This window comes from Anolis carolinensis, unplaced genomic scaffold (genome assembly GCF_035594765.1).
Source record: "Anolis carolinensis isolate JA03-04 unplaced genomic scaffold, rAnoCar3.1.pri scaffold_15, whole genome shotgun sequence".
NCBI lineage: Eukaryota > Metazoa > Chordata > Lepidosauria > Squamata > Dactyloidae > Anolis > Anolis carolinensis.
The window spans coordinates 9,315,455-9,445,863 of NW_026943826.1; the positions used below are offsets into that span (position 1 = coordinate 9,315,455).

Below are 130,409 nucleotides of genomic sequence, written 5' to 3' on the forward strand. Positions count from 1 at the left end.
ATATTTCTGAATCTGCGCTGATGGAGTCTATCCCATGCATATTTCTGAATCTGCACTGATGAAGTCTATCCCATGCATATTTCTGAATCTGCGCTGATGAAGTCTGTCCCATGCATATTTCTGAATCTGCACTGATGAAGTCTATCCCATGCATATTTCTGAATCTGTGCTGATGAAGTCTATCCCATGCATATTTCTGAATCTGCGCTGATGGAGTCTATCCCTTGCATATTTCTGAATCTGCGCTGATGGAGTCTATCCCATGGATATTTCTGAATCTGCGCTGATGAAGTCTATCCCATGCATATTTCTGAATCTGCACTGATGAAGTCTATCCCATGCATATTTTTGAATCTGCACTGATGAAGTCTATCCCATGCATATTTTTGAATCTGCGCTGAGGAGGTCTATCACAAGCATATTTTTGAATCTGTGCTGATGAAGTCTATCCAGCAGCATTCTCTCCTGACGTTCTCTCCACATCTGTTGCAGGCATCCTCAGAAGTTGCCAGGTCATAACGCACTAACAATCTGGGCTGATCCTTCTAACCTGCAGGACAACAAAGCTGAGGACAACCACAAGGCTTCTTGTTTTGTTATTAGTTTAATATCAAACCATTAAATCAAATAAAGAGTCATCCCATCTCCATAAAAAAACCCTCCCAGTTTCTACTCGTCGGGCTCCACATCGAATGCGGCCTTCTTTTCCTCACTGAGAAGGTTATATATTTCCATAAAAGTCCTGTTTTTGGTTTCCGGGATCACCTTGTAGATATACAAAAAAGCGGCTACGCAGAAAGGGAGGGACACGAGGAAGGTGTAGGGTCCGATGTATTGCTGGAAACAAGCACAGAGAAGAAGCACACGCTGAGAGACCGGTACAATACAGATCCTATCATCGTCGTCGTCATCATCATCATCATCCCATTTTTGTATTGACGGCAAACTCACAAATCATCAAATCTGCTAAAGTTATACCCAAGAGGATCAAGGTCCAAGTGTAATCTTTAATAGCCAAGTTGGACTTTCCGCTCAGTGAATTATTTGTGCACAAGGCACACATGACACCAATATAATAATAATAATAATAATAATAATAATAATAATAATAATACTTTAACGGCCAAGTTGGACTTTCCTCTTAGTGAATTATTCGAGCACAAGGCACACACGGCACCAGGAATATAATAATAATAATAATAATAATAATAATAATAATAATACTTTAACAGCCAAGTTGGACTTTCCATTTAGCGAATTATTCGTGCACAAGGCACACATGACACCAATAATATAATAATAATAATAATAATAAAAATAATAATACTTTAACGGCCAAGTTGGACTTTCCATTTAGTGAATTATTCTTGCACAAGGCACACACGGCACCAGGAATATAATAATAATAATAATAATAATAATAATAATAATAATAATAATAATACTTTAATCTTTAACGTCCAAGTTGGACTGTCCGTTTAGTGAATTATTCTTGCACAAGGCACACACAGCATCAGGAATATAATAATAATAATAATAATAATAATAATAATAATAATAATAATAATAATACTTTAACGGCCAAGTTGGACTTTCCGTTTAGTGAATTATTCTTGCACAAGGCGCTCACGGAACCATGAATATAATAATAACAATAACAATAATAATACTTTCATCTTTAACGGCCAAGTTGGACTTTCCGCTTAGTGAAATATTCGAGCACAAGGAGCACACGGCACCAAGAATATAATAATAATAATAATAATAATAATAATACTTTAACGGCCAAGTTGGACTTTCCGTTTAGTGAATTATTCGAGCACAAGGTGCACACGGCATCAGGAATATAATAATAATAATAATAATAATAATAATAATAATAATAATAATAATAATACTTTAATCTTTAATGGCCACTCACCTTTATCTGCACGTATATTAAAATGCCGAAAAAGTGTATAATCCAATGTGTGAATCCGCCTACGACGTACGCCGAGGATCGGGACGACTGCCGGAAGAGTTCAGCCATCAATAAGTACCGAAGGGAGCCTGGAGGATGGGAGGAAAATGGGCAGAAGGAAGGCATTATTTTTCCAAAATCAAAGCTTGACTAGAACCAGGAACAAGAGAACTCAGGCTTAGCTTCTCACTCTAACACAGCGTTGCCTGAACTGAGCTTAAAGTAAAAACTTGTTGCTTAATAGACACCTGTAAAGAAGTGTGATTTTATTTTGATTTATAGATGTCATGTTTAATTTCGTTTTAAAAGTCATGTTTAACTATGTTTAAAAGGGTAAGTATTAGTTACCAGTGCGTGGGGGATGGTAACCAGCTCAGCATTCTGAGGCAGGTTGCCATAGTATCGAGGGCGGAGCCAACTGCCGTTTGGAGAAAAAGGAGGGAATGTTTTAAAAACAGTTTAGTCTGTGATTTTAGTCACAGGGAAGACGCTGGTTCCAGGTTAGGGAAACCAGGGAAACTCAGATCTCTAGTGGTGTTAAATTAAGCAAGTTAGGTGACTTGTTTAGGTTTATTTGTAGAGTCTGAGTAGTAAGGGGAAGCAATCCCAGTTAGGTCCAAAGTGATCAGTTCATAACTTTGCAACCATTATCTAAGTGCCTTTAAAGAAGTTACTGTAACCACTAAGCTCTGTGCCTGAAATAAACTTGTTATTGTTCTCCAACATCTAAGCCTCTGTCACATATATTCTAACTTAAGTTACGCTTCCATCTAAAGTGAATAAAAAGAAAAAGATTCAAAAGGATTCCCCTCTGCCCCACATCTCCACAACACCCATGAAAGCATTTATTTGCCACCTTTCCCAAGTAATTTCTCTAAACAATTTGCTTAATTTGTGTAATGATTACCTAATTTGATGTTTAATTGGCTTTTCCTGAATCCCTGTTCATGTTGGATAAGTGAGACTCTACTGTATATTGATAATCTTATATTATCTGCTTAGAACTGGATTCTGTGAGGCCCCTTCTTCACAGCTGTATAAAATGTATGCTGAAGTGGATTATATGGTAGTGTGGAGTCAAGATAATCCAGTTCAAAGCAGATAATATAAGATTATAAATGGATAATATAGCTGTGTGGAAGGGCCTTGAGTCTACACTGCCATATAATCCAGTGCAAATTAAATAATCTGTGGAAGAAGCCTAAGTGAGGCCTAAGTCTGCCTGTCCCCTAACTGAACCCTGGCTGTCCCTTGGCTGAGTTGGTTGCTAGGAGACCAAGTGGGCAGAGATTAGCCCTCTAACTGGCAGCAACTGGATAAAAACAATTATTCCTCTCCCTCTAATTAGGACTTTATTTTTCTTTTCTTTTTGTTGTATCAACCTAGAGGCATGGATGATGGGTTGTGTTGTCAAATTTCAAGGTTGGGGGGCCTGTAGTTTTGTTGTTTTGTGGGTCGCCGTGATGCCATCACTCCTTTATATATATACTAGCTGTGCCCGGCCACGCGTTGCTGTGGCAAAGTGGTGGTGGCATTGGTTAAAAATTGTTGTGTAATTTTTGACGTTATTTGTATTTTTTAATTAATTTTATTGTAAGTTATCTTTTTATTTATTATATTTTATTATTTTCTTGTATAATTTTTAGTTATTTTTTGTTATTATAGTATTTTATTGTATTAATTTTTTAGTGTTTTTAATTATTTTTTATTGGGTTGCTAGGAGACCAAGTTGGAGGAGCTTAGCCTTCTAACTGGCAGCAATTGGATAAAAGCAATTATTGCTCTCCCTCTAATTAGGACTTTATTTTTCTTTTCTTTTTGTTGTATCAACCTAGAGGCATGGATGATGGGTTGTGTTGTCAAATTTCAAGGTTGGGGGGCCTGTAGTTTTGTTGTTTTGTGGGTCGCCGTGATGCCATCACTCCTTTATATTATATATATATAGTAGACATGTCCAAAAAATCGTTTTGAATCGTATATCAGAATTATTTCAGATTGTTCTCACTTTTTGATACGCATTCCAAGACATTGTCTCACAGCGCAACCAGCAATGTAATTCGAACCATTGTTGGCCCATTCTCTAATTGTCTCTTAATGTTTTGTTAATTTTTTCCCCCCAATTTTTTTAAATATATTTTTTAAAATATTTTTTTTTAATTTGTTTCTGCAACCTACCTAGAATGGGAGCTTAGCGCAGCCTAACTTGGCTGCCGCTCCCCGTCCAATCAGAAGCTTCCACGATGGACGCAAAGGTGGGGGCTAGGGTTGATGAGGATAGCTCAAGAAATGAGGGCAGGAGAGCCCTGTAAAAGTCCCCCCTGGTTCCTTTTTTTTTTTTTTTTTTGCCAATTGCACATGCGCGTCCGCCATTTTAGAAACATTTAGAATCATTACGAATTTTCGGAAATATCCAAAATTTTTGGGTGAAAAAATCGGAAATACTTTCTATATCGAAGTGCCAGCGCCCCCTACTTTAGAAACGAGAATTGAAACATTTTTTTCATCGATCGGACATGCCTAATACATAGATGTTTTAGGGCCAGGCTGTGGCGCAGCTGGTTAGTCGCCAGCTGCTCACTACTTACCCAAGAGGTCATGAGTTTGAAGCCCGGGTCAGATTGAGCTCCCAACCATATAAAAAATAGCCTAGCTCGTTGTTGATCTAAGCAACCCGAAAGATAGTAGGAAATTTAGGTACCGCTTATGAGAGGAGGCTCATTTCACTTACCTGGCCCTATAACCTGCGCATTGATGAAAAGGTTGACGAGAGCGATGTTGGTATAGAGCATCCATGTGTTGCCGTTCTTTTTCTGTTGAAGAAAGTGGGCACAAATGAGACGGTCTAGAACTTTCTAGAACTTCAGAGAACCAACCTTCGAAGGCTAGGCGGATAAGGCTCGAAGGGGTGAAGGTCAGCCTATATCTAAGGAGGCTTCCTATGGGATTCATGGACTTGGTTGCAAGCAGAGTTCTGCGCCGGTAATTGACTCATATTGATCGTTTTGTGGGACAAACCTGGATCTCGATACTAATGGTTAACAGAAGAGAGATTATGCTGATGGCACCGAAACCGATCAGGAGCAGCACCCTCCGGCCCTTCGAGTCAATGAAAAGCATCTGGAGGAAAGTGATAGAAGGAAGAGAAGGGAAGGAAGCTGTTGGTGCTTTGAGCTGAAGTCCACCTGGGAGACGAGAGAAAGGTGGGCGAGTCTTACCGTAAACAAGATTGTACCCATGATCACAGTGGATGAAGATAAGTTGATGTACGGTATATAGTTGAGTGATATCCCCATACTCGCGTAGATTTTTGATGCATAATAGTATGCCTGAAACGAGACAACTTAAGGTGTGAAAGTTAGAAAGTTGAGCCTTGAGTCTGTTTGAGTATAGATGACAGTGTTAGAAGTCAGTTGAGGCTTGAGTCTGTTTGAGTACAGATGCTAGTGTTAGAAGTCAGTTGAGGCTTTAGTCTGTTTGAGTATAGATGACAGTGTTAGAAGTCAGTTGAGGCTTGAGTCTGTTTGAGTACAGATGTTAGTGTTAGAAGTCAGTTGAGGCTTTAGTCTGTTTGAGTACAGATGCTAGTGTTAGAAGTCAGTTGAGGCTTTAGTCTGTTTGAGTATAGATGACAGTGTTAGAAGTCAGTTGAAGCTTGAGTCTGTTTGAGTACAGATGCTAGTGTTAGAAGTCAGTTGAGGCTTGAGTCTGTTTGAGTACAGATGCTAGTGTTAGAAGTCAGTTGAGGCTTGAGTCTGTTTGAGTACAGATGCTAGTGTTAGAAGTCAGTTGAGGCTTGAGTCTGAGTACAGATGCTAGTATTAGAAGTCAGTTGAGGCTTGAGTCTGTTTGAGTACAGATGCTAGTGTTACAAGTTAGAAAGTTGAGGCTTGAGTCTGTTTGAGTACAGATGCCAGTGTTACAAGTTAGAAAGTTGAGCCTTGGGTCTGTTTGAGTATAGATGCTAGTGTTAGAAGTCAGTTGAGGCTTGAGTCTGTTTGAGTACAGATGCTAGTGTTAGAAGTCAGTTGAGGCTTGAGTCTGTTTGAGTACAGATGCTAGTGTTACAAGTTAGAAAGTTGAGGCTTGAGTCTGTTTGAGTATAGATGACAGTGTTAGAAGTCAGTTGAGGCTTGAGTCTGTTTGAGCACAGATGCTAGTGTTAGAAGTCAGTTGAGGCTTGAGTCTGTTTGAGTACAGATGCTAGTGTTAGAAGTCAGTTGAGACTTGAGTCTGTTTGAGTACAGATACTAGTGTTACAAGTTAGAAAGTTGAGGCTTGAGTCTGTTTGAGTATAGATGACAGTGTTAGAAGTCAGTTGAGGCTTGAGTCTGTTTGAGCACAGATGCTAGTGTTAGAAGTCAGTTGAGGCTTGAGTCTGTTTGAGTACAGATGCTAGTGTTAGAAGTCAGTTGAGGCTTGAGTCTGTTTGAGTACAGATGCTAGCGTTAGAAGTCAGTTGAGGCTTGAGTCTGTTTGAGTACAGATGACAGTGTTATAAGTTAGAAAGTTGAGGCTTGAGTCTGTTTGATTACAGATGCCAGTGTTACAAGTTAGAAAGTTGAGGCTTGAGTATGTTTGATTACAGATGCCAGTGTTACAAGTTAGAAAGTTGAGGCTTCAGTCTGTTTGAGTACAGATGCCAGTTTTACAAATTAGAAAGTTGAGGATTGAGTCTGTTTGATTGCAGATGCCAGTGTTAGAAGTTAGAAGTCAGTTGAGGCTTGAGTCTGTTTGTGTACAGATGCTAGTGTTAGAAGTCAGTTGAGGCTTGAGTTCCTTGGAAGTAGACTGTTATAACCCAATAAACCAAAGGGACACCTCTGGAACTCAGTTATCCAATACGTTATGATCCTAACAGGTCATAATCCCCATAAGATATGCATCTGGAAACCTGCTAGAATACTTTGTGCTGTTCTTTAGGATGGGGCACAAAAATATAATTGACCCCTGAGAATGTCAACAATCACTCTCTTGGGTTGCACTTTACCCACCCCTGGGGACATCACAGCATCTGACCACCTCCAGGGACCATATCCTGACCATTCGACAGGCTGCGTCCTTTACCGAGTTGACGCCCGAGAACTGTTGTGCGACCATCAAGACAATGATGGAGAGGACTTGCCACCGGAGGTCCCGATAGGTGAGCAGCTTGAGGGCGTTCATGTCTTTCTCCTCCGCCTCCAAGATGTCTTCCTGGTGGAGCTCTTCAATCTCATTCTCCACATCAGAGACTCCTCTCAGGTGCCTCAGGACTGGGTCCAAGGAGTCATATAAAAATGGGTGAGGAACGCATGTTGTTGTTGTTATTATTATTATTAGGATTTTATTGTACCTCTGCTATATAGTACACAGTAGACATGTCCAAAAAATCATTTTGAATCGTATATCGGAATTATTTCGGATTGTTCTCGCTTTTTGATACGCATTCCGAGACATTGTCTCACAGCGCAACCAGCAATGTAATTCGAACCATTGTTGGCCCATTCTCTAATTGTCTCTTAATGTTTCGTTAATTTTTTCCCCCCATAACATTTTTTAAAATATATTTTTAAAAATATTTTTTTAAAAAATTGGCTGCCGCTCCCCGGCCAATCAGAAGCTTCCACGATGGACGCAAAGGTGGGGGCTAACGTCCTCTGCGTCCACATGGAAGATTGCCATACAAGCCCGGTGTGTAGCGATTGCGCATGCGCGTCCGCCATTTTAGAAACATTTGGAATCATTACGAATTTTCGGAAATATCCGAAATTTTTGGGTGAAAAAATGGGAAATACTTTCTATATCGAAGCGCCAGCGCCGCCTACTTTAGAAACGAGAATTGAAACATTTTTTTCATCAATCGGACATGCCTAGTACACAGAGTTACGTAAGGCAGTGTGTACCTTATGTAAGAGTGGTTCACAACCTGTGGTCCATGGACCACCAATGGTCCCCAAGAACTAAAATATGGTCCACGGCCTCACCGTTACTACACCGTTGCAACGAGAGCGAGTAATCTCACGAAATCCTCTTCTAGTGCCGAGGCAACGGAGATGTTGGGAGGGGAGAGACTGACTAAAGGCAGGACAACAAGCCTCCTGACTGCTGCTTCTCCTCCTCCCTTCCATGTGGCATCTGGAAACGGGGGTGCCTTGGTGTCCTCGTTTTTAGGTCTGTTCCTGGGGTTATTTGGGGGTGCTGATTCAGAAAATTGCATTGGATAGACCACATCAGCTCTAGTATCTGATACAGAATATACGTCATCCAGTAGCTGTCATCTGCTCGCCCACAGAAAACCATATCTAGAGCTGATGTGGTTTATGAAAGCCTTCAACAACTTGTTGGGAATGTTTGCGGCCCTCCAAGGTCATTTACCTGGCCCCTGTCCTAAACTTTAGACTTAGGGTTGACCTAAGTCTACCTGGTCTTTGGAGGTCTCTTTGCTTACTTATGGCCTCATGAGATCGTCTAGATGGTCTTTGAAGGTCTCTTTGCTTAGCTACGGCCTTATGAGACCATCTAGATGGCTTTTGGAGGTCACTTTCCTTACCTATGGTCTTATGGGACCATCTAGATGGTCTTTGGAGGTCTCTTTACTTACCTATGGTCTTATGACACCATCTAGATGGTCTTTGGAGGTCTCTTTCCTTACGTATGGTCTTATGAGACCACCTAGATGGGCTTTGGTGGTCTCTTTGCTTACCTATGGTCTTATGAGATTGTCTAGATGGTCTTTGGAGGTCTCTTTTCTTACGTATGGTCTTATGAGACCACCTAGATGGTCTTTGGAGGTCTCTTTGCTTACCTATGGTCCTATGAGACCATCTAGATCAGGGGTCCCCAAACTAAGGTCCTCCAAGGTCATTTATTTGGCCCCTGTCCTAAACTTTAGACGTAGGGTTGACCTAAGTCGGAAATAACTTGAAGGCACACAACAACAACAATCCTAATTTTGGACTATTTCATCTTAGTCCGGCCCCTGAAAGTCTGAGGGACTGTGAAACCCCCACTTAAAACGTTTGAAGACCCCTGCCCTAAACAGTACACTTACTTCTACAACTGCCCAATGCTCCCCATTTTACACCCAAACTATGTGTGCCATAGATGTGGGCGAAACCTCAGGAGAGAATGCTTCTGGAACGTGGCCATACAGGCCGGAAAACACACAGCAACGCTGTGATTCCGGCCGTGAAAACTTTCAACAACTTGTTGGGAATGTTTGCCACCTAGTGACCGAAGAGGGTATTGCAGGCTTTGAACATAAATCCAAACATCGATATATTTTAACATACAAATAACCCACTTTTACGAAAGTGTTGTAAGGAGACTCTTAACCACGTGAATGTGTACCTCTCCTTGCTTGCTCTTCATCCCTCCTCTGAATCAGCAAGTATCTGGGGCTTTCGGGGAAAGAAGTCATTAGGAAGCACTGAAATAAGGCCAGAATCCCAGAGAGGCTCATGAGCACGGGCCAACCTGTACAAGAAGACGCCGTTGTTAACTGTGATGACACACACACATCTCCTATCGCCATAGGGACCCTCTTCGATTTACCTCCATGAGTCCCCAGCAGTTCACGAAAAGACAGGATCTGAGCCACCACGAGTCCTAAGGCTATGAAGAAGTAGGGTAACATGCTCATGGCGCCCCTTGACTTCACTGGGGAGATCTCGGCGATGTACAATGGAGTCGCGCTGGAGTAGATGCCTGGTTAGATAATAAATCAAGGGATTATTGACAGCATGGATGGGACGTGGTTTTAAATATAACTACTCAATACTGTAGGTCCCTATGGAGGTGCTGGCAGTTATGTTGCCGTAAGCTTGATGCACAACTCGGTTTGGGATTCATCTTTGCGAGTATAGCACCATGGCCATGAGAACTTCTAATGTTTAAAGATAATAATAATAATAATAATAATAATAATAATAATAATAATAATAATAATAATAATAATGTGATCCAATACAACAGAGTGTCTGCTGTGGACTCGTCTTGTTGTGTTTCAAATAATAATAATAATAATAATAATAATAATAATAATAATAATGCTATCAAACATCTAAGAATTCTCACAAAATTTCGCATCTGATGTACATGGATGACCTGAAGCTGTATGGGAAAACGGAAACTGAAATCCAGTCTCTGACCAACACTGTCTGAATTTTTAGCACTGATATCAAGATGGAGTTTGGTTTGGACAAATGTTCGACAGTGGCATTGAAGAAAGGAAAAATCACTGAAAGTGAGGGCATAAATATGCCCAATGGCCAAACAATAAAGTGTCACCAGCCAGAGGCCTATAAATATCTGGGCATACTACAGCTGGACAACATCAAGCATGAACATGTGAAGACTGTGGTCAGTAAAGAATACACGCAAAGGGTCAGAAAAAATCTCAAAAGCAAGCTCAATGGAGGCAACACCATCTAGGCCATAAACACCTGGGCCATACCTGTCATAAGATATACTGATGGCATCATAAACTGGACACAGGTGGAACTGGACAATTTGGACAGAAAAACAAGAAAACTCATGACCCTCGCAGTGATGTTGACCGGCTATATCTGCCTAGAAGATCAGGTGGCAGAGGACCCTTACAAGTAAAACAAGCAGTCAAAGAAGAAGAACATGCCCTGGCAGAATATGGAAAGCAAAGTGAAGAACCTGCTTTGATTGAAGTCAAAAATCAGAAACTCCTCAAAGCACAGCAGACAAAACACCAGTACAAGAAAACCGCACTACAAACTAGAGCTGACAGCTGGCACAACAAAACACTGCATGGAAAGTTCCTTGACAAAATTGAAGGAAAAGCTGATAAGGAGAAGACCTGGCTCTGGCTCACGAATGGGATCCTGAAGAAGGAGACAGAAGGCCTGATCCTTGCAGCCCAGGAGCAAGACATCAGGACAAAGGCAATTCAGGCCAAGATCGAAAAATCAGCTGATGACCCAAAGTGCAGACTGTGCAAGGAAACCGATGAAACCATTGGTCATCTCCTCAGCTGCTGTAAGAAAATTGCACAGACAGACTACAAACAGAGGCACAACTATGTGGCTCAAATGATTCATTGAATGGTTTATGCTAAGGCCGGCCCCTTTCCAGCATTGTGCTCAATTTTGCAAGTGGGCATTGTTTGCCGGTCAGTTTCAGATCATGTACTAGTTGGTAAGGGGAGAATATTTGTACTCACCTATGCTTATTCCAATGACAAAACGCGCAAACATAACTAATCCAAACGAATGCAGCATATTGGCGCAAACCATGATCAAACAGGAAATTACAGCGAAGAAGCTGTTCAGAAACAAGGCACCTTTCCTGAAGAGATATGTGAATATGAATATTACATTTATTATTTTTCTCTGTGATTATTGGTATTATTACATTTATTATTTTTCTCTATTATTATTGGTAATATTACATTTATTCTTTTTCTCTATTATTGTTGCTACTATTACATTTGTTTTACTCTATTTTTATTATTATTATTAATACATTTATTATTTCACTCTGATCTTATTATTATTATTGCATTTATTATTCTACTCTATTTATTATTACATGTATTATTTTTCTCGATTTTTACTGGTATTATTACATGTATTATTTTTCTCTATTATTACTGGTATTATCACATTTATTATTTTTCTCTATTATTATTGGCATTATTACATTTATACTTTTTCTCTATTATTGTTGCTACTATTACATTTATTTTACTCTATTTTATTATTATTATTAATGCATTTATTATTTCACTCTGATTATTATTATCATTGCATTTATTAATTTACTCTATTTATTATTACTTGTACTATTTTCCTGCATTTATTATTATTATTACATGTATGATTTTTCTCTATTATTACTGGTATTATTACATTTATTATTTTTCTCTATTATTACTGGTATTATTACATGTATGATTTTTCTCTATTATTACTGGTATTATTACATTTATTATTTTGCTCTATTATTATTGGCATTATTACATTTATTCTGTTTCTCTATTATTGTTCCTACTATTACATTTATTTTACTCTATTTTTATTATTATTAATAATACATTTATTATTTTGCTCTGATATTATTATAATTACATTTATTATTCTACTATATTTATTATTACACGTATTATTTTCCTGTATTTATTATTATTAATACATGTATTATTTTTCTCTATTATTACTGGTATTATTACATTTTTTCTTTTTCTCTATTATTGTTGCTACTATTACATTTATTTTACTCTATTTTTTATTATTATTAATACATTTATTATTTCACTCTGATCTTATTATTATTGCATTTATTATTCTACTCTATTTATTATTACATGTATTATTTTCCTGTATTAATTATTAATATTACATGTATTATTTTACTCTATTATCATTAAAAGGATACATTAAGCACATTTACATTGAAGAAGATGAGAATAATGATTTGATCAGAGTTGGACAGTCTTATCTTAAATTAATAATCTTTAGATTCAAAAACATTTAAACTACTGATGCCTCAATTAATGTAATTCTATTGGTATCTATTATAATTTCTGAAATTTACCACCCTCGGCTTATACTGGAGTCAATGTTTTCCCAGTTTGGTTTTGTGGTAAAATTAGGTGCCTCGGCTTATATTCGGGTCGGCTTATACTCAAGTATATATGGTACATTTAACATATAATATATAATTAATATTATTATATTGTATTATTATATTATTATATAATATAATATATATATATTATATAATAATATATTATTATAGTGTATTATTATTAGTACAATATTGTATTCCATTATAATATTATTATCAATATTATATGTATATACAATCTATATATATAAAAGGGTAATGAAATTTCGGCCTAGGACAAAACAACAAAACTACACACCCCAATATTATTATATTGTATTATTATATTTTATATATAATATAAAATATATAATACTATTATATTATTATAGTGTATTATTATTAGTATAATATTGTATTCCATTATAATATTATTATCAATATTATATGTATATACAATCTATATATATAAAAGGGTAATGAAATTTCGGCCGAGGACAAAACAACAAAACTACACACCCCAGAAACACTAAACTTGGCAGCACAATCCCTCATCCATGCCTCTACGTTCATACAAAAAAAAAATCCTTATTAGAGGGAGATGAATAATTGTTTTTATCCAATTGCTGCCAGTTAGAAGGCTTGGTCTCCTAGCAACCCACTCAGTCCAGGGGACAGGCAGAGTTAGGCCTCATTTAGGCCTCTTTCACACTGCCTATAAAATACAGATTATTGGATTTGAACTAGATTATATGGCAGTGTAGACTCAAGCTATATAACCCATTTATAATCTTATATTATCTGCTTTGAACTGGATTATCTGGACTCCACACTGCCATATAATCCACTTCAGTGTGCATTTTATCCAGCTGTGAAGAAGGGGCCTCATATAATCCAGTTCTAAGCAGGTAATATAAGATTATAAATATAATATGTAATAATTACTGTGATATAATAATACAGAACAATATAAGTAAATAAAGAGTAACACTCTGAAAGCATAAGCCACAGCAACACGTGGCCGGGCAAAGCTAGTATATTATATATTTAGATCCCAGCCATTGCCATGATGTACCTGCCATACTTATCCACTAACGGTCCGAAAACGAGCGAGCCCGTTGTGCCTCCAACTGGGAACACGCTCATGGTGAGCGCTATCATTAACAGGAAACCTGGGCTGTCCACGTTGCCGATCTCCAATGCTTCATCATCCAAATAATGGAAATGATGGATGATCTCAGAGAGAAGGAGACAGCAAATGGTTTGGTGAACCTAGGTGGTATTTGGAGGTCTCTTTGCTTACCGATGGTCTTATGAGAACATCTAGATGGTCTTTGGAGGTCTCTTTCCTTACCTATGGTCCTATGAGACCGTCTAGATGGCCTTTGAGGGTCTCTTTGCTTACCTATGGTCTTATGAGATCGTCTAGATGGTCTTTGGAGGTCTCTTTGTTTACCTATGGTCTTATCAGAACATCTAGATGGTCTTGGGAGGTCTCTTTGCTTACCTATGGTCTTATGAGATCGTCTAGATGGTCTTTGGAGGTCTCTTTGCTTACCTATGGTCTTATGAGAACATCTAGATGGTCTTGGGAGGTCTCTTTGTTTACCGATGGTCTTATCAGAACATCTAGATGGTCTTGGGAGGTCTCTTTGCTTACCGATGGTCTTATGAGATCGTCTAGATGGTCTTTGGAGGTCTCTTTGTTTACCTATGGTCTTATGAGAACATCTAGATGGTCTTGGGAGGTCTCTTTGCTTACCGATGGTCTTATCAGAACATCTAGATGGTCTTTGGAGGTCTCTTTCCTTACCTATGGTCTTATGAGATCATCTAGATGGTCTTTGGAGGTCTCTTTGCTTACCGATGGTCTTATGAGACCATCTAGATGGTCTTTGGAGGTCTCTTTGCTTACCTATGGTCTTATGAGATCATCTAGATGGTCTTTGGAGGTCTCTTTGCTTACCGATGGTCTTATGAGATCGTCTAGATGGTCTTTGGAGGTCTCTTTCCTTACCTATCATCTTATGAGACCATCTAGATGGTATTTGGAGGTCCCTTTTCTTACCGATGGTCTTGTGAGAACATCTAGCTCATCTTTGGAGGTCTCTTTCCTTACCTATTGTCTTATGAGAACATCTAGATGGTCTTTGGAAGTCTCTTTGCTTACCTATGGTCTTATGAGACCATCTAGATAGTATTTGGAGGTCTCTTTGCTTACCGATGGTCTTATGAGAACATCTAGATGGTCTTTGAAGGTCTCTTTCCTTATGTATGGTCTTATGAGAACATCTAGATGGTCTTTGGAGGTCTCTTTCCTTATGTATGGTCTTATGAGAACATCTAGATGGTCTTTGGAGGTCTCTTTGCTTACCTATCATCTTATGATATCATTAAATTAGCCTCCCCGCATAAAGCGGTATCTAAATTCCCTACTTGACAGATGCAACTGTCTTTCGGGCTGCATAAGTCAACAGCAAGCTATGCTATTAATGGTCGGGAGCTTGCTCTGACCTAGGATGGCTTCGAACTCATGTCCACCTTACCACGGCCGGGGAGTAGATGATCCAAAGGTGGTAACCGTACTGCATGGATCCAAGACAAGCGACAATCACGATCCAGAGAAGAGTACCGGTCACCTTCTGTGGGAAAGAGATACTGTGGCTTGAGTATCAAAGCATCAATTGGTTAACCAACGACCATCTATACTCGAGTATATTTCTATATAGGATTTGCAGTGACTTGCAAACATATGAGGGGAAAATTCATATATAAAATAATGTATATACATAGATACAGATATACAGGTACATGGAAATCTCTAGAGATCTATATGTATATAGGATTTGCAAAGACCTGCAAAATTATCTATATAATATTAATGTATATAGATAGATACAGATATACAGGTACATGGAAATCTCTAGAGATCTATATGTATATAGGATTTGCAAAGACCTGCAAAATTATCTATATAATATTAATGTATATAGATAGATACAGATATACAGGTACATAGAAATCTCTAGAGATCTATATGTATATAGGATTTGCAAAGACCTGCAAAAATATCTATATAATATTAATGTATATAGATAGATACAGATATACAGGTACATGGAAATCTCTAGAGATCTATATGTATATAGGATTTGCAAAGACCTGCAAAAATATCTATATAATATTAATGTATATAGATAGATACAGATATATAGGTACATAGGGATCGTAAAGGCTTGCAGGGGAAAATGCCTATATATCTGTAGGAGAGATTAACAAATATTTCAAGGGAAAATGCTTTTATAAGACTAATGGATATATATATATACGGCTTCCAAAGACTTCAGGAGCAACACACATATATAGAAACATATTTATAGATCTATAGGGCTCGCAAAGGCCAGGGAACACTGCCAAGGGAACAACAATGCACATATACAGTTACTACGTTTAGATACAAACAAATAAAGCCAGGAAATTGGATACAAACAAGGAGGACATGAAATATACCTCATTTCCCTCCCTTTTGACGGGAAAAGAAAACACACTGTTAAGGGAGAGGAAGAGGAAGAGGAGAGGGAAATACTATATATACTCGAGCATAAACCTAGTTTTTCAGTCCTTTGTTTAGGACTGAAAAAGCCCCCTTCGGCTTATACTCGAGTGAGGGTCCTGGTTGGCTTATATTTGGGTCAGCTTATACTCGAGAATATACGGTACATTTATTATTTTTCTCTATTTTTATTGGCATTATTACATTTATTATTTTTCTCTATTATTATTGGTATTATAACATTTATTATTTTTATTATTATTAGTATTACTACATTTACTATTTTTCTCTATTATTATTGGTATTATTACATTTATTATTTTTCTCTATTATTAGTGGTATTATGACATTTATTATTTTTCTCTATTATTATTAGTATTACTACATTTACTATTTTTCTCTATTATTACATTTATTACATTTATTATTACATTTATTACAGTATTATTACATTTCTTATTTTTCTCTATTATTATTGCTACTATTAGATTTATTTTACTCTATTTATTATTATTATTATTATTAATACATTTATTATTTCACTCTGATCTTATTATTATTATTATATCTATTATTTTACTCTGTTTATTATTACATGTATTATTTTCCTGTATTTTTATTATTATTATTATTATTATTACATGTATTATTTTACTCTATTTATTATTACATGTATTATTTCCCTATATTTATTATTATTATTATTATTATTATTATTATTATTATTACATGTATTATTTTACTCTATTTATTATTACATGTATTATTTTCCTGTATTTATTATTACATGTATTATTTTCCTGTATTTATTAATATTATTATTACATTTATTATTTTACTTTGTTTAATATTACATGTATTATTTTACTCTATTATTATTAAAATGATACATAAGCACATTTACATTGAAAAAGATGAGAATAATGATTTGATCAGAGTTGGACAGTCTTATCTTAAATTTGAGCTTTATTCAAAAACATTTAATCTATTGATGCCTCAATTAATGTAATTTCATTGGTATCTATTTTTATTTCTGAAATTTACCACTCTCGGCTTATACTGGAGTCAATGTTTTCCCAGATTTTTTGTGGTAAAATTAGGTGCCTCAGCTTATTTATTTAATTAATTAATTAATTTATATACCGCTCTTCTCCCCCAGGGGGACCTTATATTCGGGTCGGCTTATACTCGAGTATATACGGTATATCATATATTGCAAGCAATGGCCTCCTAGCTCCGCTGTCCGGCCTTGACCACATTATAAGCTGAGTGAGGCTTGTTCAGGTAAAAAAAAAGGCTGAAAAACTTGGCTTATCTTCGAGTATGTACGGTAAATTTATTCTCCAATCTTGTCAGAATTTGGCTGTTCCGTCCAGGCCGAGCCTGGTTCCATTTGGACTCACCTTTTCCTTGGAAAGTACTATTGTTTCTTCCCTGTCTGTGATTTCCATCCTTGGTGCCATGGGTCAGAAATCAGACTGAACGTTTGACTGGAAAAGAAAACACACTGTTAAGGGAGAGGAAGAGGAGAGAGAAATATAGGAGGAGGAGAAAGAAATACAAACCGATCAATGGGTTTTCTTGCCGGAAATGTCTTGAAGGACTTGGAGTCTTCTGAACACATCAGCCATCCTTCCCCAATAATGTTTCCCCCGGAAATTTGGGGGACAAAGCAGCGAAGACCATGGAAACTTAGTTTTCTGTACCAACAGCGGGAGGAAAATTCCCCCCGGCAGCCATATTTGCTCTCGGAATAAGTCCATCGGAATACAAACACACATGCGGGAGCCAATGAAGAGAGGAGAGCAGAGGATTCCGGGAAACGGTTGACAGTTGGCAGCCGAGCGAATGCACAATAAGAATGGAGGCGAGGTATCACTTTGTCGTTGCCATTGTTGTGATTCAGTTGCAGAGCATCGAAGATTCTCTGCGCAAAAATTAAACCAGTGATTCCCAAAATGAGAACTGCCGCCAGGGGCGGGGCCTCTTCCCAAGTGCCGGAGACAGGGCTGAGCACCTGAGGTGCCTGTTAGGACACACAGGGGGCGGAGCTAGAGGAGTGGGCGTGGCTTCTTCCCAAGAGCCCGAGACAGGGCTGAGCCTCTATAGCTCTCCTGAGGCGCTTGTTGGGACAATGAGGGCGGAGCTAGAGAACAAGGCGGGGCCTCCTTCCAAGAGCCCGAGACAGGGCTGAGCCTCTATAGCTCTCCTGAGGCGCTTGTTGGGACAATGAGGGCGGAGCTAGAGAACAAGGTGGGGCCTCCTTCCAAGAGCCTGAGACAGGGCTGAGCCTCTATACCTCTCCTGAGGCGTTTCTTGGGACAAAGAGGGCGGAGCTAGAGAACAAGGCGGGGCCTCCTTCCAAGAGCCTGAGACAGGGCTGAGCCTCTATAGCTCTCCTGAGGCGCTTGTTGGGACAATGAGGGCGGAGCTAGAGAACAAGGTGGGGCCTCCTTCCAAGAGCCTGAGACAGGGCTGAGCCTCTATACTTCTCCCGAGAGGCCTTTTAGGACTAGGGCTGGGGGCGGAGCCTCTTCTAAAGAGCGCAAGACAGGGCTGAGCCTCTATAACTCCTCTGAGGTGCTTGTTAGAACACGGAGGCGGGGTATAGAGGTTCAGCCCTGTCAGGCACTTGGGAAAAGACCCCGCCCCCTCCTCTAGCCCCGCCTCCTGTGTCCTGGAAGGCACCGCAGGACAGGGATAGAAGCTCAGCCCTACCTCAGAGCTTGTAACTCCGCCCATCCCAGTCCTGGCCGCCCATTTGTGGCCCCACCCACCTCCCCTCCCAGCCCTGCATCTTGGACTAGGGGAGAGGCTCAGCCCCGCCCTCTTGAGCAGGAGCCACGCCCACCCCTCTAAGCCACGCCCCCTTTCCAGGCAGCGCTGAGACATATTTTTTTCTGGAAAGGGGGCGGCAGGCCAAATAAGTTTGGGAACCAGTGGTATAAAGCAATAAATCTGAGTTCAGATGGGAAACTGACACCATAACCTTTCATCATTTCCTTTTATTAAAAAAAAAAGCGAACCAAAGACGAGTAGAAAAGACTAAATGGAGCGCGGCGGGAGGGAGGACAACGAATCCGCCACCAACTCGGCTTTGTTAGAGTTGGGTGACCTCCGGAGGACAACACTATTTGGTGATCTCGCCGGTTGATGACTTTTTCCGCTTCTTTTTTTTACCGCTTTTCTGTCCCATCCTCCCCTTTTTTAACTTTTTGACAATCGGTTTGGTGCCCTTCGCTTTGGTGTCTGTCGGTTTGGTGTCCATCGCTTTGGCGTCCGTCGGTTTGGTGTCCATCCCAAAGCCCTGGACTTGGATCTTCCTGGCCACGTTCACATGGACATTCATCAGCCTCCGGATATCCAGAAAGGTCTTGCCCTTGGTTTCAGGGATGATCTTGAAGATGTAAAAGAAGATCCCGAAGCAGAGCGGCCAGAAGAGGAGGAAGCTGTAGGACCCAATTTTTGACTGGCGAGAGAAACATACAGATGTGTCCACTAGGCATGTCCGATCGATGGAAAAAAGTTTCAATTCTCGTTTCTAAAGTAGGGGGCGCTGGCGCTTCGATATAGAAAGTATTTCCGATTTTTTCACCCCAAAATTTCGGATATTTCCGAAAATTAGTAATGATTCTAAATGTTTCTAAAATGCCGGACGCGCATGCGCGATTGCTACACACCGGCATTGTATGACAATCTTCCATGTGGACGCAGAGGATGTTAGCTCCCACCTTTGCGTCCATCGTGGAAGCTTCTGATTGGCCAGGGAGCGGCAGCCATGTTAGGCTGCGCTAAGCTCCCATTCAACGTAGGTTGCAGAAACAATTTTTTAAAATATTTTTTAAAAAAAATTTAAATTTTTTTTTTTGGGTGGGGGAATTAATGAAACATTAAGAGACAATTAGAGAATAGGCCAACAATGGTTTGAATTACATTGCTGGTTGCGTTGTGAGACAATGTCTCGGAATGCGTATCAAAAAGTGAGAACAATCCGAAATAATTCCGATATACGATTCAAAACGATTTTTTGGACATGTCTAGTGAGCACAATGCAAGAGTATATTTATTCATCGTTACATGTGTCCTAGTGGCTTAAGTTGATGGCCAACTTCTGGTGGAAGTGGACCATCAACTGCACTGAAGGAACTACAAATACATCCAGAATTATTCTAAGTTCTCCAGCGGGACTCAATGGCCAACTTCTGGTGGAAGTGGACCATCAACTGCACTGGAGGAACTACAAATACATCCAGAATTGTTCTAAGTTCTCCAGCGGGACTCATTGGCCAACTTCTGGTGGAAGTGGACCATCAACTGCACTGGAGGAACTACAATTACATCCAGAATTGTTCTATGTTCTCCAGCAGGACTCAATGGCCAACTTCTGGTGGAAGTGGACCATCAACTGCACTGGAGGAACTACAAATACATTCAGAATTGTTCTAAGTTCTCCAGCGGGACTCATTGGCCAACTTCTGGTGGAAGTGGACCATCAACTGCACTGGAGGAACTACAAATGGTTACAGAAGTCAACTGGAGGACATACAAATGCCTTGCCTACACAAGTGTTTTCTCTAGGAATTTCTACGTCCTCCAGTGGGACCCGATGGCCAACTTCTGGTGGAAGCTGACCACAAAAGGCACTGGGAGACCTAAAGATGAGAAGACCTACAAATGCCTGGCTATTGAGTCACATTGGAGAACCTAGAAGAGCATTAGTTCAGACCTGACAACCCCTGTGGATGCCTGCCATAAATGTGGGTGAAACGTCAAGAGAGAATGCTTCTGGAACAGGGCCACGCAGCCCGGAAAACTCACAGCAACACATTAGTGCAAAGCGCTTGCTCACCACCAAACCACTCACCTCAACTTGACGGAAAATTACTCCCGTGAGTAAGGAGATTAACCAATACATAAATCCGCCCAAGCTGAAGGCAGTGGACCGGGATGACTGAAGGAAGAGTTCTGCTATTATCACTTGAGGCACGGCACCTGAGTGGGGAGAAAGGGCTTGAGTTTCTGATACAGAACATATGCCATCGAGTAGTCACTATCTGCTCGCCCACAGAAACCCATATTTAATAATCTAGAGCTGATGTGGTCTATCCAATGCAATTTTCTGAATCAGCACCCCAAATAACCCCTAAATGGAGACATCAAGAAAGTTGCATTGGATAGACCACATCAGCTCTAGTTCTGATACATAACATATGCCATCCAGTAGTCGCCATCTACTTGCCCACGGAAAACCATATTTAATAATCTAGAGCTGATGTGGTCTATCCAATGCAATTTTCTGAATTGGCATCCCAAATAACCCCAGGAACAGGGCTAAAGATGAAGACACCAAGAAAAAAAATTTTTTGGTTCGGGCTGTGTTATAATCCGTATTAGTAACAGTGAGGCCATGGACCATATTTTAGTTCTTGTGGACCACTGGTGGTCCACGAACTACAGGTTAAGAACCACTGCAAGAAATTTCACCACACTGCACCTTTGATGAATGGGACCTCTCGCGTCGGAAGGAAATCTGCATGTCTACAGCCAAACCCATCCTCTGTCATTTTTGCATGATTGTATTAATATATGATGTTTTATTTCTCTGGGGTCTGGAACCGCTAGGCCAGCCATGTTCATCTCACTTTTGTTATTTTTTCTTGTTCAATAGAAGGAACCCCATTCGTCGACACTTAATCATCCTTTGTTCCCAGCCCACGCTGGCCAGTGGCTGTGACTGGTCAGAATTAGAGGCTTGGCTGCAACCTATGTATAAAAAGGGCTATGAAAGTGTATTCTATATGCCATCTACTTTGTGAATGTATCACTAGCTAGCATCTTATCTGCAGATAATAAAATCTTCCTTGGCTGAAAATCACCGTCTCTCCTTGCTTGCTGGCTAATTTCAATTGGGCCTAATCTGAATGCATTTAAAATGGGCAGCTCAGGTAAATCACTTGCCTGGGTTTCTGCCAACTGGCATCTTTCTGGTCTCACTGCCAGGGGCCAACAATATAGATTCAGAAACTGAATTATATGCCAGTGTAGATCCAGCCTCTATGGCATCATGTTCATTGCAACCTGGGACTTCTCGTACCCTACACAAAACAAATTCTGCCCATTTTATCCATAACTTCGTCCCCTGAATCTGGTACCACCTGTTGAGGGCTTACCTGGCCCAATTACGTGTCCGACGAAGAATACAAAGACTAAGCTTGCACTGATGTAAGCCATCCATGACATGGTGGTCTGTTGGAGAAGGAAAAGGGTGCTTCAGTCTCATATGAATGCCTTTTGTTACCTTTGGCTCCTCTGATTCCACCACAGTGAACCTCCCAACCCTCCCAGTTTGCCAGTGTGTCCTGTCCTGTCCACCTATGTCCACCAATTTCATGGATTATCGGCCACAAAAAACAAAGTTTCCCAAGTAGAAGAAGGACCTTCATAGTGAAGAAAACCCAATGGGACAGGAAATAAGACTTTCAAAGCAGGAACAAATTTCTGCAATTTTTGAAAAACTGGTTTCTTATATAAGGTATGAAAATCCACCATAAATCAGAGGATGAGGGAAACCTCCTGCAATTTGGTGAGCTAGCAGGGTTGAATGTGTTCTCCCACTGTACCAAATTTGATCAGGATAGCTGCAAAAATGAGGGCAGGAGGGTCCTGTAAAGTCTCCCCCCTGCGCTGGTTTTTTGTAACTGCACATCATTAACGATTTGATTCCGAATATTCCGAATTTTCGGAAAATTTTGAAATTTTTGATTTTAAAAAAATCGGAAATGACTTTAGAAACGAAGCGCAAGTGCCCCTTACTTTGGAGCGAGTATTGAACCTTTTTTTTTTTAAGGATCACACATGCCTAATAACTAACCCTGTGCTGGCCTTCTGTGCATGATGCCCCCAACCCTTTTCTGCCTGAAGTCATGGCTTTGCTTTGCCTATGGATCGGGCCCAGCTGCTGTTCAATGGGTTGTGATGCAAACCTGAAGCTCAAGCGTCATAGTGAGGAGAACACAGAGAATGCTGCACATCCCAAAGCCAAGGAGAATTAGAAGTCGTCGCCCCACGGTATCGATGATATACATCTAAAAGGCACAAAAACAGAGGGAGACATTGGCTGGGCTCATGAGCTTTCTCATTTGAAAGGTCTAAGGATGCATATACACCAGTGGTTCCCAAACTTATTTGACCTCCATCCCCATTTCCAGAAAAAATATGACTCAGCGCCCCCTGGAAAGGGGGGCGTGGCTTAGAGGGGTGGGCGTGGCTCCTGCTCAAGATGGCGGGGCTGAGCCTCTCCCCTAGTCCAAGACGCAGGGCTGCGAGGGGAGGTGGGCACGGTCACTAATGGGCAGAGTTACGAGCTCTGAGGCAGGGCTGAGCTCCTATCCCGGTCCTGCGGCACCTGCCAGGACACAGGAGGCAGGGCTAGAGGAGGGGGTGGGGTCTCTATACCCCGCCCCTGTGTTCTAACAAGTGCCTCAGGGGAGGTATATAGAGGCTCAGCCCTGTCTCGCGTTGTTCAGAAGAGGCCCCGCCCCCACCTCTAGCCCCGCCCTTTAGTCCTAAAAGGCCTCTCAGGAGAAATATAGAGGCTCAGCCCTGTCTCATGCTCTTAGGAAGAGGCCCCGCCCCCACCCCTAGCCCCGCCCTTTAGTCCTAAAAGGCCTCTCAGGAGAAATATAGAGGCTCAGCCCTGTCTCAGGCTCTTCGGAAGAGGCCCCGCCCCCACCCCTAGCCCCGCCCTTTAGTCCTAAAAGGCCTCTCAGGAGAAATATAGAGGCTCAGCCCTGTCTCATGCTCTTAGGAAGAGGCCCCGCCCCCACCCCTAGCCCCGCCCTTTAGTCCTAAAAGGCCTCTCAGGAGAAATATAGAGGCTCAGCCCTGTCTCATGCTCTTAGGAAGAGGCCCTGCCCCCACCCCTAGCCCTGCCCTTTAGTCCTAAAAGGCCTCTCAGGAGAGATATAGAGGTTCAGCCCTGTCATGGGCTCTTGGAAGGAGGCCCCGCCCCCTTCCCTAGCTCCGCCCTCTGTGTCCCAACAAGCACCTTAGGAGAGGTATAGATGCTCAGCCCTGTCTCAGGCTCTTGGGAAGAAGCCACGCCCTCTCCTTGAGCTCCGCCCCCTGTGTGTCTTAACAGGCGTCTCAGGTGCTCAGCCCTGTCTCTGGCACTTGGGAAGAGGCCCCGCCCCTCCCTTGGCTCTGCCCCCATCATCTAATAGGTGCCATCACCGCCCCCCTGGATTGCTCCAGCGCCCACTTTGGGAATCACTGATCTACACTGTAGAGTAGCAACTGCTTACCACTATTATCAAGGACAAGAGAAGCGAAAACGTCGAAAGCACGTCAATATACTGGATGTCGGTAGCGTATATCGACATTGTCATGTAGATTCGGTCCGACAAAAAGTATGCCTGAAAACAGAGGATGCCGTCCAATGTAATCGAAATGTAGAAAAAAAGAAGAACGGGTGCGGATGAGCTCCCTCTATCAGCTCCAGCTCCATGCAGGGACATGAGAGAAGTCTCCCACAGAAATATCCAGGTGCCCCCTGGGCAACGTCCTTGCAGACAGCCAATTCTCTCACACCAGAAGTGACTTGCAGTTTCTCAAGTCGCTCCTGACACACACAAAAATATCCTTGTAGAATTGTAGTGACCAGAACTGGACACAGTGGCCTACGTGAGGCTGGACCAAACTGGTCGCCCTTACCGCACTGAAACCGGAGAGTTGTTGGCCACTCATCAAGATGATGACGGAGACGACTTGCCACCGAAGGCCCCGATAGCAGATTATCTTCATCCCACTCATGACCTTCTCTGCCTTCTCGGCTTGGTCCTCCTGGTAAAGTTCTTCAATCTCCTGGTCCACGTTGAGCTGGCATCTCAGCATCTGCAACGCTGGATGGGGGACATGGCAGAGACGGACTCATGTTTGGGACTGGAGATGATCTAACCCACATTCCGTAGGTATATCCTTCAAGCCTCGGACTGGGCTGTGGCACAGCTGGTTAGTAGCCAGCTGCAATAAATCACTGCTAACCGAGAGGTCATGAGTTTGAACTCGGATCGGAGTGATCTCCCAATCATTAAATAGTCTAGCTCAGTGATTCCCAAAGACCTCTCAGTAGAGGTATAGAGGCTCAGTCCTGTATCAGGCTCTACCGCGCTACCTCCCCTTGATGGGCACTGCAGCGATCCAAGAGCGTGAGACAGGGCTGAGCCTCTATAACTCTCCTGAGAGGCCTTTTAGGACTAAAGGGTGGGGCTGAGATGGGGGCGGGGCCTCTTCCCAAGAGCGTGAGACAGGCCTGAGCCTCTATACCTCTCCTGAGAGGCCTTTTAGGACTAAAGGGCGGGGCTAGGGGTGGGGGCGGGGCCTCTTCCCAAGAGCGTGAGACAGGCCTGAGCCTCTATACCTCTCCTGAGAGGCCTTTTAGGACTAAAGGGCGGGGCTAGGGGTGGGGGCGGGGCCTCTTCCCAAGAGCGTGAGACAGGCCTGAGCCTCTATACCTCTCCTGAGAGGCCTTTTAGGACTAAAGGGCGGGGCTAGGGCCTCTTCCCAAGAGCGCGAGACAGGGCTGAGCCTCTATACCTCTCCTGAGGCGCTTTGTTAGACCAAGCCATTTGTGGCGGGGCCACAAATGGGAAGCCAAGTCTGGGATGGATGGAGTTACGAGCTCTGAGGCAGGGCTGAGCTTCTATCTCTGTCCTGCGGCACTTGTAAGAACACAGGAGGTGGGGCTAGAGGAGGGGGCGGGGCTGAACCTCTATACCCCGCCCACATATTCTAACAAGTCCCTCAGGGGAGGTATATAGAGGCTCAGCCCTGTCTTGGGAAGAGGCCCCGCCCCCACCCCTAGCCCCGCCCTTTAATCCTAAACGGCCTCTCAGGAGAGATATAGAGGCTCAGCCCTGTCTCGGGCTCTTGGAAGGAGGCCCCTCCTCGTTCCCTAGCTCCGCCCTCTGTGGCCCAACAAGCGCCTCAGGAGAGGTATAGATGCTCAGCCCTGTCTTTGGCACTTGGGAAGAGGCTCCGCCCCTCTTCTGGCCCCGCCGTTTAGTCCTAAAAGGCCTCTCAGGAGAGGTATAGAGGCTCAGCCCTATCTCAGGCTCTTGGGAAGAAGCCACACCCACTCCTCTAGCTACGCCCCCTTTGTGTTCTAACAGGCGCCTCAGGTGCTCAGCCCTGTCGCCGGCACTTGGGAAGAGGCCCCGCCCCCACACCTAGCCCCGCCCTTTAGTCCTAAAAGGCCTCTCAGGAGAGGTATAGAGGCTCAGCCCTATCTCTTGCTATTTCCATAAACATTGTGGCCCATTTCCAGGTACCTTGCCTCGCACTCTCTTCCTTCCTCTTCTGAATCAGTAAAAACCTCGGGCTTTCTGGGAAGAAGGGTAAGATGAGGACTTGAAACAGAGCCATGCCTCCGGGGATGCTCAGCAAGATGGGCCATTCTGTGCAAACAGGAGACACGTGTGAACGGAGCGGACGCCTCCAACCTGCTCCAAACCAAAGGGCCACCCTGCCGCGGGTTTACCGTTTATGTTCCCCAGGAGTTCGGGAAGGGCAAGGATCTGACAACACAGGATTCCGACGACAACAAAGATCCTGGAGACTGTCATGATTCCTCCCCTCAGGTTTTTGGGGGACACTTCTGCCAGGTAGAGTGGCACGGCACAGGCGAATATCCCTGGACAGAGAGACAGGAAGGAAGGAGTTGAGAACGAAATATCTACCCCAGTGATCAAAAAAGGTCAGAAGAGTCCAAATATCATTAGTGAAAAATGTGTTACTATAATGAGAATAACGAAATTGTGTTACTATTTCGTTATCGTTTTTTTAGCGTCCTACAGGGAAGCTTCTCTCATGTCCCTGGATGTAGGTGAACTACAACTCCCAAACTCAAGGTGAATGCCCAACAAACACTTCCAATGTTTTCTGTTGGTCATGGTGTTTCTGTGTGGAAAGTTTGACCCAATTCAGTTGTTGGTGGGGTCCAAGGGGCTCCTTGATTGTAGGTGAACTATAAATCCCAGCAACTACAACTCCCAAATTTTAAGGTCTATTTTCCCCAAATTCCACCCGTGTTCAAATATGGGCCTATTGAGTATCCGTGCCAAGTTTGGTCCAGATCCATCATTGTTTGGTCCACAGTGCTCTCTGGATGTAGGTGAACTACAACTCCCAAACTCAAGGTCAATGCCCAATAAACTCTTCCAGTATTTTATGTTAGTTATGGGAGTTCTGTTTGCCAATTTTGGTTCAGTTCAATCATTTGTGGAGTTTGATTGTAGGTGAACTACAACTCCCAAATGACAAAATCAATCCCCTCCCAACCCCACCCGTATTCAAATCTGGGTGTATTGATTACTCGTGCCAAGTTTGGTCCAGATCCATAGTCATTTGAGTCCACAGTGCTATCTGGACATAAGCGAACTACAACTCCCAAACTCAAGGTCAATGCCCACCCACTTCCAGTATTTCCTGTTGGTCATGGGATTTCTGAGTGTTAAGTTTGGTTCAATTCCATCATCGGTGGAGTTTGATTGTAGGTGAACTACAACTCGCAAATGACAAAATCAATCCTCTCCCGACCCCACCAGTATTCAAATTTGGGCGTATCGGGTATTGGTGCCAAACTGGGTCCAGTGAATGAAAATAATAATAAGATTTTGTACTGGAAACTCCCAATACCGAACCACTCAATCCAGGAGCGTTTCTCACCTGTGCATATGCCATTGACCATACGGGAGAAGATGGTGTATTCATAGGCACGTATCGTCGCGGAGAGGCCCATGAGGACGGAAGAGCCCATGGAGAGGAAGTTGTTTAGCATCAGGGCACCTTTTCTGGAAAAAGAATCAAAACGGGATTGGTTGGGTAAAAGGGTGTTGTAAGAAACACACAGGTCGAATTTCTCTTTTCTGGGAATCCAATACTTAACACCTTTGGCTGCTGTTGTCACTTTCATCATTGGGGAAAGGGGGCTAGAGACACATCCAGCATCCATTGAGTTTTTCTCATGCATTACACCTAATAAATTATGTTCCATTTGGTGGGAAGCCTTAGCATTGAACGGTTGTGTTGTTAAAGGGCGAAGTATGGAACCCTGCACAGAAGGGGAAGCCTTAGCATTGAACGGTTGTGTTGTTAAAGGGCAAAGTATGCTTCATATACTTCTTGACAAGGAGGTAATGATAAAATGGGCGCGTGATGTTGGTCGGACGATAAATATGTCAGAATGGGAAGAGTTATGGAGAAAAAAACAAAAATATACATATGCTGTCGAGATGAAGGAGAACTGGTATAAGATGTTCTTTAGGTGGTATCTTACTCCAGAAAGACTGAGCAAATTTAGTAAAGGAAAAGGTAACGGCAAATGCTGGAAATGTGAGAAACACAAATGAGACTTCATACATATGTGGTGGGGATGTAAAAAAGTAAAAAATATTGGAGGGAGATCCATAAAGTGATGGAGAAAATACTGCAAAAAAAAAGTTTGAACTAAAACCAGAGTATTTCCTACTAGGAATTACAGATTTTTAGATGGACATCAATACGAATAAGCTGTTTGTATATTTGGTAACTGCCGCTAGGATTTGCCTAGCACAACTATGGAAAACTCGTGAAACTCCTGACTTGGAAAAATGGTATCTAAGAGCGATAGAGTAGACATGTCCAAAAAATCGGAATTATTTCGGATTGTTCTCGCTTTTTGATATGCATTCCGAGACATTGTCTCACAGCTCAACCAGCAATGTAATTCGAACCATTGTTGGCCCATTCTCTAATTGTCTCTTAATGTTTCGTTAATTCCCCCCCCCCCATTTTTTAAAAAAATATATTTTAAAAAATATATTTTAAAAATAATTTGTTTCTGCAACCTACCTTGAATGGGAGCTTAGCGCAGCCTAACATGGCTACCACTCCCCGGCCAATCAGAAGCTTCCACAATGGACGCAAAGGGCATTGTTGCTGGTTCTTCCTCTTAGCAAGGGAATTTCTAGTTTTCAAAGTATCTTTGCACTCCTTGCCAGGGCATTGCTTGGTCCATTTCTAATGGAAGGCATTGGGTTGAGGCTTGTGGGATTACATAGCCAGAGATACCATTGATTTCCAGTGTCCTTCTTGCTTACAAATAGAGCAAGGGAATTTCTAGTTTTCAAAGTATCTTTGCACAACTTGCAAGGGCATTGCAAATTTGATGAGGATAGCTCAAGAAATGAGGGCGGGAGAGCCCTGTAAATGTCCCCCCCCCCCCTTTCGGGTTCCTTTTTTTTTTTTTTTTGGTGATTGCGCATGCGCGTCCGCCATTTTAGAAACATTTAGAATCATTACGAATTTTTGGAAATATCCGAAATTTTTGGGCGAAAAAATCGGAAGTTTTTCCCCCTACTTTTCCCCTACTTTAGAAACGAGAATTGAAACATGTTTTTCATCGATCGGACATGCCTAGTAAAAGGGTGTTGTAAGAAACACACAGGTCGAATTTCCCTTTTCTGGGAATCTGATACTTAACACCTTTGGCTGTCGTTGTCACTTTCACCATTGGGGAAAGGGGGCTAGAGACACATCCAGCATCCATTGAGTTTTTCTCATGCCCGGGGCTGTGGCGCAGACGGGAGAGCAATGAGTCACTGACCAGGAGGTCATAAGTTCGAGGCCCGCTCGGAGCTATGTTTGTTTGTCTTTGTCCTGTGTTAAAAAGGCATTGAATGTTTGCCTAATATGTGTAATGTGATCCGCCCTGAGTCCCCTTCGGGGTGAGAAGGGCGGAATATAAATGATGTAAATAAATAAATAAATAAATAAATAAATTACACCTAAGACATTATGTTCCATTTGGTGGGAAGCCTTAGCATTGGACGGTTGTGTTGTTAAAGGGCGAAGTATGGAACCCTGTGCAGACTGGAAAGCCTTAGCATTGGACGGTTGTGTTGTTAAAGGGTGAAGTATGGAACCCTGTGCAGACGGGGAAGCCTTAGCATTGGACGGTTGTGTAAAGGGCGAAGTATGGAACCCTGCGCAGACGGGGAAGCCTTAGCATTGAACGGTTGTGTTCCCACCAGAATCCGTTGTGCTGTATCCGTACCTGCCAAACTTATCCACGATGGGGCTAAATAAAAGCGACCCGATGAGGCCTCCCATGGAGAACATGGCAAGGGTTAAACTGTATAAGATGGTCAGGAAACCTTTGTCTATGCCGACACTATTCTTCAAATGGTACGTGGTGTTGTAAAAGTCTTCAATGAGCTGTTGAGGAAGCACAGAATGGCAACGAAACCAGGTTAGTCATCAAGGGATGGTCCAGATAGGAGAGTCACGAGACCACTTCAGGGATCCTTCCGTCCAAATGTCTCAGCGTGGTAGAAACAGTGCCAATTGATTCTCTGCCATGCCACTTTTGATTTATTTATTACGTATTTATTTATTTACAGTATTTATATTCTGCTCTTCTCATCCCAAAAGGGACTCAGAGCAGATTACAATGCATGTGTATACACGGCAAAAATGGAGCTTTCTATAGACCATTAATGTCTAAATCAGTTCAAAACCAGATTGGTCCTAGATGTCAAGATGACTTAGCCCAGGGATCCCCAAACTAAGGCCCTCCATGGTCATATACCTGGCTCCCACTCTCATTTATAATATACTATCTTATATCAGTTTTAATCATATAATACTAATAATAATACCATATAATAATATTAACTATATGTTATACTAGCTGTGCCCGGCCACGCGTTGCTGTGGCAAAGCGGTGGTTAAAAATTGTGTAATTTTTATTTGACGTTATTTGTAATTTTTTAAATAAATTTTATTGTAAGTTATCTTTTTATTATATTTTATTATTTTCTTGTATTATTTTTAGTTATTTTCTGTTATAGTATTTTATTGTATTAATTTTTTAGTGTTTTTTATTATTTTTTATTGGGTTGCTAGGAGACCAAGTTGGAGGAGCTTAGCCTTCTAACTGGCAGCAATTGGATAAAAGCAATTATTCCTCTCCCTCTAATTAGGACTTTATTTTTCTTTTCTTTTTGTTGTATCAACCTAGAGGCATGGATGATGGGTTGTGTTGTCAAATTTCGAGGTTGGGGGGGTCTGTAGTTTTTTTGTTTTGTGGGTCGCCGTGATGCCATCACTCTTTTATATATATAGATATTACATATAATATTGCAGTATAGTGGTATAGTTCCATCTATATATATAAAAGGGTAATGAAATTTCGGCCTAGGACAAAACAACAAAACTACACATCCCAGAAACACTAGACTTAATATAATCCAGTTTACCAAAGCAGAAAATCCTGAATAGCTATAGCGTCCGCCTCTGTCAATCTCAGGCATTTGGAATATCGTGTTCCTTTTGTTTGGTGAGTTAAGACCATTGACATTAAGTGAGAGTATTTTTGGATTTTATATGGCAGTATGGGAGCCCCTGGTGGCGCAGTGGGTTAAACTTCTGAGCTGCTGAATTTGCTGACCGAAAGGTCAGAGGTTAGAATCCGGGGAGCAGGGGGAGCTCCCTTTGTTAGCCCCAGCTTTAAATGCATAATATTAATAGTTATTACATACATTATTATTATTTCATGGGAGCTCCCGATGGCACAGTGTGTTAAAGCGCTGAGCTGCTGAACTTGCTGACCAAAAGGTCGCCAGTTCAAATCCGGGGAGCGGAATGAGCACCCATTGTTAGCCCCAGCTTCTGCTTTCGAACCTAGCATGTAAATGTGAGTAGATCAATAGGTATCGCTCAGGTTGGAAGATAATGGCAATCTATGCAGTCATGCTGGCCTTGGAGGTGTCTTATTTATCATTTTACTCTTGTTATTATTGCTACGATTCCATTTATTTAAATCTATTTTTTATTATTATTAATACATTTATTATTTCGCTCTGAAATTATTGTTATTGCATTTATTATTTTACTCTATTTATGATTGTTAATACATTTATCAATTTATTATTACATTTATTATTTTACTCTATTATTATTATTATTATTATTATTATTATTATTATTAGGATAAATAAGCATATTTACATTGAAGAAGTTGAGAATAATGATTTAATCAGAGCTGGACAGTCTTATCTGAAATTAGTTTTATGTACCATATATACTCAAATATAAGCCGATCCGAATATAAGCCGAGGCACCTAATTTTACCACAAAAAAACTGGGAAATCATTGACTCAAGTATAAGCCGAGATGGTAAATTTCAGAAATAAAAATAGATACCAAAAATTACATTAATTGAGACATCAGTAGGTTAAATGTTTTTGAATATTTACATCAAGCTCTAATTTAAGATAAGACTCTCCAACACTGATCAAATCATTATTCTCATCTTCTTCAATGTAAATATGCTTATGTATCCTTTTAATAATAATAGAGTAAAATAATACATGGGGGTCAGGTGAAGCTGAACAACAATCATACCCTTGATGGATGGGTGACAGCCCAGAGGTTATAGCCATGCTGGAAGGATGATCCAAAGGATGTAATCACCGTAATCATAAGAAGAGGCCTCGTCAGCTCCTATTGAGAGCGAAAGGAGACAATTAGTTAATTAGTTAACGACTGAAAAAAAATTAACATATTCACAGGTTGTTTTGTAAATGAACCTCAATGCATAAATGAGGGATTTATCTTGAAGGCATAAGAAGGCATGGGCCCCCCCCAAAAAAATCGAGTTCCCATGAATTTCGGATTCCGAATTACCCAGTATGTGACGGTCCCTGGGTCGAATTTTAAATTGTGTAACATTTTCCTTGTTGAGCTTGTGTCTAACCCAGTGGTTCTGAAACTTATTTGGCCTGCCGCCCCCTTTCCAGAAAAAATATGACTCAGCGCCCCCTGGAAAGGGGGCATGGCTTAAAGGGGTGGGCGTGGCTCCTGATCGAGAGGGCGGGGCTGAGACTCTTCCCTAGTCCAAGATGCAGGGCTGGGAGGGGAGGTGGGCACAGTCACAAATGGGCGGAGTTACGAGCTCTGAGTCAGGGCTGAGCTTCTATCCCTGTCCTGCGATGCCTGCCAGGACACAGGAGGCGGGGCTAGAGGAGGGGCGGGGCTGAACCTCTATATCCCGCCCCCGTGTTCTAACAAGCGTCTCAGGAAAGGTATACAGAGACTCTTGGGAAGAGGCTCCGCCCCCACCCCTAGCTCCGCCCTTTAGTCCTAAAAGGCCTCTCAGGAGAAATATAGAGGCTCAGCCCTGTCTCAGGCTCTTGGGAAGAGGCCCCGCCCCCACCCCTAGCCCCGCCCTTTAGTCCTAAAAGGACCCTCAGGAGAAATATAGAGGCTCAGCCCTGTCTCAGGCTCTTGGGAAGAAGCCACGCCCACTCCTCTAGCTCCGCCCCCTGTGTGTCCTAACAGGCGCCTCAGATGCTCAGCCTTGTTTCTGGCTCTTGGGAAGAGGCCCTGCCCCTCCCCTGGCCCCGCCCCCTAGTCCTAATAGGTGCCATCACCGCCCACCCCCCCACCCCCCGAATCACTGGTCTGACCGTAAATTGTGACATTCCCATACATTTCTGACTTACATAGCTACGGCGTTGGGTCTTCGGTCTTGTCATCGCCTTTGTCAACGTTCCCCGATGAAGAAGTGCCAACTTGTTAACTACTGATCTTCTGGGATGACGGTGCTCTCCTTTTGTACCACTTCTCTCGTCACTTTTACTACTTCTCCAGGAAGGCGATATTGATTTGCGATGTTCTGGCAATGTGGCGCCGTGTCGTCTTGCATTGCCTTCCACGCCACTTAGGATGGATGACCAGCTTCCTGGCGACGAGCTGGCCAGATGTCCCTGACCGCTTCTGTTGGCAGAGGTTCCTGATTGCTGGGATTCCCACATAGGGACCATCAGACGTCCTGAACTGCTTTCAACCGTCCCTGCTGTTGAGTGGCTCTGTTGGGACCCTGGGGCGATCACATTCCGTGTACTACTCCCGATGATACCCGGTCCTGATTGGCGACGCTCCGACGACGGGATTGTCAGCTGCCGCGAACTGCTTTTGTTGGAGCCTGATATTGATCGGCTGTGTTCTGACGCTGGGACGATCACGTTGCGCGTACTGCTGTCAATGATGCCAGGTCCCGACTGGCGACGCTCCGACGACGGGATTGTCAGCTGCCGCGAACTGCTTTTGTTGGAGCCTGATATTGATCGGCTGTGTTCTGACGCTGGGACGATCACGTTGCGCGTACTGCTGTCAATGATGCCAGGTCCCGACTGGCGACGCTCCGATGACGGGATTGTCAGCTGCCGCGAACTGCTTTCCTTGGATCCTGATATCGATCGGCTATGTTCTGACTCTGGAACGATCACGTTGCGCGTACTGCTGTCAATGATGCCAGGTCCCGACTGGCGACGCTCCGACGACGGGATTGTCAGCTGCCGCGAACTGCTTTTGTTGGAGCCTGATATTGATCGGCTGTGTTCTGACTCTGGGACGATCACATTGCGCGTACTGCTGTCAATGATGCCAGGTCCCGACTGGCGACGCTCCGATGACGGGATTGTCAGCTGCCGCGAACTGCTTTCCTTGGATCCTGATATCGATCGGCTATGTTCTGACTCTGGAACGATCACGTTGCGCGTACTGCTGTCAATGATGCCAGGTCCCGACTGGCGACGCTCCGACGACGGGATTGTCAGCTGCCGCGAACTGCTTTCCTTGGAGCCTGTTATCCATCGGCTGCGTTCTGACTCTGGGATGATCACATTGCGCGTACTGCTGTCAATGATGCCAGGTCCCGACTGGCGACGCTCCGATGACGGGATTGTCAGCTGCCGCGAACTGCTTTCCTTGGATCCTGATATCGATCGGCTATGTTCTGACTCTGGAACGATCACGTTGCGCGTACTGCTGTCAATGATGCCAGGTCCCGACTGGCGACGCTCCGACGACGGGATTGTCAGCTGCCGCGAACTGCTTTCCTTGGAGCCTGTTATCCATCGGCTGCGTTCTGACTCTGGGACGATCACATTGCGCGTACTGCTGTCAATGATGCCGGGTCCTGACTGGCGACGCTCCGATGACGGGATTGTCAGCTGCCGCGAACTGCTTTCCTTGGATCCTGATATCGATCGGCTATGTTCTGACTCTGGAACGATCACGTTGCGCGTACTGCTGTCGATGACGCCTGGTCCCGACTGGCAACGCTCTGACGACGGGATTGTCAGCTGCCGTGAACTGCTTTCCTTGGAGCCTGTTATCGATCGGCTGCGTTCTGACTCTGGGACGATCACATTGTGCGTACTGCTCTCAATGATGCCGGGTCCCGACTGGCGACGCTCTTGCGATGGGATTGTCAGCTGCCGCGAACTGCTTTCCTTGGAGCCTGTTATTGATTGATGGTGTTCTGACGGGGCAGTCACGTTCCACGTACCGCTGTCGATGATGCCAGGTCCCGACTGGCGATGCTCTGACGACGGGATTGTCAGCTGCCGTGAACTGCCTTCCTTGGAACTTATTATCGATCGGCTGCGTTCTGACTCTGGGACGATCACATTGCGCGTACTGCTCTCGATGATGCCGGGTCCTGACTGGCGACGCTCTTGCGATGGGATTGTTAGCTGCCGCGAACTGGTTTCCTTGGAGCCTGTTATCGATCGGCTGCGTTCTGACTCTGGGACGATCACATTGCTCATACTGCTGTCGATGACGGCGGGTCCCGACTGGTGATGCTCTGACGACGGGATTGTCAGCTGCCGTGAACTGCCTTCCTTGGAGCTTATTATCGATCGGCTGCGTTCTGACTCTGGGACGATCACATTGCGCGTACTGCTCTCAATGACGCCGGGTCCCGACTGGCGACGCTCTTGTGATGGGAGTGTCAGCTGCCGTGAACTGCCTTCCTGGGAGCCTGTTATCGATTGGCGGTGTCCTGTCGCTGGGGGGGACACGTTGTGCGTACTGGTGCCAATGGCGCCGGGTCCCGACTGGTGAATCTCCGGTGACGGGATCCTCCGATTCTGCCAACTGCTGTCCATGGATCCAAGCATTGGTTGGTTGTATTCTGATGCTGGTTGCTGTGTCCGCATGAAGCCGTGTCCTGACGGGTCATACTCTGAGGATGGGATCATCACCTGCCATGGATGGATTTCCGTGGAGCCTGTTATTGGTTGGCGGGGTTGTTGGGATGGAGGCCTTAAATCTCGCGTACTGCTGCCTATACGTCCTAGTCCGGATTGGGGATGCCCTGATGATGGGACTGCCAGCTCTCTTGCACTGCTATCCGTGATACCCGATTCTGATTCATCCTGTTCTGTCTTTGCGTTGTTTTCCATGTTATTTGTGTAGGCAACACGATATCAGGCTCAACTGTGGGGGGAAGAGGTTATTTATATTGGCTTTATCAGTTCACCAAAGGACAGTAGGGGAGCTATACAGCAGTGGGTGGGCCACTACATGGTGGGCAAAACCCCATTTCGTTCCCATTGTCTCCCATCAGGGGGATATTACTCATTTTAAAGGGAATCCAATGACAACAAGGGCCTGGAAATGTTTTATTGGATTACAATACTTATTCTTTTAATGGATTAAAATATTATTCTTTATTGTTATCATTACTATTATTAATAATAATATGGTAGTACTGTACTATCAATATGGGTATCATAAGGAGGGAGATCCAGACTATTCCTGATTCTAAAGGGGTCGGATTACATTATATAATGATATAGTACAATATAGTAATTTAATACTAGTATTGAACTATGCTAATAATATAATGAATTGTATGCAAATATAATTTGTAAGCCGCTCCGAGTCCCCTTCAGGGTGAGAAGGGCAGGATATAAATGTAGTAAGTAAGTAAGTAAGCTAGGGAAGGGGGTGGGGCCTCTTCCCAAGAGCTTGAGACAGGGCTGAGCCTCTATATTTCTCCTGAGAGGCCTTCTAGGACTAAAGGGCGGAGCTAGGGGTGGGGGCGGGGCCTCTTCCCAAGAGCGCAAGACAGGGCTGAGCCTCTATATTTCTCCTGAGAGGCCTTCTAGGACTAAAGGGTGGAGCTAGGGGTGGGGGCGGGGCCTCTTCCCAAGAGCTTGAGACAGGGCTGAGCCTCTATATTTCTCCTGAGAGGCCTTCTAGGACTAAAGGGCGGAGCTAGGGGTGGGGGCGGGGCCTCTTCCCAAGAGCTTGAGACAGGGCTGAGCCTCTATATTTCTCCTGAGAGGCCTTCTAGGACTAAAGGGCGGAGCTAGGGGTGGGGGCGGGGCCTCTTCCCAAGAGTGTGAGACAGGGCTGAGCCTCTATATTTCTCCTGAGAGGCCTTTTAGGACTAAAGGGCAAGGCTGGGGTGGGGGCGGGGCCTCTTCCCAAGAGCACAAGACAGGGCTGAGCCTCTATACCTCCCCTGAGATGCTTGTTAGAACACGAGGGCAGGATATAGAGGTTCAGCCCCATCAGGCACTTGGGAAGAGGCCCCGCCCCCTCCTCTAGCCCTGCCCCCTGTGTCCTGGCAGACACCACAGGACAGGGATAGAAGCTCATCCCTGCCTCAGAGCTCGTAACTCCGCCCATTTGTGACCCTGCCCACCTCCCCTCACAGCCCTGCATCTTGGACTAGGGGAGAATCTCAGCTTCGCCCTCTTGAGCAGGAGCCACACCCACCCCTCTAAGCCACGCCCCCCTTTCCAGGTGGCGCTGGGTCATATTTTTTCTGGAAAGGGGGCGGCAGGCCAAATATGTGTGGGAACCACTGGCCTAAACCTTCCCCATGCCTTTTCTTTGGGGGTTTGCTATGCAACGGATGAAACCCGCTCCCTCTATGTTATGCTTGGTCCAGTCTTCAGGGTCGTCCTATCCACAAACCTCTAGTTTTTCCCCAAAATTTCCCACCCTATTTAGTAGGACAAGGCGTCTTACCTCCTGCGGGGAACGGAGAAGCAGAGAACGCACTTAGACTGACCATAGCTCTTTCCTTCTGGCGAGAAGACGGAGAAGAAGACAATTCCACTCGAAGGAGGTCCGTCGGAAGCTTCAGGCCTTTGCAAGAGCCAATGAGGGAAGTCGGATGGAGGGTTCCAGAGAAGAACTTGTTTGTTGACAGTTGGGAGTGGAAACCATGCGTGGTTCACACAAACCAGGTGATGGATGTAAAAGTGTCCCCACACATTTAATTACAAGCACTATGTGGCAATCCAGGGTCATAGCTATCAATCAGTGAATACCTGATGTACATTATGTAAACATGTAAATACATTGAATATCTCCAAGCAAAATGTATAATACACCTTGAGCATACCTTCTCTCGGAATCTGTGATTGTCCACACGAACAATTCCAGATTTATATTTATTTATTCATTTATTTACAGTATTTATATTCCGTTCTTCTCGGGGCGGATCACAATGCACATAGACATGGCAAACATTCCATGCCATTATTAGACATACGACATATATAGACAGACACAGAGGCAATTTTAACATTTTCCAGCTTCTGGCTTCGTGAGAATATTCTTGATTCCAGCCACAGGGGGAGCTGCCGTTTCATCATCCACTCGTGAAACCCGAGCCCTTGATGGAGTACTTCCTCATTTTTTTCCAAAGTTTTTATGGTGTTGTAAACTAGTTAAATTAGGCTCTGCACATAAAGCGGTACCTACATTTTCTACTTGACAAATTCAACTGTCTTTCGAGCTACTTAGGTCAACAGCTAACTAAGCTATTAATGGTCAATCCAACCCGGGCTTCGATCTCATGACCTTCGGTCAGTAGTGATTTATTGCAGCTGGTTACTAACCAGCTGCACCACAGCCCAGCCCTAACCACAGCGAAAGAGTTATACGATCTGACGGGAAATTAGAGGATTGTTTCCCACAGCTAGAGTCCTCACTAGTGATGCTCGTAGGGGATTTTCCAAGTCATGGCCCCCAAAGCTCAGGTCAACAAGACCTAGAGAACATGAAGGATAGAGTGTGATGAACTCTGCTTCTCTAGAGGTTTTCAATGCCGGATGGTCATCTGTCAGGAGTGTGTGACACAATGTGGTTTGGACTGAACAGGTCTTCAAACTCTACAATACCATGAACAATAGTTTTCTGGGGATCACTGCTTTGTTAAAAAAGTAAATATAGCCAGTAATGCCCATCTAGCAAGGGTTTTTTGTTTAATAATTCGGCACAACTAAGGACTTCATCAGGATCCTCCGAGCCATGTGGAGTGCCACTATGCGCTGAATGTCCAGAAAGGTCTTGTTCCTTATGTCTGGAATCCTCCTGTTCAGAAAGACGAAGCTAGCAATACACACAGGCCAACAGACGATGAAGCTGTAGGGCTCGACGTGGTTCTAAAGATAGAAACAAAGAGAGAAGAAAGGAGAAATCTGCTAGATCTAGAGATAACACACAAACCATTGGCCAGCAAACATTTTGGTATCTTAAATGTTAAACATGTTTTGGAGTATCTTTGACCTGCTGATTCCAAAAATGGAACCAGTTTCCCCCTATCAGCTCTAGTTTTTGAGATGCAGAACATAGGTCATTCACCAGTCACCATAACAGAAGAACATGATAACCATATGTAAGAATCAGCACGGTCTATCCAATGCAATTTTTTAAATCAGGGCTCCAAACAAGCCCAGGAACAGGTCTAAAAATCAAGACACCAAGGATGTGTTTGGTTAGGGACAATGAGTCTATCCCAGGCATGGGCACACTTTGACTCTCTGGGAACATTTTGGTGTCTCAAATGTTAAACGTGTTTTGGGGTATCCTTGACTTGCCGATTCCAAAAATGGCATTGGTTTCCCCCTATCAGCTCTATTTTTTGAGATGCAGAACATAGGTCATCTATCAGTCACCATGACAGAAGAACATGATAACCGTATCTAAGAAATGGGAATCAATGAGGTCCATCCAATGCAATTTTCTGAATCAGGGCCCGAAATAATCACCAAAAAAAGGCTTAAAAACTAAAATACCTAGAAAAAAAAGATTTGGTATAACCCTGTTTTTGCACTTTCATGGGGTGAGGTGTCCACTTACAGAGACAGGCTTTCATACGGGGCTTTCATAATCGACTCACCTCTACATGCAGGTAGACTAATGTAAACAGTAATTTGCACGTCCAATGGAGGGTTCCCGTAATCACAAAGGCTGTGGATCGAGATGACTGAAGGAACAATTCCGATACGAGGACATTGGTTACGGGGTCTAGCAGAAGGAAAGATAAAAAAGACCTACTTTATTTAATGCTGTTTTCATTCATGCCTATTCCAGGGAAAGAGAACTTCCTATCTGCTTTGTAGACATCTTTGAGGACGTTCCAACTCGCCCCAAATCTCTCCTCGAAAGTCCCATTTCTAGAAGCTATCTAGAAGTTATCTAGATTGGAGATAAGAGGATATTTCATTCTTGACGTTGTTCCTCTTCCAACTCCAAAGGACCATCCTGGTTCCCATGAAAACTGGAGAAGCCCTAATGACCTGCAAATGTTATTCTCTTGTTGTGGGATTCTGGGAGTTTTCATCCAGACATTCCCACCCACTTGCCGTCTCCCTGTCCTTGATCTTTCCCAGCCTTATGTCGTTCTTTTTCCTCGATGGTCTTACCGGGGCCGACGGATTGCCCAAGTAAGAAGAGAGTCAGGAAAGCAGCGCTCAGCTCATCCATCCATGGGATAGTCTTCTGTTGGAGAAAGCAGTTGAGATTCAAGTCAGGTTGTGGAGATACCGTCTTCTTCAACATCTAAGGCAGTTGTGCCCAACCATGTTTTGACCAGGGACCACTTGGACCTGGGACCACTGGAACTAGGGACCACTTTGACCTGGGACAACTTGAACTAGAAACTAATTGGATCAGAAACCACTTTGACCAGGGACCATGTTGACCAGGGACCACTTTGACCAGGGACAACTTTGACCAGGGACCACTTTGACCAGGAATCACTTTGATCAGGGACCACTTTTACTAGGGACTATTTGGACTTGGGACCACTTTGACTAGTTACCACTTGGATCAGAGACCACTTGGATCAGGGACCACTTTTACCAGGGACTATTTGGACTTGGGACCACTTTAACTAGTTACCACTTGGACCTGAGACCACTTGGATCAGGGACGACTTGGATCAGAGACCACTTCAACCAAGAGACCACTTTGATCAGGATCCATTTGGACCAGGGACCACTTGACAAGGGACCACTTTGACCAGGGACCACATGGACAAGAGACCACTTGGATCAGGGACCACTTGGATCAGAGACCACTTTGACCAGAGACCACTTTGATCAGGGTCCATTTGGACCAGGGGCCACTTGGGCCAAGGACCACTTGACTCAGAGGCCAACAATTCAAGACAACCATTGCTACAAACCTGGAGCTCAATGGACATGGCTAAGAAGATGGAAGCAACGCTACAGATCCCGAAACCCATAAGGAGGAGATTTCGTGGCCCTATCGTCTCCACAATGCACATCTGGAAGTTGGAAAAAAACGGGTGGAAGGTTAGAGAGAGAAAAACTGCTCTGGGCCAGGGAAGCGTCGAATTCGAGCATCTTCCAGCCCTACAAAAAAACAAACAGAATCAACAACACGGCACAAGGATGTCGACTTTTCCTCGTCTGCAACAGTGATGGTGATTTTTGTTCACCTGTACACACAAATGTTGTGCAACTCACATTGATTCTCCTCTTTAGAGTGAGTTCCCTATTCTCCTTTCCAGATGTTGAAAGAGTAGTGAGTATCTTACCGCCATTATAATGATGAACATGAGTGTCCCAGTCAATAACAAGCTGACATATGGGCTATTTTCTTCTCCGAAGCCCAGCGAAAAATAGATTTGTTCGGAGTAATGTTGTGCCTAAAAGAGAAACAGAGCAAACGAGATGCCGAGAGAAAACAGGACGAGAACCCGAAGTAGGCTTCCAAGCATTTTACAATTGCCTTACTGCATTGATGCCAGAGAGTTGCTGGCCACCCATCAAGATGACAATGGTAGTGAGGTGCCAACGTAGGCCATCAGCCTCCATGATCTTGTAGACGTCCATGTTCTTCTCTGCCGCTTCGGTGGCGTCCTCCAGGTGAAGCTCTTCCATCTCATCCTCCACGTCCTCCCAGCCTCGCAGTTTCTGTAACGCTGGAGACGAGACGGCTGAATTGCGGGGACGTCCCCATCCATTTCATAGGACTTTCTTATTTATTTATTTACAATATTTAAATTCTGTCAGGGGGTTAATTAGCTCCGAACCACCCTGATTTATTGGTCAGCCAGGCCTCTCACCAATCCATTCTACGTCAGACTGCTTGAGCATCCAGCTAACAAACAACACCACAGTCGTAATTCAGCTGATCACAGCGGTTCCAAGGCTTTATTATATATACAAACTATTTACAAGCTACAAAGTCCATCGCTCATTGGACACATGCAACTCCCACATTTCATAGCAGAATGACGAACATCCTGTCTGCACTTCTGAAGCTGGAAGGCTTGACCTATTGGCTGGGCAGGCTATCACTCAAGCTGGCCTGCCATTAACCCGTGTGCTGCTGGAAAGCATGTTGAAAAACCCAACAGCAAAACACTTGATTCAACATTTCACCCTTACACCAAAATACACCAACATATTCCGCCCTTCTCAGGGCAGATCACAGAACGTACATACGCGGCAATGCCATTTATACACAGACAAGACAGATAATTGTACATAGAACAGAACAATGTTTCTCAACCCGGGGGTCGGGACCCCTGGGTGGTGGTGGTGATGAGGGGGGGCGGTGTCAGAGGGGTCGGCAAAGATCATCAGAAAACACATATTTCTACCGTTTGGTAGAGAAGGCTGAATATCTCTTCACCTATCCTTCTCTTCCTTTTTGATGGTGAATCCTCCCACCAAAAGCCCAATTTGGCCAAGTCTATCGTTGGTGGGGTTGTAGGTGAACTATAAATCCTAGCAACTACAACTCCCAAATGTCAATTTGTCTATTTCCCCCAAATTCCACCAGTGTTCACATTTTGGCATTTTGAGTATTGGTGCCACGTTTGGTCCAGATCCATCATTGTTTGAGTCCACGGTGATCTATGGATGTAGGTGAACTACAACTCCCAAACTCAAGGTCAATGCCCGCCAAACCCTTCCAGTATTTTCTGTCAGTCATGGGAGTTCTGTGTGCCAAGTTTGGTTCAATTCCATCGTTGGTGGAGTTTGATTGTAGGTGAACTATAAATCCCAGCAACTACAACTCCCAAATGGCAAAATAACTCCCCACCCCAACCCCACCAAATTGGGCCAAATTTGGCCCAGTGAATGAAAATACATCCTGCATATCAGAGATTCACACTGCGATTCATAACAGTAGTTCTGTCTGCGTCTCTACCTTGTCTTGCTTCCTCCTCGTTCCCCTTCTGAATCAGGAGGTATCTGGGACTTTCGGGAAAGAAAGGCAGCAGGATCATCTGAAACAATGCCGGGAACGCAATGAGGCCCAGAAGGATCGGCCAACCTGCGCAGGAACAAGATGGGCACGGACAGAGTTGGCTCAAGGCATTCTGCTCCTCGAAGCAGGACAGTGAAGGTGCCTATCCTCACAAAGTCATGCAACGTAGAAGTCCTTGAGACCAAGCAAGAACAAGACCCAAGGTGTACACAGTAACACAACATTGCCTGCTCTAACACTTTCAGTAAAAAAATACTGTAATTCAGTGATGGCCAACCTATGATACGTGTGTCAGCACTGACACGCCTAGCCATTTTTGGTGACACGCTGCTGCATGCAGATATGCAGGCTTATATTCGGGTCGGCTTACACTCGAGTATATACAGTAAATAGCTGTAAGATTTATTACTGCTGGGATCGGCAGAAAGCTAAGCAGTCTTATTTGTTCATGCTATTAGGCAGATGCTGAGTTGACGAATGGAGGGGAGAATTGAGACTGACAGCTGTAAGTGTCTCAATATATCCATCTCACATCAATCATTCACATTTGACAACATTCCTGCGTGTACCGCTAACAGCATATGGGCGATGTGCTATGGCAAATAATTCACCCTACATCCATAGTGTGATGTATACATTTGGATGCCACTTTCACTAGTAAGGACGGCCTTGATCAGGATGCAATGATCGTAGATCAGAAGAAGCGGACCTTTCTTTTACCTTCTTCAGTCCCTAAGTTGTTGTGAAGGCCAAGCAGACAGGCCAACAAGCTGCCGAAGGTGATGAAGAGATGGGGCATCATGCCGAGGACGCACCGCAGGTTCGGTGGGGCCAACTCCATGACGTACATAGGGACGACACTGTAGGCGACGCCTGGTTAGACACAGAGCCGGTCCAAGGTAATTTTCAAGTGTAGGCGAACAGAAATTTTGGCGCCCCCCAAAAAACTAATCACAGAAAAATAAAAGTGTTCCGCAAAGCTCCAAACGCCTTCATTCTCACTCCCCAAACAGCCAAATGCCTTCCTGGCAAGGCCTGCGGTGTTTGATTTTTCGCCATGTTTTCAAGCCCAGGCCCCGCCCACCGCCCCACCGCCGGCACCATCTTGCTTTGGGGAGCTTCTCCCCAAAGCGGCAACCTCGGCTCCTTCCTGCCACAGGAGACAGAAGTTGCCTCAATGGTGCCCCCAACAACATGGCACCACAGGCAAATGCCTAGTTTGCCTGGTGGTGGAACCGCCTCTGGTTAGACAGGAAAGAGAGGCAAACGTTCGGAGACAAGTAAGCGGGTCCTTCTGGGTGTCATCCCCTGAGTCTCGAATACTCTTTGGACAAGTATTAAGTTGCCATGTGGCTTTATTTGGGATTGGACTCACCTACACATCCTCCAATGATCAAGCGCCCGACGATGATGAGTTCATAGGAATGGATTGCTCTGGAAGAACCCAAGAGGACTGCGGAAAGGATGACCAACGCATCATTGGCCAACAAGGTGCCTTTCCTTGGAAGCAGGATAAATATCTGAGATTAGGAGGAATTGTAGGGCAGAGAGGGAAAGCTGGCGGGTTGCATTTAGAGGACCCACTATTGCTGATTTATGAGGGTTGAATGAAAAGTAATGCCTCCACCTTCGTAACTCCTCAACTGGTATGTGGCAGGTACTGGCTTGTTCAGTAGACTCTCCTCTACAGTTCTATTTGGTGGGAAGCCTTAGCATTGAACGGTTGTGTTGTTAAAGTGCGAAGTGTGGAACCCTGTGTAGCTGAAGAAGCCTTAGCATTGAACGGTTGTGTTGTTAAAGTGCGAAGTATGGAACCCTGCGCAGACGGGGAAGCCTTAGCATTGAACGGTTGTGTTGTTAAAGTGCGAAGTATGAAACCCTGCGCAGTCGGGGAAGCCTTAGCATTGAACGGTTGTGTTGTTAAAGTGCGAAGTATGGAACCCTGTGCAGATGGGAAAGCCTTAGCAGTGAACGGTTGTGTTGTTAAGAGGGCGAAGTATGGAACCCTGCGCAGACAAGGAAGCCTTAGCATTGAACAGTTGTGTTGTTAAAGTGCCAAGTATGGAACCCTGCGCAGACGGGGAAGCCTTAGCATTGAACGGTGTGTTGCTAAAGTGCGAAGTATGGAACCCTGTGTAGATGAGGAAGCCTTAGCATTGAATGGTTGTGTTGTTAAAGAGCAAAGTATGGAACCCTGCGCAGACGGGGAAGCCTTAGCATTGAACGGTTGTGTTGTTAAAGAGCAAAGTATGGAACCCTGTGTAGATGAGGAAGCCTTAGCATTGAACGGTTGTGTTGTTAAAGAGCAAAGTATGGAACCCTGCGTAGATGAGGAAGCCTTAGCATTGAACGGTTGTGTTGTTAAAGTGGGAAGTATGGAACCCTGTCGACGTCTTCCGTGACGGCTTCTGAAAACCTGTTCATTGTTGGCAGAAATGCATCCAATTGTCTGGTGATGATGTGGAAAAGTGAATAGTGGTAGTTAGAGAGCACATTCTAAGGATTATTCCTGCATTTGATTTATTAAAATATTCCCATCCAAACTGAAGTAACAAAGGTGGAGGCATTGCTTTTCATTCAGCCCTCATAGATCGACGGTGTATATGTTTTTTTTTAAATTTCCCTTCTTCCTATTGTCCCCATGGGGAGATGGTGTCAGGGTGCAAATAAAGTTTTATTATATTATTATTATATATTCATTACATTTCTAAATGCAGTGCTCTTCCTTACCTGCGCCTACCCCAAAAACAAAACGGCCGAAGAGAGCCGTTTTCATTCAACCGTCGTGTATACAAACAAATACTGATTTGTATAGATAGACAGTAGACATGTCCAAAAAATCGTTTTGAATCGTATATCGGAATTATTTTGGATTGTTCTCGCTTTTTGATATGCATTCTGAGACATTGTCTCACAGCGCAACCAGCAATGTAATTTGAACCATTGTTGGCCCATTCTCTAATTGTCTCTTAATGTTTTGTTAATTTTTCCCCCCTAATTTTTTTTAATATATTTTTTAAAATATTTAAAAAAAATTTGTTTCTTCAACCTACCTTGAATGGGAGCTTAGCGCAGCCTAACATGGCTGCCGCTCCCCAGCCAATCAGAAGCTTCCACGATGGATGCAAAGGTGGGGGCTAACGTCCTCTGCGTCCACATGGAAGATTGCCATACAAGCCCGGTGTGTAGCGATTGCGCATGCGCATCCGCCATTTTAGAAACATTGAGAATCATTACAAATTTTTGGAAATATCCGAAATTTTGGGGTGAAAAAAATCGGAAATACTTTCTATATCGAAGCGCCAGCGCCCCCTACTTTAGAAACGAGAATTGAAACATTTTTTTCATCGATCGGACATGCCTAATAGATAGATATAAACTTTGGGTAGCATAGGGACAGATTAACATCTCTTAGTGTTTCGTTTGCTGTTCAAAAGATTTCACTTCACTTTCTGTCCCTGTGGGTATGTATATATGCAAGTTGGTTCTAACCCATGATGGGGATCCATGTTGTCCGTACCTTCCGCAATTGTCCACCAATGGACCCACCAGCAAAGACCCACAAATGGCTCCGGCCGGGAAGAACGAGACGGTCAGCCCCCATAAGAAGCTGAGGATCTCTTGGTCCATGTTGATGTTGTTCCGCTCCCGATAGGTCTCATTGTAAAAGCTTTTCATGAACTAGGAAAAAGAGAGAAAGAAGAGACACACAAGACTATAGTCGGCTCTCGGCATCTGCATCCTGCCCGCTAAAAAGCATTTTTGGGAATATCTACAACATCTTCCATCCCGGTAGAGAGAAAAAATGAAAGGGTTTTCTGAGCAAACAAGGTCCTCTGAAATTTACATCCTCGTCGTCGATCCCTTTTTCACCTTCGCTGGGAAGTAGATGACAGAGATGTTGTAACCATATTGCAACGACGAGCCAAAGGTAGAGAGCAAGGTGGCGAATAAAAGCGTCTTGGTCAACTCCTGCGGGAAGAGAACAAAGATGGCAAAGCTTTGGATATCTCGATGACACAATGGGCTATACCAGTGATGGGCAACCTATGACACGCGTGTCAGCACTGACATGCCTAGCCATTTTTGCTGACACGGTGCTGCCTGCAGATTGATTGGATGACTATGTCTTTTGTGGCCAAATCTGGTGTGATTTTTTTTGTTTATTCCATGGGAAATATGCACATTACATTTATATCTATATATAAAAGGGTAATGGAATCACGGCACCGGACAAAACAACTAAACTAAATGCCCCACAACCTCAAAAATTGACAGCACAACCTCTCATCTATGCCTCTACGTTCATACAACAAAAAGAAAAGAAAAATAAAGTCCTAGCCACAGCAACGCGTGGCCGGGCACAGCTAATATAAGGTTGGCAGTTCGAATCCGTGGGACGCTCCAAGTAATCATGCTTTTAAAATCCCAAGATTTTAACTGCTGGCTTACAGTGGCAAGGTTTCTAGACAAAGTCTGCAAATTGAATGTTCGACATGTCCGTGTGTTTTGTTGTGAAATGTTAGATCATTTGTATGCTGTTTTATTGTGCATCTGTGTTCCGGCAAGCTTTCCAGCAGCACAGGAGTTAATTACATGCCAGCCCTGATTGATAGCTTGCAGGGCCAATAGGTCAAGACTTCCATTTCAACTGCCTGGACGGAACATTCGTCATGAACTGTGGAATGTTTGGAGGTGCCTGCAAGCACTGATTACAGACTCGGTTTGCTGAATGGACGTGCCATGCTTTTCCCTTGCTGGGAGAACATGTGCCCAGAGAGTGATGGTGTTTGGAGTTGTATATAGTAAGCATGTCCGATCGATGAAAAAAAGTTTCCATTCTCGTTTCTAAAGTAGGGGGCGCTGGCGCTTCGATATAGAAAGTCTTTCCGATTTTTTCACCCAAAAATTTCGGATATTTCCGAAAATTCGTAATGATTCTAAATGTTTCTAAAATGGTGGATGCGCATGCGCAATTGCTACACACCAGCCTTGTATGGCAATCTTCCATGTGGACGCAGAGGACGTTAGCTCCCACCTTTGCGTCCATCGTGGAAGCTTCTGATTGGCCGGGGAGTGGCAGCCATGTTAGGCTGCGCTAAGCTCCCATTCAAGGTAGGTTGCAGAAACAATTTTTTTAATATATATATATTTAAAAATATATTTTAAAAAATTTTTTGGGGGGGGGAATTAACAAACATTAAGAGACAATTAGAGAATGGGCCAACAATGGTTCGAATTACATTGCTGGTTGCGTTGTGAGACAATGTCTCGGAATGCGTATCAAAAAGTGAGAACAATCCGAAATAATTCCGATATACGATTCAAAACGATTTTTTGGACATGTCTAGTATATAGTCTTGTAAATAAAGCCTAGTAATGCTGGGATCTATTGTATTTCTATTGTATAATATACTCTGCATTTTACACTGTCTTGATATACTTGTATGCCAATAAAGGCTTATTGGAAATTAAATTAAAAATATCCAGAAAGCAGAAAGAACAGAGACGTCTACAAACCCACCCCTTCTTTGTTTGTCGGGAAATCGTCTGTGGCGTCTAGTCTTTCTTCCTGGGACATCGGAAATCGATCTTGACTGCGGAGGAAGAAGGAAATCGTCGTGTTAAATAAGTTGTTGGTGTGTTTCAAAACCTCCCTAATGCCGCAACCCCTTGATACGGTTCCTCATGTTGTGGTGACCCCGAACCATAACATTATTTTCGTTGCTACTTCCTAACTCTCATTTTGCTACTGAACCGTAATGTCAATATCTGATATGCAGGATGTGTTCACATTCACTGGACCAAATTTGGTACAAATACCCGATATGCCCAAATCTGAATACTGGTGGGGTTGGGAGGGGATTGATTTTGTCATTTGGGAGTTGTAGTTGCTGAGATCTATAGTTCACCTACAATCAAACTCCACCAATGATGGAATTGAACCAAACTTAACACTCAGAAATCCCATGACCAACAGGAAATACTGGAAGTGGGTGGGCATTGACTTTAAGTTTGGGAGTTGTAGTTCACCTACGTCCAGAGAGCACTGTGGACTCAAATGACTATGGATCTGGACCAAACTTGGCACGAGTACCCAGTATGCCCAGATTTGAATACTGGTAAGATTGGGAGGGGATTGGTTTTGTCATTTGGGAGTTGTAGTTGCTGGGATGTATAGTTCACCTACAATCAAACTCCACCAATGATGGAAGGATGGAGTTGTACTTCACCTCCATCCAGAGATCACTGTGGACTCAAACAATGATGGATCTGGACCAAACTTGGCACAAATACCCGGTACACCCAGATTTGAATACTGGTGGGGTTGGGAGGGGATTGGTTTTGTCATTTGGGAGTTGTAGTTGCTGGGATGTATAGTTCACCTACAATCAAACTCCACCAATGACGGAATGATGGAGTCGTAGTTCACTTCCATCCAGAGATCACTGTGGACTCAAACAGTGATGGATTTGGACCAAACTTGGAACAAATACCCGGTACGCCCATATTTGAATACTGGTGGGGTTGGGAGGGGATTGGTTTTGTCATTTGGGAGTTGTAGTTGCTGGTATTTATAGTCTACCTACAATCAAAGAACCCCTTGAACCCCACCAGTGATAGAATTGGGACAAACTTTCTACACAGAATCCCCAACAGGAAATAATGGATGAATTTGGGAGGAATTGACAGTATTTTAGGGGAGATGTAGTTCACCTACATCCAGAAAGCACTGTGGACTCAAATGACTATGGATCTGGACCAAACTTGGCACAAATACCCGGTACACCCAGATTTGAATACTGGTGGGGTTGGGAGGGGATTGGTTTTGTCATTTGGGAGTTGTAGTTTCTGGGATGTATAATTCACCTACAATCAAAATCCACCAATGATGGAATGATGGAGTTGTAGTTCACCTCCATCCGGAGATCACTGTGGACACAAACAATGATGGATCTGGACCAAACTTGGAACAAATGCCCAGTACGCCCAGATTTGAATACTGGTGGGATTGGGAGGGGATTGGTTTTGTCATTTGGGAGTTGTAGTTGCTGGGATGTATAGTTCGCCTACAATCAAACCTCACCAACGATGGAACTGGGCCATACTTCCTCCACAGAACCCACACGACCAACAGAAAATACTGGAGGAAGTTGGCTTCCTAAGACCATCAGATGATCTTTGGTGACCCCTCTGAATCCCCCCGTGACCCCCAGCACAGGGGTCCAGACCCCCAGGTTGAGAAAAGCTGACACAGGGTCCCAAGCCATGGGTGTCATTACCAACGTCTTGTTTTCCGATAGGCAAAGTCCGAACGGATTTCATGTTGTGGATCGACACATTGCGATAAACATCTTAGACGAGGTCGCTCTGATCAATGGTGGTCGCCACTAGGAATAGCTAAAAGCCCTAAATAATAAACCCTTAATTGTAATGATATGATAATAATTATGGGAACTGGCTGGAGCCTTCTGTCTGTGTAAAGGATCTACATTCCTTTGACATAATATTCCCCCGGAAGGCTCACGGTATCGGAAGAACCAATCAGGGAAAGAAGGGAATGATTCCGAAGGGAATCTGTTGACAGTTGGGAGGAGGGGTGGGAGCCAATCAGGGAAGAGAGGAGGCGGGTTTAGAATAGCACAGAGCCATTCGTGGCCCTCTTGTTGGACAACAAGGCCCATCATCCCCAGGCAGCACTTGTGATGGAGGATGATGGGCGTTGCATGCCGTCCAACCATTTCCAAGTGGCCACAAATCATTGGGGCCTGTTCTTGGAGACTGGGAAATCAGCCATAGAGTTGAGCTGGAGGATTTAACAATTCCTAGAGACGGGGAAGCCTTAGCATTGGACGGTTGTGTTGTTAAAGTGCGAAGTATGGAACCCTGCGCAGACGGGGAGGCCTTAGCATTGAACGGTTGTGTTGTTAAAGTGCGAAGTATGGAACCCTGCGCAGACGGGGAAGCCTTAGCATTGAACGGTTGTGTTGTTAAAGTGCTAAGTATGGAACCCTGCGCAGACAGGGAAGCCTTAGCATTGAACAGCTGTGTTGTTAAAGTACGAAGTATGGAACCCTGCGCAGACAGGGAAGCCTTAGCATTGAACGGTTGTGTTGTTAAGCTCTAAATTCTTTATGGCCACATAGCACTTAATGCTCTGCTTGCTGTGAGCTGAATGCTCAAGTATAAGTATCCTGTTTTTGTATCTTTGCCTCCTAAGCTCTAAATTCTTTACAGACACATGGCACTTCACGCTCTGCTTCTTGTGAGCTGAATGCTCAACTATAAGTATCCCGTTTTTGTATCTTTGCCTCCTAAGCTCTAAATTCTTTACAGACACATGGCACTTCACGCTCTGCTTGCTGTGAGCTGAATGCTCAGCTATATGTATCCCGTTTTTGTATCTTTGCCTCCTAAGCTCTAAATTCTTTACAGACACATGGCACTTCACGCTCTGCTTGCTGTGAGCTGAATGCTCAACTATATGTATCCCATTTTTGTATCTTTGCTTCCTAAGCTCTAAATTCTTTACAGCCACATGGCACTTCATGCTCTGCTTGCTGTGAGCTGAATGCTCAACTATAAGTAGCCTGTTTTTGTATATTTTTGCTCTTCTGTTTTTGGGTAGTTTTCCTTAACACCCAAAAATTCCTAACAAAAAGGGTTATGGGCCCAGCACTCATCCGTGATGGGAGTTATAGTCCCAGATTTTTGAAGAGTAACACTGTGTCTGCCTCAACTCTCTCTCTGTTTCATTCCAAAAGGAAATTATTATAATAGAGTGGCTATAACGTCTAGCATCCTTTGGTGAAGGATGTTGGACATTATAGTTTCAAACACTTCGGGACAAATTGGGGCAAGGGAGCACCAAGAGGATAGTTTAGTCATTCCACATCACTCGGTTTGTATTTGGTCATTTAATAAGACAGAAAATTTGCAAGGAGGCGCGGTCAAAAAAATTGCACGGACTTTGGGTGTGGGGGGGGGGTCTTATTTGATCTCCTTTTCTTTCTTCTTGTCTTTCTTGTGCGACGATTTCTTCCGCAGCCGCTTCGGGGAGCCGGCGCCCTTCCAGATCTCCACAAAGGTCCTGCCCCTGGTTTCTGGGACCCTCTTGAAAATGTACACGAAGGCAATGACGCAAAATGGCCAGAAGAGGAGTAAGCCGTGGGATCCAACATACGGCTGGAGAAGAAGAGAAGCAGAGAAGTTATCTCGGTGTTTCGGCCACAGTGAAAGGTTTCTGAATGCCACCTAGTGGCTGTTTTTGGCATTGACACAAATCTGATAGTGGATTCTGCAGCAAATGCTTCAGCTGTACTTCATTTAAAAAAGAAAATCGACCTGTTTAGAAAGCCTTATAAGTGCTGGTTTATTATCAGTCAATTTGTTACCATTTTCATGGTTCACAGCAACACAATAATAATAATAATAATAATAATAATAATAATACTTCTCTCACTCCATTACAGCCCTCTCGAGTGGCTGTCAATGGTCGCCAGCCGCAAGCCCTGCCCACCACGGCAACATCTTGAAAAAGTAGGGTTAGGCTCCACATGCCGCTGTGAGATCCTCTAGGAAATGTAGTTGATCCAGTTCTGGGGGGGAGGGAGGCTCTGCGCATGCGTAGTCACCAATTTTTGGTTTTGGGAGTTTTTCAGTTATTTGGACTTAATTTTTCAAGGTTTTTTTGATTGAAAGACATAGATTGGTTGAGTATGTGTTTTGTGGCCCAATTTAGTGTTATTTGGTCCTGTGGTTTTTGTAGTTTATCCCATGGGAAAAACGTACATTACATTTATTTATATAAAGATATACCTGGGATCCCATAAATAAAATGTCTTGGGTGGGAAAAGGTTCCAAGTGGAAAGAGTTAAGCACGTTGCTTAAGTTATTCGGTGATTGTGGAATGATGGAAATAAATCAGTTGCCTTCAGCGATTGTTGTTGTGAGCTTGATTTCAATTCCAAGAACTTCCAGAGTCTTACATTAGCACAGTCCGCTAAAGACATGCCATTTAGATTGTTTTCTCCGAATAGGACGAAGCTCCCCCTAAGGATGACTGAGCTCACCTCCAGGAAGATGAAAAGCAGTCTCACGAGAAACCTGGTGAACCAGTTCATAAACCCTGCAAGCATGTAGGCCGTGCCTCGGGAAGACTGGAGGAAGAGTTCTCCAGTGAGCAAGTAGGGAATGGGGCCTGTCGGGAGAAAAGGGATCAAAAGTCAAACACCGCCTTTAGTTGATTCACAGATTTGACTACCTCAAGTGGTCTATGCTCCTAACAATCTCTTGGCTAGGCTACTGCAACGGCTCTGTGTGGGGCTGCCCTTGAAGACCGCCCCAAAAACAGCACTGAAATGAGATCAATTCGGGACACCAGAAGGTCTGATTTTAAGAGCACATAGTGTCCAACCTATGGAAGACGTAGCTATAGTTTCACCTGCAATACCTTTCCACACAACCCGGGGACTGACTCACCATAGTGGGAGTTGTAGTTTACCCTATAGCCAGAGAGCACACTGAAGACTTTATTACATGTTCAACGGAAAATGTAATATACGTAATTCGGTGCCCTTGTGATTTACTGTATATTGGGATGACTATTAGATCCTTGAGAGTTAGAATACAGGAACATCGGTCCAAAATCAAAAGAGAAAGTTTAGATTCCACTTTATATACGCATTTTCACCGGTGATGCATCCAGAGCAAATTTGCCCAACGTAACAAAATTTAAGGAGTCATGGAGTTTCTCGGGGTTCAACTGGCATGATGTGAGTTGTAGTTCACCCACAACCTTATGCAATTAAAAAATCGACTTTTTCAGATACAAGATACCCAAACTAGTATATAATATTACTAGGGCTCCACGAGAAACTTTTGCCTCAAATAATAAATCGAGAACCTCTGTTCTAGATCCTCCAACGAGACTCTACGTTAACATCCCGTGGAAGTCGTTCATTTCAATAGGATTTGTAGTTTCCACAGTAAGTTCAGGAATTTAATATGGCAACTGCACTTCATTCAGGCCAGTGGTGCCCGTCACCAATCCGTTTCTGGGCCCAATGCCTCTGGAGAACCGAGTTTGAGACATGTGAACATCTTGGACAATGCCATAAGGAGGTACCCACCTGGCCCAATCATGTGTGCAAGGAGGAAGACGACGACCACAAAAAAGCTGAAATGAGATAAGGCTGAATTCTTGTTCTGTGGAGAAAGTTGGCATTAGAGAGGCATAGATAAGACATGGTTAGTAGCCAGATGCAATAAATCACTACTAACCAAGAGGTTATGAGATCAAAGCTCGGGTTGGATTGAGCTCATGACCTTTTAATAGCCAAGCTCGCTATTAACCTAAGCAGCTTGAAAGACAGTTGCACCTATCAAATAAAACATTTAGGTACCGCTTTATGCGGGGAGGCTAATTTAACTAATAAAAACTTCCAGCAGTGTGCGGAAAGGATTGAGGAAGTACTCGGTGTCACAAGTGGACGATGAAGTGGCCGGAATCGAGCATACCCTCATGAAGCTGGAAAATGTTAAAATTGCCTCTGTGTCTGTCTATATCTCGTATGTCTAATGGTGTTGAATATTTGCCATGCACGAGGTTGAATGAAAAGTAATGTCTCCACCTTCGTTACTTGGAATTGGATGGGAATATTTTAATAAATCAAAGGCAGAATAATCCTTAGGATGTGCTCTTTAACTACCACTATTCACTTTCCCACATCATCACCAGACAATTGGGTCCATTTCTGCCAACGATGAACAAGTTTTATGAAGCCGTCACGGAAGAAGTCGACACTCGGTTTCCGCAACCAGCGTCTCACACTTCTCTCAATATTTTAATAAATCAAAGGCAGAAATAATCCTTAGGATGTGCTCTGTAACTACCACTATTCACTTTTCCACATCATCACCAGACCATTGGATACATTTCTGCCAATGATGAACAAGGATTATGAAGCCGTCAAGGAAGAAGTCGACACTCGGTTTCCGCAACCAACGTCTCGCAAGACCCATTCTGATAGCCAAGCAACGCAACAATGTGACCCACACGTTCTTGTGAAATGCCGATGATGCTTGAAATTTCTCTCAGAGTGATACGACCATCGTCGTGAATCAATCTGTCAACCTTTTGCTTGTGCAACTCGGTGGTTGCTGTCACAGGACGTCCAACTCTTTGTTTGTCACTCAAGTCAGATGTTCCCACCTCAACATCTTTAAACCTACTCGCCCAACGACACACAGGACTCACATCAACACAATCACTATAAACAGCTTGCATTCTCTGAGGAATCTCCTTTGGGGTCAAGAATTCAGTGACTGCACATTGTTTAAGTCGCATTGACCGACCGTCTGTGCAGGGTTCCATACTACGCACTTTAACAACACAACCGTTCAATGCTAAGGCCTCCCCGTCTGCGCAGGGTTCCATACTTCATACTTTAACAACACAACCGTTCAATGCTAAGGCTTCCCCGTCTGCGCAGGGTTCCCTACTTCGCACTTTAACAACACAACCGTTCAATGCTAAGGCTTCCTCATCTGCGTAGGGTTCCATACTTCGCACTTTAACAACACAACCGTTCAATGCTAAGAATTCCCCGTCTGCACAGGGTTCCCTACTTCGCACTTTAACAACACAACCGTTCAATGCTAAGAATTCCCCGTCTGCACAGGGTTCCCTACTTCGCACTTTAACAACACAACCGTTCAATGCTAAGAATTCCCCGTCTGCACAGGGTTCCCTACTTCGCACTTTAACAACACAACCGTTCAATGCTAAGGCTTCCCGTCTGCGCAGGATTCCATACTTTGCACTTTAACAACACAACCTTTCAATGCTAAGGCTTCCCCGTCTGTGCAGGGTTCCATACTTGGCACTTTAACAACACAACCGTTCAATGCTAAGGCTTTCCCGTCTGCGCAGGGTTCCATACTTTGCCCTTTAACAACACAACCGTTCAATGCTAAGGCTTCCCGTCTGCGCAGGATTCCATACTTGGCACTTTAACAACACAACCGTTCAATGCTAAGGCTTCCCCGTCTGCACAGGGTTCCATACTTCGCACTTTAACAACACAACCGTTCAATGCTAAGGCTTCCCTGTCTGCGCAGGGTTCCATACTTGGCACTTTAACAACACAACTGTTCAATGCTAAGGCTTCCCTGTCTGCGCAGGGTTCCATACTTCGTACTTTAACAACACAACCGTTCAATGCTAAGGCTTCCCATCTGCGCAGGGTTCCGTACTTCGCACTTTAACAACACAACCGTTCAATGCTAAGGCTTCCCCATCTGCGCAGGGTTCCGTACTTCGCACTTTAACAACACAACCGTTCAATGCTAAGGCTTCCCATCTGCGCAGGGTTCCGTACTTCGCACTTTAACAACACAACCGTTCAATGCTAAGGCTTCCTCGTCTGCGCAGGGTTCCGTACTTCGCACTTTAACAACACAACCGTTCAATGCTAAGGCTTCCCCATCTGCGCAGGGTTCCGTACTTCGCACTTTAACAACACAACCGTTCAATGCTAAGGCTTCCCATCTGCGCAGGGTTCCGTACTTCGCACTTTAACAACACAACCGTTCAATGCTAAGGCTTCCCCATCTGCGCAGGGTTCCGTACTTTGCACTTTAACAACACAACCGTTCAATGCTAAGGCTTCCCATCTGCGCAGGGTTCCGTACTTCGCACTTTAACAACACAACCGTTCAATGCTAAGGCTTCCCCATCTGCGCAGGGTTCCAAACTTTGCACTTTAACAACACAACCGTTCAATGCTAAGGCTTCCCATCTGCGCAGGATTCCGTACTTCGCACTTTAACAACACAACCGTTCAATGCTAAGGCTTCCCTGTCATTCAACCCTCGTACATGTGCATTGTGCTCTGCCCTAAGAAGAGCGGAATATAAATTTTGTTAATAAATAAATATATGTGGTTCAAAACTAAGGGTCCTCGGATCCCTGAAATCCCCAAGGCCATGTGTCCCTTGTTGTTTAGCAAATAAGGGCACAACGGGGTAAACCACCAACCTGATTCTCGAGGGTCACGGCCAATATGACGCAAGTGAAGCTACAAACCATGAAGCCCAGGAGAAGCAGAAACCTCCGTCCCATGGAATCGATTAAAGTTGTCTGGAGGACGGCAAGAAAGAAAGATGGGAGAGGGAAAAGGCTGTTAAGGTATGGTTTTGTGTAGTTGTGAAATTTCACTTATGGTTTAAAGCAAATTGATTGTGTGGGCCTGTAATGCAGCAAGTAATCCAGCATTCTAGTAATGTAGGAGTTAATTGCATAGAGTTGAGTATTGCTAGAGGGAAACAGTGAGTGCTTTCTGGAAACATTCCTCGTTGCTCTGGAATGTGGGTAGCTTTTGCTTGTGGCCATCGATCAGGTCGGATGCTAAAATGCTATGCTCCGGCAAGGCTATGTAAATAGTAGGCATGTCCAATCGATGAAAAAAAGTTTCAATTCTCATTTCTAAAGTAGGGGGCGCTGGCGCTACAATATAGAAAGTATTTCCGAATTTTTCACCCAAAAATTTTGGGTATTTCCGAAAATTCGTAATGATTCTAAATGTTTCTAAAATGTCAGACGCGCATGCGCAATCGCCAAAAATAGGAACCCGGGGGGGGGGGACTTTTACAGGGCTCTCCCGCCCTCATTTCTTGAGCTATCCTCATCAAATTTGGTACAGTGGGAGAACACATTCAACACTCTTAGCTCAACAAATTGCAGAACGTTTCCTGACTCCTATTATTTTTGGCGAATTTTCATAACTTTTTATAATACACTACACCAGTGACCACGCCAAGCAATGCCCTGGCAAGGAGTGCAAAGATACTTTGAAAACTATAAATTCACTTGCTATATTTGTAAGCAAGAACTCTGGAAATCAATGGTGTTTCTGGCTGTGTGATCCCACAAGCCTGAAAGGCAATGCCTTCTTAATGAAATAGACTACAGATTCTGCAAAGGTATGCTATGATCCAGCAAGAACTAATCTTAACAAAATTGAAAGCTAAATATTTTTTTTAAATAATATGGAAAAAAAATTAACGAAACATTAAGAGACAATTAGAGAATTACATTGCCATTGCGCTGTGAGACGACGTCTCGGAATGCGTCTCAAAAAGCAAGAACACTCCGATATAAATCCGATATAAGATTCAAAACGATTTTTGGACATACCTAGTAAATAGTGTATTTGACCTCAATAAAGAAAAGTGCCGCTGGTTTCAGCCGACAGCTGGGAGTGTGTGTTGATTTCTGTGCGACTGGGCAGATGCAAGATCGTCAGAGAAGAAGGTAAATTGAGACAGAACGTGGACATGTCTCAATTTAACCCTTTCTTGACAAGGGCAAGGAAGTGGCCCCAAAGCATCAGAGAGGCTTCGATTGAAAGCCATGCCCCAAAGGCGTGCACCCGAGGTTGGCAAAGGATTTTGCGACGCCAAGGTGGGCAATGTATGGGAGTCATCTGCAAATAGGATTAGGGAGAGAGGAGCTGAGAACAAAGTGGAAGAGGTTTACCATCATTATGAGCCCTGAGTGGAGAATAATGTTCACCACTATGATCGCAAGACGGATGTCGTAGCCTTGGCCATGCAGCTCTGTTTGGAGTTTCCCTGTGTAGACATACACCTGGGATGAGAACACGGCAATGTGCGTTTAGTTACTAATAATAGAGAAATACTATCACAGACCGCAGTTGCCATCCTTCTTCGGCCCTTACACCCCTCCCTGGTGTAAAATCATCCTCGTTTTAGCCATAGCTTCTTCATTCCAGGGGCCGTTTCACTGGGAGACCCCCACCAGTGCCTCACTCACCCCATTGACACCAGTTAATTGGTTCCCCATCATCAACATGAGGGCGCTGAGAAGGGGTTTCCGGAGGTCTCGGCAGCTCAGTAACTTAACCGCGTTCAGGTGCTTTTTATCCTTTTCACAGATGATCTCCTGGCGCATCCCTTCCACCTCTTCCTCCACATTATCGTCTTCTCTCAGCTTCTTCAGGACTGCAAGGGAAGAGGAGGGAGAGGTTGAATTGCACATTCGGAGGGAGGGACCTGGGGGTCGTACCGCACATTCGGAGGAAGGGACCTGCAGATTGAATTGCACATTCAGAGGGAGGGACATGTGGGTTGAATTGCACATTCGGAGGGAGGGACATGTGGGTGGAATTGCACATTCGGAGGGAGGGACATGTGGGTGGAATTGCACATTGGGAGGGAGGGACATGTGGTTTGAATTGCACATTCGGAGGGAGGGACATGTGGATTGAATTGCACATTCGGAGGGAGGGACATGTGGATTGAATTGCACATTCAGAGAGAAGGACATGTGGGTTGAATTGCACATTTGGAGGGAGGGACATGTGGATTGAATTGCACATTCGGAGGGAGGGACATGTGGATTGAATTGCACATTCGGAGGCAGGGACATGTGGATTGAATTGCGCATTCGGAGAGAAGGACATGTGGATTGAATTGCACATTCGGAGGGAGGGACATGTGGATTGAATTGCACATTCAAAGGGAGGGACATGTGGGTTAAATTGCACATTCGGAGGGAGGGACATGTGGATTGAATTGCACATTCGGAGGGAGGGACATGTGGATTGAATTGCACATTCGGAGGGAGGGACATGTGGATTGAATTGCACATTCGGAGAGAAGGACATGTGGGTTGAATTGCACATTCGGAGGGAGGGACATGTGGGTTAAATTGCACATTCGGAGGGAGGGACATGTGGATTGAATTGCACATTCGGAGGGAGGGACATGTGGATTGAATTGCACATTCGGAGGGAGGGACATGTGGATTGAATTGCACATTCGGAGAGAAGGACATGTGGGTTGAATTGCACATTCGGAGGGAGGGACATGTGGGTTAAATTGCACATTCGGAGGGAGGGACATGTGGATTGAATTGCACATTCGGAGGGAGGGACATGTGGATTGAATTGCACATTCGGAGGGAGGGACATGTGGATTGAATTGCACATTCGGAGGGAGGGACATGTGGATTGAATTGCACATTCGGAGGGAGGGACATGTGGATTGAATTGCACATTCGGAGGGAGGGACATGTGGATTGAATTGCACATTCGGAGGGAGGGACATGTGGATTGAATTGCACATTCGGAGGGAGGGACATGTGGATTGAATTGCACATTCAGAGAGAAGGACATGTGGGTTGAATTGCACATTTGGAGGGAGGGTCATGTGGATTGAATTGCACATTCGGAGGGAGGGACATGTGGATTGAATTGCACATTCGGAGGGAGGGACATGTGGATTGAATTGCACATTCGGAGGGAGGGACATGTGGATTGAATTGCACATTCGGTGAGAAGGACATGTGGGTTGAATTGCACATTCGGAGGGAGGGACATGTGGGTTGAATTGCACATTCGGAGGGAGGGACATGTGGATTGAATTGCACATTCGGAGAGAAGGACATGTGGGTTGAATTGCACATTCGGAGGGAGGGACATGTGGATTGAATTGCACATTCGGAGGGAGGGACATGTGGGTTAAATTGCACATTCGGAGGGAGGGACATGTGGATTGAATTGCACATTCGGAGAGAAGGACATGTGGATTGAATTGCACATTCGGAGGGAGGGACATGTGGGTTAAATTGCACATTCGGAGGGAGGGACATGTGGATTGAATTGCACATTCGGAGGGAGGGACATGTGGGTTAAATTGCACATTCGGAGGGAGGGACATGTGGATTGAATTGCACATTTGGAGGGAAGAAGCTGTGGGTCGAATTGCACATTCGGAGAGAGGGACCTGCAGTCAGTGCCAGCTCTATAACTAAGATATCAAGGAATGCTCATTGCTGGTTTTGCCAGTTCCTTCCTGTGAAATGTCTCCTCCAGCACTTGTTCAACGTCTCCCCTCTGAGTTCTACCCCAATCTGACCCCGCTTAGCTTCTAGCATCAGAAGGGATCTGGTCATGTCAGATTATTCAAATAGATTCCCAGAGGTAATTCAGAGTCACTCACTGTACCTGTCCTTGCTGCAATTTCGTTATCCTTCTGGATGAACAGATACCTTGGACTCTCCGGCATGTAGTACCATATGATGATGTTAGGTATAGCCACAATCCCAATGAGACTCATCTGAGAAGTTGCACCTGTGAAAGAAGACTGGGATATGAGCACCTGACTGGTTCTGTGAAAAAGGATGCGCTCATTGAGTAAATATTTAGGGAACAATTGGGAGGAATGCCATTCATGTTAATGACTTTTCTATGTGGTCAGTAATACCATCAAGAGGTCAGATGGAGCTCCCAACCATTTAATAGTCTAGCTCGCTGTTGACCTAAGCAGCTCGAAAGTCAGTTGCATCTATCGAGTAGAAAATCGGAAAAGAATGAGGAAGTACTCCATTCAAGGGCTCGGGTGTCACAAGTGAATGGTGAAATTTCAGCTCCCCTGTGGCTGGAATCGAGCATACCCTCATGAAGCCGGAAGCTGGAAAAATGTTAAATTGCCTCTATGTCTGCCTATATATGTCGTATGTCTAATGGCATTGAACGTTTGCCATGTATATGTGCGTTGTGATCTACCCTGAGTCCGCTTCGGGGTGGGGAAGAAGGGCGGAATATAAATACTGTAGATAAACAAATAAATAAATCAGGTAGGTGTTGTTCTCCATTACCTGACAAGGGGCCCTCGTTTATGCTGAGGGAGACCACCTGAGACACAAAAGTGCCAAACGTAAGGGACAGGACGGATACCATGTAGAGGGTCCCTCTCCGGTGTGGCGGGCAGATTTCGATAATGTACAACGCGACACCGCACATCATGATCCCTATTAGGACGAGAACCCAAAATGGAAATTGGTAACGTGCAATCTGGTGCACACAGGAAATAAAAATACAAGCAGGGCGGCACAGTGGTGACAACAACAACAACTATAATAAATATACTTTATTTATATTCTGTCCCCTCCCCTCAGGGCAGATTATAGAACACATATACAGCAAACATTCAATGCCATTATACAATTAACAAGGGCAGACAACACACAAACAGAGGTAAAGGCTTCTCTGTCTTATTTCCATACAATTAACAAGGACAGACAAATACACAAACAGAGGAAAAGGCTTCTCCGCCTTATTTCCATACAATTAACAAGGACAGACAACACACAAACAGAAGTAAAGGCTTCTCCGTCTTATTTTATACAATTAACAAGGGCAGACAAGTACACAAACAGAGGTAAAGGCTTCTCCGTCTTATTTCCATACAATTAACAACGGCAGACAATACACAAACAGAGGTAAAGGCTTCTCCGTCTTATTTCCATACAATTAACAAGGGCAGACAATACACAAACAGAGGTAAATGCTTCTCCGTCTTATTTCCATACAATTAACAACGGCAGACAATACACAAACAGAAGTAAAGGCTTCTCCATCTTATTTCCATACAATTAACAAGGGCAGACAATACACAAACAGAGGTAAAGGCTTCTCCGTCTTATTTCCATACAATTAACAAGGGCAGACAATACACAAACAGAAGTAAATGCTTCTCCGTCTTATTTCCATACAATTAACAAGGGCAGACGATACACAAACAGAGGTAAAGGCTTCTCCGTCTTATTTCCATACAATTAACAAGGGCAGACAATACACAAACAGAAGTAAAGGCTTCTCCGTCTTATTTTCATACAATTAACAAGGGCAGACAATACACAAACAGAGGTAAAGGCGTCTCCGTCTTATTTCCATACAATTAACAAGGGCAGACGATACACAAACAGAGGTAAAGGCTTCTCCGTCTTATTTCCATACAATTAACAAGGGCAGACAATACACAAACAGAAGTAAAAGCTTCTCCGCCTTATTTCCATACAATTAACAAGGGCAGACAATACACAAACAGAGGTAAAGGCTTCTCCGTCTTATTTCTATACAATTAACAAGGGCAGACAATACACAAACAGAGGTAGAGGCTTCTCCGTCTTATTTCCATACAATTAACAAGGACAGACGATACACAAACAGAGGTAAAGGCTTCTCTGTCTGAATAGCAGTAGTTAGAGAGCACATTCTAAGGATTATTTCTGCGTTTGATTTATTAAAATATTCCCATCCAAACCCAACTAACGAAGGTGGAGGCATTACTTTTCGTTCAGCCCTCATAGATCGACGGTGTATATGTTTTTTTTAAATTTCCCTTCTTCCTATTGTCCCCATGGGGAGATGGTGGCAGGGTGTAAATAAAGTTTTATTATATTATTATTATTATTTATTTATTCATTACATTTCTAAATGCGGTGCTCTTCCTTACCTGCGCCTACCCCAAAAACGAAACGGCCGAAGAGAGCATATTTCAACTCCTTCAACATCTTGGACAAAAGCATGAAGAAGGCACCAAAGATGTTCACGCAGTTTGAGATCACCAAGGTTCGTTTTCTTTATAAAAAGACAGTCAAAAAGAATAATGGTGGTAAAATGGAGATGTCAATGGATAGAGAGGAGCACAAAAACGCACAAAATGCACAAAAATGCATAAGATTATTATTACCGTATATACTCGAGTATAAGCCAGGTTTTTCAGCCCTTTTTTAGAACTTATACTCGAGTGAAGGTCCTGGTTGGCTTATATTCGGGTCGGCTTATACTCGAGTATATATGGTACATTTATTATTTTCCTCTATTATTATTGGCATTGTTACATTTATTATTTTATTCTACTTATTATTATTATTACATTTATCATTTTACTCTTGTTATTAGTGCTACTATTCCACTTATTTTAATCTATTTTTTATTATTATTAATACATTCATCATTTCGTTCTGACATTATTGTTATTGCATTTATTATTTTACTGTATTTATTATTGTTAATACATTTATCAATTTACTCTATTATTACATTTCTTATTTTACAGTATTTATTATTATTACATTTATTATTTTACAGTATTTACTATTATTACATTTATTATTTTACAGTATTTACTATTATTACATTTATTATTTTACCGTATTTACTATTATTACATTTATTATTTTACAGTATTTACTATTATTACATTTATTATTTTACAGTACTTATTACATTTCTTATTTTACAGTATTTACTATTATTACATTTATTATTTTACAGTATTTATTATTATTACATTTCTTATTTTACAGTATTTATTATTATTACATTTCTTATTTTACTCTATTGTTGTTGTTGTTATTGAAAGGATACATAAGCACATTTACATTGAAGAAGCTGAGAATAATGATTTAATCGGAGTTGGACAGTCTTATCTGAAATTACAGTTTTATGTAAATATTCAAAAATGTAATTTTATTATTATCTATTTTTATTTCTGAGATTTACCGCTCTCGGCTTATACTTGAGTCAATATTTTCCCAGTTTTTTTGTGGTAAAATTAGGTGCCTCGGCTTATAGTCGGGTCGGCTTATACTCAAGTATATACGGTATTATTATTATTATTGTTATTATTATTATTATTATTATTATTATTATTATTATTATTATTATTATTATTATTATACTCACAATAGTATTAGTACACAGTAAACAAGATCACTATGTTCGCTGTTGTATTGGGTCACATGTCAGACACTTCCCAAGTGTCTAGGACTATGTGATGTATCGGCTATTATTATTATTATTAATACTACTACTACTACTACTACTAATAATAATAATAATAATATACTCACAATACTATTAGTACACAGCAAACAAGATCACTATGCTGACTGTTGTATTGGGTCACATATCGGACACTTCCCAAGTGTCTAGGACTATGTGATATATCAGCTATTATTGTTATTAATAATAATAATAATAATAATAATAATAATAATAATAATATCTCACAACAGGATGAGTACACAGCAAACAAGATCACTATGTTTGCTGTATACCCACAGGTCTGTACATGCAAATGACCACTGCGATGCGTGGCGCAGTTAACAAAGAATATATATCTTGGCTTATCTAAACTTGACCAATTGCTGATGATCTTCCTCACCTCAGCACCAATTTTGGCACAGGTGGTATCTGTGACCTAACTAGTTTACTCCAAGCTGTTCCCTAAATAAACTATTTTATGATCCATAAGAAATAGGCACACATTCTACAACCCATGGCTTATCTAAACTTGACCAATTGCTGAGGATCTTCCTCACCTCCACACCAATTTTGGCACAGGTGGTATCTGTGACCTAACTAGTTTACTCCAAGCTGTTCCGTATATAAACTATTTTACGATCCATAAGAAATAGACACCCACTCTACAACCCATGGCTTATCTAAACTTGACCAATTGCTGATGATCTTCCTCACCTCAACACCAATTTTGGCACAGGTGGTATCTGTGACCTAACTTGTTTACTCCAAACTGTTCGTTAAATAAACTATTTTACGATCCATAAGAAATAGACACCCACTCTACAACCCATGGCTTATCTAAACTTGACCAATTGCTGATGATCTTCCTCACCTCAACACCAATTTTGGCACAGGTGGTATCTGTGACCTAACTTGTTTACTCCAAACTGTTCGTTAAATAAACTATTTTACGATCCATAAGAAATAGGCACCCACTATAGAACCCATGGCTTGCGCTTTCCTTGAGGATCAAGGGGACGTCACACCAAACATGGGGGGTTTCTGGCCGTGTTCCCCCTCCCTTCCCTAGTTTTTGGTCCCTCACCTGCCCCACAGGTCCGCCAGGTAGCCAAACAAAAGGGCTCCGATCATGCCTCCGAATGGGTAGATCATGATGCAGAACTTCATTAGCCTTTTCTGGTATTTTGTGGCCTCCGATTTCTTATCAATTGTCGAGTTGTAAAAATCAAGCAGAACCTATAACAAAAGCACTCATGGGTCAAAGATCCAGAAGGAGAAGGCATGTGGAGTCGCATGTGGAAGGGACAAGTTAAGTTAAAGCTTACTGCTGCTGGGTTGTGGATCGGCCAGAGGCAATATCCGATCTGAAGGGTCCCGAGGGAAGCGGCTGCTGTGGCGAGTAGAAGACCCTTTGTCAGCTTCTATGGGAGGAAACAGGAGACGTATGGTGGCTGGTGTTGAGGGACCCCAAGGCCCAACCATCTCTTTCTATCTATCTATCTATCTATCTATCTATCTATCTATCTATCTATCTATCTATCTATCTATCATCTATCTATCCAAAGGAAGTTGCTAAGTGAAGTAGGCCTTCAACAGCTGGAGAAGGGTGAAAGTAGGCCTTCAGCATCTAGAGAAGGGTGAAAATAGGTCTTCAACATCTGGAGAAGGGTGAAAGTAGGCCTTCAACATCTAGAGCAGGGTGAAAATAGGTCTTTAGCATCCGGAGAAGAGTGAAAGTGGGCCTTCAATATCTGGAGAAGGGTGAAAGTAGGCCTTCAATAGCTGGAGAAAGTAGGCCTTCAACAGGCGGAGAAAAGAGAAAGTTGGTCTTCAACATCTGGAGAAGAGTGAAAATCGGCCTTCAACATCTGAAGAAGGGTGAAAATGGGCCTTCAACATCTGGAGAAGGGTGAAAGTAGGCCTTCAATATCTGGGGAAGGGTGAAAGTAGGCCTTCAATATCTGGAGAAGGGTGAAAATAGGTCTTCAATATCTGGAGAAGGGTGAAAATGGGCCTTCAACATCCGGAGAAGAGTGAAAGTGGGCCTTCAACATCTGGAGAAGGGTGAAAGTAGGCCTTCAATATCTGGGAAAGGGTGAAAATACGCCTTCAACATCTGGAGAAGGGTGAAAGTAGGCCTTCAACATCTGGAGAAGGGTGAAAGTAGGCCTTCAATATCTGGAGAAGGGTGAAAATGGGCCTTCAACATCTGGAGAAGGGTGAAAATGGGCCTTCAACATCTGGAGAAGGGTGAAAGTAGGCCTTCAATATCTGGGAAAGGGTGAAAATACGCCTTCAACATCTGGGGAAGGGTGAAAGTAGGCCTTCAACATCTGGAGAAGGGTGAAAGTAGGCCTTCAATATCTGGAGAAGGGTGAAAATGGGCCTTCAACATCTGGAGAAGGGTGAAAATAGGTCTTCAATATCTGGAGAAGGGTGAAAGTGGGCCTCCAAAATCTGGAGAAAGTAGGCCTTCAGCATCTGAGGAAGGGTGAAAGTAGGGCTTTGAAAGCTGGAAAGGGTGAAAGTAGGCCTTCAACAATTGGAGAAGGGTGAAAGTAGGCCTTCAACAGCTAGAGAAAGGAACACAGTAGGCCTTCAACATCTGGTGAAGGGAGAAAGTGGGCTACCAACATCTGGAGAAGGGTGAAAGTAAGCCTTCAACGGTTGGAGAAGGGAGAAAGTAGGTGTTCAACAGTTGGAAGACAGTAGGCATTCAACAGCTGGAGAAAGGAGATAGTAGGTCTTCAACGGTTGGAGAAAGCGGACAGTAGGCCTTTGACAACTGGAGAAGAGGAAAGTAGGCCTTCAATAGCTGGAAAAAAGGAGACAGAAGGTCTTCAATGGTTGGAGAAAGGAGACAGTAGGCCTTCAACATCTGGAGAAGAGGAAAGTAGGCCTTCAATAGCTGGAAAAAGGAGACAGTAGGTCTTCAACGGTTGGAGAAAGGAGAGAGTAGGCCCTCAACATCTGGAGAAGAGGAAAGTAGGCCTTCAATAGCTGGAAAAAGGAGACAGAAGGTCTTCAACGGTTGGAGAAAGGAGAGAGTAAGCCCTCAACATCTGGAGAAGAGGAAAGTAGGCCTTCAATAGCTGGAAAAAGGAGACAGTAGGTCTTCAACGGTTGGAGAAAGGAGAGAGTAAGCCCTCAACATCTGGAGAAGAGGAAAGTAGGCCTTCAATAGCTGGGGAAAGGAGACAGAAGGTCTTCAACGGTTGGAGAAAGGAGAGAGTAGGCCCTCAACATCTGGAGAAGAGGAAAGTAGGCCTTCAATAGCTGGAAAAAGGAGACAGTAGGTCTTCAACGGTTGGAGAAAGGAGAGAGTAGGCCCTCAACATCTGGAGAAGAGGAAAGTAGGCCTTCAATAGCTGGAAAAAGGAGACAGAAGGTCTTCAACGGTTGGAGAAAGGAGAGAGTAGGCCCTCAACATCTGGAGAAGAGGAAAGTAGGCCTTCAATAGCTGGAAAAAGGAGACAGAAGGTCTTCAACGGTTGGAGAAAGGAGAGAGTAAGCCCTCAACATCTGGAGAAGAGGAAAGTAGGCCTTCAATAGCTGGAAAAAGGAGACAGTAGGTCTTCAACGGTTGGAGAAAGGAGAGAGTAAGCCCTCAACATCTGGAGAAGAGGAAAGTAGGCCTTCAATAGCTGGGGAAAGGAGACAGAAGGTCTTCAACGGTTGGAGAAAGGAGAGAGTAGGCCCTCAACATCTGGAGAAGAGGAAAGTAGGCCTTCAATAGCTGGAAAAAGGAGACAGTAGGTCTTCAACGGTTGGAGAAAGGAGAGAGTAGGCCCTCAACATCTGGAGAAGAGGAAAGTAGGCCTTCAATAGCTGGAAAAAGGAGACAGAAGGTCTTCAACGGTTGGAGAAAGGAGAGAGTAGGCCCTCAACATCTGGAGAAGAGGAAAGTAGGCCTTCAATAGCTGGGGAAAGGAGACAGTAGGTCTTCAACGGTTGGAGAAAGGAGAGAGTAGGCCCTCAACATCTGGAGAAGAGGAAAGTAGGCCTTCAATAGCTGGGGAAAGGAGACAGTAGGTCTTCAACGGTTGGAGAAAGGAGAGAGTAGGCCCTCAACATCTGGAGAAGAGGAAAGTAGGCCTTCAATAGCTGGAAAAAGGAGACAGTAGGTCTTCAACGGTTGGAGAAAGGAGAGAGTAGGCCCTCAACATCTGGAGAAGAAGAAAGTAGGCCTTCAACAGTTGAAGAAGGGAGAACTGCAGCAAGACCCCCTTATCCACAGTGATCAGTTCATCTTACTTTGAGGACACAACACAACAAATCAAGGCTTGGTAGGACGTCCGTTCAACAACAGATGTTCTCCCAGGGCCTCTTTTCAGAGCAGAGAAGACCACAAGAAACTGAGGAGGTTCTCAGACATCCCAGTGGGGTCCCCAACCTCACCTCTCTCTGCAGCAAGGACCTCACGGTGTCGATGCTCGAGTCTGGAATCATGGTTTCTAACGACTTAGTGGGCGAAGTCGGACTCAACTGCGGAGGAAGACGCCGGTAGACGTGACACTTGGCTTTTTGGACGACCCGAACCAACGGCAATGTGTCTAGCCCATCACCCTGTCGCTTTGGGATCTGAATCTATAGGACCAGCTCTATCTCGAAGGGTCGTCTTCCTCCAGATCCAAGGAAAACGGAGAAGCCAAGGTAGACCCAAGCTGGCCGCCGTTCTATCCTTTTGGTGAAAGAATCAAGGAGACAATTCCACCGAAGGACATCCGCCGGAAGGTTCAGGCCTTTGCGAGAACCAATGAGAGACGTCGGACGAAGGGTTCCAGAGAAGAACCTCTTTGTTGACAGTTGGGAGGAGAAACCAAGCCGGGAGATGCATGTAGGACCCAGAAAAAAATATATATATTTTTGTATTGCGTTGAAAGCTATTTTGGACCTTATGCTCAGGGAAAAGCAGAAAAACAAAATATATATTATATCTATATATATAAAAGAGTGATGGCATCACGGCGACCCACAAAACAACAAAACTACAAGCCTCCCCAACCTCGAAATTTGACAACACCACCCATCATCCACGCCTCTAGGTTGATACAACAAAAAGAAAAGAAAAATAAAGTCCTAATTAGAGAGAGAGGAATAATTGCTTTTATCCAATTGCTGCCAGTTAGAAGGCTAAGCTCCTCCAACTTGGTCTCCTAGCAACCCAATAAAAAATAATTAAAAACACTAAAAAAATAATACAATAAAATACTATAATAACAGAAAATAACTAAAAACAATATAAGAAAATAATAAAATATAATAAATAAAAATATAACTTACAATAAAATTAATTAAAAAATGCAAATAACGTCAAATAAAAATTACACAACAATTTTTAACCAATACCACCACCACTTTGCCACAGCAACGCGTGGCCGGGCACAGCTAGTATATTATATTTATTATAATTATACATACTGTAAATAAATAAATAACTATACTGTATATTAACTTATTTATTTACAGTATTTATATTCCGCCCTTCTTTCTCACCCCGAAGCAGACTCGGAGTGGATCACAGTGCACATATAAATGCAAACATATGACATTAGACATACAACATATATAGACAGACACAGAGACAATTTTAACATTTTCCCAGCTTTGGCTTCATGAGGGTTATGCTCCATTCCGGCCACAGGGGGAGATGCCGCTTCGTCGTCCACTGTGACACCCGAGCCCTTGACAGTAGTACTTCCTCATTCTTTTCAGAAGTTTTTATGGTGACGTAAATTAGTTAAACTAGTCTCAGCGCCTAAAGCGGTACCTAAATTTCCTACTTGACAGATGCAACTGTCTTTCGTAATAATAATAATAATCGCTGATACATTACATAGTGATCTTGTTTGCTGTGTACTAATCTTGTTGTAAATATTATAATATAATAATAATAATAATAATAATAATAACAATAATAATAATAATCGCCAATACATCACATAGTCCTAGACACTTGGGAAGTGCCCGACATGTGACCCAATACAACAGCAAGTATAGTGATCTTGTTTACTGTGTACCAATACTATTGTGATAATAATAATAATAATAATAATAATAATAATAATAATAATCGCCGATACATCACATAGTCCTGGACACTTGGGAAGTGTCCGAAATGTGACTCAATACAACAGTGAACATAGTGATCTTGTTTACTGTGTACTAATACTATTGTGAGTATAATAATAATAATAATAATAATAATAATAATAATAATAATAATAATAGCCGATACATCATATAGTCTTAGACACTTGCAAAGTGTCCGAAATGTGACCCAATACAACAGCGAGCATAGTGAACTTGTTTACTGTGTACTAATACTATTGTGAGTATAATAATAATAATAATAATAATAATAATAATAATAATAATAATAATAATAACCGATACATCACATAGTCATAGACACTTGGGAAGTGCCCGACATGTGAGCCAATACAACAGCGAACATAGTGATCTTGTTTGCTGTGTACTAATCCTGTTGTGAATATAATAATAATAATAATAATAATAATAATAATAATAATAATAGTGTTCGACTTGTGATTTTGTGATATGAAATCCAGCATGTCTATCTTGTTTGCTGTGTCATAATAATAATAATAATAATAATAATAATAATAATAATAATAATAATAATAACTGATACATCACATAGTCCTACACATTTGGGAAACATAGATAGATGATAGATAGATAGATAGATAGATAGTAGACATGTCCAAAAAATCGTTTTGAATCGTATATCGGAATTATTTCGGATTGTTCTCGCTTTTTGATACGCATTCTGAGACATTGTCTCACAGCGCAACCAGCAATGTAATTCGAACCATTGTTGGCCGATTCTCTAATTGTCTCTTAATGTATCGTTAATTCCCCCCTCCCTCCAAATTTTTAAAAATATATTTTAAAAAATATTTTAAATTTTTTTTTTCATTTCTTCAACCTACCTTGAATGGGAGCTTAGCACAGCCTAACATGGCTGCCGCTCCCCGGCCAATCAGAAGCTTCCACGATGGACGCAAAGGGGGGGGGCTAACGTCCTCTGCATCCACATGGAAGATTGCCATACAAGCCCGGTGTGTAGCGATTGCGCATGCGCGTCCGCCATTTTAGAAACATTTAGAATCATTACAAATTTTCGGAAATATCCGAAATTTTTGGGTGAAAAAATGGGAAATACTTTCTATATCGAAGCGCCAGCGCCCCCTACTTTAGAAACGAGAATTGAAACTTTTTTTCATCGAGCGGACATGCCTAATACATACATATTTTCACTTTTATTATGTGTACAGATTAGAAAACAAACAAACCATACAGACTTAGTCCAACATCAATGCTCTCCGATTCAGGTATATAAAAACCAGGTTGATCACCTTGATGTTGTTGAGCTCCGAGTCCCATCATTGTTGCCAATGATATGCTTGAGATGACGAACCAGAGTCCAAAAATCACCACGTTTGTCTTGCCTTCCTTAGACCGAAAAATGTCCAATTTCCCCCAAAATTCCAAAAATAAACAAACCAATAGAAACCCAGCAACCGGTGAAAATGGAAGCGGGACCCCGTCCATATAATACCATCCAGAAAAACCCTGAGCAAGGAGGAAGCCAGTCCCAAACACGGGATAAGGGCTTTATAGTTTGCTCTTTCATCCTCAAGGAAATAGCTCCCTCTAAAGGTAGTATTTCTGTTACCTGTGGAAAAAAACAACGCAAAAAGTTATAATAGAATTAGTTAGGAGAGACCCCAAGGGCCATCTAGTCTAACCCCATTTGGCCAGGCTGGAAAACACAATCAAAGCCCTCCCGACAGATGGCCATGCGGCCTCTGCTTCCAAAGCTCCTTGTGACGACATATAGTTCACCCGCAATCTAAGAGCACTCTGGGATGTATAGTCCTCCCGCAATCTAAGAGCACTCTGGGATGTATAGTCCGCCCGCAATCTAAGAGCACTCTGGGATGTATAGTCCGCCCGCAATCTAAGAGCACTCTGGGATGTATAGTTCAACGGCAATCTAAGAGCATTCTGGGATGTATAGTACGCCTACAATCTAAGAGCACTCTGGGATGTATAGTTCAACGGCAATCTAAGAGCACTCTAGGATGTATAGTCCGCCCGCAACCTAAGAGCATTCTGGGATGTATAGTTCAACGGGAATCTAAGAGCACTCTGGGATGTATAGTACGCCTACAATCTAAGAGCACTCTGGGATGTATAGTCCACCCGCAATCTAAGAGCATTCTGGGATGTATAGTCCACCCGCAATCTAAGAGCACTCTGGGATGTATAGTACGCCTACAATCTAAGAGCACTCTGGGATGTATAGTACGCCTACAATCTAAGAGCACTCTGGGATGTATAGTCCACCCGCAATCTAAGAGCACTCTGGGATGTATAGTACGCCTACAATCTAAGAGCACTCTGGGATGTATAGTACGCCTACAATCTAAGAGCACTCTGGGATGTATAGTCCACCCGCAATCTAAGAGCATTCTGGGATGTATAGTCCACCCGCAATCTAAGAGCACTCTGGGATGTATAGTCCACCCGCAATCTAAGAGCACTCTGGGATGTATAGTCCGCCCGCAACCTAAGAGCATTCTGGGATGTATAGTTCAACGGGAATCTAAGAGCACTCTGGGATGTATAGTACGCCTACAATCTAAGAGCACTCTGGGATGTATAGTCCACCCGCAATCTAAGAGCATTCTGGGATGTATAGTCCACCCGCAATCTAAGAGCACTCTGGGATGTATAGTACGCCTACAATCTAAGAGCACTCTGGGATGTATAGTACGCCTACAATCTAAGAGCACTCTGGGATGTATAGTCCACCCGCAATCTAAGAGCACTCTGGGATGTATAGTACGCCTACAATCTAAGAGCACTCTGGGATGTATAGTACGCCTACAATCTAAGAGCACTCTGGGATGTATAGTCCACCCGCAATCTAAGAGCATTCTGGGATGTATAGTCCACCCGCAATCTAAGAGCACTCTGGGATGTATAGTCCACCCGCAATCTAAGAGCACTCTGGGATGTATAGTCCGCCCGCAATCTAAGAGCATTCTGGGATGTATAGTCCGCCCGCAATCTAAGAGCACTCTGGGATGTATAGTCCGCCCGCAATCTAAGAGCACTCTGGGATGTATAGTTCACCCGCAATCTAAGAGCATTCTGGGATGTATAGTTCACCCGCAATCTAAGAGCACTCTGGGATGTATAGTCCGCCCGCAATCTAAGAGCATTCTGGGATGTATAGTTCACCCGCAATCTAAGAGCACTCTGGGATGTATAGTTCACCCGCAATCTAAGAGCACTCTGGGATGTATAGTTCACCCGCAATCTAAGAGCACTCTGGGATGTATAGTTCAACGGCAATCTAAGAGCACTCTGGGATGTATAGTCCGCCCGCAATCTAAGAGCATTCTGGGATGTATAGTTCACCCGCAATCTAAGAGCACTCCAGGATGTATAGCTCACCCGCAATCTAAGAGCATTCTGGGATGTATAGTCCGCCCGCAATCTAAGAGCATTCTGGGATGTATAGTTCGCCCGCAATCTAAGAGCATTCTGGGATGTATAGTCCGCCCGCAATCTAAGAGCACTCTGGGATGTATAGTTCGCCCGCAATCTAAGAGCATTCTGGGATGTATAGTCCGCCCGCAATCTAAGAGCACTCTGGGATGTATAGTCCGCCCGCAATCTAAGAGCATTCTGGGATGTATAGTCCGCCCGCAATCTAAGAGCACTCTGGGATGTATAGTCCGCCCGCAATCTAAGAGCACTCTGGGATGTATAGTTCACCCGCAATCTAAGAGCATTCTGGGATGTATAGTTCACCCGCAATCTAAGAGCACTCTGGGATGTATAGTCCGCCCGCAATCTAAGAGCATTCTGGGATGTATAGTTCACCCGCAATCTAAGAGCACTCTGGGATGTATAGTTCACCCGCAATCTAAGAGCACTCTGGGATGTATAGTTCACCCGCAATCTAAGAGCACTCTGGGATGTATAGTTCAACGGCAATCTAAGAGCACTCTGGGATGTATAGTCCGCCCGCAATCTAAGAGCATTCTGGGATGTATAGTTCACCCGCAATCTAAGAGCACTCCAGGATGTATAGCTCACCCGCAATCTAAGAGCATTCTGGGATGTATAGTCCGCCCGCAATCTAAGAGCATTCTGGGATGTATAGTTCGCCCGCAATCTAAGAGCATTCTGGGATGTATAGTCCGCCCGCAATCTAAGAGCATTCTGGGATGTATAGTTCGCCCGCAATCTAAGAGCATTCTGGGATGTATAGTCCGCCCGCAATCTAAGAGCATTCTGGGATGTATAGTCCGCCCGCAATCTAAGAGCATTCTGGGATGTATAGTTCGCCCGCAATCTAAGAGCATTCTGGGATGTATAGTCCGCCCGCAATCTAAGAGCATTCTGGGATGTATAGTCCGCCCGCAATCTAAGAGCATTCTGGGATGTATAGTTCGCCCGCAATCTAAGAGCATTCTGGGATGTATAGTCCGCCCGCAATCTAAGAGCATTCTGGGATGTATAGTTCGCCCGCAATCTAAGAGCATTCTGGGATGTATAGTCCGCCCGCAATCTAAGAGCATTCTGGGATGTATAGTTCGCCCGCAATCTAAGAGCACTCTGGGATGTATAGTTCAATGGCAATCTAAGAGCATTCTGTGATGTATAGTCCGCCCGCAATCTAAGAGCATTCTGGGATGTATAGTCCGCCCGCAATCTAAGAGCATTCTGGGATGTATAGTTCAACGGCAATCTAAGAGCATTCTGGGATGTATAGTCCGCCCGCAATCTAAGAGCATTCTGGGATGTATAGTTCGCCCGCAATCTAAGAGCACTCTGGGATGTATAGTTCAATGGCAATCTAAGAGCATTCTGTGATGTATAGTCCGCCCGCAATCTAAGAGCATTCTGGGATGTATAGTCCGCCCGCAATCTAAGAGCATTCTGGGATGTATAGTCCGCCCGCAATCTAAGAGCATTCTGGGATGTATAGTTCAACGGCAATCTAAGAGCATTCTGGGATGTATAGTCCGCCCGCAATCTAAGAGCATTCTGGGATGTATAGTTCGCCCGCAATCTAAGAGCACTCTGGGATGTATAGTTCAATGGCAATCTAAGAGCATTCTGTGATGTATAGTCCGCCCGCAATCTAAGAGCATTCTGGGATGTATAGTCCGCCCGCAATCTAAGAGCATTCTGGGATGTATAGTCCGCCCGCAATCTAAGAGCATTCTGGGATGTATAGTTCAACGGCAATCTAAGAGCATTCTGGGATGTATAGTTCACCCGCAATCTAAGAGCATTCTGGGATGTATAGTTCACCCGCAATCTAAGAGCATTCTGGGATGTATAGTCCGCCCGCAATCTAAGAGCACTCTGGGATGTATAGTTCAATGGCAATCTAAGAGCATTCTGGGATGTATAGTCCACCTGCAATCTAAGAGCATTCTGGGATGTATAGTCCGCCCGCAATCTAAGAGCATTCTGGGATGTATAGTCCGCCCGCAATCTAAGAGCATTCTGGGATGTATAGTCCGCCCGCAATCTAAGAGCACTCTGGGATGTATAGTTCAATGGCAATCTAAGAGCATTCTGGGATGTATAGTCCGCCCGCAATCTAAGAGCACTCTGGGATGTATAATTCAATGGCAATCTAAGAGCATTCTGGGATGTATAGTCCACCTGCAATCTAAGAGCATTCTGGGATGTATAGTCCGCCCGCAATCTAAGAGCATTCTGGGATGTATAGTCCGCCCGCAATCTAAGAGCATTCTGGGATGTATAGTCCGCCCGCAATCTAAGAGCATTCTGGGATGTATAGTCCGCCCGCAATCTAAGAGCATTCTGGGATGTATAGTTCGCCCGCAATCTAAGAGCATTCTGGGATGTATAGTCCGCCCGCAATCTAAGAGCATTCTGGGATGTATAGTCCGCCCGCAATCTAAGAGCATTCTGGGATGTATAGTTCGCCCGCAATCTAAGAGCATTCTGGGATGTATAGTCCGCCCGCAATCTAAGAGCATTCTGGGATGTATAGTTCGCCCGCAATCTAAGAGCATTCTGGGATGTATAGTCCGCCCGCAATCTAAGAGCATTCTGGGATGTATAGTTCGCCCGCAATCTAAGAGCACTCTGGGATGTATAGTTCAATGGCAATCTAAGAGCATTCTGTGATGTATAGTCCGCCCGCAATCTAAGAGCATTCTGGGATGTATAGTCCGCCCGCAATCTAAGAGCATTCTGGGATGTATAGTTCAACGGCAATCTAAGAGCATTCTGGGATGTATAGTCCGCCCGCAATCTAAGAGCATTCTGGGATGTATAGTTCGCCCGCAATCTAAGAGCACTCTGGGATGTATAGTTCAATGGCAATCTAAGAGCATTCTGTGATGTATAGTCCGCCCGCAATCTAAGAGCATTCTGGGATGTATAGTCCGCCCGCAATCTAAGAGCATTCTGGGATGTATAGTCCGCCCGCAATCTAAGAGCATTCTGGGATGTATAGTTCAACGGCAATCTAAGAGCATTCTGGGATGTATAGTCCGCCCGCAATCTAAGAGCATTCTGGGATGTATAGTTCGCCCGCAATCTAAGAGCACTCTGGGATGTATAGTTCAATGGCAATCTAAGAGCATTCTGTGATGTATAGTCCGCCCGCAATCTAAGAGCATTCTGGGATGTATAGTCCGCCCGCAATCTAAGAGCATTCTGGGATGTATAGTCCGCCCGCAATCTAAGAGCATTCTGGGATGTATAGTTCAACGGCAATCTAAGAGCATTCTGGGATGTATAGTTCACCCGCAATCTAAGAGCATTCTGGGATGTATAGTTCACCCGCAATCTAAGAGCATTCTGGGATGTATAGTCCGCCCGCAATCTAAGAGCACTCTGGGATGTATAGTTCAATGGCAATCTAAGAGCATTCTGGGATGTATAGTCCACCTGCAATCTAAGAGCATTCTGGGATGTATAGTCCGCCCGCAATCTAAGAGCATTCTGGGATGTATAGTCCGCCCGCAATCTAAGAGCATTCTGGGATGTATAGTCCGCCCGCAATCTAAGAGCACTCTGGGATGTATAGTTCAATGGCAATCTAAGAGCATTCTGGGATGTATAGTCCGCCCGCAATCTAAGAGCACTCTGGGATGTATAATTCAATGGCAATCTAAGAGCATTCTGGGATGTATAGTCCACCTGCAATCTAAGAGCATTCTGGGATGTATAGTCCGCCCGCAATCTAAGAGCATTCTGGGATGTATAGTCCGCCCGCAATCTAAGAGCATTCTGGGATGTATAGTCCGCCCGCAATCTAAGAGCATTCTGGGATGTATAGTTCAACGGCAATCTAAGAGCATTCTGGGATGTATAGTTCACCCGCAATCTAAGAGCATTCTGGGATGTATAGTCCACCTGCAATCTAAGAGCATTCTGGGATGTATAGTTCACCCGCAATCTAAGAGCATTCTGGGATGTATAGTTCACCCGCAATCTAAGAGCATTCTGGGATGTATAGTCCGCCCGCAATCTAAGAGCATTCTGGGATGTATAGTTCGCCCGCAATCTAAGAGCATTCTGGGATGTATAGTCCGCCCGCAATCTAAGAGCATTCTGGGATGTATAGTTCGCCCGCAATCTAAGAGCATTCTGGGATGTATAGTCCGCCCGCAATCTAAGAGCATTCTGGGATGTATAGTTCGCCCGCAATCTAAGAGCACTCCAGGATGTATAGCTCACCCGCAATCTAAGAGCATTCTGGGATGTATAGTCCGCCCGCAATCTAAGAGCATTCTGGGATGTATAGTTCGCCCGCAATCTAAGAGCATTCTGGGATGTATAGTTCGCCCGCAATCTAAGAGCACTCCAGGATGTATAGCTCACCCGCAATCTAAGAGCATTCTGGGATGTATAGTCCGCCCGCAATCTAAGAGCATTCTGGGATGTATAGTCCGCCCGCAATCTAAGAGCATTCTGGGATGTATAGTCCGCCCGCAATCTAAGAGCACTCCAGGATGTATAGCTCACCCGCAATCTAAGAGCATTCTGGGATGTATAGTCCGCCCGCAATCTAAGAGCATTCTGGGATGTATAGTTCGCCCGCAATCTAAGAGCATTCTGGGATGTATAGTCCGCCCGCAATCTAAGAGCATTCTGGGATGTATAGTTCGCCCGCAATCTAAGAGCATTCTGGGATGTATAGTCCGCCCGCAATCTAAGAGCATTCTGGGATGTATAGTTCGCCCGCAATCTAAGAGCACTCTGGGATGTATAGTTCAATGGCAATCTAAGAGCATTCTGTGATGTATAGTCCGCCCGCAATCTAAGAGCATTCTGGGATGTATAGTCCGCCCGCAATCTAAGAGCATTCTGGGATGTATAGTCCGCCCGCAATCTAAGAGCATTCTGGGATGTATAGTTCAACGGCAATCTAAGAGCATTCTGGGATGTATAGTTCACCCGCAATCTAAGAGCATTCTGGGATGTATAGTTCACCCGCAATCTAAGAGCATTCTGGGATGTATAGTCCGCCCGCAATCTAAGAGCACTCTGGGATGTATAGTTCAATGGCAATCTAAGAGCATTCTGGGATGTATAGTCCACCTGCAATCTAAGAGCATTCTGGGATGTATAGTCCGCCCGCAATCTAAGAGCATTCTGGGATGTATAGTCCGCCCGCAATCTAAGAGCATTCTGGGATGTATAGTCCGCCCGCAATCTAAGAGCACTCTGGGATGTATAGTTCAATGGCAATCTAAGAGCATTCTGGGATGTATAGTCCGCCCGCAATCTAAGAGCACTCTGGGATGTATAATTCAATGGCAATCTAAGAGCATTCTGGGATGTATAGTCCACCTGCAATCTAAGAGCATTCTGGGATGTATAGTCCGCCCGCAATCTAAGAGCATTCTGGGATGTATAGTCCGCCCGCAATCTAAGAGCATTCTGGGATGTATAGTCCGCCCGCAATCTAAGAGCATTCTGGGATGTATAGTTCAACGGCAATCTAAGAGCATTCTGGGATGTATAGTTCACCCGCAATCTAAGAGCATTCTGGGATGTATAGTCCACCTGCAATCTAAGAGCATTCTGGGATGTATAGTTCACCCGCAATCTAAGAGCATTCTGGGATGTATAGTTCACCCGCAATCTAAGAGCATTCTGGGATGTATAGTCCGCCCGCAATCTAAGAGCATTCTGGGATGTATAGTTCGCCCGCAATCTAAGAGCATTCTGGGATGTATAGTCCGCCCGCAATCTAAGAGCATTCTGGGATGTATAGTTCGCCCGCAATCTAAGAGCATTCTGGGATGTATAGTCCGCCCGCAATCTAAGAGCATTCTGGGATGTATAGTTCGCCCGCAATCTAAGAGCATTCTGGGATGTATAGTTCACCCGCAATCTAAGAGCACTCTGGGATGTATAGTTCACCCGCAATCTAAGAGCACTCTGGGATGTATAGTCCGCCCGCAATCTAAGAGCACTCTGGGATGTATAGTTCACCCGCAATCTAAGAGCACTCTGGGGTGTATAGTCCGCCTCCAGTCTAAGAGCATTCTGGGATGTATAGTTCAACGGCAATCTAAGAGCACTCTGGGATGTATAGTACGCCTACAATCTAAGAGCACTCTGGGATGTATAGTCCGCCCGCAATCTAAGAGCATTCTGGGATGTATAGTCCACCTGCAATCTAAGAGCACTCTGGGATGTATAGTCCACCCGCAATCTAAGAACACCCATCACCCACAAAAATACTGGAGGTCTTTGGAGGGAATTATGGGAGTTGTAGTTCATCCAGATGCTGCACATAGGTGCTAAGAATACTCACAGGCAAAACATCAGCCAGGTAAGGCCACACCTGTGATGGTGATACAGATGTGGCCGAGTTCAGGTGCTTGGAAATTCGTCCCGCTCCCGGTCAGTGTCCTGAGCCCCCCAATCTTTAAGGGACGATGTCCTGGAAAGGGCACGGGATTCTGGCCTCGGCAGGGAATCCTCACTGGCTTCGCTCCGAAAACAACACCAGGAGGAAAGCAGCTTGTTCCGCACGACTCGGGTGCAAAAGACGAACATAATGCAGTTGGCGCCGCCTTGGAAGGTGTTCCCAATGCCCTGCGGGGGGGAAACACAATAGGAAGAAGGGAAATTAAAATAAACATATACACCGACGATCTATGAAGGCTGAATGAAAGGGAATACCTCCATCTTCGTTACTTGGGTTTGGATGGGAATATTTTAATACAGGAGTCCCCAAACTTTTTAATCCTTCAGACTGTTGAGGGGCCGAATTATCATTTGGAAAAAAATACAAATTCCTATGCATACTACACATGTCTTATTTGTAGTGCAACAACAACAACAACAAAAAAATACAATATTTAAAAATGAAAACAATTTTAACCAACATAAACCTATTAGGATTTCAATGAAAAGTGTGGGCCTGCTACTGGCCAATGAGATAGTCAAGTTAATTAGGGTTGTTGTTGTTGTTGTTGTTGTTGTGTGCCTTCAAGTCATATCAAACTTTGGCCGAGCCTAAGTCTAAAATTAATTATTTATTTACTGCATTTATTTACTACATTTATATCCCGCCCTTCTCACCCCGAAGGGGACTCAGAGCAGCTGTATGTACATAACAATCTATATATATAAAAGAGTGATGGCATCACGGCAGCGGACAAAACAACAAAAGTAAACAGCCCACGACCTCGAAAATTGACATCACAACCCCTCATCCATGCCTCCAGGTTGATACAATGAAAAGAAAAGAAAAATAAAGTCCTAATTAGAGGGAGAGGAATAATGGTTTTTAACCAATTGCTGCCAGTTAGAAGGCTAAGCTCCGCTCACTTGGTCTCCTAGCAACCCACTCAGCCCAGGGGACCCTTTACCTTAACTAACTACCACCAATTCCTCAATACTTTATTTCCCATACCACCATACTTTGCCACAGCAACACGTGGCCGGGCACAGCTAGTATATTATATTATTAGCATAGCACAATATTAGCATCATATATTACTATATTGAACTATACCACTATACTATTATATAATATGTAATATATACCATATAATTAATATTATTATATGGTATTACTATTAGTATTATATTGTAAGATAATAATAAGATTATTATCAATATTATATGTATATACAATATATTATATTATTAAAACTGAGGGCGGGGGCCAGGTAAATGACCTTGCAGGGCCGCATCCGGCCCCCGGGCCTTAGTTTGGGGACCCCTGTTTTAATAAATCGAACGCAGAAGTAATCCTTAGGATGTGCTCTTTAATTACCACTATTCACTTTTCCACATCATCACCAGAACATTGGATACATTTCTGCCAAGTTTTCTGAAGCCGTCACGGAAGAAGTCGACACACGGTTTCCGCAACCGGCGTCTCACAGGACCCATCATACACAGATCTTCCGATAGCCAAGCAAAGCAATAATGTGACCCACACGTTCTTGTGGAATGCCGATTATGCTTGAAATTTTTCTCTGAGTGATACAATTGTCCTGAATCAATCTGTCAATCTTGACCGACCGTCTACATAGGGTTCCATACTTTGTACTTTAACAACACAACCGTTCAATGCTAAGGCTTCCCGCCAAATAGAACTGTAGAGGAGAGTCTACTCAACCTGCCGCAGACCAGGATTGCCATCTGTTGAGGAGTTACGAAGGTGGGGACATTACTTTTCATTCAACCCTTGTATGTATGTATGTATCTATCTATCTATTTACAGATCAAAAAATTATAATTTCAAGCTGAAATCCAGCCAATAGCACTACAGTGTAGATGCCAAAAAAAACCCATATACACCATCTATCTATCTATCTATCTATCTATTAGGCATGTCCGATCGATGGAAAAAAGTTTCAATTCTCGTTTCTAAAGTAGGGGGTGCTGGCGCTTCGATATAGAAAGTATTTCTGATTTTTTCACCCAAAAATTTCGGATATTTCCGAAAATTCGTAATGATTCTAAATGTTTCTAAAACGGCGGACGCGCATGCGCAATCGCTACACACCGGCCTTGTATGGCAATCTTCCATGTGGACGCAGAGGACGTTAGCCCCCCCCTTTGCGTCCATTGTAGAAGCTTCTGATTGGCCAGGGAGCGGCAGCCATGTTAGGCTGCGCTAAGCTCCCATTCAAGGTAGGTTGCAGAAACAATTTTGTTTAAAATATTTTTAAAAATATATTTTAAAAAAATTTTGGGGGGGGGAATTAACAAAACACTAAGAGACAATTAGAGAATGGGCCAACAATGGTTCAAATTACATTGCTGGTTGCGTTGTGAGACAATGTCTCGGAATGCGTATCAAAAAGTGAGAACAATCCGAAATAATTCCGATATACGATTTTTTGGACATGTCTACTATCTACCTATCTAAGTCAAAATAGGTATGTTTGTTTGTGAATTTGTTTCCCAATTCTCCTATAATGGATGGATGGATCTGGATTAAGTTAGAGTACAGGTACATTTGGTACAGGTATCTTTCAATACCCAACTTAAAATACTGGTAGGGTTTTGACTTAAAAAAACATACCTGTTTGGGGTCCAGGGGTCCCAAAACAAAAAGAATATATATGTGAATGCAGTACTCAGATGCAGCCACAAGAGGGCAGGGTACAGATCGGAAAATTGTAATTTCAAGCTGAAATTCAGCCATAGTGTAGATGCACGAAATGTGACAAGACTCACATGGAGGACCACCAGCAGTGGGTTTTGGACGGCCGGGGAGCCGCAGAGCGTCAGCACGAACCGGATGGTGCTCCAGATGCGGAGGAAGATGAATATAACCGGGATCAAGACCAACTTCTTATCCGCGACGGAGGTCCGGGGCTGGGAGTCGGTCGCCCGGGACAGAATCGGCCGATATTCCGAGAGGGCGGCGTGCTTCGAAAGAGAAGGAAAGATAATAACAATGGACTCAGATAACTCAGTTCAAAGCAGATATTGTGGATGATATTCTTGATATTCTGGGTTATATGGCTGTGTGGAAGGGCACAACAACAACAACAACAACAACAACAACAACAACAGAATAGAATAGATCTGTTCCTGGGCTTCTTTGGAGCCCTGATTCAAAAAATTGCATTGGATAGACCATGCTGATTCTCCTTTCTTACATATGGTTATCATGTTCTTCTATTATGGTGACTGGTGGAGGACCTATGTTCTGTATCTCCAAAATTAGAGCTGATAGGGGGGAACCGATGCCATTTTTGGAATCGGCAGGTCAAGGATACCCCATAACACGTTTAACATTTGAGACACTAAAATTTGCCCAGTTAGCCTGGGATAGACTCATTGTCCCTAACCAAACACATTCTTGGTATCTTGCTTTTTAGACCTGTTCCTGGGCTTCTTTGGAGCCCTGATTCAAAAAATTGCATTGGAAAGACCATGCTGATTCCCATTTCTTAGATACGGTTATCATGTTCTTCTATTATGGTGACTGGTGGAGGACCAAAATTAGAGCTGATATGGGGAAACTGACGTCATTTTTGGAATCAGCAGGTCAAGGATACCCCATAACACGTTTAACATTTGAGACACCAAAATGTGCCCAGTTAGCCTGGGATAGACTCATTGTCCCTTACCAAATACATTCTTAGTGTATTGCTTTTTAGACCTATTCCTGGGCTTCTTTGGAGCCCTGATTCAAAAAATTGCATTGGATAGACCATGCTGATTCTCCTTTCTTAGATACGGTTATCATGTTCTTCTATTATGGTGACTGGTGGATGACCTATGTTCTGTATCTCAAAAATTAGAGCTGATAGGGGAAAACCGATGCCATTTTTGGAATCGGCAGGTCAAGGATACCCCATAACATGTTTAACATTTGAGATACCAAAATGTGCCCAGATAGCCTGGGATAGACTCATTGACCCTAGTCTCCTGGATATGGTTATCATGGTTTTCTATGGACAGGTACATGGCGGATGTTCTGTATCTCACAAAATAGAGCTGATAGGGGGAAACTGATATAGTTTTTTGGAATCGGGAGGTCAAATATACCCTAAAATTTGAGACACCGTGATGACGGCACCAGATACCAACCGCTCGGTTGATGTGCTTCTTAATGAGGAGGTAGAAGACGGGGAGCGTCACGTAGGCCAGGATTTCCCACATCTTCCCCGCCAGCAGCATCCAAAAGACCCGGTCCTCCGAATTGATGTCGATCCAGCACCAGCCAACGGAGACGTCGGAGGCATCATAGCCGATCTTCTTCAGACCGACCGCTGCCACCGTGATGATGAGCGGGACACCCCAACTGGAGAAGACACAATGGGGAAATTAGTTGGGTTAAGTAGACCTTTGATAGAAAGGAACTCACTGAATAAGCCTGGTTGTAGTCTTATTGAGTTGAGGGACACCCCAAGGGCCATCCAATCCAACCCCTTGCCATGATGGAAGACACCATCGAATCCCCCCCGACAGATGTCCATTCAAAACTCGCAGAGAAGGAGACTCCACCGGAAGCCAAGAAAATATATCCCACTGCCAAACAGGGAGTTATTTGTGTCACCGCTGGAACCACTGGGTTGCTGTGAGTTTTCCAAGCCATGTTCCGGAAGCATTCTCTCCTGACGTTTCGCCCACATCTATGGCAGGCATCCTCAGATGCCAACACTGCCAACACCTCTTTTTCAAATCACAAATCCCAAAGGCGTGGGAGTCCCGATTCCTTTCCCACGAAACTCCCAGCGTGCCCTCATTTGGAACCAGTTAAGCCCGTTGACAAACTGGTTTGTGAGTATCGAACCCGCTACACCCTTGGAATGGTGACCAAAACTGAAAAGGAAAGCGGGAAGTCGTTGCATGCTCTTATGATCCTTATCTCTATGTATATTGACTCAAAATTCCCCCCCATTCTGTCACCTCACTCATTTAAATTTAATCTGTGAGCGCTACTGCATCTATACTATAGAGTTACACCGGTTTCATACCACTTTCATTGTCACGGAAAGGAGCAATTTCTCAAGTCGCTCCTGAAATGAAAATTTAAAAAATCCTGGGACTTGTAGTTTGGGCCCTTAGAATTCATTGCAGCACTCGAGTTCCTCTGGTGCATTATTATCTCTCCATCCATACACTGCCCTCTTGTGGTGGCTTCTTAGTATTGCATAAATCATTAGTTTTGGGGGTGTTGCTCCCCCAAAAAAGTTAATATTGTACTTGAAATCCTGCAATTATTTTAAGTTAGATAATGATGGATCCGTGTGCCAAGTTTGGAACGAATCCATCGAGGAATGTGTGAACCTTTGTGGGACAAACCAACCAACAAACACACATACATACATATACATACACTGCCCTCCTGTGGTTGCTTCTTAGTAGTGCATACATCATTGGTTTTGGGGGTGTTGTTCCCAAAACGGGCTAATATTATACTTGAAATCCTGCAATTATTTTAAGTTGGATAATGACGGATCCGTGTGCCGAATTTGGAATGGATCCATCAAGGAATTTGTGAACCTTTGTGGGACAAACCAACCAACAAACACACATACTTTAACATATATTTAAGTGAAATTACAATAGATGAATTAGAGTGCTATTCTATCCATACACTGCCCTCTTGTGGTTGCTTCTTAGTATTGCATAAATCATTCATTTTGGGGGTGTTGCTCCCCCAAAAAAGCTAATATTATACTTTAAATCCTGCAATTATTTTAAGTTGGATAATGACGGATCCGTGTGCCAAGCTTGGAACGGATCCATCGAAGAATTTGTGAACCTTTGCGGGACAAACCAACCAACAAACACACATAGTTTAACATATATTTAAGTGAAATTACAATAGATGAATTAGAGTGCGTTTCTATCCATACACTGCCCTCTTGTGGTTGCTTCTTAGTATTGCATACATCATTGGTTTTGGGACACTGCTCCCCAAAACGGGCTAATATTGTAGTTGAAATTTTGCTATTATTTTAAGTTGGATAATGATGGATCCGTGTGCCGAGTTTGGAACGGATCCATCAAGGAATTTGTGAATTTTAGCAGGACAAACCAACCAACAAACACACATACATACATATCCATACACTGCCCTCTTGTGGTTGCTTTTTAATATTGCATACATCATTAGTTTTGGGGGTGTTGCTCCCCCCAAAAAAATTATATTATTCTTTAAATCCTGGAATTATTTTAAGTTTGAAAATGACGGATCCGTGTGCCAAGTTTGGAACGGATCCATTGAGGAATTTGTGAACCTTTGTGGGACAAACCAACCAACAAACACACATACATACATATATATACACTGCCCTCTTGTGGTTGCTTCGTAATATTTCATAAATCATTAGTTTTGGGGGTGTTGCTCCCCCAAAAAAGCTAATATTATACTTTAAATCCTGCAATTATTTTAAGTTAGATAATGACGGATCCATGTGCTGAGTTTGGAACGGATCCATCGAGGAATTTGTGAACCTTTGCGGGACAAACCAACAAACAAACACACATACATATTTTGATTTTACGTATATTTATAGCACACACCCGTAGTGCTATTAATAGTGCTATAAATACCTCCCTTGGAATCACAAGCCCTTAGATATAGTCTTTCAGACCACGTCTCCATGCCAGTCCCAAGTGATTCAGGGATTTTTCTGACTCGTGCTACTGGATAGAGGACAAACCTATGGGCAAAGCAATCCAAAGGGACTGCAGAAGGTGGGCGAAATAATAATAATAATAATAATAATAATAATAATAATAATAATAATAATAATAATTTTTATTATTATTTTCCAGGGAGACTCATTGTCCCCTCTGCTTTTCATTATTGCCATGATCCCTCTGTCAACAATCTTACAAAAAACAAATCTCGGCTATCAAACATCTAAGAAATCTCACAAAATTTCACATCTGATGTACATGGATGACCTGAAGCTGTATGGGAAAACGGAAAGTGAAATCCAGTCTCTGACCAACACTGTCCGAATTTTTAGCACTGATATCAAGATGGAGTTTGGTTTGGACAAATGTTCGACAGTGGCATTGAAGAAGGGAAAAATCATTGAAAGTGAGGGCATAAATATGCCCAATGGCCAAACAATAAAGTGTCACCAACCAGAGGCCTATAAATATCTGGGCATATTACAGCTGGACAACATCAAGCATGAACATGTGAAGACTGTGGCCAGTAAAGAATACACACAAAGGATTAGATAAATTCTTAAAAGCAAGCTCAATGGAGGCAACACCATCAAGGCCATAAACACCTGGGCCATACCTGTCATAAGATATACTGCTGGCATCATAATCTGGACACAGATGGAACTGGACAATTTGGACAGAAAAACAAGAAAACTCATGACCATTCATCATTCACTGCACCCTCGCAGTGATGTTGACCGGCTATATCTGCCTAGAAGATCAGGAGGAAGAGGACTCTTACAAGTAAAACAAGCAGTCAAAGAAGAAGAACATGCCCTGGCAGAATATATAAAGCAAAGTGAAGAACCTGCTTTGATTGAAGTCTAAAATCAGAAACTCCTCAAAGCACAGCAGACAAAAAACCAGTACAAGAAAGCCGCACTACAAACTAGAGCTGACAGCTGGCACAACAAAACATTGCATGGAAAGTTCCTTGACAAAATTGAAGGAAAAGCTGATAAGGAGAAGACCTGGCTCTGGCTCACGAATGGGACCCTGAAGAAGGAGACAGAAGGCCTGATCCTTGCAGCTCAGGAGCAATAATAATAATAATAATAATAATAATAATAATAATAATAATAATAATAATAATAATAAGAAGGAGAAGACCTGGCTCTGGCTCACAAATGGGACCCTGAAGAAGGAGACAGAAGGCCTGATCCTTGCAGCCCAGGAGCAAGACATCAGAACAAAGGCAATTCAGGCCAAGATCGAAAAATCAGCTGATGACCCAAAATGCAGACCGTGCAAGGAAACTGGTGAAACCATGGATCATCTCCTCAGCTGCTGTAAGAAAATCGCACAGACAGACTACAAACAGAGGCATAACTATGTGGCCCAAATGATTCATTGGAACTTCTGCCTCAAGTACCACCTCCCAGCAGCAAAGAACTGGTGGGATCACAAACCTGCAAAATTATTGGAAAATGAGCACGCAAAGATCCTGTGGGACTTCCGAATCCAGACTGACAAAGTTCTAGTTTGTAGTGCGGCTTTCTTGTAGTGGTTTTTTGTCTGCTGTGCTTTGAGGAGTTTCTCATTTTTGACTTCAATCAAAGCAGGTTCTTCACTTTGCTTTACATATTCTGCCAGGGCATGTTCTTCTTTGACTGCTTGTTTTACTTATTATTATTATTATTATTATTATTATTATTATTATTATTATTAATAGATACTGTGGGACTTCCGAATCCAGACTGACAAAGTTCTGGAACACAACACACCAGACATCACAGTTGTGGAAAATCACAAGTCGAACACTTCCCAAGCGTTTAGGACTGTGTGATGTTGTTGTTGTTATTATTATTATTATTATTATTATTATTATTATTATTATTATTATTATTATTTTAATGGCTGTTCTCTCCCCCAACGACAATGATCCCAAAGCTTTGAGTCGTGGGCTCAAACTGCATCAATTCTACAGAGTAGACACATGCTAGGATCAATGGTAAACAAACCTTTGCCCTCTTCTTGAGATGTTTTCCTTTCTTGGTGGCTTCCCAAACACTCCCCAAACTAAGGACGACTTGGATCCAGGACGTCAGGAAATTTCCCCGCTGGATTATTTCCCACATATTTCCATTTGAAAAACTATCACTCTCTAATACGGCTAGGATGTGACCGTCCCATCTCGCCCGGCGTAATAATACAAGCTTTCTCCTCGGCTTGAGCCGGTGACAGTGTCTCGTGCCAAGAAACAAAAAGAAACCAAACATAGAGGCCGAGGAAGGCTCGAGTGAGCAAGCTCTACAACCATTAGGCCATAATAATAATAATAACAATAATAATAATAGTATTATAATTTATTATATTAATTATATTTATTATTATAATTTATTATTATTATTATATTTATTATAATTTATTATTATTATATTTATTATAATTTATTATTTTTATTATTTTTGTTAAAATTTATTATATTTATTATTATTATTTATATTTATTATTTTTATTTATTATTTTTATTATTTATATTTATTATAATTTATTATTTTTTATTATTATTGTTATAATTTATTATATTTATTATTATTACAGTAGAGTCTCACTTATCCAACATAAATGGGCTGGCAGAATGTTGGATAAGCGAATATGTTGGATAATAAGGAGAGATTAAGGAAAAGCCTATTACACATCAAATTAGGTTATGGTTTTACAAATTAAGCACCAAAACATCATGTTAAACAACAAATTTGACAGAAAAAGTAGTTCAATACGCAGTAATGGTATGTAGTAATTACTGTATTTACGAATTTAGCACCAAAATATCATGATGTATTGAAAACATTGACTACAAAAATGGCTTGGATTATCCAGAGGCTTGGATAAGCGAGGCTTGGATGAGTGAGATTCTACTGTATAATTATAATTTATTATTATTATTATTATTATTATTATTATTATTATTATTATATTATAATTTATTATTTTTATTATTTTGTTATAATTTATTATATTATTATTATTTATTATTTATTATTTATTATTATTATTATTATATTTATTATATTTATTATTATTATTATATTTATTATAATTTATTATTTTTATTATAATTTTTTATTTTTCTTATTATTATTATTTATATCCCGCTTTTCTCCCTCACGGGACTCAAAATGGCATTTGGGTTGCTGTGAGTTTGCCGGGATGTATGGCCGCGTTTCCAGAAGCACTCTTTCCTGATGTTTCGCCTACCGCTACGGAAGGCAATCTTAAAAAGTTTGTGTGGTCTGTTGGAAACTATGTGGGGTTTATATATCTGTGGAATAACTCAAGTGGGAATGTCGCCATTGGCAACCTTGATTAGCACGGAATGGCCTTGCAGCTTCATAGCCTGGCTAATTCCTGCCTGGGGGAATCCTTTCTTGGCAGGTGTTAGCTGGTCACACAGCCCAGAAAACTGGGTTTGATTCTGGCCGTGAAAGCCTTCGACAACACCTAAGGCCATTTACTTGATCTTTGGAACGTTGCGAAAAATTTTGGCAATTTTTTAAGGGGTTGTTGTATGTCTTTCGGGCTGTGTGGCCATGTTCCAGAAGCATTCTCTCCTGACGTTTCGCCCACATCTATGGCAGGCATCCTCAGAGGTTGTGAGGATGCCTGCCATAGATGTGGGCGAAACGTCAGGAGAGAATGCTTCTGGAACATGGCCACACAGCCCGAAAGACATACAACAACCCTGTGATTCTGGCCATGAAAGCCTTCGACAACACAATTTTTTAAGGTTTCCGAACGCCACCTAGTGACTGTTTTAGGCATTGCCACAAATTTAGGAACAACAGCCTTGATCTAGAACCACAGTTGTATATTCTCCTCCTGATTGTTGGATTCTACACAAGGAACTACATCCTCACTGTAGACATCACTTGAGTCCCCTCGGGGAAATTGAGTGGAATATAAATGAAGTATATTATTATTATTATTATTATTATTATTATTATTATTATTATTATTATTATATTATTATATATTATTATTATTATTATTATTATTATTATTATTATTATTATTATTATTATTCAACTTCCATGGCTCAGTGCTATGGGTTCCTAGGATCTGTGGTATTTAGACAAAGAACGCCTCGCACAAATCAACCACGAGGACATTGAGAAGATCCACACAAGTGGGACAAGTGTAGGCCTCCAAATTTGGGTGTCGTGGTGAGAGCTCCGGTTTCTTAGGAGGCTTCCAAAAGAGATAGGTCACCTCCTCTCCTGGAAGCCTGGAAGAGTTGTGGGGTGCAAAACGATCCTATTTGGGGGGGCACGGAAGAGGAAGAACAATGACACGAACCTCACCACGTGGAAGAAGCAGAGGAGCGCGGCGCTGGAGTGCGAGCCCCGGACGATGGTGAGATACAAGTAGAAGGCCACGGCCATGGTCCAGAAGAAGGAGCTGGTGTTGGCGAAGGTGGAGAGGGCCCCCTGGGCCACGCAGTCCCACGAGGAGGAGCCAAAGTCCATCAGCACCCCGTAGAAGTAGGAGGCGGCCGAGAGGAGGTCGGCCAAGGAGAGGTAGAGGAGCAGCTGGCGGGGACGGGTCCGTAGCTCCGGCCACAAAGCATGGGTGCCCACCAGGAGACCCGAGCCCAGGAAGGAGAGGGCACAGGAGAGGAGGACCACGATGCGCTCAAAGGGGAACAGCTGGGTCTGTGGGGCAGCACTCAAGGGCATGGTGGTAGGCGGAGCTGGCCAACACCTTCTAAAAGGTGAGATGTCACCTCCAAGCAAAGATGGAGCAGGGTTGTCTCCAGAAAGGAGGTGTCTCCTCAATAGGTCTCCAGAAAGGAGGTGTCTCCTCAAATGGTCTCCAGAAAAGAAGTGTATCCTCAATTCGTCTCCAAAACGGAGGTGTCTCCTCAATAGGTCTCCAGAAAGGAAGTGTCTCCTCAATTTGTCTCCAGAAAGGAAGTATCTCCTCAATCGGTCTCCAGAAAGGAAGTGTCAATTTGTCTCCAGAAAGGAAGTATCTCCTCAATCGGTCTCCAGAAAGGAAGTATCTCCTCAATCGGTCTCCAGAAAGGAAGTATCTCCTCAATCGGTCTCCAGAAAGGAAGTATCTCCTCAATTTGTCTCCAGAAAGGACGTGTCTCCTCAATTTGTCTCCAGAAAGGACGTGTCTCCTCAATTCATCTCCAGAAAGGAGTTGTCTTCAAAGAGAGAAGGTTCTACTCGAAGAGAAAGTGGAGCTGTCTCCAAAGAAGACTCCAGAGGGAAGGTGTCTTGTCGAACAGGGAACGGAGCTGTCTCCAGAGAAGGTGTCTTCTTGAAGAGGAAGCAGAGTGGTCTCCAAAGAGAGAAGGTGTCTTCTTGAAGTGGAAGTGGACTTGTCTCCAAAGAAGAACCCAAGGGGAAGATGTCTTCTCAAAGAGGAAGCAGAGCTGTCTCCAAACAGAGAAGGTCCTTCTTGAAGTGGAAGTGGACTTCTCTCCAAAGAAGAACCCAAGGGGAAGATGTCTTCTCAAACAAGAAGCAAAGTTGTCTCCAAACAGAGAAGGTTCTTCTCGAAGACGAAGCAGAGTTGTCTCCAAAGAAGAACCCAGAGGGAAGGTATCTTCTCGAGGAGGAAGCAGAGCTGTCTCCAAAGAGAGAAGATGTCTTCTTGAAGTGGAAGTGGAGCTGTCTCTAAAGAAGAACCCAGTGGGAAGGTGTCTTCTCAAAGAGGAAGCAGAGTTGTCTCCAAACAGAGAAGGTTCTTCTCGAAGAGGAAGCGGAGCTGTCTCCAAAGAAGAACCCAGTGGGAAGGTGTCTTCTCAAACAAGAAGCAAAGTTGTCTCCAAACAGAGAAGGTTCTTCTCGAAGAGGAAGCGAAGCTGTCTCCAAAGAAGAACCCAAGGGGAAGGTGTCTTCTCAAACAAGAAGCAAAGTTGTCTCCAAACAGAGAAGGTTCTTCTCGAAGTGGAAGTGGACTTGTCTCCAAACAGAGAAGGTTCTTCTTGAAGAGGAAGAAGAGTTGTCTCCAAAGAAGGACCCAGAAGGAAGGTATCTTCTCGAACAAGAAGCAAAGTTGTCCCCAAAGAGAGAAGGTGTCTTCTAGAAGAAGAAGCAGAGTTGTCTCCAAAGAAGGACCCAGAAGGAAGGTATCTTCTCGAACAAGAAGCAAAGTTGTCCCCAAAGAGAGAAGGTGTCTTCTAGAAGAAGAAGCAGAGTTGTCTCCAAAGAAGGACCCAGAAGGAAGGTATCTTCTGAAACAAGAAGCCAAGTTGTCTCCAAAGAAGAACCCAGTGGGAAAGTGTCTTCTCCAAGAGGAAGCAGAGTTGTCCTCAGTCAGATTTGACTTCAAATTTGGAGCGAGGAGTTGTCAACAAACAAAGCGTGAAGACTTTCATAATGTCGAAGTAGACAATAATATCAAGTAGAGATGTCTCCAAGGAGGAAGCGGAGTGCAGAAGCGACTCACACTCAACTAAATGCAGAGCGGAGCGTGGTGGAGAACTCTGTGCCAACACGAAGAGAACAGGAAGCCGAGCGCAGACTTGTCTCTCAAGAGAAAGAGTGAGTTCAGACCTGGCTCCAGATCCAATCCGAATCAGCCAAGGCAGGACGCCGAAATCTGCTCCCCTCTTGTTTGTTTCTCAACAGAAAGTGGCATTGAGAGTGAAAAGAGAAGAGGAGGAGGAGAGGAAAGGGAGGGATGGAGGAGGATGGAAGGAAGGAAGGAAGGAAGAAAGGAAGGGGAGGAGAGAAAGAGGGAAAGAGGGAGGGAGGAGGCCGAGAGGCACCGCAAGGGGAAAGCGAAAGGAGACACGCCAACAACACAACACGTCAGGGTCTCTGCACACATCAGCTGTCGCAATTCCAGACACAATTTTACCCAGACGAATTTTCCGCTTGCGTCTTATGTTTCATCTTTGTTTTGCGTATTTTAATAATCTATTCGTGTCGACTAACGACATGCCAAGAGACCGCAATGAAAAGAAACATCTCATAGTATACAATAGTACACAACACACATCTCGTTCTGACTCGGCCTTAGTATACAAGAGGTCAAAGTAAACATTAAGTCTAGTTGTATCCGACTCCGGGGGTTGGGGCTCATCTCCACTTCTAAGCCGAAGAGCCGGCGTTGTCCCTAGACACCTCCTAGGTCATGACTGTGTGAGGCCGTAGCAGTACCTATTGATCTACTCACATTGGCATGTTTTCGAACTGCTAGTTTGGCAGGAGCTGGGGCTAACAGCGGGAGCTCACCCCGCTCCCCGGATTCAAACCGCCGCCCTTTCGGTCAGCACGTTCAGCAGTTAACTCGCTGCGCCACCAGGTGCCCCTAGTATACAATAGTATGCAATAATATACAATAGTATACAATACAATACTATTGTATACAATAGTATACAATATTATGCAATAGGATGCAATAGTATACAATACAATAGGATACAAAAGGATACAATAGTATACAATATTATGCAATAGTATACAATGGTATACAATAGTATGCAATAGGATACAATAGTATACAATACGATACAATACAATACAATATTATACAATACAATAGGATGCAATAGTGTACAATAGGATGCTATAGTATACAATGCAATACAATATTATACAATACAATATCATAGTATGCAATAGTGTACAATAGTATGCAGTAGTGTACAATAGCATGCAACAGTATACAATACAATACAATATTATACAATACAATATAATGCAATAGTGTACAATAGTTGCAATATTATACAATACAATATTATACAATACAATACAATACAATGCAATAGAATGCAATAGCGTACAATAGTATGCAATAGTATACAATACAATACAATATTATACAATACAATACAATGCAATGCAATAGTATGAAATAGTGTACAATAATTTGCAATAGTATACAATACAATACAATATTGTACAATACAATACAATGCAATGCAATAGAATGCAATAGCGTACAATAGTATGCAATAGTATACAATACAATACAATATTATACAATACAATATAATGCAATAGTGTACAATAGTTGCAATAGTATACAATACAATACAATATTATACAATACAATACAATGCAATAGTATGAAACAGTGTACAATAATTTGCAATAGTATACAATACAATACAATATTATACAATACAATACAATAGTATGCAATAGTGTACAATAGTATACAATACAATACAATATTATACAATACAATACAATATTATACAATACAATACAATACAATAGTATGCAGTAGTGTACAATAGCATGCAACAGTATACAATACAATAGAATATTATACAATACTATACAATAGTATGCAATAGTGTACAATAGTGTACAATACAATATTATATAATGCAATACAATATTATACAATGCAATACAATATTATACAATGCAATACAATAGTATGCAATAGTATACAATACAATACAATATTATACAATGCAATGCAATAGTATGCAATAGTGTACAATAGTATGAAATAGTATACAATACAAAGAATATTATACAATACAATACAATAGTATGCATTAGTATACAATACAATACAATATTATACAATACAATACATTATTATACAATACAATATAATAGTATGCAATAGCGTACAATAGTATGCAATAGTATACAATACAATACAATATTATACAATACAATACAATAGTATGCAATAGTATACAATACAATACAATACAATATTATACAATACAATACAATAGTATGCAATAGTGTACAATAGTATACAATAGTACACAATACAATACAATATTATACAATACAATACAATAGTATGCAATAGTATACAATACAATACAATACAATATTATACAATACAATACAATAGTATGCAATAGTGTACAATAGTATACAATAGTACACAATACAATACAATATTATACAATACAATACAATAGTATGCAATAGTATACAATACAATACAATACAATATTATACAATACAATACAATACAATAGTATGCAATAGTGTACAATAGTATACAATAGTACACAATACAATACAATATTATACAATACAATACAATATTATCCAATACAATACAATAGTGTGCAATAGTGTGCAATAGTGTGCAATAGTGTCAAATAGTATGCAATAGTGTACAATAGCAGACCTCGTACTCGATGGAAGGAACCAATGGTTAAGCTAGGTTGCTATGAGTTTTGTAGGCTCTCTGGCCATGTTCCAGAAGCATTCTGTCCTGACCTTTCACCCACATCTATGGCAGGCACCCTCAGAGGTTGTGAGGTCCGTTGGAAACTATGCAAAGTGGGGTTTATATATGTCCAGGGTGGGAGAAAAAAACTCTTGTCTGTTGGAGGCATGTGTAAATTTTGCCATTGGTCAGCTTGATTAGTATTGAATGGCCTTGCAAGTGTCAAAGCCTGGCTGCTTCCTGCCTGGGGGAATCCTTTGTTGGGAAACTTCTCCAAAAGTTTTGGTAAACAAGTGATTCAATACATGTCATTCCCTCTTTGGCCTGCAGGTGTCAGTGTTGTTCCATATCAAATGCTATGAGGATGGAGCTGGGACTAACAAAAAATACTGGGGAAAATTCACCTTGATTTGGGGGAGTTGTAGTTCACCCACAAACTAATGCATTTTGTATAATTACAATTTGACTTTTTCAAATAACTCGGACAACACCGGGTAGCCAAGCTAGTACACGAATAAATCAATAATATTTTATCAGCATTTTCTTCAGCCAAAATAGTAATAACTATTGCCCCATCGTGTTTCCAATACTAATCCCGATGGCATCCAGGCACTTTATTATTATTATTATTTTATTATGACACAGCAAACAAGATAGACATGCTGGATTTCGTATCACAAAATCACAAGTCAAACACTTCCCAAGTGTCTAGGACTGTGTGATGTATTTTCAGATGATGTGCGCAGATCCCAGTAGGGTGGCCTTTTGCAATTGTTGTTGTTATTATTATTATTATTATTATTATTATTATTTTATTATGACACAGCAAACAAGATAGATATGCTGGATTTCGTATCACAAAATCACGAGTCGAACACTTCTCAAGTGTCTAGGACTGTGTGATGTATTTTCAGATAATGCGTGCAGTAGGGTGGCCTTTTGCAATTGTTGTTATTATTATTATTATTATTATTATTATTTTATTATGACACAGCAAACAAGATAGATATGCTGGATTTCATATCACAAAATCACAAGTCAAACACTTCCCAAGTGTCTAGGACTGTGTGATGTATTTTCAGATGATGCGTGCAGATCCCAGTAGGGTGGCCTTTTGCAATTGTTGTTATTATTATTATTATTATTATTATTATTATTATTTTATTATGACACAGCAAACAAGATAGACATGCTGGATTTCATATCACAAAATCACAAGTCAAACACTTCCCAAGTATCTAGGACTGTGTGATGTATTTTCAGATGATGCGTGCAGATCCCAGTAGGGTGGCCTTTTGCAATTGTTGTTATTATTATTATTATTATTTTATTATGACACAGCAAACAAGATAGATATGCTGGATTTCGTATCACAAAATCACGAGTCGAACACTTCCCAAGTGTCTAGGACTGTGTGATGTATTTTTGGATGATGCGTGCAGATCCCAGTAGGGTGGCCTTTTGCAATTGTTGTTGTTATTATTATTATTATTTTATTATGACGGAGCAAACAAGATAGACATGCTGGATTTCGTATCACAAAATCACAAGTCGAACACTTCCCAAGTGTCTAGGACTGTGTGATGTATTTTCGGACGATGCGCGCAGATCCCAGTCGGGTGGCCTTTTGCAGTTGGCAGATCGTGATTTTGTCAATGTCTATTGTTTCCAAATGCCGGCTGAGATCTTTTGGCACGGCACCCAATGTGCCGATCACCACCGGGACCACCTGCACTGGTTTCTGCCAGAGTCTTTGAAGTTCAATCTTGAGGTCCTGATTATTATTATTATTATTATTATTATTATTATTAAAATTATTATTACATTACAGTATATTATATTATTATATATTATTATTATTATTATTATTATTATTATTATTATTATTATTATTATTATTATTATTATATTCTTCCCAGGAATGAGGAAGACCAGATGGGAGAATGAAAGTGTGCAAAAAGAGTGGTGTTATGTGCAAAAAATTTATATATATATATATATATATATATATATATATATATATATATCTCCATGCATAATTCATGCTTCCGACCACGATCAGAGCTAAAAACATTTCCGCCCAAAGCAAGTTCCAGGATGAAAAGCGCCGAGACAGAATGAGTTCTCCTTTAATTTGGGTCTTGACGGGCCTTGAATTCCTTCCTGGGAGAATCCACATGGCACAGATTCGCCCCAGGCAGGAAGCAGCCAGGCTTTGAAGTTGCAAGGCTATTCAATGCTAATCAAGGTGGCCAATGTCAACATTGACACTTGCCTCCAACAGACAAGAGTTCCTTCTCCCACCCTGGGCATTATTCCACAGATATATAAACCCACAATGTCTGAGGATGCCTGGCATAGATGTGGGAGAAACGTCAGGAGAGAATGCTTCCAGAACATGGCCTGGAAACTCACAGCAACCCAGTGATTCTGGCCACGAAAGCCTTCGACAACACATAATGTAATGAATTTCAATCCCACTTGAATGGCTCGGTACTATGGATTGAGATTTTTTTTTTCATAACGTCGCTTCTGGCGTGAGAGAATTGGCTGTCTGCAAGGATGTTGCCCAGATGTTGCGATGTTCTTACCATCTTTTTGGGAAGCTTCTGTCATGTCCCTGCATGGAGCTGGAGCTGACAGAGGGAGCTCATCCATGCTTTCCCCATGTTGGATTCGAACCGGCAACCTTCAAGTCAGCAGCCCAACCTTCAAGTCAGCAGCCCAACCTTCAAGTCAGCAGTCCTGCCGGCACAAGGGTTTAACTCATTGCGCCACCGGCGGCTCCATGGATTCGAACCAGCAACCTTCAGGTCAGCAACCCAACCTTCAAGTCAGAAGTCCTGCCGGCACAAGGGTTGTGAGGTTTGTCCGAGGCAGAGAGTTCCACTGATGAACAGCTCGTACGGTCAGCAGGTTTAGATTATCATCGAATAGTAGCATTGTCTGGCCTACATTTGACTCGTTTTCTTGCAAGAAAGTCATGGGAGGCTTTGTCGAAGGCCTTACTGAGCTTCGACCCCACTCTGAGGCAGAGAGTTCCACTGATGAACAGCTCGTACGGTCAGAGTGACACTTGAAGCACTTCAAGTGGTCAAAGGAAATTGAGTATAATGCCAAATTTTATAACGCTTTTTCTATACATTATATTATTCGCTTCTGAGACGATAAATAAATAACAACGTTCTAAACGGATCGGGTCAAGTGAAGAGCAGCCAGCCTGGGAAAGCTCTGAAATTTGCAGAGGGTAATAATGTCTATTGATCCCGATCAAAAGCTTTTCTCCGCTTTGATTTGGGCCTTTTGTCACGGCCTCCGGGCTCGCTTTGTAGCCGGGCAACTGTGTGCGTGGCATTTGCAGCCCGCTGCCCATTAGTGGGCTCTCGGAGGCCTCTCGGACCGAGTGGAGAGCTCATTAAACGATCCTCTTTTGCAGGCATCCCCGGGGAGCTCACCACGGCAAGCCGGGGAGAAGGAGGAACCTCTTAAGCAGTCACAGCAGACTCTTGGCACCTCCAAATCTGGTTTCCAAGAGTCTCAATACTGTCTTGGTGTCAATAATAATAATAATAATAATACAGAATCCTAGAGTTGGAAGAGACACCCTTCAAAGTCGCTCAAGGTTAGTATTAGTAAGCATAACAACAATATAAAGTCCAGCATATCTATCTCGTTTGCTGTGACATACTATGTCTTTGTGTCAATAATAATAATAATAATAATAATAATAATAATAATATAGAATCCTAGAGTTGGAAGAGACACCCTTCAAAGTCGCTCAAGGTTAGTATTAGTAAGCATAACAACAATATAAAGTCCAGCATATCTATCTCGTTTGCTGTGACATACTATGTCTTTGTGATAATAATAATAATAATAATAATATAGAATCCTAGAGTTGGGAGAGACACCCTTCAAAGCTGCTCAAGGTTAGTATTAGTAAGCATAACAACAACAATACAAAGTCACACAGTCCTAGACACTTGGGAAGTGTTCGACTTGTGATTTTGTGATATGAAATCCAGCATATCTATCTTGTTTGCTATGTCATAATAAAATAATAATAATAATAATAATAATAATAATAATAATAATATAGAATCCTAGAGTTGGAAGAGACACCCTTCAAAGTCGCTCAAGGTTAGTATTAGTAAGCATAACAACAATATAAAGTCCAGCATATCTATCTCGTTTGCTGTGTCATACTATGTCTTTGTGTCAATAATAATAATAATAATAATAATAATAATAATAATAATAATAATATAGAATCCTAGAGTTGGAAGAGACACCCTTCAAAGCTGCTCAAGGTTAGTATTAGTAAGCATAACAACAATATAAAGTCCAGCATATCTATCTCGTTTGCTGTGACATACTATGTCTTTGTGATAATAATAATAATAATAATAATAATATAGAATCCTAGAGTTGGGAGAGACACCCTTCAAAGCTGCTCAAGGTTAGTATTAGTAAGCATAACAACAACAATACAAAGTCACACAGTCCTAGACACTTGGGAAGTGTTCGACTTGTGATTTTGTGATATGAAATCCAGCATATCTATCTTGTTTGCTATGTCATAATAAAATAATAATAATAATAATAATAATAATAATAATAATAATAATAATAATAATATAGAATCCTAGAGTTGGAAGAGACACCCTTCAAAGTCGCTCAAGGTTAGTATTAGTAAGCATAACAACAATATAAAGTCCAGCGTATCTATCTCGTTTGCTGTGTCATACTATGTCTTTGTGTCAATAATAATAATAATAATAATAATAATAATATAGAATCCTAGAGTTGGAAGAGACACCCTTCAAAGTCGCTCAAGGTTAGTATTAGTAAGCATAACAACAATATAAAGTCCAGCATATCTATCTCGTTTTCTGTGTCATACTATGTCTTAGTGTCAACAACAACAATAACAACAACAACAACAACAATAATAATAATAATAATAATAATAATAATAATACATCACACAGTCCTAAACGCTTGGGAAGTGTTCGACTTGTGATTTTGTGATACGAAATCCAGCATATATCTCTCATTTGCTGTGTCATATTATGTCTTTGTGTCAATAATAATAATAATAATAATACAGAATCCTAGAGTTGGAAGAGACACCCTTCAAGTATTAGTAAGCATAACAACAACAATGCAAAGTCCAGCATATCTATCTTTTTTGCTCTGTCATACTATGTCTTTGTGTCAATAATAATAATAATAATAATAATAATAATAATAATAATAATAATACAGAATCCTAGAGTTGGAAGAGACACCCTTCACAGTCACTCAAGGTTAGTATTAGTAAGCATAACAACAATACAAAGTCCAGCATATAGATCTCGTTTGCAAGGTTAGTATTAGTAAGCATAACAACAACAACAACAATACAAAGTCCACCATATAGATCTTGTTTGCAAGGTTAGTATTAGTAAGCATAACAACAACAACAATACAAAGTCCAGCATATAGATCTCGTTTGCAAGGTTAGTATTAGTAAGCATAACAACAACAACAATACAAAGTCCAGCATATAGATCTCGTTTGCAAGGTTAGTATTAGTAAGCATAACAACAACAACAATACAAAGTCCACCATATAGATCTCGTTTGCAAGGTTAGTATTAGTAAGCATAACAACAACAACAATACAAAGTCCAGCATATAGATCTCGTTTGCAAGGTTAGTATTAGTAAGCATAACAACAACAATACAAAGTCCAGCATATAGATCTTGTTTGCAAGGTTAGTATTAGTAAGCATAACAACAACAACAATACAAAGTCCAGCATATAGATCTTGTTTGCAAGGTTAGTATTAGTAAGCATAACAACAATACAAAGTCCAGCATATAGATCTCACTTGCTGTGCCATACGATGTCTTTGTGTCAATAATAATAATAATAATAATAACACATCACATAGTCCTAGACACTTGTGATTTTGTGATACCAAATCCAGCATATCTATCTTGTTTGCTGTGTCATAATAAAATAATAATACAGAATCCTAGAGTTGGAAGAGACCCCCTTCACAGGCGCTCAAGGTTAGTATTAGTAAGCATAACAACAACAACAATACAAAGTCCAGCATATATATCTTGTTTGCTCGGTCATACTATATCTTTGTGCCAATAATAATAATAATAATAATAATACAGAATCCTAGAGTTGGAAGAGACACCCTTCACAGGCGCTCAAGGTTAGTATTAGTAAGCATAACAACAACAATATAAAGTCCAGCATATCTATCTCGTTTGCTGTGTCATACTATGTCTTTGTGTCAATAATAATAATAATAATAATAATAATAATAATAATAATAATAATAATAATATAGAATCCTAGAGTTGGAAGAGACACCCTTCAAAGCTGCTCAAGGTTAGTATTAGTAAGCATAACAACAATATAAAGTCCAGCATATCTATCTCGTTTGCTGTGTCATACTATGTCTTTGTGTCAATAATAATAATAATAATAATAATAATAATAATAATAATAATATAGAATCCTAGAGTTGGAAGAGACACCCTTCACAGGCGCTCAAGGTTACTATTAGTAAGCATAACAACAACAACAATACAAAGTCCAGCATATAGATCTCGTTTGCTGTGTCATACTATGTCTTAGTGTCAATAATAATAATAATAATAATACAGAATCCTAGAGTTGGAAGAGACACCCTTCACAGGCGCTCAAGGTTACTATTAGTAAGCATAACAACAACAACAATACAAAGTCCAGCATATAGATCTCGTTTGCTGTGTCATACTATGTCTTAGTGTCAATAATAATAATAATAATAATACAGAATCCTAGAGTTGGAAGAGACACCCTTCACAGTCGCTCAAGGTTAGTATTAGTAAGCATAACAACAACAACAATACAAAGTCCAGCATATATATCTTGTTTGCTCGGTCATACTATATCTTTGTGCCAATAATAATAATAATAATAATAATAATACAGAATCCTAGAGTTGGAAGAGACACCCTTCACAGGCGCTCAAGGTTACTATTAGTAAGCATAACAACAACAACAATACAAAGTCCAGCATATAGATCTCGTTTGCTGTGTCATACTATGTCTTAGTGTCAATAATAATAATAATAATAATACAGAATCCTAGAGTTGGAAGAGACACCCTTCACAGTCGCTCAAGGTTACTATTAGTAAGCATAACAACAACAACAATACAAAGTCCAGCATATAGATCTCGTTTGCTGTGTCATACTATGTCTTAGTGTCAATAATAATAATAATAATAATACAGAATCCTAGAGTTGGAAGAGACACCCTTCACAGGCGCTCAAGGTTACTATTAGTAAGCATAACAACAACAACAATACAAAGTCCTGCCTTCCCGTGTGCTGTATGCTTTAGCTCCCGGGTGAGCCATGATAACACCGTGTAGAAAGCGATGTGTAGAAAGCGATTTGGAAGAATGAGGAGCGGATGGGGAATAAAAAGCTGGGAGGGAGGAGAGGAAGGGTTGCCAAGGATTGGCTGGATGCGGGAGAGGCATTCGTTGAAAGCGGCTGAGTGGGCTGCGACAAGGATCAGAGCAGTCCGGAGGAAGAGCAGCCTCGGATCTGCCTTTGCATCTCCTGCATCTCCTGGTCCTGCAGGACGGATCCTCAGCCGTGAAGAGCAGCCCAAGGATCTGCCTCGGCGTTCCGTCTTCGTGAAGGAGAACGTCTGGAGACAACCAGGAGGACACTCGAAGTTCTAGGTGAGCTTGTGGTGGGACCATGGTAAGGTGGGAAGGATTTATTGGGCAGCCAAGAAGGGTGACCACCGAAGCTCAAGAGATGTCTATGGACACAGTCCATCTCTTCTTGGGAAGATGGGACACAAGTGACACCATGGGGGAATAGCTTAGTGATGGACAACTCTAGGTGAGCAGTTTCTTCTTCTCCTTCTCCTCTACTCTTCGTCCTTCTTCTTCTTCCTCGCCTCCGTCTCCTACTCTGGAGACAACCAGGAGGACACTCGAAGTTCTAGGTGAGCTTGTGGTGGGACCATGGTAAGGTGGGAAGGATTTATTGGGCAGCCAAGAAGGGTGACCACCGAAGCTCAAGAGATGTCCATCTCTTCTTGAAGACCAGCTCTAGCTTGGAAAGATGGGACACAAGTGACACCATGGGGGAATAGCTTAGTGATGGACAAGTCTCGGTGAGCAGTTTCTTCTCCTCCTTCTCCTCTACTCTTCCTCCTTCTTCTTCTTCCTCGCCTCCGTCTCCTACTTCCTCTTCTTCTTCTACACGTCCTCCTTCCTCATTCTCCATCTCCTCCATCTCTACTCTTCTCCTTCTTTCTCTTCCTATTCCCCTTCTCCTCTTCTCCTCTTCTCCTTCTCCCACTTATTCCTTCCTCTTCTCCTTCTTCTCCTCCTCTTCTTCTTCTCTTCCTCTTCTCCTTCTCCCACTTACTCCTTCTTCGTCTTCTTCTCCTCCTCCTCTTCTTCTCTAACTCCTTCTCCTTCTTCCTCTTCTCCTCTTCTCCTTCTTCCTCTTCTTCTACTCGTCCTCCTTCTTCCTCATTCTCCATCTTCTTTACTCTTCTTCCTTCTCCTTCTCCTTCTTTCTCTTCTTATTCTCCTTCTTCCTCTTCTCCTTCTCCTCCTTCTCTTCCACCTTCTCCTTCTTCTTCTCCTCCTCCATCTTCTCCTTCCTCTTCTCCTTCTCCCACTTACTCCTTCTTCCTCTTCTCCTCCATCTTCTCCTTCCTCTTCTCCTTCTTCCACCTTCTCCTTCTTCCTCTTCTCCTCCATCTTCTTCTTCCTCTTCTCCTCCTCCTCTTCTCCTCTTCTCCTTCTTCCTCTCCTCCTTCTCCATCTCCTCCTTCTCTACTCTTCTTCCTTCTCCTTCTTTCTCTTCCTATTCTCCTTCTCCTCTTCTTCTCCCACTTACTACTACTTTCTCTTCTCCTTCTCCTCCTCTTCTTCTCTTCCACCTTCTCCTTCTTCCTCTTCTCCTCCATCTTCTTCTTCCTCTTCTCCTCCTCCATCTCCTCCTTCTCTACTCTTCTTCCTTCTCCTTTCTCTTCTTATTCTCCTTCTCCTCTTCTCCTCCTCCCACTTACTCCTTCTTCCTCTTCTCCTCCATCTTCTTCTTCCTCTTCTCCTCCTCCTCTTCTCCTCTTCTCCTTCTTCCTCTCCTCCTCCTCCATCTCCTCCTTCTCTACTCTTCTTCCTTCTCCTTCTTTCTCTTCCTATTCTCCTTCTCCTCTTCTTCTCCCACTTACTACTCCTTTCTCTTCTCCTTCTCCTCCTCTTCTTCTCTTCCACCTTCTCCTTCTTCCTCTTCTCCTCCATCTTCTTCTTCCTCTTCTCCTCCTCCATCTCCTCCTTCTCTACTCTTCTTCCTTCTCCTTTCTCTTCCTATTCTCCTTCTCCTCTTCTCCTTCTCCCACTTACTCCTTCTTCCTCTTCTCCTCCATCTTCTTCTTCCTCTTCTCCTCCTCCTCTTCTCCTCTTCTCCTTCTTCCTCTCCTCCTTTTCCATCTCCTCCTTCTCTACTCTTCTTCCTTCTCCTTCTTTCTCTTCCTATTCTCCTTCTCCTCTTCTTCTCCCACTTACTACTCCTTTCTCTTCTCCTTCTCCTCCTCTTCTTCTCTTCCACCTTCTCCTTCTTCCTCTTCTCCTCCATCTTCTTCTTCCTCTTCTCCTCCTCCATCTCCTCCTTCTCTACTCTTCTTCCTTCTCCTTTCTCTTCCTATTCTCCTTCTCCTCTTCTCCTTCTCCCACTTACTCCTTCTTCCTCTTCTCCTCCATCTTCTTCTTCCTCTTCTCCTCCTCCTCTTCTCCTCTTCTCCTTCTTCCTCTCCTCCTCCTCCATCTCCTCCTTCTCTACTCTTCTTCCTTCTCCTTCTTTCTCTTCCTATTCTCCTTCTCCTCTTCTTCTCCCACTTACTACTCCTTTCTCTTCTCCTTCTCCTCCTCTTCTTCTCTTCCACCTTCTCCTTCTTCCTCTTCTCCTCCATCTTCTTCTTCCTCTTCTCCTCCTCCATCTCCTCCTTCTCTACTCTTCTTCCTTCTCCTTTCTCTTCCTATTCTCCTTCTCCTCTTCTCCTTCTCCCACTTACTCCTTCTTCCTCTTCTCCTCCATCTTCTTCTTCCTCTTCTCCTCCTCCTCTTCTCCTCTTCTCCTTCTTCCTCTCCTCCTCCTCCATCTCCTCCTTCTCTACTCTTCTTCCTTCTCCTTCTTTCTCTTCCTATTCTCCTTCTCCTCTTCTTCTCCCACTTACTACTCCTTTCTCTTCTCCTTCTCCTCCTCTTCTTCTCTTCCACCTTCTCCTTCTTCCTCTTCTCCTCCATCTTCTTCTTCCTCTTCTCCTCCTCCATCTCCTCCTTCTCTACTCTTCTTCCTTCTCCTTTCTCTTCCTATTCTCCTTCTCCTCTTCTCCTTCTCCCACTTACTCCTTCTTCCTCTTCTCCTCCATCTTCTTCTTCCTCTTCTCCTCCTCCTCTTCTCCTCTTCTCCTTCTTCCTCTCCTCCTCCTCCATCTCCTCCTTCTCTACTCTTCTTCCTTCTCCTTCTTTCTCTTCCTATTCTCCTTCTCCTCTTCTTCTCCCACTTACTACTCCTTTCTCTTCTCCTTCTCCTCCTCTTCTTCTCTTCCACCTTCTCCTTCTTCCTCTTCTCCTCCATCTTCTTCTTCCTCTTCTCCTCCTCCATCTCCTCCTTCTCTACTCTTCTTCCTTCTCCTTTCTCTTCCTATTCTCCTTCTCCTCTTCTCCTCCTCCCACTTACTCCTTCTTCCTCTTCTCCTCCATCTTCTTCTTCCTCTTCTCCTCCTCCTCTTCTCCTCTTCTCCTTCTTCCTCTCCTCCTCCTCCATCTCCTCCTTCTCTACTCTTCTTCCTTCTCCTTCTTTCTCTTCCTATTCTCCTTCTCCTCTTCTTCTCCCACTTACTACTCCTTTCTCTTCTCCTTCTCCTCCTCTTCTTCTCTTCCACCTTCTCCTTCTTCCTCTTCTCCTCCATCTTCTTCTTCCTCTTCTCCTCCTCCATCTCCTCCTTCTCTACTCTTCTTCCTTCTCCTTTCTCTTCCTATTCTCCTTCTCCTCTTCTCCTCCTCCCACTTACTCCTTCTTCCTCTTCTCCTCCATCTTCTTCTTCCTCTTCTCCTCCTCCATCTCCTCCTTCTCTACTCTTCTTCCTTCTCCTTTCTCTTCCTATTCTCCTTCTCCTCTTCTCCTTCTCCCACTTACTCCTTCTTCCTCTTCTCCTCCATCTTCTTCTTCCTCTTCTCCTCCTCCATCTCCTCCTTCTCTACTCTTCTCCCTTCTCCTTCTCCTTCTTTCTCTTCTTGTTCTCCTTCTTCTTCTTCCACTTACTCCTTCCTCTTCTCCTTCTTTCTCGTCTCTTCCTCCTCTTCCTCCGCCTTCTTCTCTTCATCGAATCCTAGTTGGAAGAGACCTTGTGGGCCAATCTAGTCCAACCCCTTGCCAAGAAGCAGGAGACTCCCGACAGATGTCCATCCACCCTCCTTCTCCTCATTCTTCCTCTTCTCCTTCTCCTCCTCCTTCCATCTCCTGGTTGAGTGATGGCCAAGGTTGAAGCTCCATCCCAGCTGGATCGGAGCATATCTAACTCCGTCTCCTGTTTCAGACCACGTCTCCTTCCCTGGGACGAATCCTGAGCCTGGACCAGCCTGGAGAAGCGTCCTAGGAGTCCTCCAGGTTGGGTCTCCACACCATGGCTGATGAGGAGATGGAGGACTTTGAGGTGGACACGTCCCGGAGGAGGCCGGGGCTCCCGCCGTACGACATGGAGGACCATCTCCTGCCCTTGGAGCGCCGCGGGACCGGTGGTTGTTGCCTGTGGGCCTTGCTGGTGGTGGCCATGAACTCCTTGGTCCTCCTCTTGAACTTCTTCTTGATGGTCTCCATCTTGGCCGTGGTCCTCCTGCCAACCATCGTGGTGGTCTTCTTTGGATTCCAGTGTCACTCCCGGGTAAGTGAGGAGCAAACCTCTGGACAAGTGGTTCTCAACTTGGGGGTCGGGACCATCAGAAAACACATAATAATAATAATAATAATAATAATAATAATAATAATAATAATAATAATAATACAGCATGTCTATCTTGTTTGCTGTGTCATACAATAAAATAATAATAATAATAATACGAAATCCAGCATATCTATCCTGTTTGCTGTGTCATACAATAAAATAATAATAATAATAATAATAATAATAATACAAAATCCAGCATATCTATCTTGTTTGCTGTGTCATACAATAAAATAATAATAATAATACGAAATCCAGCATATCTATCTTGTTTGCTGTGTCATACAATAATAATAATAATAATAATAACAATAATACGAAATCCAGCGTATCTATCTTGTTTGCTGTGTCATACAATAAACTAATAATAATAATAATAATAATAATAATAATAATACGAAATCCAGCATATCTGTCTTGTTTGCTGTGTCATACAATAAAGTAATAATAATAATAATAATAATAATACGAAATCCAGCATATCTGTCTTGTTTCCTGTGTCATACAATAAAATAATAATAATAACTATCTTGTTTGCTGTGTCATACAACGTCGTTGTGTCAATAATAATAATAATAATAATAATAATAATAATAAAACGAAATCCAGCATATCTATCTTGTTTGCTGTCATAATAAAATAATAATAATAATAATAATAATATAATAATAATAATAATACGAAATCCAGCATATCTATTTTGTTTGCTGTGTCATAAAATAAAATAATAATAATAATAATAATAATAATAATAATAATATGAAATCCAACATATCTATCTTGTTTGCTGTGTCATAATAAAATAATAATAATAATAATAATAATAATAATAATAATAATAATAATACAAAATCCAGCATATCTATCTTGTTTGCTGTGTCATAAAATAAAATAATAATAATCTATATATATATAAATGTAATGTGCGTTTTTTTCCCATGGAGTAAACAACAAAACCACTGAACCAAATCACACCAAATTTGGCCACAAAAGACATAGTCAGCCATAATAATAATAATAATAATAATAATAATAATAATAATAATAATAATAATAATAAACAATTCATTTCTAGACCGCCCTCTTTCCCCAGAGGGACTCAGTGTTATTGCTATTATTATTATTATTATTATTATTATTATTATTATTATTATTACGTCCTACAATAAAATAATAATAACAACAACAACAATAATTCATTTCTAGACCACCCTCTTTCCCCAGAGGGACTCAATGTTGTTGTTGTTGTTATTAATATTATTATTATTATTATTATTATTATTATTATGTCATACAATAAAATAATAATAACAACAACAACAATAATAATTCATTTCTAGACCACCCTCTTTCCCCAGAGGGACTCAGTGTTTTGTTGTTGTTGTTGTTGTTATTATTATTATTATTATTATTATTATTATTATTATTATTACGTCCTACAATAAAATAATAATAACAAAAACAACAACAATAATAATTCATTTCTAGACCACCCTCTCTCCCTAGAGGGACTCAGTGTTGTTATTATTATTATTATTATTATTATTATTATTATTATTATTATTATTATTATTATTATGTCCTACAATAAAATAATAATAATAATAATAATAATAATAATAATAATAATAATAATAATAATAATAATAATAATTCATTTCTAGACCACCCTATCTCCCTAGAATCAGGGCTGTTAATATACATATAAACGGCAAACATTCAATGCCACACTTAACTACTTAACTACTTAACTACTTCACAGTGCTCTTCGGAGGTAGGTGAACTACAACTCCCAAAATCAAGATCAATGCCCACCAAAGCCTTCCAGTATTTTCTATATTTCCAGTATATTCTTTTATTGCCGACGCAGTTCCATTTTAATTACGCTGCGCTCTGCTCGGCGGGGTCTCTCCCTTCCCTTGTCTATTAAATCAAACAGCGAAAAAACAGAAACCGAACTCGTGCCACATCGGGTGCCTTTTGGCCTGTAGATCCCCGGGTGGGCCCGGGATTTATTCGAATCGACAAACTCGTTTGCTTCTCATTAAGGATTCCGCAAGATTGGCCACGCTTGCTCGGTTGCCCCGCTCCCCGTCGGCCCCATTAGCTGCCGATGATATAAAACGCGTCTTTTCATTATGTCGCTTCCTTGGACCCTCGGGCCTTAGGAAAAAGTCATACAGGGACAACTTCCTCCTAGATTTTGTGTTTTTCCTCCACCACGGACATCCCGGTGTTTCTGTTTTTCCTCCACCATGGATACCACAGTGTTCCTGTTTCTCCACCATCACGTACATTCCCGTGTTCCTGTTTCTCACCACCACGTACATTCCCGTGTTCCTGTTTCTCCTCCACCACAGACATCCCAGTATTTCTGATTTCCATTTCTCCTCCACCACAGACCCCCCCAGTGTTTCTGTTTTTCCTCCACCACAGACATCCCAGTCTTTCTGTTTTTCCTCCACCATGGACATCCCAGTCTTTCTGTTTGTCCTGAACCACAGACATCTCAGTCTTTCAATTTTTCCTCCACCACGGACATCCCAGTCTTTCTGTTTTTCCTCCACCACTGACATCGCAGTCTTTCTGTTTTTCCTTCACCATGGACATCCCAGTGTTTCTGTTTGTCCTCCACTATGGACACCCCAGTGTTTCTGTTTCTTCTCCACCACAGACATCTCGGTCTTTCAATTTTTCCTCCACCACAGACATTCCAGTCTTTCTGTTTTTCCTCCACCACGGACATCACAGTCTTTCTGTTTTTCCTCCACCACAGACATCCCAGTGTTTCTGTTTTTCCTCCACCACGCACATCACAATCTTTCTGTTTTTCCTCCACCATGGACATCCCAGTGTTTCTGTTTTTCCTCCACCATGGACATCACAGTGTTTCCATTTTTCCTCCACCACTGACATCACAGTCTTTCTGTTTTTCCTCCACCATGGACATCACAGTGTTTCCATTTTTCCTCCACCACTGACATCACAGTGTTTCTGTTTTTCCTCCACCACAGACACCTCAGTGTTTCTGTTTCTCCTCCACCACAGACATCCCAGTCTTTCTGTTTGTCCTCCACCACGGACACACCAGTGTTTTTGTTTTTCCGCCACCACAGACATCACCGTGTTTCTGTTGTTGTTGTTGTTGTTGTTAAAATATACATATTAAAACATATTTCTATGAAATACTTATTAAATACATGGTCTTTAGATTTCTCTGTCAAAGAATGTTAGTGTCTTACCAAACTACAACTCCAAATCATTGATATCAAAGTCAAAGTGGTGTCAAATGTAGTGCAGATGCCTCCTTTCTTGTCTGTGACTCCCCACTTGGATGGGAACTCACTGCCACTGTCTTTCTTTCTCCTCGTAACCTACTAGCTGAGTAATAACCCAAGAACGATGCTTCCCAGACTTGCCTGTTGTCAACCTCTCGCAGGCATGACAGGTAATTAGAGTCTATGAAAAGCCGGTGGCTCCACTTATTCTCCGGAGCAGTGACAGTAAACAATTCCACGGCGCCGTGGCTGCCGACAATATCGGCGGAAGAAAAGCCAACGGCAACACGGAATAATTTGCGAAGAAGGAAGAGGCGGAGATGGGATGAAACCAGTGCAGCCAGAGACCCACAAATCACAACTTCTGAGGATGCATAGATGTGGGAGAAACGTCAGGAGGGAGTGCTTCTGGAACATGGCTATACAGCCCGGAAAACTCACCGCAACCCAGTGATTCCGGCTGTGAAAGTCTTCGGCAACACATTGATTGAGCTGTCTGATTGCGCCTAAAAGCCCCACTTGCTTCACAGCACGCAACACAAGGCATCACAATGGCCTGCCTCGAGCACAGTTTTCCTGATTTGCTTGAATGCGCAATTTCGCAATTTCTCCCCTTCATTTGTCCAGTCGGAATGGCGGAGAAAGAAATTTCCCTGGTGTGTCGTGAATGGAAGGAATCAATTGGCAATTAGTCTCCTGCTCAAAGCACATTATGCAAGGCCACTCAGTGCTAATCAAGCCGGCCAATGGCATCATTCACACTGGCCTCCAACAGGTAAGAATGAAGATATTGAATTAGTGTGCAAATTCCATGCCTTTGGAGAGAGTCAGAAACACTGGGATGTCCGTGACGGAGGAAAAACAGGAACACAGGGATGCCTGTGGTGGAGGAGAAACAGAAACACAGGGATGTCTGTGGTGGAGGGAAAACAGAAACACTGGGATGTCCGTGGTGGAGGAGAGACAGAAACACCGGGATATCTGTGGTGGAGGAGAAACAGAAACACTGGGGTGTCCGTGGTGGAGGAAAACAGAAACACTGTGACGTCCATGGTGGAGGAAAACAGAAACACTGCGATATCTGTGGTGGAGGAGAAACAGAAACACTGGGGTGTCTGTGGTGGAGGAGAAACAGAAACACTGGGGTGTCTGTGATAGAGGAAACACAGAAACACTGGGGTGTCCGTGGTGGAGGAGAGGCAGAAACACTGGGGTGTCCGTGGTGGAGGAGAGAGAAACACTGGGGTGTCTGTGTAGGAGAAACAGAAACACTGGGGTGTCCGAGGTGGAGGAGAGAGAGACCAAAACACCGGGATGTCCGTGGTGGAGGAGAGGCAGAAACACTGGGGTGTCTGTGGTGGAGGACAAACAGGAACACTGGGGTGTCCATGGTGGAGGAAAAACAGAAACACCAGGATGTCCGTGGTGAAGGAGAGACAGAAACACTGGGGTGTTTGTGGTGGAGGAGAGACAGGAACACCGGGGTGTCCATGGAGTGGGAGAAACAGAAACACCGGGATTTCTGTGGTGGAGGAAAAACAGGAACACTGGGGTGTCCGTGGTGGAGGAGAGACAGGAACACTGGGGTGTCCGTGGCGGAGGAGAAACAGAAGCACTGGGGTGTCTGTGATAAATAAAGGCCTTGTCTTGTGTCTCCTCCCTGCGCAGGTGCTCCACTCCTCGGCCTCCTACTGCCAGGCCCTCCTGGACGACAGCAGCTCCTCCGCCTTGATCATCCTGGGCTTCGTCCTCATGTCTCCGCTCATGGTGCTGGGTATGGTGGCCTATTGCCGGCTGGCGCGGCGCCTCCGCCTCTTCATGTGCTTCCAGCCCTGCGCCCGGGCCACCTACAAGGGGGTGAAGTGGCCCTGGTGCGAAGAAGGCAGGGGGTGGAGCAGCCAGCTCAAGGCCTGGGTCTAACTCCGTGCGGTGGAAGCCCCGAGAAACTCCATCCGTACTTAAAGTTACATTGGGCGAGCTTCCTCTGGATGCACCGTGGCTGGGGTTGAGTGTCCTCTCTGGCTGTAGGGTGAACTGCTTCTCCTAAACCCTTCCAGTAATCAAATCCCGGCCACAGGGGGGAGCTGCTGCTTCACCGTCCACTTGTGACACCCGAGCCCTTGATGGTAGTACTTCCTCATTCCTTTCCAGTTTTTATGGTGTCATGAATCAAGTTAAATTAGCCTCCCCGCATAAAGCAGTACCTACATTTCCTACTCAACAGATGCAACTGTCGTTGGGGACAGCAAGCTAGGCTACTAACAGTCGGGAGCTCAATCCGACCCGGGTTTCGATCCCACGACTTATCGGTCAGTGGTGATTTATTGCAGCTGGCTACTAACCAGCTGCACCACAACCTGGCCTGGCTTACTTGTTAATAACATTAACAAATGAGTCTGCAACGGGGCCCTTCGTTGCAATGTTGTGTATCATTTTGTTGACCAACGGGTCGACTAGCATTAATTTTGTGGCTCTGGTTGACCATTAACTTCCTCTGCCGTTTCCATCTGGCTTTGTTGCTTCGGTACAAATGGCTGTTGCCCATCGGTATGTCGAGTAAACAAACAAACAAATAAAATGATTACATTTATGACTGACTGGTTTCTGAAGTTACAGCTACAGAGCTTATTGGTTTTCCCCTTGATCATAATTGAATCTACTTCACGCTCTGCTGGCTGTGAGCTGAATGCTCAACTATAAGTATCCATACCTCACGACCTCTGAGGATGCCTGCCATAGATGTGGGCGAAACGTCAGGAGAGAATGCTTCTGGAACATGGCCACACAGCCCGAAAGACATACAACAACCCTGTGATCCCGGCCATGAAAGCCTTCGACAACACTTCACGCTCTGCTTGCTGTGATCTGAATGCTCAACTATAAGTATCCTGCTTTTGCATATTTTGCATGTTCTGCTGTATTTTTGCGTAGTTTTCCCTTCTAACATCCAGAAAATCCCTAACACAAAAGACATCCAGGCCAACCACATTCTGCCATGCAGGAAGACACCCTCAAACCCTCCCGACAGATGGCCATACAGCTCATTAAGTGTCAAGAGATTTAGTACTTGGTGATTCTTCCCTCTCTTGTGAATCCTAGAAGAGATGGAGTTATAGTGTAACTCAGACCCAGTTATTCACTATTAAGAAACGTCATTATTATTTTTAATAAGCCACATGGCACTTCACGCTCTGCTTGCTGTGAGCTGAATGCTCAACTACAAGTATCCTGCTTTTGGCACTTCACGCTCTGCTTGCTGTGATCTGAATGCTCAACTATAAGTATCCTGCTTTTGGCACTTCACGCTCTGCTTGCTGTGATCTGAATGCTCAACTATAAGTATCCTGCTTTTGGCACTTCACGCTCTGCTTGCTGTGATCTGAATGCTCAACTATAAGTATCCTGCTTTTGGCACTTCACGCTCTGCTTGCTGTGAGCTGAATGCTCAACTACAAGTATCCTGCTTTTGGCACTTCACGCTCTGCTTGCTGTGAGCTGAATGCTCAACTATAAGTATCCTGCTTTTGGCACTTCATGCTCTGCTTGCTGTGATCTGAATGCTCAACTATAAGTATCCTGCTTTTGGCACTTCAAGCTCTGCTTGCTGTGAGCTGAATGCTCAACTATAAGTATCCTGCTTTTGGCACTTCATGCTCTGCTTGCTGTGAGCTGAATGCTCAACTATAAGTATCCTGCTTTTGGCACTTCACGCTCTGCTTGCTGTGAGCTGAATGCTCAACTACAAGTATCCTGCTTTTGCATACTTTGCATGTTCTGCTGTATTTTTTTTTGTAGTTTTCTCTTTTAACACCCAGAAAACCCCTAACGCAAAGGACATCCAGTCCAACCACATTCTGCCATGCAGGAAGACACCATCTAAACCCTCCCGACAGATGACCATAGAGCTCATTACGTGTCAGGAGAGATGTAGTGCTTAGTGATTCTTCCCTCTCTTTTGAACCCTAGAAGAGATGGAGTTATAGTGTAACACTATTAAGAAATGTCATTATTATTTTTAATAAACCACACGGCACTTCACGCTCTGCTTGCTGTGAGCTGAATGCTCAACTATAAGTATGCTTAGAAATTGTGTCCGAAAAGATATATTACTTGATGATTCTTCCCTCTCTTTTGAACCCTAGAAGAGATGGAGTTATAGTGCAACTCAGTCCCAGTTATTCACTATTAAGAAATGTCATTATTATTTTTAATAAACCACACGGCACTTCACGCTCTGCTTGCTGTGAGCTGAATGCTCAACTATAAGTATGCTTAGAAATTGTGTCCGAAAAGATGTATTACTTGATGATTCTACCCTCTCTTTTGAACCCTAGAAGAGATGGAGTTATAGTGCAACTCAGTCCCAGTTATTCACTATTAAGAAATGTCATTATTATTTTTAATAAACCACACGGCACTTCACGCTCTGCTTGCTGTGAGCTGAATGCTCAACTATAAGTATACTTAGAAATTGTGTCCGAAAACTTCACGGAAAAGGATGCCATCTGCTCGGCCCTTTCTCGCCATATCTAATCTATCCATTTCCTTTCTTATTCTTTTAATAACGAAGGTTGTCATGAACGCCTTTTGATTTCAAGTGTGTCTTTATGTTCACGCCGGGGAAACTGAGTCATTTTTGTCATCCCAGCGAGCCAATTTCCTGCCAAATAGGGTCGCTTGAACTCGATTTGTCTCAAGACGTTGCCTCTTGCGTCCTCGGTGGTTCGGCTTCTCTCCCAATTATTGATGAGAATATCTTTATTTACTTCGCTTCACTTTCCCAGCTTTGTTATTGTTTTGCTTCAGGCCACAAAAAGCGAAATGGAATTGACAGACAGGCGCCAAATGAGTTTCCTCGCAGAAGGAAACAAAGAGCCGAGCCACAGAAACAGAAGGCTTTCATGGCCGGAATCACTGGGATTACTGTGAGTTTTCCGGGCTGTATGGCCATGCTCCAGAAGCATTCTCTCCTGACGTTTCGCCCACATCTACAGCAGCCATCCTAAGAGGTTGGGAGGTCTGTTGGAAACTTGGCGAGTAATGGTTTATATATCTGTGAAATAATGTCCAGGGTGGGAGAGAGAAAAGAACTCTCGTCCATGTCTGAGAAGCATTCTCTCCTGACGTTTCGCCCACATCTATGGCAGGCATCCTCGGTTGCAATTTTTCTTTATTACCTAAGGAAATTAGACATTCCTTTTTTGCACTACACAGTTTGACCTCAAGGTGGCGCTGTGTGATTGTTTACAAAGGATGCAAAATTATTATTAAACTCACGGCAATTATTATTATTATTATTATTATTATTATTATTATTATTATTATTATTATTATGACACAGCAAACAAGATAGATATGCTGGATTTCGTATCACAAAATCATAAATTGAACACTTCCCAAGTGTCTAGGACTGTGTGATGTATTATTATTATTATTATTATTATTATTATTATTATTATTATTATTATTATTATGACACAGCAAATGAGATAGATATGCTGGATTTCATATCACAAAATCCCAAGTCGAACACTTCCCAAGTGTCTAGGACTCTGTGGTGTATTATTATTATTATTATTATTATTATTATTATTATTATTATTATTATTTTATTATTATGACACAGCAAACAAGATAGATATGCTGGATTTCGTTTCACAAAATCGCAAGTTGAACACTTCCCAAGTGTCTAGGACTGTGTGATGTATTTTCGGATGATGCGTGCAGATTCCAGCAGGGTGGCCTTTTGCAGTTGACAGATCATAATTTTGTCAATGTCTATTGTTTCCAAATGCCAGCTGAGATCTTTTGGCACGGCACCCAGTGTGCCCATCACCACTGGGACCACCTGCACTGGTTTCTGCCAGAGTCTTTGAAGTTCAATCTTGAGGTCCTGATAGCGGCTGAGTTTTTCCTGTTGTTTTTCATCAATGCGACTGTCACCTGGGATGGCAACATCAATGATCCAAACCGTTTCTTTTCCACAACTGTGATGTCTGGTGTGTTGTGTTCCAGAACTTTGTCAGTCTGGATTCGGAAGTCCCACAGTATCTTTGCGTGCTCATTCTCCAATACTTTTGCAGGTTTATGATCCCACCAGTTCTTTGCTGCTGGGAGGTGATACTTGAGGCATAGGTTCCAATGAATCATTTGGGCCACATAGTTGTGCCTCTGTTTGTAGTCTGTCTGTGCGATTTTCTTACAGCAGCTGAGGATATGATCAATGGTTTCATCGGCTTCCTTGCACAGTCTGCATTTTGGGTCATCAGCTGATTTTTCAATCTTGGCCTGAATTGCCTTTGTCCTGATGGCTTCCTCCTGGGCTGCAAGGATCAGGCCTTCTGTCTCCTTCTTCAGGGTCCCATTCGTGAGCCAGAACCAGGTCTTCTATTATTATTATTATTATTATTATTATTATTATTATTATTATTATTAATTGCCTTTGTCCTGATGTCTTGCTCCTGGGCTGCAAGGATCAGGCCTTCTGTCTCCTTCTTCAGGGTCCCATTCGTGAGCCAGAGCCAGGTCTTCTCCTTATCTTATATTATTATTATTATTATTATTATTATTATTATTATTATTATTATTATGCAGAGTCGGGATGGCCATCTGTCAGGGGTATTTTGATTGTGCTTTTCATACACACATACAGATTTTCACTTTTATTATGTGAATATATATATATATATATATATATATATATATATATATATATATGATTTGGAAGACAATAGCATACATTTCCAATCACTTTGGAAGGCTCTGCCCTACGTGCTCGGATTCATCTCTTAGCTTTGCAAACAGTTGCTTTGCTTCCGTTTCTTTTATTGTGTTTTTATTCTGTTTCTGGCGCTTTGAAAGGCCGCAGCCGTCCAGACAATGAGCCATAACATCTGCCCGCATTCTTCCTTGTTGCCTATTGTTTTCAAGGACAGGACCCAAAAAAAACACATACACACTGTATGGGAATACAGTTTGAGTTTTTTTTTTTTGGTCTCCGGAGAGTTAAGGATCACTGAAATGATGCTTTGAAACAGAGGCTGGATGGCCATCTTTTGGGGGTGCTTTGATTGTGCTTTCCCTGCCCGGCTTTCCCTGCCTGCCCAACTCTATATTCTATGATTAAATAAGGGGAAACCATAGAATTATTATTCTACATTCTATGATTAAATATATTCTATAATTAAATAGGAAGGAAAACATAACCGTAGAATTATTACTGGGTTGCTGTGAGTTTTCTGGGCTGTACAGTTATATTCCAGAAGCATTCTCTCCTGACGTTTTGCCCACATCTAAAATTCAGAACAACCCAGTGATTTCGGGGATGAAAGCCTTTGGCAGCAGAATTATTATTATTATTATCATCATCATCATCATTATTACTATTATTATATAATTATAATAGAGTTGTGTTGTCAAAGGGCCAGCTAACATTATTATTATTATTATTATTATTATTATTATTATTATTATTATTATTATTATTATTATTAGCATATAATAATAATAGAGTTGTGTTGTCAAAGGGCCAGCTAACAGAATTATTATTATTATTATTATTATTATTATTATTATTATTACCATATAATAATAATAGAGTTGTGTTGTCAAAGGGCCAGCTAACAGAATTATTATTATTATTATTATTATTATTATTATTATTATTATTACTATTACCACATCATAATAATAGTTTTATCATTAAAGGGCCAGCTAACAGAATTATTATTATTATTATTATTAATATTATCATTATTACCATATATTAATTGAGTTGTGTTGTCAAAGGGTCAGCTAACAGAATTATTATTATTATTATTATTATTATTATTATTACCATATAATAATAATAGAGTTTTGTTGTCAAAGGGCCAGCTAACATTATTATTATTATTATTATTATTATTATTATTATTATTATTATTATTATTACTATTACCACATCTTAATAATAGAGTTTTGTCATCAAAGGGCCAGCTAACAGAATTATTATTATTATTATTATTATTATTATTACTATTACTATATAATAATAATAGAGTTGTGTTGTCAAAGGGACAGCTAACATATAATAATAATAGAGTTGTGTTGTCAAAGGGACAGCTAACAGAATTATTATTATTATTATTATTATTATTATTATTACTATTACTATATAATAATAGTGTCATCAAAGGGCCATCTAACAGAATTATTATTATTATTATTATTATTATTATTATTATATAATAAGAGTTGTGTCATCAAAGGGCCAACTAACAGAATTATTATTATTATTATTATTGCTATTACTATATAATAATAACAGAGTTTTGTTGTCAAAGGGATAGCTAACAGAATTATTATTATTATTATTATTATTATTATTATTATTATTACTATTATTACTATATAATAATAATAGAGTTGTGTTGTCAAAGGTTCAGCTAGCACCTTGCAACCAAGGATTCCCCCGGGAAGGAAGCAGCCAGGCTTTGAAGCTGCAAAGCTATACAGCGCTAACCAAGCTGGCCAATTGCAACATTTACATTTTCCTCCAAGAGACAAGGGTTTTTTTTTTTTCTCCCACCCTAGATATATAAACCCCACTTGCCTCGTTTCCAACACACCTCACAACCTCCGACGATGCCTGCCATAGATGTGGGCGAAACGTCAGGAGAGAATGCTTCTGGAACATAGCCATACGTCCTAGAAAACTCACAGCAATCCAGTGATTCCGGCCATGAAAACCTTCGACAACTTTTGTTGATCTCCATAGCTGCAGGTGGGTTTCCAAGGAAAACCTCCTTATCACTCAGCTCCTCACTCGATTCCTTATCTACTGTTGCAGATTTTTTTTTCCTGCTTTGACAGGTGTATTACTTCAGCGTCATTCTCAACGGCCCGGCTTGTCATGTTTAATTAAAACAGGCTGGATGTATTAGCAGACTCACTCTCTCCATAGTTTACATTTCCCTTTCGAACCGCCAGCTTTCACTTAGCATTTATATAGGACCATTAATCTCCTCTCTGCGTTTCCAGCCAAATTCGCCTCTTTCTATACGAGTCTGAGTAGAGTCCGATCCATCAGACATTGTTTGCGAGGTTTCGTTATGGCAACTTGGAAGGGTGTCTCTTCCAACTCTAGGATTCATTATTATTATTATTATTATTATTATTATTATTATTATTGACACAAAGACATAGTATGACACAGCAAACGAGATAGATATGCTGGACTTTGTATTGTTGTTGTTATGCTTACGAATACTAACCTTGAGCAACTTTGAAGGGTGTCACTTCCAACTCTAGGATTCATTATTATTATTATTATTATTATTATTATTGACACAAAGACATAGTATGACACGGCAAATGAGATCGATATGCTGGACTTTATGTTCTTGTTATGCTTACTAGTACCAACCTTGAGCGACTGTGAAGGGTGTCTCTTCCAACTCTAGGATTCTGTATTATTATTATTATTATTGACACAAAGATATAGTATGACCCAGCAAACAAGATATATATGCTGGACTTTGTATTGTTGTTGTTGTTATGCTTACTAATACTAACCTTGAGCGACTTTGGTGTCTCTTCCAACTCTAGGATTCTGTATTATTATTATTATTATTGACACAAAGACGTAGTATAACACAGCAAATGAGATATATATGCTGGACTTTGTATTGTTGTTGTTGTTATGCTTACTAATACTAACCTTGAGCGACTTTGGTGTCTCTTCCAACTCTAGGATTTAGTATTATTATTATTATTGACACAAAGACATAGCATGACACAGCAAACGAGATATATATACTGGACTTTGTATTGTTGTTATGCTTACTAATATTAACCTTGAGTGGCTTTGAAGGGTGTCTCTTCCAACTCTAGGATTCTGTATTATTATTATTATTATTATTGACACAAAGAAGTAGTATAACACAGCAAATGAGATATATATGCTGGACTTTGTATTGTTGTTGTTATGCTTACTAATACTAACCTTGAGCGACTGTGAAGGGTGTCTCTTCCAACTCTAGGATTTAGTATTATTATTATTATTATTATTATTATTATTGACACAAAGACATAGTATAACACAGCAAACGAGATATATATACTGGACTTTGTATTGTTGTTATGCTTACTAATACTAACCTTGAGTGGCTTTGAAGGGTGTCTCTTCCAACTCTAGGATTCTGTATTATTATTATTATTATTATTATTATTATTATCATTATTATCATTATTATTATGATTGACACAAAGACATAGTATAACACAGCAAATGAGATATATATGCTGGACTTTGTATTGTTGTTGTTGTTATGCTTACTAATACTAACCTTGGGCAACTTAGAAGGGTGTCTCTTCCAACTCTAGGATTTATTATTATTATTATTGACACAAAGACGTAGTATGACACAGCAAACGAGATCTATATGCTGGATTTCGTATCACAAAATCACAACTCAAACACTTCCCAAGTTGTTGTTGTTGTTCTTGCATCCTCGGTTCGCGTCTGACATGATAAATAAATAAACGTGAGCCCCGGTTGAGCCGCTCCAAGTCTCCGTTGGGGAGATGGAGGTGGCATACAAAAATAAAATTATTATTATTATTATTATTATTATTATTATTATTATTATTATTAGGTCCTCTAAGTTATAACCACAGCCTCAATCCTTTTATTAAAAAATTGATGAATCCTAACAACTGTTTGAAACTAGTTCCTTCCGGGCTCTGAGTCATCCTTCCAAAAATCCCGTGTTGCAATCTTGGCAAAAGCACAAAATGTGCTGAATCGCTACCTTCGGACCGAGAATGCGGAATTGGTTGTTTTTTGTTCGAAGAACGTTCAAAGCTGACCTTTGCTTGGCAGGACGGCGCCCCGAGGTTTAAAGCAGAAGCACTGGACGCAGCAATAAATAAATAAAACGCAAAACACAGCACACAAAACAGCTTCGACACGTTCGGCCCTTTCTTGGACGGACACCGGCATCCGCTTCCCCGTTTCCCTGAGAAGGAAGACGTCCATCATGAGACTAAAAATATAGTTTGGGACGGGAAACCATGATTTCCCTCTTGGGAGGAATATAAATGGAATAAAAGACTAGTTGGCTGTGTCACCGGTTCCTTTGAAAGAGACAACAGCGGGGTAAACAAAGACAAGGGATGGGATTTTTGTTGGAAAATCATGACTATCAATTAGTGTTGTGCATTCGTGTAGAATTGCCATTCGTTTTCTGTAGTTTCATTGGTGTCGTCTCATTATTGTATTTGTGTCCCGCTAACGAAAATGGGTCCCAGAGTAACTATTGTTACTAATATGAATATTATTATTAACACCCATTGGCACACATCAGATGTCACAGGTAGGCGTTCCTCTCCCAGACTCAGCTTAGGGTCCCAGAATAACTATTGTTACTAATATTAATATTAAGATCTATTGGTCCACATCCGATGTAATGGGGAGGCATTTCTCTCCTAGACTCAGCTTAGGGTCCCAGAGTAATTATCGTTATCATTATTATTATTATTAATAATAATAATAATAATAATAATAATAATAATAATAATAAAAATAATAATACCCATTGGCACACATCAGATATCACGAGTAGGCATTCCTCTCCCAGACTCAGCTTAAGGTCCCAGAAAAACTATTGTTACTAATATTAATATTATTATTAACACCCATTGGCACACATCAGATGTCATGGGAAATCAGACCTCTCTCAGACTCAGCTTAGGGTCCCAGAATATTAATATTAATATTAAGATCTATTGGTCCACATCTGATGTAATAGGGAGGCATTTCTCTCCCAGACTCAACTTAGGGTCCCAGAGTAACTATTATTATTATTAATATTAACATTAAGATCTATTAGTCCACATCCAATGTAATGGGGAGGCACTCCTCTCCCAGACTCAGCTTAGGGTCCCAGAATATTAATATTAAGATTAAGATCTATTGGTCCACATCCGATGTAATAGGGAGGCATTTCTCTCCCAGACTCAGCTTAGGGTCCCAGAGTAACTATTGTTATTAATATTAACATTAAGATCTATTGGTCCACATCCAATGTAATGGGGAGGCATTTCTCTCCCAGACTCAACTTAGGGTCCCAGAGTAACTATTATTATTATTAATATTAACATTAAGATCTATTGGTCCACATCCAATGTAATGGGGAGGCACTCCTCTCCCAGACTCAGCTTAGGGTCCCAGAGTAACTATTGTTATTAATATTAACATTAAGATCTATTGGTCCACATCCAATGTAATGGGGAGGCACTCCTCTCCCAGACTCAGCTTAGGGTCCCAGAATATTAATATTAAGATTAAGATCTATTGGTCCACATCCAATGTAATGCGGAGGCACTCCTCTCCCAGACTCAGCTTAGGGTCCCAGAGTAACTATTGTTATTAATATTAACATTAAGATCTATTGGTCCACACCTGATGTAATGGGGAGGCACTCCTCTCCCAGACTCAGCTTAGGGCCCCAGAATAACGATTGTTATTAATATGAATATTATTATTAGCACACATCAGATCTCCCGTTGCTTGAGATGGGCAGAAGATGCGTATATCTCAGAAAAGGAAGGCAAGGATGCCGCATATTTTCCCGATCTCTTTGGACAAATAAGGGCTAAAACGGTTCTCGAGAGAGAGAGAGAAAGGCCATGTCCCTATATAGCAAAGTAAACAAGTTGCACCTTTGAAATCTGCCTGTGTTTTCGAAACGCCTGCCAGACTCAATATTTACCAAAGAGGCTGGAAAAGGCCCAGCTCCAGCTGCCTTCTCTTCAAAGCAGGAGACTCGCAGGACACATAACCTTCCTGTCCAAAGCAGGGACACAAGGGGCCGGATTTCATCTGATTCAATCTGATTCATAAATAATGGTTTGATCTGCAAATAAATCTGTGTATTTCTACCTCCTCTGCCTCCTAGTTCCTTTATTGGAAAACTGGCACTACGGGGTTCTGCAAGGTTTGCCTTCTTTGAAAAAGGAGATCGCATCCGGGCCTCAACATTATCATGTAACATTAGGAAATAATGTTTAACATTTACACCGATGACCACCCACTGCCAGAAAGGACAGAAAGCTTCTTCTATGCTGATGATCGTGCCATCACCGCTCAAGCAGAGAGCTTGAAATGGTTGAACAGAAGCTCTCTGAAGCTTTAGGTGCTCTTACTGCCTATTACAGGGAAAACCAGCTGATATTCTATGACTCTATCTGATGATCACCCAATAACCAATCATCTATATATGTGTTCCTAATCCATCTAAAATGTAGACGTGTGCTTTTCATCTCAAGAACATATAAGCATCTCGAGCTCTGAGGATGATCTGGGAAGGAATCCCACTGGAGCATTGCACCACATCAAAATATCTGGGAGTTGCCTTGCTACTCTGCTGCTGAATATATGCCTTAATGATAATAATAATAATATTTCTATACTGCTATTATTATTATTATTATTATTATTATTATTGCACTATAGAATTATTATTATTTTATTATGTCACAGCAAACAAGATAGATATGCTGGATTTCGTATCACAAAATCACAAGTCGAACACTTCCCAAGTGTTTAGCACTGTCTTATGTATTTTCTATTATTATTATTATTATTATTATTATTATTATTATTATTGTTGTTGTTGTTGTTATTGTTATTGTATGGCACAGCAAACAAGATAGACATGCTGGATTTCGTATCACAAAATCACAAGTCGAACACTTCCCAAGTGTTTAGGACTGTCTTATGTCTTTTCTATTATTATTATTATTATTATTATTATTATTATTATTATGACACAGCAAACAAGATAGACATGCTGGATTTCGTATCACAAAATCACAAGTCGAACACTTCTCAAGTATTTAGGACTGTCTTATGTATTTTCTATTATTATTATTATTATTATTATTATTATTATTATTATTATTATTATTATTATGACACAGCAAACAAGATAGATATGCTGGATTTCGTATCACAAAACCACAAGTCGAACACTTCCCAAGTGTCTAGGACTGTGTGATGTATTTTTGGATGATGCGAGCAGATCCCAGTCAGGTGGCCTTTTGCAGTTGGCAGATCGTAATTTTGTCAATGTCTATTGTTTCCAAATGCCGGTTGAGATCTTTTGGTGTGCCCATCACCACCGGGACCACCTGCACTGGTTTCTGCCAGAGTCTTTGAAGTTCAATCTTGAGGTCCTGATAGCGGCTGAGTTTTTCCTGATGTTTTTTGTCAATGTGACTGTCACCTGGGATGGCGACATCAATGATCCAAACCTTTTTCCTTTCCACAACTGTGATGTCTGGTGTGTTGTGTTCCAGAACTTTGTCAGTCTGGATTCGGAAGTCCCACAGTATCTATGCGTGCTCATTTTCCAATACTTTTGCAGGTTTGTGATCCCACCAGTTCTTTGCTGCTGGGAGGTGGTACTTGAGGCATAAGTTCCAATGAATCATTTTGGCCACATAGTTGTGCCTCTGTTTGTAGTCTGTCTGTGCAGTTTTCTTACAGCAGCTGAGGATATGATCAATGGTTTTGTCAGTTTCCTTGCACAGTCTGCATTTTGGGTCATCTGCTGATTTTTTGGTCTTGGCCTTAACTGCACTTGTTCTGATGGCTTGCTCTTTGGCTGCAAGGATCAGGCCTTCTGTCTCCTTCTTCAGTGTCCGATTTGTGAGCCAGAGCCAGGTCTTCTCCTTATTATTATTATTATTATTATTATTATTATTATTATTGCTCCTGAGCTGCAAGGATCAGGCCTTCTGTCTCCTTCTTCAGGGTCCCATTCGTGAGCCAGAGCCAGCTTTTCCTGCGATTTTGTCAAGGAACTTTCCATGCAATGTTTTGTTGTGCCAGCTGTCAGCTCTAGTTTGTAGTGCGGTTTTCTTGTACTGATTCTTTGTCTGCTGTGCTTTGAGGAGTTTCTGATTTTTGACTTCAATCAGAGCAGGTTCTTCACTTTGCTTGACATATTCTGCCAGGGCATGTTCTTCTTCTTTGACTGCTTGTTTTACTTGTAAGAGTCCTCTGCCCCCTGATCTTATTATTATTATTATTATTATTTTATTTCTATAGTACTGAGTGTGTTGTATCCTGAGGCGACTGGTTCCAATGTCACCTCTTTACCCTCGAACACATGACATGTTTGTCGCAGGAAGCCGTCTGTCACACACTTCCTCATATTTGGGAAGCACCGAAGCGTGTCCAAGGGAGGAAACGTGACACGCATTGCATTTCCCGACAAAGACGAGCCATTTGTCACCATAAAATCCGAGAAGGGGGAACAATTGCAGAGAAGTAGTAAAATCTGGCCCTTGAATGACCCGCACCATATCCTGCGCCTGGGAATGTCTACACTTGTAGAATGAGTGCAAGTTGGCACCGCTTGGGTTGTTGTGTGTTTTCCGGGCGGTATGGCCATGTTCCAGAAGCATTCTCTCCTGATGTTTCGCCCACATCTATGGCAGGCGTCCTCAGAGGTTGTGAGGTAAATGATGTAAAGTATGGAACCCTGCGCAGACAGGGAAGCCTTAGCATTGAACGGTTGTGTTGTTAATAATAATGGGTGTTAATAATAATATTAATAATAATAACGATCGCTTTCCTGGGACCCTAAGCTGAGTCTGAGAGAGGAGTGCTTCCCCATGACATCTGGTGTGTGCCAATCGGTGTTAATAATAATATTATTAACTAGCTGTGCCCAGCCACGCGTTGCTGTGTCTAGGACTTAATTTTTCTTTTCTTTTTGTTGTATGAACGTAGAGGCGTGGATGAGAGGTTGTGCTGTTGATTTTCAAGGTTGTGGGGCGTTCAGTTTAGTTGTTTTGTCCGGCGCCGTGATTCCATTACCCTTATATATAGATAGATAGTAGGCATGTCCGATCGATGGAAAAAATGTTTCAATTCTCGTTTCTAAAGTAGAGGGTGCCGGCGCTTCGATATAGAAAGTATTTCTGAATTTTTCACCCAAAAATTTCGGATATTTCCAAAAATTCGTAATGATTCTAAATGTTTCTAAAATGGCAGACGCGCATGCGCAGTCGCCAAAAAAAAAAAAAGGAAACCGGGGGGGGACTTTTACAGGGCTCTCCCGCCCTCATTTCTTGAACTATCCTCATCAAATTTGGTACAGTGGGAGATCACATTCAACAGTCTTTGCTCAACAAATTGCAGAACATTTCCTGTCTTTTATGATTTTTTGGGGAAAAAAATTAACGAAACATTAAGACACATTTAGAGAATGGGCCAACGATGGTTCAAATTACATTGCTGGTTGCGCCCAGGGACAACGTCTCGGAACTCGATTCAAAAAGTGAGAACAATCCGAAATAATTCCGATATAAGAATCAAAACGATTTTTTGGACAACCCTAATAGATAAACAACAGTACTCTGGGGAAGATCCAAACGTTTTAAAAGTTGGTGGACATGGATCCGAAGATTCTCCATTTTGAGTGAGGAACTGCTTTGTTGACGGTCTCTTGTCCCTTCCTATCAGCATCCCGTTCTCTAGTCTTCATCGGACAAGTGAAATTATTATTGCCGGTCCCGTTGTCAGAACGAATCATCCTTTTTCATTCTCTTCGGTGTCAGCATGTATTAGACTCACTGTCCAAGCAATGGAACAAACTCCATAGTTTTCTGGCTCAGCTTTCCAACGGGAAGGCTTTGTAGATACAAGGATTAAGAGGATGTTCGTCGTTGGGAAATGTGAAGGGCTTGGCGGGCAGGATTAGACGCATTGCCATGCCTAAGCTTGCCCTTGCCACCCTATTAAGCCCTAAACTGTAATATTAGTACGGGAATAACAACAAGTCTTGAACTACCGCCAAGGAAAGAAGACGTTCTTGGTGAGCGGTAGCGAAGCTGTGTTCGTTCGGGAGCCGCTTCTCCGTTGCCAGACCCAAAACAATGGCTTTTTTATTGTGTCCAGATTTTCCAGAATGTGCTGCAGAGAAACCCTTGGCACCTCCATGCGCCAGGAGATGCATTAGGCTCCAGTGGTAGAAAAGGAGGCGGAGGAAGACAGATGTTCGGGAGACATCAAAATAAAGGCTGGAGCGTCTGTGTAGCGAAAGGTCAGAAGAAAAAATATACGAGTACAAGGGTTGAACGAAAACTAGTGCCTCCACCTTCGTTACTTGGGTTTGGGTGGGAATATTTTAATACGTAATTATTGTTATTAATATTATTATTAACACCCATTGGCACACATCGGATGTCATGGGGAAGCACTCCTCTCTCAGACTCAGCTTAGGGTCCCAGAGTAACTATTGTTATCAATATTAATATTATTGTTGACACCCATTGGCACACATCAGATGTCATGGGGAAGCACTCCTCTCCCAGACTCAGCTTAGGGTCCCAGTGTAACTATCGTTATTAATATTAATATTATTATTATTAACACCCATTGGCACACATCAGATGTAATGGAGAAGCACTCCTCTCTCAGACTCAGCTTAGGGTCTCAGAGTAACTATTGTTATCAATAATAATATTATTATTAATACCCATTGACAAACATCAGATGTAACAGAGAAGCACTCCTCTCTCAGACTCAGCTTAGGGTCCCAGGATAGTTATCGTTGTTATTATTATTAATATTATTAACACCCATTGGTACACATCAGATGTAACAGAGAAGCACTCCTCTCTCAGACTCAGCTTAGGGTCCCAGGATAGTTATCGTTATTATTATTAATATTATTAACACCCATTGGCACACATCAGATGTAACAGAGAAGCACTCCTCTCTCAGACTCAGCTTAGGGTCCCAGAGTAACTATTGTTATCAATATTAATATTATTATTAACACCTATTGGCACACATCAGATGTCATGGAGAAGCACTTCTCTCTCAAACTCAGCTTAGGGTCCCAGGATAGTTATCGTTATTAATATTAATATTATTATTAACACCCATTGGCACACATGGGGAAGCAGGCCTCTCTCAGACTCAGCTTAGGGTCCCAGAGTAACTATTATTATCAATATTATTAATATTATTATTAATACCCATTGGCACACATCAGATGTAATGGAGAAACACTCCTCTCTCAGACTCAACTTAGGGTCCCAGATATTAATATTATTATTAACACCCATTGGCATACATCAGATGTCATGGGGAAATGACAGAT

The 130,409-nt window shown here is 42.3% G+C and overlaps 6 protein-coding genes across 9 annotated transcripts; 1 reads left to right on the plus strand and 5 right to left on the minus strand.

Annotated features, from left to right (window-relative positions):
- Window positions 1–598: 598 nt before the first annotated feature.
- LOC107983868 (solute carrier family 2, facilitated glucose transporter member 5-like) lies at window positions 599–17,805 on the minus strand. Its single transcript, XM_062965856.1, has 13 exons — window positions 17,636–17,805; window positions 17,474–17,560; window positions 15,064–15,159; window positions 13,593–13,753; window positions 11,133–11,257; window positions 9,494–9,646; window positions 9,290–9,415; window positions 7,025–7,212; window positions 5,176–5,286; window positions 4,976–5,077; window positions 4,689–4,770; window positions 1,922–2,049; window positions 599–837 (listed from the first exon to the last, which is right to left on the minus strand). Exons 2-13 carry the CDS (start codon window positions 17,531–17,533, stop codon window positions 670–672), a joined length of 1,500 nt encoding a protein of 499 aa, XP_062821926.1. The 5' UTR covers window positions 17,534–17,560; window positions 17,636–17,805; the 3' UTR covers window positions 599–669.
- Window positions 17,806–18,986: 1,181 nt separating this feature from the next.
- LOC100557601 (uncharacterized) lies at window positions 18,987–38,020 on the minus strand. The gene is made up of 13 exons (XM_062965682.1): window positions 37,944–38,020; window positions 33,614–36,398; window positions 32,514–32,612; window positions 30,163–30,323; window positions 27,795–27,919; window positions 26,608–26,760; window positions 26,399–26,524; window positions 24,783–24,970; window positions 24,374–24,484; window positions 23,054–23,155; window positions 22,241–22,316; window positions 20,935–21,062; window positions 18,987–19,539 (listed from the first exon to the last, which is right to left on the minus strand). Exons 2-13 carry the CDS (start codon window positions 36,362–36,364, stop codon window positions 19,201–19,203), a joined length of 4,359 nt encoding a protein of 1,452 aa, XP_062821752.1. The 5' UTR covers window positions 36,365–36,398; window positions 37,944–38,020; the 3' UTR covers window positions 18,987–19,200.
- Window positions 38,021–39,162: 1,142 nt separating this feature from the next.
- LOC100557796 (solute carrier family 2, facilitated glucose transporter member 5-like) lies at window positions 39,163–51,028 on the minus strand. 2 transcript variants are annotated; one of them, XM_016999012.2, is made up of 13 exons: window positions 50,738–51,028; window positions 48,979–49,051; window positions 47,328–47,426; window positions 46,975–47,135; window positions 44,830–44,954; window positions 44,175–44,327; window positions 43,395–43,520; window positions 41,969–42,156; window positions 41,770–41,880; window positions 41,395–41,496; window positions 40,631–40,706; window positions 40,105–40,232; window positions 39,163–39,367 (listed from the first exon to the last, which is right to left on the minus strand). In XM_016999012.2, the coding sequence occupies exons 2-13, from the start codon at window positions 49,033–49,035 to the stop codon at window positions 39,188–39,190; spliced, it is 1,506 nt and encodes a 501-aa protein (XP_016854501.2). In that variant the 5' UTR covers window positions 49,036–49,051; window positions 50,738–51,028; the 3' UTR covers window positions 39,163–39,187. The 2 variants fall into 2 exon arrangements, with proteins under 2 accessions (XP_016854501.2, XP_062821753.1); XM_062965683.1 differs by lacking the exon at window positions 50,738–51,028 and having other exon boundaries at window positions 47,302–47,426; window positions 48,979–49,023.
- A 1,325-nt stretch (window positions 51,029–52,353) lies between these two features.
- Window positions 52,354–70,309, minus strand: LOC107983805 (solute carrier family 2, facilitated glucose transporter member 7). 2 transcript variants are annotated; one of them, XM_062965684.1, is made up of 12 exons: window positions 69,494–70,309; window positions 66,421–66,516; window positions 66,180–66,331; window positions 63,780–63,904; window positions 62,140–62,292; window positions 61,487–61,612; window positions 59,293–59,480; window positions 58,996–59,106; window positions 57,496–57,597; window positions 54,587–54,662; window positions 53,528–53,655; window positions 52,354–52,640 (listed from the first exon to the last, which is right to left on the minus strand). In XM_062965684.1, the coding sequence occupies exons 1-12, from the start codon at window positions 69,542–69,544 to the stop codon at window positions 52,446–52,448; spliced, it is 1,503 nt and encodes a 500-aa protein (XP_062821754.1). In that variant the 5' UTR covers window positions 69,545–70,309; the 3' UTR covers window positions 52,354–52,445. The 2 variants fall into 2 exon arrangements, with proteins under 2 accessions (XP_062821754.1, XP_062821755.1); XM_062965685.1 differs by lacking the exon at window positions 62,140–62,292.
- Window positions 70,310–72,362: 2,053 nt separating this feature from the next.
- On the minus strand, window positions 72,363–95,025 carry gpr157 (G protein-coupled receptor 157). The gene is made up of 5 exons (XM_062965687.1): window positions 92,117–95,025; window positions 85,214–85,427; window positions 83,849–84,043; window positions 80,961–81,244; window positions 72,363–72,797 (listed from the first exon to the last, which is right to left on the minus strand). Exons 1-4 carry the CDS (start codon window positions 92,494–92,496, stop codon window positions 81,020–81,022), a joined length of 1,014 nt encoding a protein of 337 aa, XP_062821757.1. The 5' UTR covers window positions 92,497–95,025; the 3' UTR covers window positions 72,363–72,797; window positions 80,961–81,019.
- A 9,321-nt stretch (window positions 95,026–104,346) lies between these two features.
- On the plus strand, window positions 104,347–114,835 carry tmem88b (transmembrane protein 88B). Of its 2 annotated transcripts, none has more exons than XM_062965795.1 (3): window positions 104,347–104,681; window positions 108,563–108,907; window positions 113,914–114,835. In XM_062965795.1, exons 2-3 carry the CDS (start codon window positions 108,650–108,652, stop codon window positions 114,163–114,165), a joined length of 510 nt encoding a protein of 169 aa, XP_062821865.1. In that variant the 5' UTR covers window positions 104,347–104,681; window positions 108,563–108,649; the 3' UTR covers window positions 114,166–114,835. The 2 variants fall into 2 exon arrangements, with proteins under 2 accessions (XP_062821865.1, XP_062821866.1); XM_062965796.1 differs by lacking the exon at window positions 104,347–104,681 and adding an exon at window positions 104,712–104,953.
- The last annotated feature ends 15,574 nt before the right edge of the window (window positions 114,836–130,409 follow it).

What these genes read in the sequence shown, in the direction of transcription:
- LOC107983868 (XM_062965856.1), bottom strand. Translation starts at nt 17,533, where the DNA reads ATGGCACCAAGGATGGAAATCACAGACAGGGAAGAAACAATAGTACTT. An exon ending in TGTCATTGGAATAAGCATAG is followed by an intron (nt 9,647 to 11,132) that starts GTGAGTACAAAT and finishes TTATCTAACCAG; the next exon opens with GCATCTACTCCAGCGCGACT. An exon ending in TGAAGAGCAAGCAAGGAGAG is followed by an intron (nt 7,213 to 9,289) that starts GTACACATTCAC and finishes CCTTGGACCCAG; the next exon opens with TCCTGAGGCACCTGAGAGGA.
- LOC100557601 (XM_062965682.1), bottom strand. Translation starts at nt 36,364, where the DNA reads ATGGAAAACAACGCAAAGACAGAACAGGATGAATCAGAATCGGGTATC. An exon ending in AGACCCAACGCCGTAGCTAT is followed by an intron (nt 32,613 to 33,613) that starts GTAAGTCAGAAA and finishes CGCTCTCAATAG; the next exon opens with GAGCTGACGAGGCCTCTTCT. An exon ending in GGAAGAGAGTGCGAGGCAAG is followed by an intron (nt 24,971 to 26,398) that starts GTACCTGGAAAT and finishes TCCCCCATCCAG; the next exon opens with CGTTGCAGATGCTGAGATGC.
- LOC100557796 (XM_016999012.2), bottom strand. Translation starts at nt 49,035, where the DNA reads ATGTCCCAGGAAGAAAGACTAGACGCCACAGACGATTTCCCGACAAAC. An exon ending in TTGGTGGACAATTGCGGAAG is followed by an intron (nt 44,955 to 46,974) that starts GTACGGACAACA and finishes CCTGCTTCCAAG; the next exon opens with GAAAGGCACCTTGTTGGCCA. An exon ending in GATCATTGGAGGATGTGTAG is followed by an intron (nt 44,328 to 44,829) that starts GTGAGTCCAATC and finishes GTGTCTAACCAG; the next exon opens with GCGTCGCCTACAGTGTCGTC.
- LOC107983805 (XM_062965684.1), bottom strand. Translation starts at nt 69,544, where the DNA reads ATGATTCCAGACTCGAGCATCGACACCGTGAGGTCCTTGCTGCAGAGA. An exon ending in CGATCCACAACCCAGCAGCA is followed by an intron (nt 66,332 to 66,420) that starts GTAAGCTTTAAC and finishes CTTTTGTTATAG; the next exon opens with GTTCTGCTTGATTTTTACAA. An exon ending in CGAAATTGCAGCAAGGACAG is followed by an intron (nt 59,481 to 61,486) that starts GTACAGTGAGTG and finishes CTTCCCTTGCAG; the next exon opens with TCCTGAAGAAGCTGAGAGAA.
- gpr157 (XM_062965687.1), bottom strand. Translation starts at nt 92,496, where the DNA reads ATGCCCTTGAGTGCTGCCCCACAGACCCAGCTGTTCCCCTTTGAGCGC. An exon ending in TGCTTCTTCCACGTGGTGAG is followed by an intron (nt 85,428 to 92,116) that starts GTTCGTGTCATT and finishes TGTCTTCTCCAG; the next exon opens with TTGGGGTGTCCCGCTCATCA. An exon ending in AGAAGCACATCAACCGAGCG is followed by an intron (nt 84,044 to 85,213) that starts GTTGGTATCTGG and finishes TCTCTTTCGAAG; the next exon opens with CACGCCGCCCTCTCGGAATA.
- tmem88b (XM_062965795.1), top strand. Translation starts at nt 108,650, where the DNA reads ATGGCTGATGAGGAGATGGAGGACTTTGAGGTGGACACGTCCCGGAGG. An exon ending in GATTCCAGTGTCACTCCCGG is followed by an intron (nt 108,908 to 113,913) that starts GTAAGTGAGGAG and finishes CTCCCTGCGCAG; the next exon opens with GTGCTCCACTCCTCGGCCTC.